The sequence below is a fragment of the Zea mays genome, chromosome 8, assembly GCF_902167145.1.
Source record: "Zea mays cultivar B73 chromosome 8, Zm-B73-REFERENCE-NAM-5.0, whole genome shotgun sequence".
NCBI classification, from domain to species: Eukaryota; Viridiplantae; Streptophyta; class Magnoliopsida; order Poales; family Poaceae; genus Zea; species Zea mays.
Genome location: NC_050103.1, coordinates 47,225,077 through 47,369,255, shown reverse-complemented (window position 1 = coordinate 47,369,255; position 144,179 = coordinate 47,225,077).

Below are 144,179 nucleotides of genomic sequence, written 5' to 3'. Positions count from 1 at the left end.
CATAGTGGATTTGTATTTCCCTTATATATTTCAGTTGGCAATTTACAAAGGGCTTTAGGGTGACACTAATTTCCACCATTCATTTTCCCCTTCTTTATTTTCTATTTATGAATTCTAGTGATGGTTTGAACTACAACAATGGTTTAACTTTTTCCAAAATTTTTGTAAAAATTACAGTGGGTTACCCTTGGTCACTATAGTCTGTTCTATGAATTTGAGGTCCAGAATAAAAAGAGTATGCCTTGGACAAAAGTAACAAAAGTTGGGCAAAGGGGGTCACTTTGCACTACAACTCTTAATTAGGTGTGGGTTCTATACTAAGGGTTATTTTTGTTGGTATCTAACAGTAATCACAAGCTTCTGTGCCAAAAATCACAGAAAGTTAATTGTTGGTTATTTAGTTGTGATTTTCTAAAGTTTAATGTCAAAAAGGCACTTTCTACTAACTTGTTATTTGAAAACTGTCAAACAACAGATTTCATATTTTTCCTATGTTCTTAATAACAAATCATTAATTATCCCAAGGTTTGGGGTGTTTTCACCTTGGGATTATTTTTCTAGGGTTTTTCCTAAATTTTCCTTGTTTTCTTAAAATAAAAGGTATCCCAACTATTTTATACTAAACCAGGGTATAATAAATTTTTCTAGTGAACTATATTGAATAAGTAGATTAACAAAAATATGGGTGCTCCCTGGTTCTTTATTAAAACCTCCATTATTATTTTCTCTAACTTTAGGCTAAAAAGAATTTAAATGGTAAACTTTATCTTAACTGGGTGTACAGAGGGGTTTATTATTTTTAAACAGGTTAGGAAGTAATTAGGTACTTCTCCAAATTTTCTTAGCCTTAGTCTAACAATGTAACCATTTTTCCTCCTATTATTTAGCTTTTGGTCAAATCAATATTTAAATCAAAACCTTAAAGTTTTCTGTAACACTTAGGGGTTTTATATTTTTCTTAAGTAGTTTACATTATTTAAGGTCTGGCAAAATTGGTTTGACTCGATTTGGGTGAACAAAACAGAAGATATGAATTATTCAAGTTCTATTTGAATTTAAATCAGATTATTAAAAAGGTTTCCTGGAAAAACCACTTTGCACCGAAGACCTCGGGTTCTTTCCAAACTAATTCTCTCAGTTATACCCCTGCGCTACTATTCCCCTGAGTCACTGACAATGCACAAAACCCCCTTGCCTTTTCTTCTTCTCCCCCGCGGTCCCTCCCTAGGTTTAAACAGTACCCGTGGAAAAGAAAAGGGCGGCGCGACTTACTGGTGGCGAGAGAGGTCCAGGGAGGGGCGGGGTTGGCTCCGGGAGGTCCTGGTGGTCACAACGGTGTGCGGCTCGACGGCGGAGGTGGTCGGAATCGTCCGGTCCACGTGCGCAGGCGGGTGCTCTCGTCGTCGGCGAGTGTTCCGGCTAAACCACTGCGATCTAGTTCAATCAAATGGCACGATGAGCTTCACGGGGTGACGTAGAGGCTATGTGCACAAGAAATCGAAGAATGGAGCAGAGGATTACCCGGTCTATGTTGACCGGCGGTCGGGCGAAGTCCGGCGACCGTGGACTGGCTTCTCCGGCGAAGCAAAGTCCGATTCCTTGCTTGAGGAGCTTCACCGAGGCGTGCACAGTCTCTTCCAAGGGTCGGGTGTGGCTGGGAAGGGCTCTGTTGGCCGGTCTACGGTGGCAGGGGCTCAGGTGGCCGTGGGCACGCCGTGAACGGGGCAAACGCCGGTGGTTTCGGGCTCCGGTGAGGTCGAGCGTGCACGGAGGAGTACGGTCGACGCCTGAGGGTGCTTTATAGGCACGAGCAGGCGACGCGGGCGCGGCTTGGCGTGGCGCGGGGGGCGCGGGGTCGGGCGAGGGCGTGCTCTGGCGCGTGCAGAGCGCGTCGAACACGTGAAGGTGTTCTTTTGCCCTTGTTCAAAAGCTTGTTGAGATCGCATACGTGTGAATCTTGGCAAAAATCCGGCGCAGACCTCTTTCTGGCACCTATGGCTATCTCTTGTATGTGAGTTCCAAGGGAAGATAAGCCCTAGGTCAGAAGATATGCGGACGCCAAATCTGGCTTGTCTCCCTGCCCACTTCGCGACAAAAGTGATGCCAAGACATGTCAAACGTCAAGGGCTCGGTCTCAATGTTTTCCAGGGTGTGCCTTAGGTGGTATGCCACATTTTTGGTATAGAACTTAGGTGGTTTTGGTTCCATCTACAAGGTGAACACGATGGATCTTTAGATTAGGTGTAGATTTTGACTTAGAGAGAATTAGAGAGCTCTAGCTCTCTCTCTACTTAAGGAATGGATTTGAGGTTTCTTAAGGGGTCTTTTTGCAATGTTTCCTCTCCATATTTGTTGATTAATATGTCACTTAACTTTAGCCAAAGGTTAGGTCATGATTTTCACATTTGCTTAATCTCTCCCCCCTTCAACCATGGTTTTAGGAGATAGGGGTTCAAGTGGGGTCTAGGGTTTACTCCCCTCTTGTCCAAGGTGGTAAGTGCACAAAAGCTTGGGTAATGCTTTTGGTCATTCACATTTCTTGGTTAATACATGGTCTCCAAGGTTCTTATTCTCTTCTCCTTAAGTTTCTTCCACATGTGATCACAGTCATTAGTGCATAGGTGTGCCATAGCCATGGTAACACTTGGGGTGTTACAACCCTCCCCCTTAAAGGAATCTCGTCCCGAGATTTTAGGTAGAGCCCTCAGGAGGAGTGCCGAGAAGGCGTGCTGGTGTGTTGTTCCTTCTTAGATTCAAGTTTCACTAGTTAACTGCTCTTCGAATGTCATTCTCTTTGCGACTTCAGAAGGAAGTCCTTTTTAAGTCAAATCCACAACTTAGACTACCCTTATCATCTAAGTTTTTCTTATATTTATTCAAAGGGCAGGTGGGGGTGGGGTTTTGGGGTTATGTACCGACTCCTTTGGGCAGAAAGTCGGGGAAGCGAGAGCGTAGAAAATCCTCAGTCTCCCATGTAGCTTCTTCTATTGAATGGTGACTCCACTGAACCTTATACATTCTGATCGACCTTGCCCGCGTCGATCTCTCTTTCTGATCCAATACCTTGATGGGGTACTCTTGATAGGACAGGTCTGGTTCTATCTCAATTTCTGGTTCAGGTAGCACTTCCGTGGGTAAGCGGACACATTTCCGCAGCTGAGATACATGGAACACATTATGAACTGCTGACATGTGTGGTGGCAACTTCAATTGATATGCTACTGGTCCACAAGTCTCCTTGATTTTGTACGTCCCAATGTAACGAGGAGCTAACTTGCCCTTGATTCCAAATCTCTGGACACCCTTGGTGGGTGACACCTTAAGGTAAACATGCTCCCCCACTTCAAACTACAGAGGTTTCCGCCTTTTATCATGATAGCTCTTTTGTCTGGCCTGAGCAGCTTCTAAGTTCTTCTTAATGACTCTGACCTTTTCCTCTGCTTCAAGTACCAAATCTGGCCCAAATATTTCCCTCTCTTCTGCTTGAGACCAATTCAGCAGGGTCCTACACCTTCTCCCATACAAGGCTTCAAAAGGTGCCATCTTCAAACTGGACTGGTAACTGTTATTATAGGAGAATTCTGCCAAAGAAAGACACTTGTCCCAATCCTTTCCGTAGTGTAGCACACATGCCCTCAACATGTCTTCCAAAATCTGATTTACCCTTTCGGTCTGGCCATCTGTTTGAGGATGGTATGCTGAGCTTCGTATTACATGGGTCCCAAGTGATTCCTGCAATTGCTCCCAAAATCGTGCCACAAATGGTGCTCCTCTATCTGATACTATAGTCCTTGGTATTCCATGGAAACGAACTATCTGATCAATGTAGATTTCCGCATACTTCTCCATCCTATGGGTGGTGTGCACTGGCAAGAAATGAGCTGACTTGGTCAATCTGTCCACAATGACCCAAATGGAATCATGGTGCCGGGAGGTATTGGGCAATCCCACGATGAAATCCATGCAAACGTCCTCCCATTTCCAAGATGGTATGGGAAGGGGTTGCAAAGGGCCCGCTGCCTTCAAATGACTGGCCTTGATTCCCTGGCAGGTGTCACACTCGGATTTGTACTTGGCAATTTCCCTCTTCATTATGGTCCACCAGTATAAGGATCTGAGATCATGATACATCTTGTTGCTGCCGGGGTGCATGGAGAATTTTGAAAGGTGAGCTTCATCCAATATCTTCTTTCTGAGCTCAGGGTCCTTGGGAACAACCAATCGATCTCCAAACCATAGAATTCATTTCCTTGATAACCTGAACACCCTTGTCTTCAATCTGTGCCCTGACTATTTGCTCTTGTAATGTGGGCTCCACCGAGATATAATTCAAAGCACCTGAAGAAACAACTTCCAGGTTCAGCTTGCACAACTCATCACAAAGGGTGGTGACTTTTGCATCCATGCTCATACAATTGCATTGGGCCTTTCTGCTCAAGGCATCTGCCACAACATTGGCTTTGCCCGGATGGTAATGCACCTCCAAATCATAATCCTTGATTAACTCTAACCATCTTCTCTGCCTCATATTAAGATCTGCCTGAGTGAAGATGTATTTGAGACTCTTGTGGTCAGTGTAAATGTTACAGTGAGCTCCCATCAAGTAATGTCTCCATATTTTGAGAGCATGAACCATAGCTGCAAACTCCAGATCATGTGTAGGGTAGTTCAGCTCATGGGGTCTGAGTGCTCGGGAGGCATAAGCAATTACTCTGTTGTCTTGCATTAAGACACATCCCAATCCCGTACCGGAAGCATCGCAATACACTTCAAAGGGCTTGGTGTTATCAGGTTGAGCTAGCACTGGGGCTGTTGTCAAATGCTGCCTTAGTGTATGAAAGGTATCTTCACACTTCTGGCTCCAATTGTACTTGACTCCCTTTTTCAACAGTTCAGTCATTGGCTTGGCGATTCTGGAGAAATCCGGAATAAATTGTCGATAATACCCTGCCAATCCCAGAAAACTCCGAATCTGCCGCACTGTGGTAGGAGGTTTCCAATCCATTACTTCTTGTACCTTCTCAGGATCAACTGATATCCCATCCTGAGAAATTGTGTGACCCAAGAATTTAATTTCCCTTAGCCAGAATTCACATTTAGACAACTTAGCATACAACTGATGGTCACGCAGTCTCTGAAGTACAGTATGCAAATGTTTAGTGTGCTCGGCTTCATTCTTGGAATAAACCAAAATATCATCAATGAAAACGACCACGAATTTGTCCATCTCTGGTATGAATACTGAGTTCATCAGGTACATAAAATAAGCCGGGGCATTGGTCAGCCCAAAAGACATCACCAAAATCTCATAGAGCCCATATCTGGTAGAGAAAGCCGTTTTGGGAATATCGCTGGCACGGATCTTGATCTGATGGTAACCCGAGCGAAGGTCTATTTTGGAGAACACCTTGGCTCCCACCAACTGATCAAACAAAACATCAATGCGGGCAGTGGGTATTTGTTCTTGATGGTCACCGCATTGATAGGGCGGTAATCGACACACATTCTCAGACTTTCATCCTTCTTCTTTACAAACAAGGTCGAGCACCCCCAAGGTGAAGTACTTGGGCGAATGAACCCCTTGTCCAACAACTCTTGTAGTTGCTTTTTCAATTCTGCCAATTCCGCGGGTGGCATCCTATAGGGTCTCTTGGAGATAGGAGCAGTCCCGAGTTGCAATTCAATGGCGAACTCAATGTCTCTATCAGGTGGCATCCCTGGCAATTCATCCAGAAAAACATCTGGGTAGTCACGGACCACTAGGATCCTTTCCACTGATGACTCCATCATAGTGAATGGACAAGAACGAGTTCAACCCTGATCAGGCAAATATAAAGTAGTCTCACCGTAAGCAGGGGAGTGAATCTCAATGGCCCTTGCTGCAATATCCAATACTGCCTGATGCCTGGATAACCAATCAGTTCCCAGTATAATATCCACGCTATCCAATCCTAAGATGAGAAGGGTGGTTCTAATCACAAGACTACCCAATTTTATAGGCACTTGCCTGTTGATTTGGTAGGTGGCAACCCTGCCTCCTGGTGTTGAAATTGTAATACCCCCATCGGTGTGGTGAAAAGGTAATTGGCACTTGGCACTAAATTTGGCACTGATAAAACTGTGTGATGCACCAGAATAAAAAAGAACAATAGCAGGATAATTCAAAACTGAAAAGATACCAGTCATGACGGGTGCTCCCTCTGGAATATCAGCCATGGTGGTGAAGTTCAGCCTGCCTTGCCTCACTTGCACTTTCTGCCTCTTGCCTTGGTTCTGATTAGCATTCTGCCCCTGCCTCTGCTGGTTTCTGGGGCAATTCTTGGCATAATGTTCGATGTTGCCACAAGTGAAGCACCTGTTGTCATTGGCCTGACGGTACTGCTGCTGCTGCTAATTGTTCCTCTGAGCTGGAAACTGGGTGCGGTTGGGTGCCTGCTGCTGCTGCTGTGGTCGGATCACCCAACGTCCTTGCTGCTGTTGTGGTCCCCTGTTCTAAGTGTCAGACACAATCCTGAAACGTTGTGGCTGAGCTGAAGGTCCTGCCACAGGGGTCTTCCTCTTCTTCTCTGCCTGACAAGCTGTGATACAGTCCTCCTGAGAAATGGCCATGTTTACTAACTCATTATAGCTGTTGGCTCTGACGGTGTTGAGACGGTCACGGAGCTTAGTGCTGAGCCCCCTCCTGAACCTGTCCCTCTTCTTCTCGTCCGTGTCTGCATGATACCCGGCATACTGGCACAGGTCATTGAAGGCCTGAGCATACTGTAGCACTGTCTGGTTCCCTTGAGTGAGTGCCAGAAACTCGTTGAGCTTTCGGTCCATAATACCTGCTGGTATATGGTGCCCCCTGAAAGCTGCCTTGAACTCTCTCCATTCTACCTCTCGGTCATCTGGCTGCATAGCAAGAAAATAGTCCCACCAAGTCCTCGCGGGTCCGCGAAGCTGCTGGGTGGCGAACCTGACCTTAGTGACCTCTGAACAAACTCCATGGAGTAGCGGGAATTTGGATTCCACCACTCTCAACCATACATCCACATCAAGTGGGTCCTCTGCCCTGGTGAACTATGGTGGTTGGGTACTGAGGAACTCCTGATAGGTGGCTGCTGCGGGGTGATGCTGATGATCACCACCACCATAGTGCTAAAGTGGCAGCTGATGTTGAGCTAGCTGCCTCAAGATCTCATTCTGCTGAGCCATTAGCTCCTGCAGAGTAGGAGGCGGTGGCGGCGGTGGAGGAACGCGCTCATTTTTACCACGACGCGCTCTCCCGGCCATCTGAAAAATCACATATATTTTCAATAACACATCTTTGAGGTTCAAGGTTCAATCGCGGTGAAAGAGTCAAAAGGCAAAACCGATAGATTCTTGCATAATCATAAAAGATTTCACATGGCATAAACTTTTCTTCTTAATCTAATACTGACACCATTCATCAAACATGCTTCCAAAAGAGTTCATCGCGATTACATTAATAGCCCCAAAAGACTCAACTCTATCCAGCCTAGTACCCCAAGGGTGCAAAAGCTAAGCTAGCTTCGAGGAGTTCTACCATTACTGACTTCTAACTCTATCCCTGCGACCTAGTGAGCGAACGAGGCAACACTCGACTCGGGGGAAGGTGGTCTCCCTGAGCCAGCAGTGTCCAAGCTGGAGGCAGGCTCCTCTCCTCCCTCGATGTCGACATCCTCATTGGCCTCCATGTCCTGGATCTCCTGGTGATGCATATCCAGGTGCTTGTTAGCCTTGGCAAGCTGCTGCTGTGTGTTAATCAACTGATCCTCGAGAACCTAGATGGTGTTCTCCCTTGTTCCCACCAGTTCCTCAAGCTCTTGGATCTCATTCGACAGTTGCTCCACCTGTAAGTCCTTTTCCACCATCTCAGTGGACAAGTCAACCACAAGCTCCTCTCTATTATCCAAGGTGATCTTAGTTGCCTCCAACAATGCCATCAGATGGGACATTGCCTCACCATGCATCACTTGCAGACGGTACAGGGCATTCATGCACCGTACTGTCAAGTGAGCAGCTTGACCTGGGTAGATAGCCCATATGTCCTTGGCATGCTCCACTCGGTCCTTCCACATTGGGTCGTCCTCCTTCTCAGCGGGGAACAAGCCAATGGGGTGAGTGGACAGCTCCAAGGGGTGGAATCCGCAGAAAGTGGTCAGTCCGTGAAGAGCGATCGTCTCGATTGTATCCTCAGCCCGGTATCCAAAGGACTCAGAGTCCAGCGAACGCCAGCCTGGTTGTAGGGGATGAGGCTCCAGGGTCATCCTCACCCTACAGCGGGGTACTCGGTGCTTCTCGAACTGCTGCACCGCGTACTGAGCAGGCGTCATGTAACCGGCCCCCTGAAGTACCTCCCACAAAATACGGGGAAACCCCTCTCGTGCAAGCCCGTCAGTGTGGGACAGTGCATTCCCTTCGTCCGAGGATCCGTGAGAAGTCATCTGTGTACGGTTAAGCGTAAGTAAAAGAAAAAGAATTATAAAAAGAAAAATGAATCACAACTCAGCCTCTCTCTAACTACAACAATGGTACTGGGGTACTTAGTTGGTCATCATTTTGTATTAAAGTTCTTACCCAATTATCCATTAGTTTAATTAAGAATGCATGCATGCTCGTCCTGAACGACCTCACATCAATCTTAGAGGGAATAGGGAAGAACTCCCATCCCTTATAGTAGCCTGTAGGGCTGACTCAATTAGCCACCTAGCTACCCCTTTATCATCCTAAGGCTTCACGTCCTAGGTCTATCCTGATCGTCCTACGATCTATCCAACATTTGTTTCTATCAAGTTTTACTTTGGAAAAGGATGGTATTTATAGTTTATTGATCAAGTTTTACTTTGGTTTGACTCGATTTGGGTGAACAAAACAGAAGATATGAATTATTCAAGTTCTGTTTGAATTTAAATCAGATTATTAAAAAGGTTTCCTAGAAAAACCACTTTGCACCGAAGACCTCGGGTTCTTTCCAAACTAATTCTCTCAGTTATACCCCTGCGCTACTATTCCCCTGAGTAACTGACAATGCACAAAACCCCCTAGCCTTTTCTTCTTCTCCCCCGCGGTCCCTCCCTAGGTTTAAACAGTACCCGTGGAAAAGAAAAGGGCGGCGCGGCTTACCGGCGGCGAGAGAGGTCCGGCGAGGGGCGGGGTTGGCTCCGGGAGGTCCTGGCGGTCACAACGGTGTGCGGCTCGACGGCGGAGGTGGCCGGAATCGTCCGGTCCACGTGCGCAGGCGGGTGCTCTCGTCGGCGGCGGGTGTTCCGGCTAAACCACGACGATCTAGTTCAATCAAATGGCACGATGAGCTTCACGGGGTGACGTAGAGGCTATGTGCACAAGGAATCGAAGAATGGAGCAGAGGATTACTCGGTCTACATTCACCGGCGGTCGGGCGAAGTCCGGCGACCGTGGACTGGCTTCTCTGGCGAAGCAAATTCCGATTCCTTGCTCGAGGAGCTTCACCGAGGCGTGCACAGTCTCTTCCAAGGGTCGGGAGTGGCTGGGAAGGGCTCTGTTGGCCGGTCTATGGTGGCAGGGGCTCGGGTGGCCGTGGGCACGCCGTGCACGGGGCAAACGCCGGTGGTTTCGGGCTCCGGTGAGGTCAAGCATGCGCGGAGGAGTACGGTCGACGCCTGAGGGTGATTTATAGGCGCGGGCGCGAGCAGGCGACGCGGGCGCGGCTTGGCGTGGCGCGGGGCGCGCGGGGTCGGGCGCGGGCGTGCTCTGGCGCGCAGAGCGCGTCGAACACGTGGAGGTGTTCTTCTTCCCATGTTCAAAAGCTTGCTGAGATTGCATACGTGCGAATCTTGGCAAAACTCAGGCGCAGACCTCTTCCTGGCACCTGTGGCTATCTCTTGTATGTGAGTTCCAAGGGAAGATAAGCCCTAGGTCAGAAGATATGCGGACACCAAATCTGGCTTGTCTCCCTGCCCACTTCGTGACAAAAGTGATGCCAAGACATGTCAAACGTCAAGGGCTCGGTCTCAATTTTTTTCCAGGGTGTGCCTTAGGTGGTATGCCACATGTTTGGTATAGAACTTAGGTTGTTTTGGTGCCATCTACAAGGTGAACACGGTGGATCTTTAGATTAGGTGTAGATTATGACTTAGAGAGAATTAGAGAGCTCTAGCTCTCTCTCTACTTAAGGAATGGATTTGGGGTTTCTTAAGGGGTCTTTTTGCAATGTTTCCTCCCCATATTTGTTGATTAATATGTCACTTAACTTTAGCCAAAGGTTAGGTCATGATTTGCACATTTGCTTAATCTCTCACCCCTTCAACCATGGTTTTAGGAGATAGGGGTTCAAGTGGGGTCTAGGGTTGACTCCCTTCTTGTCCAAGGTGGTAAGTGCACAAAAACTTGGGTAATGCTTTTGGTCATTCACATTTCATGGTTAATACATGGTCTCCAAGGTTCTTATTCTCTTCTCCTTAAGTTTCTTCCACATGTGATCACAGTCATTAGTGCATAGATGTGCCATAGCCATGGTAACACTTGGGGTGTTACATCCCCAACATTGGCGCCCACCTCCGGTGAACCCTTTTCGACCACCTTCGGCAAGCACTGATCTTCGTCATGCCGCCGAAGAAAGTTTCAGCGCCAGGGGTTGCCGCACTACAGCCACTGGACCCAAATCTGGAGACCCTCTCTCTCCGAGAGGCCCAAAGCCAGAAAAGGAAGGCCACCAGTCCAACACTCCAGGAGGAGGAGCTGGACCAAGAAATCAGAAACATGGAGATAATCCATCAGCAAGTACAAAGGAAGAAGGAGAAGATGGCACGACTGGCTGATCTTCAAAGACAGATCGACGAAGCCACTGAAGAAGTACGCCATCTTGCTCAAGACGAACAAGATCGAAGGCCCCAACACAGGCAGCTTCATCAAGAGGGCTTATTCAACGAGGATGGATGGTATGATGATTTTAATCATGATACATTTACCTTTGATGATGCTTCTCCCTTGGCAGCAGAACTGGAGGCTATCCCATGGCCTCCATCATACAAGCCACCTCAACTCCCCATGTACGATGGGCATTCAGATCCGAAGCAGTTTTTGATGAGTTATGAAGCAACTATATCTTCATATGGAGGCAATGCAGCTGTCATGGCCAAGTCCTTCGTCATGGCAGTTCGGAATGTGGCTCAAACATGGTATTCTTCTCTTCGGCCAGGGACTCTTACTTCGTGGCAAAAGCTCAAGGATATGCTAGTGACAAGTTTCCAAGGCTTTCAGATGAAGCCAGTCACAACTCAGGCCCTGTTTCAGTGCACGCAAGACCATGAGGAGTATCTCCAGGCATATGTCTGAAGGTTCTTGCGTCTAAGAGCACAAGCGCCTATAGTGCCCAATGAAATTGTCATTGAGGCCATGATTAAGGGGCTTCATCAAGGACCTACTTCCCAGTATTTCGCTAGAAAGCCTCCACAGACTCTGGAGAAGCTACTTCAAAAGATGGATGAGTACATCCGGGTTGACAATGACTTCCGCCAAAGAAGGGAGGAAGCTTACAGGTTCTCTGAGATGACCAGGGGCTTCGGAGGAAGAATCCACCCGAGGCATGTCAGGTCAATTCACAACTCCACTCAGAGTGATGACAGAGGAAGTCAGCTGCAGAGGCTGCAGTATACTTCACAATCTTCGGGGCAGCAACAAAGCTCTTTCCGGCCGCCAGCTCCAAGAGGCAGAGGCGCCAGGGGCTTCGGAGGAAGATATGGGGATCAGCCAAGAAAGATCTGCTGCCTATTTTGTGGTGAAGACAAGGGCCATACTACAAGAATGTGCCAAATCACCATTCAAAAGCAGAAGGAGATCGCAGAAGCCGAAGCCCGGCAAAATCAACCGAAGCAGGTCCTGCACACTGCTTCGTATCACTCACCCTACATACTAGAATATGTGGGTAATCATCCTGTAGTTTCTCTTGCTTTGGCTAGTCAGCCACAGGCTTCTTGGCCACAACTTCCACCTCCGCCACCATTACAACCTGCCTATTCACGAGGTCAGCAGCCAGAAGGGAGCCAACAGACCCATCAGCAGCGAGATTTCAGGGAGGAATCCGAAGCTCGCACAGTCAACAGTACTGTTGAAAGTCGCCTAGAGAGGGGGTGAATAGGGCGAATCTAAAATTTACAAACTTAAGCACAACTATAAGCCGGGTTAGCGTTAGAAATATAAACGAATCCAAGAAAGAGGGCGGAAAACAAATCGTGAGCAAATAAAGAGTGAGACACGATGATTTGTTTTACCGAGGTTCGGTTCTTGCAAACCTACTCCCCGTTGAGGTGGTCACAAAGACCGGGTCTCTTTCAACCCTTTCCCTCTCTCAAACGGTCACTCGGACCGAGTGAGCTTCTCTTCTCAATCAAACGGGACAACAAGTCCCCGCAAGGACCACCACACAATTGGTGTCTCTTGCCTCGGTTACAATTGAGATGATCACAAGAAAGAATGAGAAAGAAAAGAAGCGATCCAAGCGCAAGAGCTCAAATGAACACAACAAATCTCTTTCTCTAATCACTAAAGCTTTATGTGGAGTTGGGAGAGGATTTGATCTCTTTGGTGTGTCTTGTAATGAATGCTATAGCTCTTGTAAGGTGTAGAAGTGTAGAAACTTGGATTCCATTGAATGTGGGGTGGTTGGGGTATTTATAGCCCCAACCACCAAAAATGGCCGTTGGAAGTGTGCTGTCGCATGGCGCACCGGACAGTCCGGTGCGCCACCGGACACTGTCCGGTGCACCAGCCACGTCAGCAGACCGTTGGGGTTCGACCATTGGAGCTCTGACTTGTGGGGCCTTTGGGTTGTCCGGTGGTGCACCGGACAGGTACTGTAGACTGTCCGGTGCGCCAACTGCGCGTGCTCTGACTCTGGCGCGCACTGTAGCGCATTAAATGCGGTTGCAGACGACCGTTGCGCGCAAAGTAGTCGTTGCTCCGCTGGCACACCGGACAGTCCGGTGTGCACTGGACACTGTCCGGTGACTCACCGGACAGTCCGGTGAATTATAGCGGAGTGCCCTCTGAATTTCCCGAAGGTGAAGAGTTCAGCCTCGAGTGCCCTGGTGCACCGGACACTATCCAGTGGTGCACCGGACACTGTCCGGTGGCACACCGGACAGTCCGGTGCGCCAGACCAGGGTGCCTTTGGGTTGTCTTTTGCTCTCTTTGTTTGAACCCTTTCTTGGTCTTTTTATTAGCATATTGTGAACCTTTGGCACCTGTAGAACTTATAGACTAGAGCAAACTAGTTAGTCCAATTATTTGTGTTGGGCAATTTCAACCACCAAAATCAATTAGGAAAAGGTGTAAGCCTAATTCCCTTTCAATCTCCCCCTTTTTGGTGATTGATGCCAACACAAACCAAAGCAAATATAGAAGTGCATAATTGAACTAGTTTGCATATTTGTAAGTGCAAAGGTTACTTAGAATTGAGCCAATATAAGTTCTTATAAGATATGCATGGATTGTTTCTTTATATTTTACATTTTGGACCACGCTTGCACCACATGTTTTGTTTTGCAAATTCTTTTGTAAATTCTTTTCAAAGTCCTTTTGCAAATGGTCAAAGGTAAATGAATAAGATTTTGAGAAGCATTTTCAATATTTGAAATTTTCTCCCCCTGTTTCAAATGCTTTTCCTTTGACTTAAATAAAACTCCCCCTTAATAAAATCCTCCTCTTAGTGTTTCAACAGGGTTTTAAGATACCATTTTTGAAAGTGCTACTTTCTCCCTCTTTTGAATAAGATGTCAATTGAAAACTTAATCATTTTAAAAACTTTTTGAAAAATGGGTGGTGGTGCGGTCCTTTTGCTTTGGGCTAATACTTTCTCCCCCTTTGGCATGAATCGCCAAAAACGGATACTTCACTAAAATATAAGCCCTTATTACTACTTTCTCCCCCTTTGGTTAACAAAATATGAGTGAAGATTATACCAAAGTTGGAGAGTTGCTCGGAGCAACGGCGAAGGATGAGTTATGGAGTGGAGTGGAAGCCTTTGTCTTCGCCGAAGACTCCAATTCCCTTTCAATACACTTATGACTTGCTTTGAAATATACTTGAGAACACATTAGGCATAGTATATAAAAGAGACATGATCAAAGGTATACTTATGAGCTATGTGCGCAAAACATCAAAAGAAATTCCTAGAATCAAGAATATTTAGCTCATGCCTAAGTTTGTTAAAAGTTTGTTCATCTAGTGGCTTGGTAAAGATATCAGCTAATTGTTCTTTAGTGTTAATATAAGCAATCTCGATATCCTCTTTTTGTTGGTGATCCCTTAAGAAATGATACCGAATGGCTATGTGTTTAGTGCGGCTATGCTCAACGGGATTATCCGCCATGCGGATTGCACTCTCATTATCACATAGAAGAGGAACTTTGGTTAATTTGTAACCATAGTCCCTAAGGGTTTGCCTCATCCAAAGTAGTTGCGCGCAACAATGACCTGCGGCAATATAGTCGGCTTCGGCGGTAGAAAGAGTGACGGATTTTTGCTTTTTGAAGCCCAAGACACCAGGGATCTTCCCAAGAACTGGAAAGTCCCCGATGTGCTCTTTCTATTAATCTTACACCCCACCCAATCGGCATCCGAATAACCAATTAAATCGAATGTGGATCCCCTAGGATACCAAAGCCCAAACTTAGGAGTATGAACTAAATATCTCAAGATTCGTTTTACGGCCGTAAGGTGAGCCTCCTTAGGGTCGGCTTGGAATCTTGCACACATGCATACGGAAAGCATAATATCTAGTCGAGATGCACATAAATAGAGTAAAGAGCCTATCGTCGACCGATATACCTTTTGATCGACGGATTTACCTCCCGTGTCGAGGTCGAGATGCCCATTGGTTCCCATGGGTGTCTTGATGGGCTTGGCATCCTTCATTCCAAACTTGTTTAGAATGTCTTGAATGTACTTCGTTTGGCTAATGAAGGTGCCCTCTTGGAGTTGCTTCACTTGTGTTGGGGACTTGTTCTCAAATTCTAAGAGTTAAGAACAAGGCAACATAAAAAGTGTTAAGTGTTAGGGTCCTTCGTCCTTCGAAGCATTATATCCCTTTGGGAAATAATGAGTCTCGGACGAAGGTCATGAGAAACATACCTTCGTAAACATAACAAATAATGACGAAGGACTCACATAAAGCATGAAATATGATATAAACATCACCATAGAATCATTTCTATTTTATTAACATGGAAAAACAGAAATGATCCCAAATTACAAATGTACCTTCGATCCTGAGAGAAGGTGGAAAGTACGAGCGTAACGCCAAAAGCAAAAATGACAAGTCAGCGTGAACAGTACGGGAGTACTGTTCATCTATTTATAGACGCGGGACGCAGCCCACGTAAAATTACATCCATGTCCATTACATTTGTTAACGGTTTATGGAAATCTATTGAGGACCCCGAAGTCTTTTCATCTTAAGGTCGGTTCCCCCTTGTGCCATCGCGCCGAAGCTTCCCTGCGTACAGCTTCGGCTGCCCCCGACCTTCGTCTGGCTCAGCCTTCGTCCTGGTCGTGCTCCATATCCATAATTCTGAATCCGAAAATACCTGTTCATATAATTCACTTGGAAAACATTGTCAAATCATGTTTTTGAGGACCTTCGGAGGACGAAGGCCCCCAACAGTAGCCCCTCGCAATATTAATTTGTAAATGATAAATTCAGATTGCGATATGGACGAAGGCCTTGAGCCGAAGGTCCGAAAAAACACCTTCCCTTTGCTAGAATAGCAACATTCACTGACAAGCGGGGCCTTTTAACTTTTAACGCCCTAGGCGTATAAATAAGAACACATCGTGAATTCATTTGGTACACACGCCTGCCTTTTGCTTCGGCCCACTAAAAATTTTTAGCTCTTGCTCATTGAGATTTGCTGGTCTTTTTTGATTTCGAAGCTTCGGCCTCGGGAACAAATTTTTAGTGTTTCCGAAGATGTCTGAAGACAAGAAGATCCCTGCTGAGACGAAGCTGAGTCTCGAGGAGGAGAAGAATCTGGGGTTCCTGATAGCGATGGCAGAGACTAATACAGAGAAAATCACGAAGGAGATTCTCGAAGGTTTGTCCGAAGATACTGATGACAGCGACAGCTATGATGTGGAAAGTGATGGGGAAGAGGCCGAAGATCGACCGTGGCGGCCAAGTCACTCAGTTTTTGGGAAAACAACCATCAAACAGAGTCACATTGATAATATGAGGGGGCGATACTTCCGAGACATATCTATTGTGAGAGCTGATGCCGGGGAAAAGACTTCTCCCACCCCTGAAGAAGATGAAGTTGTGATTTTCCGAAGCCTCCTCAAGGCTGGGCTTCGATTCCCCCTGAGCAATTTTGTTGTTGAGGTACTGAAAACATTCCAAATCTTCCTTCATCAACTCACTCCCGAAGCTATTATAAGAATGGGGATTTTTGTCTGGGCTGTGAGAAGCCAAGGTTTGGAACCAAACGCTAAAAGCTTCTGCAACATACACGAGTTATTGTACGAGACGAAGCCCTGGGGAAAGGAGCAATACCACAACAACTTTGGGTGCTACAGCTTCGGCGCCCGTTCCGGGTCAAGCTACCCTGTGCCAACCTTTCGGAAGAGGTGGCCCGGAGCCTGGATGTCTGAATGGTTTTATGTGAAAAATGATCTAACAGCGCAAAATAATGTCAAAAGTATCATTATGTACCCAATTTGGCAACGCTTCGGACTCCGAAGGCCGAAGGTTGAAATGGATGAGGCAGCCGAAGAATGCCAAAGAGCCTTCGGCGCAGTCTGCTCCTTCATTGGGACAAGGGACTTGGTCCAGGAGCACATTGCCTTCAGGATATGGCTACTTGCGGAAAAGTGGGAAATGCCGAAAGAAACCATCAAAGAGTCCGACGAAGGCGGACTAGTCAGATTAAAATACACATTCAAATATGCAGATAAATTTATTGAACCTGATGATGACTGGCTGAAAAGCATTGAAACATTAAGTGATGAATTACTTGGGGCATTCTCGAAGGCTGAAAATGCTGCACTATCAGCAGCCTTCGGAGGCCGAAAAAAGAAGAGATTGAACCGAGTGTTTGATGCAATCGGGTTCTTCTACCCTGATTATTGTTATCCCGTCCGAAGGCAAAAAAGGAAAAACATAACATCTGAAAAAGAAGAAGGTGGAACTGCTCCTAGCGAGCTAGACCCAAAAGGAAAAAGGTTGAAGGTCTTCACACACCGACCACGCCATATTGAACCAGCTTCGGTGCCTGAGTATACTGGAGGAACTCCTTCGGCCGCTGAAGCTGAACAGCCACTCTTATTGCCAGAAATTGCAGAGATGGCCGAAGCACCATCGACAGAAAAAATGGAAGAAGCGAAAAATCTGACTAAGGAAAAAACCTCAGAAACTTTAAGTCCTGCAATAAATATTGAAGCAGCAAAAATCCAAAAGGCTCCAATGGTGACCCCAAAAAGGAAAAGAATGGTAAATGTACTAGATGTCTTGGAGACAATTAAGTCTTCAAGCACAACTCCAAAAAAGAGTGTTGAAATTGCTGAAGCTTCCTCTGAAGCTCCGACACAACAAACTGAAGCTAAAGCTGGGCCTTCAGAGCCCTTCAGGGAAGAAACTTTGGAAACCGAAGCGATAAAAATACCAGAACCAATTTTAATTGAAGAGACTGACACTGCCATCCCCGAAGCGCCTGCCAGCATGTGTGATTACATTATACGACATGCTTCGGGGAAAAAGCTATCTGACGGAGAAATTCATGAAGCTAATCATTATGCAAAGGAGCTAAAATATCCAAAGGGGGCAATAATATTCGATGGGACAAATGAAGATGATTTTTTATACTGCCTACCGGATAATAAGGAACTATCTGTCTGTCGAGAAATGGCCAGGAGCATAGGCTTCCCGAAGCTCGAAGTTGGACTAAGCGCCATGACGAAAGAGGATCTCGCAGACAGCCTTGCGTACAACAGCTTGAAGGTACCGGAATTAAACGCTTGAAAAAACCCCCCCATTATTTTTACGCACATCATTCCTTTTTCCTTATTTGAATTCTTTTTCGTATAGGGCCTGATCCTAAGCAACGCGCTAAGAGCGCAGAAGAGCGCCGAAGATGAAAGTTATGAAATTGCGTTTAATAATTTACGCTCCGAAGTTATCAAGCTGAGAAATGAAGCTTTGGAAAAAGATAAAATTCTGCTTACATTGGTGGATAAAGTGAAAAAAGACGAGGCCGCTTCAAAGGCCCAATCCGAAGCTCAAAAACGCGAGATTGAAGATCTTCGGAAACAACTGGCTAGAGCGAAAGAGGAGCGCGCGCTTGAGGAAACGAATCGTGAACTTAGTGATTTTATGGTCAACAAATTGGAATCAAGAGTTAAGGAGCTTCGCACATCGCAGAGGAAATGCTATGTTAAATCTATAGAATGCGTGAATAAAATTAAAAACAGCTTTGCTAGCGTCGGCGCCTTTTCCAGCGAAGAGAATTTTTCTCGAGGCAATCCCGAAGATCCGCTGGAATGGATTAGCCACGAAGCAGAGGCCTTCGAAGAAATTCTAAACAGCCGCGGCGACATATGCGCTTTTTCAGGCGCTAGAGGAATTACTTCTGTGTTAGAGAAGAAGGGTTGCGGGCACGTAAAACTTTTAGCTCAGTCCGAAGCTACCTTATGCTCCGAAGATATCAAGGACCCCTCGGCCGAAGCAAGCGTGGTTGCTGGCAAGTTTTTTACTGATATCTGGAACGACGGCGGCCGAGGAATGGCACAAGAAATTATCGAAAGGAGCGAAAAAGGCATCCACGAAGCTAGGAAAGTGGCAGAGACTGCCGAAAAGAGTAGGGAGCCCGAAGGACAGTTAGGTACCAACTAGTCGTTCTTGTTGCGCTGTAATTTTCATTTTAAACTTTGCTCGCGATTTGCAAAAGTACTGAAGAAGTGTTCTCTACGCTCAGAAGCTGTTGGACGATCTCCCCACACAAAAGGGGATGAAGAAATTAATCAGATGGCCGAAACTATCATGGACAAGGTCGTTGACCAACTTCTGAATAAAGCCGCCGAAGCAGTATTGAGGGAAGATTAAGTGCTATTTGGAAAAAACATTTAAAGTGTAATCTATGCAACACTTTGTAGATTTGAATGTAATATACAAGTCTCTTTTCATTATTGAATTCTTTACGATGCATGAAACTTTAAATACATACCACTTTTGAGCCTTCGGCGAAAAAAACACCTTCCCTTCTTTTCATGCGTCGTGAAGAAGATAGCCTTCGTCAAAATTGTTCTGATGAATGACATCGATGCCTCGTGAAAACATTTTCCGAAGCTATTTTCCGAAGCTATGCAATTTTGATATTGATCTGATAAAGCTCGCCCATGCTTCGTGAAAATATTCCCCGAAACTGTATTCCGAAGCTATACAATTTCAATATTACTTTTTCAAAGCATCCCTTCGAAGGTTTAGAGTGTCCCCTTCTCTTGCCAAATGCGATATGATGTATGATGCTTATGCTATGCAAAATGATGTGATGATGTTATGTTATGCATGTGACATTTGTTCCGAAGATACACATAAAATATATTCGTAAGCTCTGCATTCCCTTAGGAACGTCTTTGGAGCTTCTTCGTCTTTTACTTAGACGGCATCAGCGTTGACTTTTCGCTGTAAGCCTCCCTTAGGAGCTTCTTCGTCTTTTACTTAGACGGTATCAGCGTTGACTTTTCGCTGTAGGCTCTGCATTCCTTTAGGAACGACTTCTGAGCAGAAAACTTACGCTGCGCTCCCTTTGGAACGACTTTTTGTGACTTTATAAACTTACTCTGCGTTCCTTAGAACGACTTTTTGTTACTCCGAAGGATTTTTTAGTCCGAAGGTCCTTCTTGGTAACGGAAGAAATTTTAGGCTTCGGCAACTTAGGCCTGTGAATCAAATAAATTTTTCTCGTGGAAACAACGAAATTATTACATGGAAACTAACAATGTTTTTTGCTTCACAGAAAATAAAACTGAATAGAAAAGACTGCTATCAAAGGTAGGATATGTCAATAAATGTGCTTCGACTCTGGCACAGTGCTGTTGACTGTGCGAGCTTCGGACTGTTCTCTGAAGTCCCTCTGCTGTGGAGCGTATTGACTCCCTTCTGGCTGTTGACCTTGCTGCAATGGAGGTGGAGGTGGAGGCTGCTGCCAGGAAGCTTGAGGTTGACTTGCCGAAGCTACAGAAGCCGCAGGGTGGTTGTCTATGTATTGTGGGACATAAGGCGGATGAAACGAAGCAGTATGCAAAACCTGCTTCGACTGAGCTTGTTGAGATGCAGCTTCGGCTAGTTCCTTTTGCTTCTGGATTGTAACATGGCACGTCCTAGTGGTGTGGCCCTTGCCCTCTCCACAGAATAGGCAAAACAGTCTCCTTGGCTGATCTCCGAATCTTCCGCCGAAGCCCCTGGCGCCTCTGCCTCTTGGAGCTGGTGGCCGAAAGGAAGTTTGTTGTTGCCCCGAAGCCTGTGAGGAGCACTGCGGCCTGTTTTGCTGACTCCCCTTATCATCATTCTGAGTGCTGTGAATGGAACGGACATGCCTCGGGTAATATCTTCCTCCGAAGCCCCTGGTCATCTCAGAAAATCTGAAGGCCTCCTCCCTTCTTTGGCGAAAGTCATTGTCGGCACGAATGTACTCATCCATCTTTTGGAGCAATTTCTCCAAGGTCTGAGGAGGCTTCCGAGCAAAGTATTGAGCTGCAGGTCCAGGACGAAGCCCCTTGATCATGGCTTCGACAACGATTTCATTGGGCACCGTTGGTGCCTGCGCCCTCAATCGTAAGAACCTTCGGACATAAGCCTGAAGGTATTCCTCGTGATCCTGAATACACTGGAAGAGGGCTTGAGCTGTAACCGGCTTCGTTTGAAATCCTTGAAAGCTGGTCAGTAACATATCCTTCAGCTTCTGCCATGAAGTGATTGTTCCTGGCCGAAGGGAGGAATACCAGGTCTGAGCAACATTCCTGACGGCCATGACGAAAGACTTCGCCATGACTGCAGCGTTGCCCCCGTACGAAGACACTGTTGCTTCGTAGCTCATCAAGAATTGCTTCGGGTCGGAGTGGCCGTCAAACATGGGGAGCTGGGGTGGCTTATAGGATGGAGGCCAAGGAGTAGCCTGCAGCTCAGCAGATAGAGGAGAAGCATCATCAAAAACAAAATTTCCCTGATGGAAATTATCATACCAGTCGTCTTCGTTGACGAAGCCCTCCTGATGAAGGTCTTTCTGATGAGGCCTTCTGTTCTGCTCATCGTGAGTGAGATGGCGAACTTCCTCAGAAGCTTCGTCAATTTGCCTTTGCAACTCAGCTAGGCGGGCCATCTTCTCCTTCTTCCTCTGTACTTGTTGATGTAGCATCTCCATCTCTCTGATTTCTTGGTCCAGCTCTTCTTCCTCAAGCGTCGGGCTAACAGCTTTTCTCTTCTGGCTTCTGGCCTCCCGAAGAGAGACGGTCTCCTGGTTGTGGTCCAGCGGTTGTAGTGCTGCAGCCCCAGCCGCTGAAGCTTTCTTCGGCGCCATAGCGAAGGTCTATAGCTTCCGAAGGTGTTCACGAAGACTCGAAGTGGAAGTGAGTTCACCGGAGGTGGGCGCCAATGTTGGGGACTTGTTCTCAAATTCTAAGAGTTAAGAACAAGGCAACATAAAAAGTGTTAAGTGTTAGGGTCCTTCGTCCTTCGAAGCATTATATCCCTTTGGGAAATAATGAGTCTCGGACGAAGGTCATGAGAAACATACCTTCGTAAACATAACAAATAATGACGAAGGACTCACATAAAGCATGAAATATGATATAAACATCACCATAGAATCATTTCTATTTTATTAACATGGAAAAACAGAAATGATCCCAAATTACAAATGTACCTTCGATCCTGAGAGAAGGTGGAAAGTACGAGCGTAACGCCAAAAGCAAAAATGACAAGTCAGCGTGAACAGTACGGGAGTACTGTTCATCTATTTATAGACGCGGGACGCAGCCCACGTAAAATTACATCCATGTCCATTACATTTGTTAACGGTTTATGGAAATCTATTGAGGACCCCGAAGTCTTTTCATCTTAAGGTCGGTTCCCCCTTGTGCCATCGCGCCGAAGCTTCCCTGCGTACAGCTTCGGCTGCCCCCGACCTTCGTCTGGCTCAGCCTTCGTCCTGGTCGTGCTCCATATCCATAATTCTGAATCCGAAAATACCTGTTCATATAATTCACTTGGAAAACATTGTCAAATCATGTTTTTGAGGACCTTCGGAGGACGAAGGCCCCCAACAACTTGAAATCCCAAGAAGTACTTCAACTCCCCCATCATCGACATCTCAAATTTCTGTGTCATGATCCTACTAAATTCCTCACATGTAGATTCGTTAGTGGACCCAAATATAATATCATCAACATAAATTTGGCATACAAACAAATCATTGTCAAGAGTTTTAGTGAATAGAGTAGGATCGGCCTTTCCGACTTTGAAGCCATTAGTGATGAGAAAATCTCTTAGGCATTCATACCATGCTCTTGGGGCTTGCTTGAGCCCATAAAGCGCCTTAGAGAGTTTATATACATAGTTAGGATACTCACTATCTTCAAAGCCAGGAGGTTGCTCAACATAGACCTCTTCCTTGATTGGTCCATTGAGGAAGGCACTTTTCACGTCCATTTGATAAAGCTTAAAGCCATGGTAAGTAGCACAGGCAAGTAATATGCAAATTGATTCAAGCCTAGCTACGGGTACATAGGTTTCACCGAAATCCAAACCTTCGACTTGTGAGTATCCCTTGGCCACAAGTCGGGCTTTGTTCCTTGTCACCACACCATGCTCATCTTGCTTGTTGCGGAAGACCCACTTGGTTCCTACAACATTTTGATTAGGACGTGGAACTAAATGCCATACCTCATTTCTAGTGAAGTTGATGAGCTCCTCTTGCATCGCCACCACCCAATCCGAATCTTGTATTGCTTCCTCTACCCTATGTGGCTCAATAGAGGAAACAAAAGAGTAATGCTCACAAAAATGTGCAACACGAGATCTAGTGGTTACCCCTTATGAATGTTGCCAAGGATGGTGTCGACGGGGTGATCTCGTTGGATTGCTTGGTGGACTTTTGGGTGTGGCGGTCTTGGAGCTTGTTCTTCTTCCTCATCTTGATCATGGGCATCTCCCCCTTGATCATTGCTCTCCTCTTGAGGTGGCTCAACTCCTTGATCTTTTCCTTCATCATTTTGAGCCTCATCCTCATCTTGAGTTGGTGGAGATGCTTGCATGGAGGAAGACGGTTGATCTTGTGCATGTGGAGGCTCTTTGGATTCCTTAGGACACACATCCCCAATGGACATGTTCCTTAGCGCGACGCACGGAGCCTCTTCATCACCTATCTCATCAAGATCAACTTGCTCTACTTGAGAGCCGTTAATCTCATCAAATACAATGTCACAAGAAACTTCAACTTGTCCAGAGGACTTGTTAAAGACTCTATATGCCCTTGTGTTTGAATCATATCCTAGTAAAAAGCCTTCTACAGTCTTAGGAGCAAATTTGGATTTTCTACCTCTTTTAACAAGAATAAAGCATTTGCTACCAAAGACTCTAAAATATGAAACATTGGGATTTTTACCGGTTAGGAGTTCGTATGATGTCTTCTTGAGGATTCGGTGTAGATATAATCGGTTGATGGCGTAGCAAGCGGTGTTGACGGCCTCTGCCCAAAACCGATCCGAAGTCTTATACTCATCAAGCATGGTTCTTGCCATGTCCAATAGAGTTCGATTCTTCCTCTCCACTACACCATTTTGTTGTGGCGTGTAGGGAGAAGAGAACTCATGCTTGATGCCCTCCTCCTCAAGGAAGCCTTCAATTTGTGAGTTCTTGAACTCCGTCCCGTTGTCGCTTCTAACTTTCTTGATCCTTAAGCTGAACTCGTTTTGAGCTCGTCTCAAGAATCCCTTTAAGGTCTCTTGGGTATGAGATTTTTCCTGCAAAAAGAACACCCAAGTGAAGCGAGAATAATCATCCACAATAACTAGACAGTACTTACTCCCGCCGATGCTTATATAAGCAATCGGGCCGAATAGGTCCATGTGTAGGAGCTCGAGTGGCCTGTTAGTCGTCATAATGTTCTTGTGTGGATGATGAGTACCGACTTGCTTCCATGCCTGACATGCGCTACAAATCCTGTCTTTCTCAAAATGAACATTTGTTAGTCCTAAAATGTGTTCTCCCTTTAGAAGCTTGTGAAGATTCTTCATTCCAACATGTGCAGTCGGCGATGCCAGAGCCAGCCCATGTTAGTCTTAGCAATTAAGCAAGTGTTGAGTTCAGCTCTTTCAAAATCTACCAAGTATAGCTGACCCTCTAACACTCCTTTAAATGCTACTGAATCATCACTTCTTCTAAAGACAGTAACACCAATATCTGTAAAAAGATAGTTGTAGCCCATTTTACATAATTGAGAAACTGAAAGCAAGTTGTAATCTAAAGAATCTACAAGAAAAACATTGGAAATGGAATGGTCAGGAGATATAGCAATTTTACCCAATCCTTTGACCAAACCTTGGTTTCCATCCCCGAATGTGATCGCTCGTTGGGGATCTTGGTTTTTCTCATAGGAGGAGAACATTTTCTTCTCCCTTGTCATGTGGTTTGTGCACCCGCTATCGATGATCCAACTTGAGCCTCCGGATGCATAAACCTACAAAACAAGTTTAGTTCTTGTTTTTAGGTACCCAAATGGTTTTGGGTCCTTTGGCATTAGATACAAGAACTTTGGGTACCCAAACACAAGTCTTTGATCCCTTGTGTTTGCCCCCAACATACTTGGCAACTACCTTGCCTGATTTGTTAGTTAAAACATAAGATGCATCAAAGGTTTTAAATGAAATGTTAGAATCATTCGATGCAATAGGAGTTTTCTACTTAGGCAATTTTGCACGGGTTGATTGCCTAGAACTAGATGTCTCACCCTTATATATAAAAGCATGATTAGGGCCAGAGTGAGACTTCCTAGAACGAATTCTCCTAATTTTGCTCTCGGGATAACCGGCAGGGTACAAAATGTAACCCTCGTTATCCTGAGGCATGGGAGCCTTGCCCATAACAAAGTTAGACAATCTTTTAGGAGGGGCATTAAGTTTGACATTGTCTCCCTTTTGGAAGCCAATGCCATCCTTGATGCCAGGGCGTCTCCCACTATAGAGCATGCTTCTAGCAAATTTAAATTTTTCATTTTCTAAGTCATGCTCGCTAATCTTAGCATTAAGTTGAGCTATGTGATCATTTTGTTTCTTAATTAAAGCTAGGTGATCATGGATAGCATCAACATTAATGTCTCTACATCTAGTACAAATGGAAGTATGCTCAACGGTAGATGTAGAGGGTTTGCAAGATTTTAATTCAACAACCTTAGCATGTAATATATCATTTTCATTTCTAAGGTTAGAAAGAGTAACATTGCAAACATCAAAGTCTTGAGCCTTAGCAATCAAATTTTCATTTTCATTTCTAAGGCTAGCAAGAGAATCATTCAATTTTTCAATCTTATCAAGCAAATTATCATTATCATTTCTAAGATTGGAAATCGAATCATCACAAACATTAGAATCAACCTTAGCAATAAGTTTAGCATTTTCATTTCTAAGGTTGACAATAGTATCATGGCACGTGCTTAGCTCACTAGATAATTTTTCACATTTTTCTACTTCTAGAGCATAAGCATTCTTAACCTTAACATGCTTCTTGTTTTCTTTAATAAGGAAGTCATCTTGGGAGTCCAAGAGATCATCCTTCTCATGAATAGCACTAATTAATTCATTTAGTTTTTCCTTTTGTTGCATGTTTAGGTTGGCAAAAAGGATGCGCAAGTTATCCTCCTCATCACTAGCATTATCTTCATCACTAGAGGATGCATATTTAGTGGAGGATTTAGATTTTACCTTCTTCCTTTTGCCGTCCTTTGCCATGAAGCACTTGTGGCCGACGTTGGGGAAGAGGAGCCCTTTGGTGACGGCGATGTTGGCGGCGTCCTCGTCGGATGAGGAGTCGGAGGGGCTCTCGTCGGAGTCCCACTCGCGGCACACATGGGCATCGTCGCCCTTCTTCTTATAGTACCTCTTCTTCTCCTTTCTTCTCCCCTTCTTGTCATCACCCTTGTCACTATCACTAGATAATGGACATTTAGCAATGAAATGATCGGGCTTACCACATTTGTAGCACACCTTCTTGGAACGGGATTTGTAATCTTTCCCTTTCCTTTGTTTGAGGATTTGGCGGAAGCTCTTGATGATGAGCGCCATTTCCTCATTGTCGAGCTTAGAGGCGTCGATGGGTTGTCTACTTGATGTAGACTCTTCTTTCTTCTCCTCTGTCGCCTTGAATGCGACCGATTGTGCTTCGGACGTGGAGGGGCCATCTAGCTCGACGATTTTTTTGAGCCTTTGATCATCAACTCAAAGCTCACAAAATTCCCTATTACTTCCTCGGGAGTCATTAGTGTATATCTAGGATTACCACAAATTAATTGAACTTGAGTAGGGTTAAGGAAAACAAGTGATCTAAGAATAACCTTAACCATTTCGTGGTCATCCCATTTTTTGCTCCCGAGGTTACGCACTTGGTTCACCAAGGTTTTGAGCCGGTTGTACATATCTTGTGGCTCCTCCCCTTGGCGAAGTCGGAAGCGACCGAGCTCCCCCTCGATCGTCTCTCGCTTGGTGATTTTGGTCACCTCGTCTCCTTCGTGTGCGGTCTTTAGCACGTCCCAAATTTCCTTTGCACTCTTCAACCCTTGCACCTTATTATACTCCTCTCGACTTAGAGAGGCGAGGAGTATAGTTGTGGCTTGGGAGTTGAAGTGTTGGATTTGTTCGACCTCCTCCGAGTCGTAATCCTTATCTCCCTTCTTTGGTACCTGTACTCCATACTCAACAATATCTCATATGCTTTTGTGGAGTGAGGTTAGGTGATGCCTCATTTTATCACTCCACATAGAATAATCTTCACCTTCAAACATAGGTGGTTTTCCTAATGGAACAGAGAGTAATGGAGTGCGTCTAGAAATGCGAGGATAGCGAAGGGGCATCTAACTATACTTCTTGCACTCATGGCACTTTGAAGTAGTGGATGCTGATTCCGAGCCGGAGGTGGAGGGTGACGAAGAGTCGGTCTCGTAGTAGACCACCTTTCTCATCTTCTTCTTCTTGTCACCCATCTGATGGGACTTGATGGAGGAAGAGGATTCCTCCTTGTGCTTGTGGGTGGACTCCCTTGAGTGTGTTCTTCCCGAGCTTGCGGACTTGTCGCCGGTCCCGAGATCCCTCTTGGCGGATGCTCCCGACATCACTTCGAGCGGTTAGGCTCTAATGAAGCACCGGGCTCTGATACCAATTGAAAGTCTCCTAGAGGGGGGTGAATAGGGCGAATCTGAAATTTACAAACTTAAGCACAACTATAAGCCGGGTTAGCGTTAGAAATATAAACGAGTCCGAGAGAGAGGGCGGAAAACAAATCGTGAGCAAATAAAGAGTGAGACACGATGATTTGTTTTACCGAGGTTTGGTTCTTGCAAACCTACTCCCCGTTGAGGTGGTCACAAAGACCGGGTCTCTTTCAACCCTTTCCCTCTCTCAAACGGTCACTCGGACCGAGTGAGCTTCTCTTCTCAATCAAACGGGACAACAAGTCCCCGCAAGGACCACCACACAATTGGTGTCTCTTGCCTCGATTACATTTGAGATGATCACAAGAAAAAATGAGAAAGAAAAGAAGCGATCCAAGCGCAAGAGCTCAAATGAACACAACAAATCTCTCTCTCTAATCACTAAAGCTTTATGTGGAGTTGGGAGAGGATTTGATCTCTTTGGTGTGTCTTGTAATGAATGCTATAGCTCTTGTAAGGTGTAGAAGTGTAGAAACTTGGATTCCATTGAATGTGGGGTGGTTGGGGTATTTATAGCCCCAACCACCAAAAATGGCCGTTGGAAGTGTGCTGTCGCATGGCGCACCGGACAGTCCGATGCGCCACCGGACACTGTCCGGTGCGCCAGCCACGTCAGCAGACCGTTGAGGTTCGACCGTTGGAGCTCTGACTTGTGGGGCCTCTGGGCTGTCCGGTGGTGCACCAGACAGGTCCTGTAGACTATCCGGTGCGCCAACTACGCGTGCTCTGACTCTGGCGCGCACTGTAGCGCATTAAATGCGGTTGCAGACGACCGTTGCGCGCGAAGTAGCCATTGCTCCGCTGGCACACCGGACAGTCCGGTGTGCACCGGACAGTCTGGTGAATTATAGCGGAGTGCCCTCTGAATTTCCCGAAGGTGAAGAGTTCAGCCTCGAGTGCCCTGGTGCACCGGACACTGTCCCGTGGTGCACCGGACAATGTCCGGTGGCACACCGGACAGTCCGGTGCGCCAGACCAGGGTGCCTTTGGGTTGTCTTTTGCTCTCTTTGTTTGAACCCTTTCTTGGTCTTTTTATTTCTTTTTATTGGCATATTGTGAACCTTTGGCACCTGTAGAACTTATAGACTAGAGCAAACTAGTTAGTCCAATTATTTGTGTTGGGCAATTTCAACCACCAAAATCAATTAGGAAAAGGTGTAAGCCTAATTCCCTTTCAACTGTGCCAGAATCAAAACACATCTATTGAGAGATATCCTACCTCTGAAGCATTTTTACATTCATTGTCATTTTCTTTTTAATAAGGAACAATCAATGCAAACCTAGTTTTCTTGTCATTTTTGATTTCTTGTAATAGCTTCATTCTTGTCATAGTGAAATATATTTTTTTCCATAGACTCACGAAGCTCAAAAATTGCTGAAGCTCAAAAGTCGTTCCTAAGGGAATGCAGAGCTAAAAATCGCAGTGCAAGTTTCACCAAAGTTACAAAAAGTCGTTCCTAAGGAGCGCAGCGTAAGTTTGACGAAGCTACAAAAAGTCATTCCTAAGGGAGCGCAGCGTAAGTTTTCTGCTCAAAAGTCGTTCCAAAGGGAATGCAGAGCCAAATACCGCCAAAATATAAGGCGAAGCGCTAAAAGTCAACGCGAATACCGCCGAAATAGAAGGCGAAGAAGTTCAAAAGACGTTCCTAAGGGGATGCAGAACTTACACCGAAAAATAAGCGGTGAAACCGAAAAATAAATAGCAAAGAGATTTTGATCGTTCCTAAGGGGACGCAGAGGTTGTGTTTCAGCGTGGGTATGTCTTCGGCATTAGCATCATTCTTTGCATCATATCATCGCATCATATCGCATAGCATCACATCACACATCATATCACACCAATGACATGAATTGGAAACGAAGCTGATCTTCGGAGAATGCTTTACAAAAATGAAAAGGTGCTAAGGCACAAAGTAAGCTGAGAATTACAGCTTCATCAGTTCTGATGTGGAAGAAGGGATCTATTGTTTACGAAGCATTGATGTTTTTACGAAGTGTGGATGTTCTTGCAAGGCATAAAAACTCTTCTTTACGAAGCATGAAAAGAAGGGAAGGTGTTTTTTCGCCGAAGGCTCAAAAACGGTATGTACATAAAATTTCATGCATCGCAAAGAATTGAATTATAAACAACTTACATATTAGATTCAAAATTATAAACATCAAATATTATAGACTTAGTTCAGCAAATGTTACATTAATATCCTAGAAATGTTTTTACAATAACTACTACTCTTCCTTCAGAACTTTTTCTGCAACTTCGTTAAGCAGTTTGGTAACAACTTCGTCGACAATAGCTTCGGCCATATTAATGATTTCTATCGCTTTCTTTGTCTCCGGATCGGCCAGAGGGTCGAACGGCTCCGGTGGAGGAGATAGCTCAGCTACAATAGAAAAAATCAATCAGTTCGAAGCCACGAAAACAAACGGCGAAGATGCAAGCCATTAAACAATACCTATATGTCTCTCAAGTTCTGCAGCTTTCTCAGCTTTCTTTGCTGCTTCTCGAGAGTCGTGGATATCTTTTTCGCTCTTCTTCATTATTTCATGGGCCATTTCTCGGCTGCCATTTTCCCAAATATTAGTGAAAAATTTGTCGCCCAATAAACTTGCTTCGGTCGAGGGATCCTTCGTGTCTTCCATGGAGAAAGCAGCTTCGGCCTGAGCTAGGGTTTTAACATGATTGCAACCCACCTTCTCCAAGATAGCCGAAACTCCTCTCGCACTAGAAAACGCATAGACATCCCCACGATCACTCAGAATTTCCTCAAAAGCTTCGGCTTCTCCGCTGATCCACTCGATAACACCCTCGGGATCGCCTCATATGAAGTTGTCTTCGTTTGAATAAGCGCCCACATTGGCGAAGCTAGTCTTTATTTTCTTCACGCACTCCGCAGATTTTTCAAAACATCTTTCCTTGGATGCGCGAAGCTCTACAACTGTTTTTTCTAAATAATTCTTCCAATATTCGCTGGCATCTCGATCAGCTTCAGCGATAGCGCACTTTACTTTGGCCTCAGCTAGTTGTTTCCGAAGGTCGGCCTCAGCTTGAGCTTTGGAATTAGCTTCGTCTTCTTTTATTTTGGTTACCAACGAAATTAATATTTTGTCTTTCTCAAGACCTTCGTTCCTTAGTTCAATCACCTCTGAACGAAGGTTGTTCAGAGCCATTGTACACCCTTCATCTTCGATGTTTTTCTGTGCTCTGAGGGCATTGCTAAACAAATGAAGTAATTTGTTTTCAAATACAAAATTGATTTTCATACCTTTATGCTATTATATGCTAAACTGTCAGCCAATTCATCCTTCGACAGTACTGAGAGGCCATCTTCTGACGTTGGAAATCCGAAGCTTCTACCCATCTCCCGACAAACAAATATCTCTTTGCTATCCAGGAGACAGTACAAAAAATCTTCCTCCCCACTGCCATTGAACACTAATGCCCCCTTCGGATATTTCAGTTTTTGGGCATAGTGTTGAGCTTCTCGTTCTTCTTCTTTAGAGAGTCTTTTTCCCGAACCATGCCGGATGATATATTCAATACTTTCTTTTAAAGCTTCGGGAGCAGGAGTGGCAACTTTTTCAGGCGAAGTCTGCTCTATAGCCTCTTCCTCTACTGCTTTCTCTTCAATTTCCAAAGGTTTTTTCTTAGCGGGCTCTGAAGGTCCAGCTTCGGTATCAGCTTGGATTATTGCAGCTTCAATTTCGGCCGGCTTTGTTTCAGCTTCGGTTTGAACTTTTGAAGCTTCGCTGATTTTCCCTGAAGGAGTAGAGCTTAAAGCCTTTACTGTTTCTAACACATCTAGTACATTCGCCATCCTTCTCCTTTTAGGAGTTGCGGCGGAACCTTTTTGTGCCTTCGGCACTGTTACTTCCGATGAAGGGCAATAACATTTAATATTTCTATGTTGCCTTATTCTTAACTCATAGCATTTGAGAACAAGTCCCAACTACAAACCTGCTCAATGGAAATCGAAGCCCATCCTTGAAGAAACTTCGGTAAATCACAATTTCGTCTTCCTCAGGGGCAGGGACGTTGTTGTCTCCACCGACTCTCACAATAGACATATCTCGAAAGTACCTTCCCCTCATATTGTCAAGATGACTTTGTTTAATTGTCGACTTTCCGAAAATTGTATGGCTTGGCCTCCACGGTCGATCTTCAGAATCTTCACCCCCACTTTCTGCATCATAGTTGTCACTATCACCAGTGTCTTCAGACAGGCCCTCCAATATCTCTTTTGTAATCTTCTCTGTATTTGATTTTGCCATTGTTTCTAAAAACCCAGCTATATGAGGATTCACCACCTTCTTCTGTTCAAAGAGCTTCTCCTCTTCGGTTAGCTTCGTCTCAGCAACAGCCTTCTTATCTTAAGACATTTTTCCTTCATCAATGACGAAAACGTGTCTCTTTAACCGAAGCTCAGGAAACTTGAAAAACTAAGCAAGCGTTGTTGAGCAAGAGCTATAAAATTGAGCAAACAAAGCAAGTGGCACAAACAGCGTACCAAATGTGGTCAGGGTGATTTCTTATTTATACGCTCGGCGCGCTCCAGATAGGAGGGTCCCGTCTGTCATTGAATGTTGCTATTCTAGCAAAGGGAAGGTGTTTTTTCGGAACTTCGGCTTAAGGCCTTCGTCCATGTCGCAGTTTTAATTTGTTATCCTAAATAAATTAATACTGCGAGGGGCTACTGTTGGGGGCCTTCGTCCTCCGAAGGTCCTCAAAAACGTAATTTAACAATGTCTTCCAAGCATGGCTTATGAACAGGTACCTTCGGACTCAGAATAAAAGCATAAACGATGAGAAGAGCATGATCGTGATGAAGGTTGCCATTGCTCCGAAGATACACGCAAGGAAGCTTCGGCTCAATCGCAGAAAAAGGAACCGACTTAAAGGGGAAAAGGCTATCTAGTCCTCATAGATTTGTATATAAGTTAATAATAAATGTGAAGGGCATGAATGTAATTTCTCACAGGCTGTGTCATGTGCCTATAAATAGATGAACAGTACCCCCGTACTGTTCACGCTAACCGGTATTTGCTCGTGCGTCACTCTTGTACTTTTATCTTCTATCAAGCCGAAGCATTTGAGAACAAGTCCCCAATAGCTCTCATTTACTGTTTTATGATTTTTCTGTGATTTACTACGATTTTCTAAAGTTCAGCACCAGATCTGTGAAATGAAATTCAAAAAAGAAAAACTTCAGCACATAAGCCCTTGGCTGCACTATTCACCTGAGTCATGCCCTTTGCGAGTAACCCCCTGCTTTTAGTCGAATTCCTGCACCATGCCCCCCACGCGATTTGCACAGACATCCCAGGTGTTTATATTCTGCTCGACAACGAGTATGGATTTAAGCACGTAATATCAGTGGATAAAACGGATGCTAAATTTTAATCATCTTTGTCTATCGCGATTTTAATATCGCATCTGTTTCATCTGTCGAAAGTTCGACATCGTTTTTATTTTTATTTATCCGGGCTCTTTCTAAATTTTCGTGATGTTCGGAACATAGTTGTTTCAAAAATTGGTGCGTCCGGTGATTATTTAAAATTCATCGCTCGCACAAAATATGAACTTGGAAGCTCGATCCACGGATGTGATCCGTGTTCCAAATAAATTTAGTATAACTCAACGACTAAAATACTCAATGCAAAATAATTAGGATCGCAATCACAATACCGCATCAATATCGCGCGTTTATTTCGCGATATATCGAGTCGCGTGCCTGTTTAAAAGTTATAAATTAGAGAATACGAATTCGGAAGCCCGACCCACTCTGATGATTTTATCTCCAAACAAATTTATTTAGAACTCCACGACTAAGTTTTTGGGGTGAAATAATTCCGTCTCTGCTCGTGAGCTGAGAAATTGTGCGCGAGGTTATGATCCAATTTGTTATTCAGCACACTCGGTAAGATATTAAAATCAACTGTGTTTAGATGGCGGATAAATTTTTATCCAAGATCGACTAAACCAGTGTTGACTCAAATAATGTATCTGATATCCAGTCCGCTTACGTGTTGCCCAAAATAGTCACGAAAACTATCTAAACGAAATTTAGTCAGAATTGTAAACCTTGGATTTTCCGTTTCGTGATTTGGAAAATAGAGTGTGTAGCCGTTTGCCATATAGCGTGTCGACCCTTTGATTATTGCTACAAATCGTGACCTAAAATATCTGTGATTCTCTTTATATAAAAAGAGGAAGAAATTAAAAAAATGGAAAAAAGATCTTCTCTCTCGTCCCTATCTTCAGCCCCCCAGATTTTTTTCCCTCCCTAACGCGCGCCGCTCAAGCTCGGGGATGAAAATCCCGCCGCCCACGCCCTGATTTTTCCCACCTACGCGCGCGTCCTCCTTCACCGCACGGCAGTCCTCCTGCTTTTTCCTATGGCAGGCGCTTGGCCTCAGCTCGTTGGTTCCCTTTCCCCAAGATCGAGTACCTCTGCTTCTTCCCCAGCCGCGCCGTGAACTTCCTCCACTGCGCCCAGCTCGGTCTTCTTCCTGATGCCCGGCCGGAGCTCCGTCCTTTCTCCCTCTCCTATGGCCGAGCTCCTCTCTCTGGTGTTTTCCCTGCGCGCTCCTCTCGACTGAACTCCCATGGCGCGCGCCCTCGTTTCCTCCCCTCTACTCGTGCGCGTCTGCTTCCTATACGCGCAGCCGAGCTCCCTGGCACGCTCGTCCGCCCATGCTCGCCCAGCTCGCGGAGCTCCCTCCTGCTCTACTTGTCGGCCGCGCGAGCTCGCCGGCGTGCTCCTGCTCCAACCATGGCGCACGCCCCTGCTTCCATGGATGTCGTGCCTGCTGCTTCCTCCCCTTGCTTCTCCAGTCCGAGCTCCTTCCCCTCGCCTTCCCATGGCCGGCTTCGAGCTCACCCAGCCCCTGCTCTGTTTCTCCCATGGCCGAGTCCCTTTTTTCATTGTCGCCGCCGTTTTCCTGTGCCGCGGCCTCGCCCAGCCGTTCCTCCACTTTCCTCTAGCTCGGGTTCAGTCCAGTTCGCCTTTGCACGCAGCTCCCCAAGTTCCATGGTCGGCTCCCTGCGTCTTGATCCGAGCTTCCAGCGCGCGCCCAGCCACTCCATCTCCCTCCGCTCCCTGCTCGGACTTGCCGCGGACGCGGGCCGCCGCGCTGCCAGGCTGCTCTCTCTGCTCGGTCTCGATCTCTCGCGCATGGCTTCCTGCTCGCCAGCGCGCCCTCTTGGATCGCTTAGCCTTAATCCCCGTCGCGCCGTGCTCCTCCCTCTGTCCCTGCTGCGCCGTCGGTAGTTGGTTGCCTGGTTTGTGTCGTGTGTGCCTGGGCACTGCCCCCGTTGGTCCCCTCGTTGAGAAATCGCCGTCACGTCCAGAATTTTGGCATGTCTCCCCGCTCGCCGTCATCCCAAGTGCCGCATCGGACTTACCTTGTATGATAGCCACCAAGTGCTCGACAAAAAGCTCGAACAAGTCGTCGATCGTCATCCTCGTCTACGCCAAAGATCCGAGAAGAATAGGCGCAGTTACCCTGTATGATAGCCACCAAGTGCTCGACAAAAAGCTCGAACAAGTCGTCGATCGTCATCCTCGTCTACGCCAAAGATCCGAGAAGAATAGGCGCATAAGAAAATAAATCAGTACGTGGTTGTCTTTGTCACTTACGTTAGCTCGCCAGACTTGCAGCTCTATATACGTCACCCTCCCATATCATCGTCGAGCCCGTCGAACCCCGTTCTTCCCTGCTCGACCTCGTCGAACCCCGAATCCCGGACGTTAGGCAAAAATAAGCGAGGTCCGTGTGCATCGCTTATCAAATGCTCGGTCGAAGACTTTAATCGAAGGTCGTCGTCGTTTCGTGCGTCATCAAGAAATCCCAAGAGTCGGTTAAAAACGGAGCTAGCAGCGTGATGTTCACTAAGTACTCGACACAAGGGCCAAACTGGAATCCTTGTCGTGCTCGCGGATAGTGCGTCAGGTTTAGTCGTCGGTAAGTCGATTCATATTTTTGTTAGCTTAATTATTGGTTTGATGAATAAATTGTGTACATAAGTATAAACTGGTCGTGTCACGCAAAACTCAAGTTTAAAATCATTATTGTGTAAGTAGAATTAACAGCGTGAAGAATTGATTTAGTAATCCAAACAATTATCCGATAAGGCTGTCATCGTTGATTTTGTAGGATATTTTGGTAGTCAAACCTGAAATGTTTGATTAATTGTTGACATGTAAAATATGTGAGGTGTGAAATAAAATTAAAATAGTTCTTTGTGAGCGATATGGTATAATTTATAAAGCGAGGGATAAGTTTAGAATTTAATTAATTAGCTGATAAGTTGTGTTTAGGCTAATTGTATTAAATGTGTATAGTTTGTTGTTTCATGATATTTGCGTTAGATTCAGTTAATCTAGAGAAGTGTAATCATTGCACTTAGTCGTATGTCGATAACTAGTGTTTTCGTATAAAATGGTACGACGCTTCGTCACTAGGTGTTTAATTCGCTATCGTGTAGCACTATTTAGGTTTGTGATATTCTTGTCTATATGCATTCATGTGCATAATGCATTTCATTCAGGTACGTGAATTAACTACGTGATGCGGAGAACCAGAACTGAGTCGACCACAAGATGCTAGAAAGCGTGAGCTTCTCCGCAAGATGATGTTGATGGATTAACCCGAAAATGGATAGACGGAGCAAGTATCAGAATAAAGGCTGATCGCCAAGTGGACATCGTCTAACAACACTAACCTAGTGTTATCCAGGCAAGCCCTGGTGCATTTGCCACCTCCTTGCTGTTTTAAAATTTTTATCACCTTTTTGATGCATTAGGTGATAGGAGTTGTGTGCTAAACCGTTGATGCATTTCCTTCCTTGGAAAGTTGATTACCCTTCCTTGATACCCTTTTATGAAAAGAATTTTATGATGCTTAGCCTTGCTCTAGAAAGACAAAAATGTTTTGTTTTAAAACAAAACTGATGCTTAAGTGGGTGGGAATGTTTTCAAAAAGAAAATACTTATGATGGTGAATCCGTCAAAGGCCTTTATGTGTTCAATATCAGAAAAGATGTACCTCTGCCAGGTACCAAAATTTGGGTTGAAAATAATAAAGCTAAGACCGGGCGGTTGACTTGCACGAGAAGGGAGTCTCGGTGTAGTGTCTCCGTCTGAGTCGATTAAGGACCATGCCGATGTAGGCCTGATGATCGAGGACCTTTTAACTGGTCACATGCCTCGTCATGGGTAAGCTTTGCCTCGGGCAGACTAATACCAGAAAGGCCAACAAACGATGGGAGTGGAGAGATGGCGAGAGTAGCGTGTACCCTCTGTGGCAAGAGGCTGGACGGTGGTGTATCTGTGCTCTCGGTTGGCGTGAACCTGGTCTGGTCTTAAGAAACCTGGTGGTGAGTTGACATATGCAAGGGTTAAGTGCTACATATGTCGTGTGATTGGAGATCCCCAATTGGGTATTAATCGATTCGAATCGCCGTTACTTCTCGGACATGAAGACTTGGTCACTGACTTACACGTAGCAATCCAGTGAACTAATGGGATAATAAAAAGATGGCTAGTATAGGCCAAGTGCTTGAACTAGGGTAGAAAGAACTCTAGATGCAAGTAACTTTACTTAACCTGACAAGTAAAAATGGATTTTTAAGGATCCACTCATAGTAAGCTTTTCTGCAAACAGAGTCCTTGATTCTTGATAAGCCTTACCTTGATTCCCGATAAGCCAGCATATCCTTGAGAGTCTTTTCTTTAGTCGGGTAAGTCTTGCTGAGTACTTGCGTACTTAGGGTTTTATTCCTATTGTTGCTGTAGGTTACGAGTCACTTGATTGTGATTGGTGTTAAGCGCCGGTGGGCACGACCTTCTATATGTCTAAGTACTTCTTATATACTTCTTATTGAGGATGGTCATTTAAGCTAGCATATATTTCAAAACTACAAATAATTTATAACAGTTCAAAGTTATTTCTTTGAATCACTTTTGTAATCACTCCGATCATGTACATTATAAAACTTGATGTAACTTGTAAAATTTGGTAATAAGATTTCCGCTGCAAAATGTTGGTGTGTGATTTGTGTTTACTTAATCCTGCGGTCCTGGTTGTAAGTGGTTTATCCGGGGTCCTTGGGACACTCGGACGGATCCTGTTAAGTTATCAGGTACACATGCATAGCCGTTTGAGGTCTTTGAGACAAGGACAGGTGCATGTGGGCCCAATAACTTGGGAGGTTCTGCCACAGCTGGTATCGGAGCAGGATTAAGTATATACGGTCACATATGTATTTTCAAAACAAAAGTTTTGGTTTCGAAAAACCTATTTTCAACTAAACACATTGTTTGGCTTTGAAAAACAGTTTTGAAAAACTATAATGCTAGTGACATCCTCTGTTAAGCCCTAAATTAATGACTATCAGGTGCCTTAGTTCAAACCACTAACCCACAACCGGGGGTATTGCATACATGTGTAATGTTATTTTTGAGGCCATTCAATTTTGAATGGATCGACGCTAAGGTAAGGTGAGATGTGAGAGCATGATCGAACAAACGTCGGTCTAGGGGAGTGCTTAATTGTGGCGCTTGATTATATACATGTTCCACATATGTATATATGAAGGCTGCGATGTGGAGTATTTACTTTTCTGGGAATTCAGTACCCCATGGATGTGTACTAGTATACAGACATGGGAATGCTGAGAAGTGTAATATACTTGTAACGACGGACCTACGCTCAGGTAAGAAGGTGAGTTACCATAATGAGTTGCTCTATGGTTAAAGTGTGGCAATAGCGCCTATTCGTGGCTCGGTGCTTAATGAAGAGCTGGCCTCCATATAGCAATATATGGAGTATAAACTGTGATAAACTATCATGTGTGAATTGCATCATGGGAAATTGGGATGTGATGGAATTTCCTGCAGGTACACTAACCTCAAAAATATATGTGTAGCTGACGACTAACAAAATATCAAGAGAGTCGTAAGTATGCCATCGATATAGAACGGTATTGCCACGTTATGTTGGCAAAATTCGTGAGGACGCATAGGACGAGCATGCATCCTGATTGTTGCATCATGTTTGTCACCTATACATCCAAAATGCTTCTCTCACCCTTATTCCAGTAACCAGTGATTGTAGATAATGTGGTGTAATGCGGTATTATGAACTTCGATGAAATAGCTGTCCTCTATTCTTTAGGTAATATGATTAGGTGTATATGTGTTTGCTCTTGTGCTTGATGTGCCAATAGAAGGTTGGTAATTTGTTTGCCTAAACCCAAAAACTAGGCCATGTTCTTATTTAGTGAACCATGACCCAAATTTTAAATTCTCCATTATCACTCCATGACCAAACACATATAAATGGATGTTTGGATAGTTTCTTTATCCAACACAAGATGTGAATGGGCTTAAAGCTAGAATTTTGGGTCCGTGTTCTTGCTATTTAATTTGTGACGTTTTAGTTGTCATATTTTCATCTTAGACCATGCCCTTGTTCGATTGGCACAAGCTGATGTCCCTTATCCAGTTTGCCTGTTTTAAGGATCGTCATGTTGCTTTGTCAACCCAACCTAGGAAAGACATGTCCAATCATTTTTCTTGAATTTGATGCCTTTTGGTTTCCCCATACCTATCGAAGGCATACAAACTTAATTTTATGATTGTTTTCCCTCCGTATCTAATCAGATACTAATCCTTGACCTTGTAACTGTTGCGATGGCATATAAATATACTTGGGGCTGAAGTAACAGTCTCCCATCATACTCCTTTCATCAAGTTTAGGTTATGGCCATGCCTTGTTTATTTCATCGGGCCATGATCTATTTGGCTCTCTACTTGTAATCATTCTTACAAGTGGAATCTATTTTTGTATATTGCCATCCTTGCTCAGTTTATTGGTGACGCGTGAGATTTATTATTGGTTATGTCTGGTATTGGCGTTATGACTAAAATTGATGATACTGCGACGAAACCGGGGGCCTTCTGTGTGTGCGCACACACGGTTGTGCTACTCGGCACACACTAGTATCACAGTTGGTAGTCATAATCCATTATGAGATTATATCAATATGTTATCTCTGCACGAATTGTTCTTACCATGTGAGATTCATTATTGGTGCCACTTTTATAATGGTGTCATGGTTAAGGCCTTATGGTACCGCGGCGAAACTGAGAGCCTCCTGTGCATGCACACACAAGATTTTGCTGCTTGGCGCATGACGGTACCGAAGTCTCTAGTCATGATCCATTATGGAATTACACTGATGTGTTATCTTCCGTCGACCTTCCCTTGAAACAATTTCTATGTTGTTGGTCAAGTGATCAAGCAACATCTATCATCTTTGTTGGATCAAAAGGGCATACCACTTTCATGTGTGGTCTCTTTTCTCTTGATCTTGGTAGTGACTACTCATACAAGTTCCCTTTGCATCCTTGTTGTAAAGGTGAAGCCTTGGAGCTTTTTAGTGTTGGAAAACAACTGATTAGCTCTCAAAATGGAGATTGGCTTTCCCTGCTGCTGAGATGCAGGAGTTTGTTCATTCGCTCCCTTATTTAATCCATGTATTCCCAAACCAAGTCAGTTCATCTCGCATGAAGAAACGGATGAACAACCTGACCAAATGGATTTCTACCCAAATGCATGACCTTTTGCTAGCAAATGTGAACTCTCAACCCTTGGCTTACCGATGGTACTGAGAGGACTTGCTCAATGTCAAAAGTAGTTCAACAAGTTGGTTTTACTAACTTGTAACTGCCTTATGAACTAAGACTAAGTTCAGAGATCGTTTTGTCGAGTTAAGTAAACTCACTTTGGTTCAAACCATTATAAGAAAGTGCTTACAAAGATCAAGTTAAGTCGGCCAATAACCACCTAATCATCGCTCTAGTCATGCCTTGATCGTATCACATGTGATTTTCTAACATGTGTGATCAAGTCGAGCCGTGCTAAGTATTTGATGAAATGGGTTGGTCGCGAAGTCAACATCAACGGATCTCTTCATTAATATTTTCTCGGGTCTCTATTATTGTTTTGGACTTTGATTCTTTGGCTAACACAAGTTAACTGTGATGTTATTCGACATCCACACTCGTCTTATGTGCTATGAATTTTCAGTGACCACTTGTTGGTAAACCTCTTTCTGTACGTTTTACCCAAGAGGTTGCATCTGATTCTGTTTGGGTAAAATCGCGTATTTACCGCTGGCTCAACAGACTCAGATAGTACAGGGTCATCAGAAAAAGCAAACTGCACACATGGAACCTTATGTGTTCTTCTGGCAGACATCGTCTCTATTGTTGGACATCTCTAAATTAGCCTAAGGCGATACATGTTATGTCCACTAGAGAAACAACATTCTGAGACACTTGCCTTTATTTGGAATTGTCTCATGATTATCGCTGATAAGGACATGGGTTACATGATTCTCTACTCTTAAAAGTTTTTCGCTCCAAATCTCGGGACGAGATTCTTTTAAGGCCGGAGGGCTGTAACACCCCTGGTGTTTATATTCTACCCGACAACGAGTATGGATTTAAGCACGTAATATGACTCGATAAAACGGATGCTAAATTTTAATCATCTTCGTCTATCGTGATTTTAATATCGCATCTGTTTCATCTGTCGTGAGTTCGACATCGTTGTTATTTTATTTATCCGGGCTCTTCCTAAATTTTCGTGATGTTCGGAACATAGTTGTTCCGAAAATCGGTGCGTCCGGTGATTATTTAAAATTCATCGCTCGCACAAATACGAACTTGGAAGCTCAATCCACCGTTGCGATCCGTGTCCCAAATAAATTTATTATAACTCAACGACTAAAATACTCAGTGCAAAATAATTAGGATCGCAATCTCAATGCCGCATTGATATCGTGCGTTTATTTTGTGATTTATCGAGTCGCGTGCCTGTTTAAAAGTTATAAATTAGAGAATACGAATTCGGAAGTCCGACCCACTCTGATGATTTTATCTCCAAACAAATTTATTTAGAACTCGACGACTAAGTTTTTGGGGTGAAATAATTGTCTCTGCTCATGAGCTGAGAAATCGTGCGCGAGGTTATGATCCAATTTGTTCTTCAGCACACCCTGTAAGATATTAAAATCAACTGTGTTTAGATGGTGGATAAATTTTTATCCGAGATCGACTAAAACAGTGTTGACTCAAATAATGTATCTGATATCCAGTCCGCTTACATGTTGCCCAAAATAGTCACAAAAACTATCTAAACGAAATTTAGTCAGAATTATAAACCTCGGATTTTCCATTTCGTGATTCGGAAAATAGAGTGTGTAGTCGTTTGCCGTATAGCGTGTCGACCCTTTGAGTATCGCTACAAATCATGACCCAAAATATCTGCGATTCTCTTTATAAAAAAGAGAAAGAAATTAAAAAAATGGAAAAAGATCTTCTTCCTCGTCCCTATCTCCAGCCGCCCAGATTTTTTTCCCTCCCTGACGCGTGCCGCTCAAGCTCGGGGATGAAAATCCCGCCGCCCACGCCCTAATCTTTCCCACCTGCGCGCGCGTCCTCCTTCACCGCACGGCAGTCCTCCTGCTTTTTCCTATGGCCGGCGATTGGCCTCTGCTCACCGGTTCCCTTTCCCCAAGCTCGAGTTCCTCTTCTTCTTCCCCAGCCGCACCGTGAACTTCCTCCGCTGCGCCCATCTCGGTCTTCTTCCTGATGCCCAGCTGGAGCTCCGTCCTTTCTCCCTCTCCTATGGCCGAGCACCTCTCTTTGGTGTTTTCCCTGCGCGCTCCTCTTGTCTGAACTCCCACGGCGCGCGCCCTCGTTTCCTCCCCTCTGCTCGCGCGCGTCTGCTTCCTGTGCGTGCAGCCGAGCTCCCTGGCGCTCGTCCGTCCATGCTCGCCAAGCTCGCGGAGCTCCCTCCTGCTCTACTCGTCGGCCACGTGAGCTCGCCGGCGTGCTCCTGCTCCAGCCATGGCGCGCGCCCCTGCTTCCATGGATGTCACGCCCGCTGCTTGCTCCCCTTGCTTCTCCAGTCCGAGCTCCTTCCCATGGCCGGCTTCGAGCTCACCCAACCCCTACTCTGTTTCTCCCACGACCGAGTACCTTTTTCCATGGTCACCGCTGTTTTCCTGTGCCACGGCCTCGCCTAGTCCTTCCTCCACTTTCCTCTAGCTCGGGTTCAGTCTAGTTCGCCTCTGCGCGCAGCTCCCCAAGTTCCATGGCCGGCTCCCTCCGTCTTGGTCTGAGCTTCCAGCGCGCGCCCAGCCGCTCCATCTCCCTCCGCTCCCTGCTCGGACTTGCCGCGGACGCGGGCCGCCGCGCTGCCAGGCTGCTCTCTCTGCTTGGTCTCGATCTCTCGCGCGTGACTTCCTACTCAACAGCACGCCCTCTCGGATCGCTCAGCTTTAATCCCCGTCACGCTGCGCTCCTCCCTCTGTCCCTGCTGCGCCGTCGGCAGCTGGTTGCCTCGTTCATGTCGTGTGTGCCTGGGCACTGCCCCCATTGGTCGCCTCGGTGTGAAATCGCCGTCGCGTCCAGAATTTTGGCATGTCTCCTCGCTCGACGTCATCCCAAGCGCCGCATCAGACTTACCCTGTATGATAGCCACCAAGTGCTCGACAAAAATCTCGAACAAGTCGTCGATCGTCATCCTCGTCTACGCCAAAGATCCGAGAAGATTAGGCGTAGAAGAAAATAAATCAGTACTGTGGCGGAACCGCCCGAATTATTCCAACTTAAGTGCCTAAGTCCCACCTTAAAGGCTAGACCACACTTAAATAGGAATAAAACGTGAGTCACTCGGATCTAGTCCGACGAGGCCACTAACAGGATCAAGTACCACATACTGACTCGAAGATGAGGCACAGAGCAAATACAATAAATCATAAAACCATATGTTTGAGGAATAATTAATTTATTACAACATCATCGGAGTTTATCAAAAGTAGTGATCATTGTTCGGATTGCAGCGGAATATAACTAACGGTAAATAAACGGAGAGATGGGGAAGCCTGGCGCATCACTCCTCATGTTCCTCCTCTACCGAGGTAGGGTCCCACTCGACTGTCCAACCCGGTGGCAGGATGGATGGCCAAGTCACTCCAGCAACCATGTCCTCCAAAGAACCTGTAAAATTATGCCACAAGCAAGGCTGAGTATACTAATACTCAGCTAGACTTACCCGGTGTGAGGAATCTACTCCTCTAGCTTGTTAACACATTTCCACTAGTTAATAAATGTAGCAGTCAACATCTTTTTGCCAAGTCTACACATTTCCACTTGTTAATCAATGTAGCAGCATGGATCAAGCAGTCTCATTAGCTGCGAGAAGCAGACGATTCGAATCAAGTTTTTATCCTTGCAAGGTAAACCTAAACACACGACGTGGTGAGGTACTCCGTCCCCACACACATCAACCGTCCCCATCGATTCCCTGGCAACAGAAAGGGGCTCACCGCCTTGGCGTACAATGCCTCACTGACCCCGACTGCCGTCGTGCAGCGACCACACTTGTATCCACCATAACCGGAATGGGAGACCACGTCTCAGGTCACGTGAGGAGGGCAATCTGTGGGCAGGTTCACTCAGGTACTAGGCTTACCGATTTACCATATTTCTCGGCATATGTTTAGTACGTTCAAACGCTTGACACACGGTACCACACCTTAATCCTTATTCAAATTCCGTCTCGTAGACAACGTATCCCCATGGATCGTTGTCCACAGACCATCATCACTATGATATAAAAATGGATACAACCAAATCCTGACCTCGCGCGAGTGCTAGAAAAATCACTCGACTTCTATCGAGATCCCTAACTAGTAAAGCAGCTACTCGACCTAGCATACTAGTATCCATTTCAAAAGGAATCCTGAGTTCATGCAACTAAGGTTTCAGTCAACTTCTACACTTAAGTGCACAGTACAAGCCTACAAACATTAAGTGCAGTAAAATAGCATATATAACGGTTATGCATAAAACCGGGGCTTGCCTTCCAAAGCTGGGGCAGGTAGATCCTCGATGGCAGGCTCTGGTGCTGGCTCCTAGACTACCTCCTTAGCAACTCCTTGCTCCGGAACAAGGATGTACTCCCCGTCAGCGAGATTACAGTCTATCGAAGGCAATGAATAAGATATATGCTTATTAATGACATAATAAATTGTAAAGGTTCTGCATAGTAAAATAGTACTAAGTTTAGTGGGACTCTAGGGTTTCTTTTGGGTATACTTATGTGGCGGAACTGCCCAAATTATTCCAACTTAAGTGCCTAAGTCCCGCCTTAGAGGCTAGACCACACTTAAATGGGAATAACCCGTCAATCCCTCGGATCTAGTACGACGAGGCCACTGACAGGATCAAGTAACACAGTCTCACTCGATGGTGAGTCACAGAGCAAATACAATAAAGCATAAAACCATACATTAAGGAGTATTAATCTTATTACATCATCATCGGAGTTTTAGCAAAAGTAGCCATCATTATTCGAAGTGCAGCGGAATAAAACTAACGATAAATAAATAGAGAGATGGGGAAGCCTACCCATCACTCCTCATGCTCCTCCTCAGCCGAGGCAGGGTCCCACTCGACTGTCCAACCTGGTGGCAAGATGGACGACCAAGTCACTCCAGCAACCATGTCCTCCAGAGAACCTGTAAAATTATGCCACAAGCAAGGCTGAGTATACTAATACTCAGCTAGACTTACCCGGTGTGAGGAGTCTACTCCTCTACCTCTAGACATGCAGCTTTTTGGCTGAGGGGTTTGGTTGCCAAAAAGCACTAGCTGAGTTTATAAATCAAGTTTTAGCTTTGTCAAGTTTTAGTGTGACTCTCTTAAGACTAAATGTATACCTATCTAATCATACATGGTATCAAACATTTAGCAATCAACCACTTTTGCCAAGTCATCTCATTTCCACTTGTTACTCAATGTAGCAGCATGGATCAAGCAGTCTCATTAGCTGCGAGAAGCAGACGATTCGAATCGAGTTTTTATCCTTGCAAGGTAAACCTAAACAAACGACGTGGCGAGGCACTCCGTCCCCACACACATCAACCATCCCCATCGATTCCTCGTTAGCAGATCAGGGCTCACCGCCTTGGCGTACAATGCCTCACTGACCCCGACTGCCGTCGTGCAGTGACCACACTTGTACCCACCATAACCAGAATGGGAGACCACGTCTCAGGTCGCGTGAGGGGTAAAGTCCACTGCCAGGTTCAATCAGGTACTAGGCTTACCGATTTACCATATTTCTCGGCATGTGTTTAGTACGTTCAAACGCTTGACACACGATACCACACCTTAATCCTTTTTCCAATTTCCGTCTCGTAGACAACGCATTCCCATGGACCGTTGTCCACAGACTATCATCATTACGATATAAAAATGGATACAACCAATTCCTGACCTCGCGCGAATGCTAGAAAAATCACTCGACTTCTACCGAGATCCCTAATTAATAAAGCAACTACTCGACCTAGCATACTAGTATCCATCACAAAAAGGATTCCTGAGATCATGCAACTAGGGTTTCAAACAACTCCTACACTTAAGTGCACAATACAAGCCTACAATCATTAAGTGCAGTAAAATAATATATAGAACTGGTTATGCATAAACCGGGGCTTGCTTTCCAAAGCTGGGGCAGGCAGATCCTCTGGGGCAGGCTCTGGTGCTGGATCCGGGGCTACCTCCTGAGCAACTCCTTGCTCCGGCACGAGGACATACTCTCTGTCAGCGAGGTTGCAATCTATCGAATGCAATAAATAAGAATATGTATGCCATGATTATGCAGGATTTAGTAATCATTATGCTAAGTGAAGAAAAACTAAGTTAGTTAATAACTTAGGGTTTCCTGGTTATACGGGGCTCTTAGTGGTTTGTGCTTATCAATTTAGGTTTGGGTTTTTCTAGGGATAAGCACAGTGGATTGAAACTTGGATTTCCCTTAGATGTTTTAGTAGGCATTTAAGGGGTTTTGCTGGTTGGGTTAGGGTAACATTAATCTCCACTATTAATTCTCCTTTTTCATTTTCTATTTATAAATTCTAGTGTGGGTTTGAACTACAACAGTTATTTAACTTTTTTTACAAATTCTGTAAAAATTACAGTGGGTTACTAGTTGTTACTGTAATCTGTCCTATAAATTTGAGGTGGATACTGATTCAGATACTACTTGTGCAAAATTAACAAAGATAAGTTTTAAAAGGGCATTTTACACTATAGCTGTGATTTAATTGAGGTTTCTGTACCAAATTTTATTTTTGTCCAGATACATAAGTGATATTAGGCCTCTGTGTTAAAAATCACAGAAAAAGGCCTACTGGATATTTAGTTGTGAATTTCTAAAGTTTCATGCCCAAAAGGTGCTTATAACTAACTTGTTATTTGAAAAATATCGAACAACAGATTTCATATTTTCCTATGTTCATAATAACAAAACATTAGTTATCCCAAGGTTTGGGGTGTTTTCTCCTCACGGTTATTTTTGTAGGGTTTTTCTAAGGTTTCCTTGCTTTTTCTAAATTAAAAGGTATCTCCTTTCTTTTGCACTTAACAAGGGTATAATAAATTTTTCTAGTGAACTACACTGAATAAGGGAGCTAACAAAAATGTGGGTGCTCCCTGGTTCTTATTTTAAACCACCTTTAATATTTTCTCTAACTTTTAGGCTAAAAATGATTTAAATGGTAAACTCTACCTTATCTTGGTGTACAGAGGGGTTTATTATTTTTAAACAGGTTAGGAAGTGATTAAGTACTTCTCTAAATTTTCTTAACCCCAATCAAATAGTGTAGCTATTTTTCCTTATTTCTTTTAGCTTTTGACCAGTTAATCATTTAAATCAAAACTTTAAAGTTTTCTATAACACTTAGGGGTTTTATATTTTTCCTAAGTAGTTTACATTATTTAGGATCTAGCAAAATTGGTTTGACTCGATTTGGGTAAACCAAACTGAAGTTATGAATTTTTCAAGTCCTGTTTGGAATTAAATCAGAATATTTAAAAGGTTTCCTGGAAAACTACTTTGCATCGAAGACCCTGAGTTCTTTCTAAACCATTTCCTTCAGTTATACCCCTGCGCTACTATTCCCCTGAGTCACTGACAGCGCACAAAACCCCCTGGCCTTTTCTTCTTCTCCCCCAAGGTCCCTCCCCTTAAGTAAACAGTAACCGCAGAAAGAAAAAGGGCGGCGCGGCTTACCGGTGGCGAGAGAGGTCCGGCGAGGGGCGGGGTTGGCTTCGGGAGGTCCTGGCGGTCACAGCGAGGTACGGCTCGACGGCGGTGGTGGCCGGAATCGGTCGGACCACGTGCGCAGGCGGGTGAACTCGTCGGCGGCGGGTGCTCCAGCCTAACCACGGCGATCTAGTTCAATTAAACGGCACGATGAGCTCCACGGGATGACGTAGAGGCTGTGCACGCAGGGAATCGAAAAATGGTGTAGAGACTTACCCGGTCTACGTTCACCGGCGATCGGGTGAAGTCCGACGACCGTGGACTGTCTTCTCTGGCGAGGCAAAGTCCGATTCCTTGCTCGGGGAGCTTCACCGAGGCATGCACGGTCTACTCCAAGGGTCGGACGCGGCTGGGAGAGGCTCTGCTGGCCGGTCTACGGTGGCGGGGGATCAGGTGGCTGCGGGCACGCCGTGCGCGGGGAAATGTCGGTGATCTGGTGCTCCGGTGAGGTCGAGCGCGCGCGGAGGAGTACAGTCGATGTCTCTGGGGGCTTTATAGGCGCGGGCGCGGGCAACGGTGTCGGCTCGGCTTTGGCGCGACACGGGGCACGAGGGGGCGCGCGTTGGGCGCGCTCTGGCGAGCTCAGAGCGCGTCGAACACGTGGCTCTTTGTTTCTGTTCTTGTTCTACCCTCTGTTGAGTGCCCAAAACGTGCGAATCTTGCCCTAAGACCTGTGAGAGATCTCTTCCCTGCACCTAGGGCTACCTAGTTCATGTGAGTTCCAAGGGGAGATGTGGTCAGGTTAGAGAGATATGGGGGTGGGAAGTTGTCTTTGTCCTAGCTGTCCAAACCGAGACAAATCTTGTGCCAAGTCGTGTCAAACGACTTAGGGTTGGGTTCAAACTTTTCCAGGGTGTTCTAGAGGTATTTTGGCGCCACTTTGTCAGTTGGTCCAAGTGGTTTTAAGTTTGGGATCAAGGTGAACATGTTTGATCTTCGGAAAGGGGGTGGTTTTGGACTTAGAAGAATTCTGATTTTTCTCTTATGCTCAACCCTTTTGTGAATCTTTTGGGGTTTTTCTGAAATCTTCTTGGGGTTACTTTCTTACTATTATTTGTAGGGTATTAAGTGCACTACATCTTGTATAATTGGCCCAAGACATGATCAAGTGGTTTTCATAACTTTTTGGTCATACTTACCTAAAGTACTCCAATTGTCCACAGGGGGTGCATTAGGGTTTTGGGCAATTTCTCCCCCTTCAATGTACATGGTAAGCCAAGGCATGACATCTAATATAGGTTGCACTTACTTAGAATCTTGATCTCCAAATTTGGTGTACTTTTTCCCAACTTAAGTCACATGTGATGATGGCTTACTTGTATAGCCTTGAGTGAAAACCCTAAGTAATCACCTGGGGTGTTACAGCCCTCCCCCCTTAAAGGAATCTCGTCCCGAGATTTTAGGTAGAGCCCTTTGGAGGGGTGCCATGAAGGTGTGCTGGTGTGTGGTTTCTTCCTTTATCCAAGTTTCTCTAGTTAACTGCTCTTTGAATGTCATTCTCTTTGCGACTTTAGAAGGAAGTCCTTTTTGAGTCATTTCTAAAGCTTACCACACCTTTAGCATCTAAGTTTTTCTTATATTTGAATTCAAAGGGCAGGTGGGGTGGGGGTCTTGGATTACGTACCGACTCCGTTGGGCAGAAAGTCGGGGAAATGAGAACGTAGAAAATCCTCAGTCTCCCATGTAGCTTCTTCTACTGAGTGGTGACTCCACTGAACCTTATACATTTTGATCGACTTTGCCCGTGTTGATCTCTCCTTTTGGTCCAATACCTTGACGGGGTGCTCTTGATAAGACAAGTCTGGTTCTATCTCAATTTCTGGTTCAGTTAATACTTCAGTGGGTAAGCGGACACATTTCCGTAGCTGAGATACATGGAACACATCATGAACAGCTGACATGTGGGGTGGCAACTTCAATTGATATGCTACAGGTCCACAAGTTTCCTTGATCTTATAGGGTCCAATGTAGCGAGGAGCTAACTTGCCCTTGATTCCAAATCTCTGGACACCTTTGGTGGGTGACACCTTAAGATAAACATGATCTCCCACTCCAAACTGTAGAGGCTTCCTTCTCTTGTCATGATAGCTCTTTTGCCTGGCCTAGGCAGCTTCTAGGTTATTCTTAATAACTCTGACCTTTTCCTCTGCTTCAAGTACCAAGTCTGGTCCAAATATTTCCCTCTCTCCTGCTTGAGACCAATTCAGTGGGGTCCTACACCTTCTTCCATACAAGGCTTCAAAAGGTGCCATCTTCAAACTGGACTGGTAGCTGTTATTATAGGAGAATTCTGCCAAAGAAAGACAGTTGTCCCAATCCTTTCCATAGTGTAGCACACATGCCCTCAACATGTCTTCCAAAATATGATTTACCCTTTCTGTCTGGCCATCTGTTTGAGGATGGTATGCTGAGCTTCTTATTACATGGGTCCCAAGTGATTCCTGTAATTGCTCCCAAAATCGTGCCACGAATGGTGCTCCTCTGTCCGATACTATAGTCCTTGGTATTCCATGCAAGCGAACTATCTGGTCAATGTATATTTCTGCATACTTCTCCGTCCTGTGGGTGGTGTGTACCGGTAAGAAATGAGCTGTCTTGGTCAATCTGTCCACAATGACCCAAATGGAATCATGGTGCCGGGAGGTATTGGGCAATCCCACGATAAAATCCATGCAAATGTCCTCCCATTTCCAAGATGGTATGGGAAGGGGTTGCAAAGGGCCTGCTACCTTCAAATGACTGACCTTGATTCTCTGGCAGGTGTCACATTTAGAGATATACTTAGCAATTTCCCTCTTCATTCTGGTCCACCAGTATAAGGATCTGAGATCATGATACATCTTGTTACTACCGGGGTGCATGGAGAATTTTGAAAGGTGAGCTTCATCCAATATTTTCTTTCTGAGCTCAGGGTTCTTGGGGACAACCAGTCGGTCTCCAAACCATAGAATTCCTTTGCTGTCCTGACGGAAGCATTTGTATTTTTCTGCTTTCTGTTCAACCATTTCCTTGATAACCTTAACACCCTTGTCACCCATCTGTGCCATGACTATCTGTTCTTGTAAAGTGGGCTCCACTGAGATATAACTCAAGGCACCGGAGGAAACAACTTCTATTTTCAACTTGCACAACTCATCACATAGGGTGGTGATTTTTGCATCCATATTCATACAATTGCACTGGGCCTTCCTGCTTAAGGCATCTGCCACAACATTGGTTTTACCAGGGTGGTAATGCACCTCCAAATCATAGTCCTTGATTAGCTCTAACCATCTTCTTTGCCTCATATTAAGATCAGCCTGGGTGAAGATATATTTGAGACTCTTATGATCAGTGTAAATGTTATAGTGAGCTCCCATCAAGTAATGTCTCCATATCTTGAGAGCATGAACCACAGCTGCTAACTCCAGATCATGTGTGGGGTAGTTCTGCTCATGGGGTCTGAGTGCTCGGGAGGCATAAGCAATGACTCGGTTGTCCTGCATTAAGACACATCCCAATTCCGTACCGGAAGCATCGCAGAAAACTTCAAAGGGCTTGGTGTTGTCAGGTTGAGCTAGCACTGGTGCTGTTGTCAAGTGTTGCCTTAGTGTATGAAAGGCATCCTCACACTTCTGGCTCCAATCATATTTGACTCCTTTCTTCAACAGTTCAGTCATTGGCTTGGCAATTCTGGAGAAATCCGGAATAAATCGTCGATAATACCCTGCCAATCCCAGAAAACTATGAATCTGTCTCACTGTGGTAGGAGATTTCCAATCCATTACTTCTTGTACCTTCTCAGGATCAACTGATATCCCATTCTGAGAAATTGTGTGACCCAAGAATTTAATTTCCCTTAGCCAGAAATCACACTTAGACAACTTAGCATAAAGACGATGATCGCGCAGTCGCTGAAGCACGATGTGTAGATGCTCAGTATGCTCGTCTTCATTCTTGGAATAGACCAGGATATCTTCAATGAAAACCACCACGAATTTTTCCAGCTCTGGCAGGAATAGACCAGGTACATGAAATAAGCTGGGGCATTGGTCAGCCCAAAAGACATCACCAAAAACTCATAGAGCCCATATCTGGTAGAGAAAGCCGTCTTCGGAATATCACTGGCACGGATCTTGATTTGATGGTAGCCCGAGCGAAGGTCTATCTTGGAGAACACTTTGGCTCCCACCAACTGATCAAACAAAACATCAATGCGGGGCAGTGAGTATTTGTTCTTAATGGTCACCGCATTGAGAGGGCGGTAATCAACACACATTCTCAAACTCTCATCCTTTTTCTTCACAAATAAGGCCGAACATCCCCATGGTGAAGTACTTGGGCGAATGAACCCCTTGTCCAACAACTAGTATGCTTGTCCAGCAACCATGTCCTCCAAAGAACCTATAAAATTATGCCACAAGCAAGGCTAAGTATACTAATACTCAGCTAGACTTACCCGGTGTGAGGAATCTACTCCTCTACCTATAGACATGCAGTTGTTTGGCTGAGGGGTTTGGTTTGCCAAAAAGCACTAGCTGAGTCTAAAATCAAGTTTAGCTTTTCAAGTTTTAGTGTGACTCTCTTAAGACTAAATGTGTACCTATCTACTCATAAATGGTATCAAATATTTAGCAATCAACATCTTTTGCCAAGTCAACACATTTCCACTTGTTACTCAATGTAGCAGCATGGATCAAGCAGTCTCATTAGTTGTGAGAAGCCGACGATTCGAATCAAGTTTTATCCTTGCAAGGTAAACCTAAACACATGACGTGGGGAGGTACTCCGTCCCCACATACATCAACCGTCCCCATCGATTCCCTGGCAACAGAAAGAGGCTCATCGCCTTGGCGTACAATGCCTCACTGACCTCGACTGCCGTTGTGTAGTGACCGCACTTGTATCCACAATAACCGGAATGGGAGACCACGACTCAGGTCACGTGAGGAGGGCAATCTGTGGGCAGGTTCACTCAGGTACTAGGCTTACCGATTTACCTTATTTCTCGGCATATGTTTAGTACGTTCAAACGCTTGACACACGGTACCACACCTTAATCCTTATTCCAATTTCCGTCTCGTAGACAACGCATCCCCATGGATCGTTGTCCACAGACCATCATCACTATGATATAAAATGGATACAACCAATTTCTGACCTCGCGCAAGTGCTAGAAAAATCACTCGACTTCTACCGAGATCCCTAATTAGTAAAGCAGCTACTCGACCTAGCATACTAGTATCCATTTCAAAAGGAATCCTGAGTTCATGCAACTAAGGTTTCAGTCAACTCCTACACTTAAGTGCACAGTACAATCCTACAAACATAAAGTGCAGTAAAATAGCATATATAACGGTTATGCATAAAACCGGGGCTTGCCTTCCAAAGCTGGGGCAGGCAGATCCTCGATGGCAAGCTCTGGTGCTGGCTCCTGGACTACGTCCTGAGCAACTCCTTGCTCCGGAACGAGGATGTACTCCCTGTCAGCGAGATTATAGTCTATCGAAGGCAATGAATAAGATATATGCTTATTAATGACATAATAAATTGTAAAGGTTATGCATAGTAAAATAGTACTAAGTTTAGTGGGACTCTAGGGTTTCTTTTGGGTATACTTAAGGGTTTCATACCTTCACCTTTGGAGTTTTGAATGAACTTACATTCTTTAATTATAATTTTTTATGTCCCATGAGATCATTGGAAGGTTTTGATTGTACATTATCTCTCTCCCTACAAATTTCCCTTTTTCTTTCTAGTGTGCTTCTTATTAAGCATTTTTTAACTAGCATGATCAGGTTAACATTTTCCCAAAAATGTTATAAAATTACAGTGGGTAAACATTTACCTCTGTGGGTTATTCTAAAAATTTGAGGTTGAAATTAATTCAGATACTACCTGTGCAAAATTAACAAAAGTAAGGGTAAAAGGCACTTTACACTACATCTCTAGTTTTTGTGGGGTTTCTGGTTCAACTTTTATTTTTGCCAAGATTCCTAGGGAATAATAGGTCTTTGTGTTAAAAATCACAGAAAAAGGCTTACTGGATATTTAGTTGTGATTTTCTAAAGTTTAATGCCAAAAAGATACTTATAACTAACTTGCTATTTGAAAAATGTCAAACAACAGAACTTACATTTTTCCTAGATTCTTAATAACATATTATGAGTTATCCCAAGGTTTGGGGTGGGTTTTCCTCAGGATTATTTTTCTAAGGTTTTTCTATGTTTTCATTGTTTCCATAAAATAAAATGTAATGCATTTCTTGTTACTAACAGAGGGTCTAACAAAATTTTCCAGTGAACTATGTTGAATAAGTTGGCTAGCAAAAATGTGGTTGCCCCCTGGTTCTTATTGTAAACTACCTTTTCTATTTTCTTTAACTTTGGGCTAAAAAAAGTTTAAATAGTAAACCCTTTCTTAATTTGGTGTCCTGAGGGGTGTACTATTTTTAAACAGATTAGGGAGTGGTTAAGTACTTCTCTGATTTTTCTTAACCCCAGCCTAATAGTGTAGCTATTTTTCCCTCTTTTATTTAGCTTTTGGCCAAAATACTATTTAATTCAAAACTTTAAAATCGTCTGTAATACTTTGGGGGTTTTGTATTTTTCATAAGTAGTTCACATTATTTAGAACCTAGTAAAATTGGTTTGACTAAATTTGGTTGAATAAAACTGAAGTTATGGATTTTACAAGCTATATTTGTATTTAAAAGAAAAAGGTTTTAAAGGTTTTCTGAAAAACCAGTTTACACCGAGGACCCTGGGTTTTTCCTAAACGAACTCTTTAACTTATGCCCCTGCGCAACTATTCATCTGAGTCTCTGACCATTCAAAAACCCCCCTGACTTCTTTTCCTTCTTCCTCGAAGTCCCTCCCCCCTTTTAAACAGTACCCACGGAAGTAAACAGGGTGGCGCGGCTTACCAGCGGCGAGGGAGGTCCGGCGAAGGACGGGGTTAGCTTCGGGAAGTCTTTGCGGTCACGTCGAGGTACGGCTCGTCGGCGGTGATGGCCAGAATCGGTCGGGCCACATGCGCAGGCGGTTAGGCTCGTCGGCGGCATGTGCTCCGGCCTGCTCACGGCGGTACAGTTCAATCCAAGCGCACGGGGAGCTTCACGGGGTGCTAAGGATTCTACCCTTGCAAGGAATCGAAGAAAAACTCACTATGGAGCTCGGTCTACGTACGCCGGCGATCTGGTGAAGTCCGGCGACGCTGATCCGGTGTCTCCGGCGAGGGAGAGTTTGATTCCTGGCTCTGGGAGCTTCACCGAGACACGTGGGGACTCTCTCGAGGGTCGAACGTGGCGGGGAATGGCTAGGTTGGCCGGTCTACGGCGGTGGGTTCTCGGATGGCCGCTGGCACGCCTTGCACAGAGCAAACGGCGGTGATCTGGCGCTTCGGTGAGGTTGAGAGCGAGCGGGGGCATACGGTTGAAGCCTCGGCTAGCTTTATAGGCACGGGCGCGGACGGGGGCACGGGCTTGGCTTGGCTTGGCGCGGTGCGCGCGGGGTCGAGCGCTGGGCTGTGCTCTGGCGATGCCATGGCACGTCGAACACGTGGAGGTTTGTTTCTGCCCTTGTTCAAACGTCTGTAGAGATCGCAAGCGTGTGAATCTTGCCATGAATCTTGCGCATACCTCTTCCTAGCACCTATGGCTATCTCTTATATGTGAGTTCCAGTGGAAGATACGCCCTAGATCAGGAGATATGCGGACGCCAAATCAGGGTTGTCACACTGTTCACCCCGAGACAAAAGGGATGTGAAATCATGTCAAATGGTTTTGGCTCGGTTTCAAATTTTTCCAGTGGGTTCCTTAGGTAGTTTGGCTCCTTTTTGATATTCAGACCAAGTGGTTTTGGCGCCATTAACTAGGTGAACACTTCTGATCTTTAGATTAGGGTTAATTTTTGACTTAGAGAAAATTGGAGAGCTCTAGTGTGCTCTCTACTTAATGAATGAATTTGGGGTCTTTAAGGGGCCTTTTTGTAATGTTTCCTTTACTGTTTTTGTAGATACATTAGTGTACTTAAACTTTTGTTAAGGGTTAACTCATGACTTGTGCATTTGCTTAACCTTTCCCTTAATCCAGGGTTTTGGGATCTAAGGGCTCAAGAAGGGTCTAGGGTTTAATCTTCTCTTGCCCAAGGTGATAATTGCCCAAAATTCTTGGGGATTGCTTTTGTCATGAACATTTCTTAGTTAATCCATGTTTTCCAAAGTTGTGGTGCTTCTTCCTCCTTTACTTAAACACATGTGATAACAATTCATAAGTGTATGTATGGAGTTAGGGCCTTGGGTAACACCTAGGGTGTTACAAGTACGCAGCTGTCTCTGTCACTTACATCAGCTCGCCAGACCTGCAGCTCTATATACATCACCCTCTCGTATCGTCGTCAAGCCCGTCGAACCCCGTTCTTCCCTGCTCGACCTTGTCGAACCCCGAATCCCGGACGTTAGGCAAAAATAAGCAAGGTGCATGTGCATCGCTTATCAAGTGCTCGGTCGAAGACTTCAATCGAAGGTCGTCATCATTCCGTGCGTCATCAAGAAAATCCCAAGAGTTGGGTGAAGACGGAGCTAGCAGCGTGATGTTCACCAATTACTCGACACAAGGGCCGAACTGGAATCATTGCCGTGCTCGCGGATAGCGCGTCAAGTTTAGTCATCGGTAGCCGATTCATGTTTCTGTTAGCTTAATTATTGGTTTGATGAATAAATTGTGTACATAAGTATAAAGTGGTCGTGTCACGCGAAACTCAAGTTTAAAATGGTTAGTGTGTAAGGAGAATTAATAGCATGAAAAAATGATTTAGTAATCCAAATGATTATCCAATAAGGCTGTCATCGTTGATTTTGTAGGATATTTTGGTAGTCAAACCTAAAATGTTTGATTAATTGTTGACATGTAAAATATGTGAGGTGTGAAATAAAATTAAAATAGTTCTTTGTGAGCGATGTGGTATAATTTATAAAGCGAGGGATAAGTTTAGAATTTAATTAATTAGCTAATAAGTTGTGTTTAGGCTAATTGTATTAAATGTGTATAGATTGTTGTTTCATGATGTTTGCGTTAGATTCAGTTAATCTAGAGAAGTCTAATCATTGCGCTTAGTCGTATGTCGATAACTAGTGTTTTCGTATAAAATGGTACGACGCTTCGTCACTAGGTGTTTAATTCGCTATCGCGTAGCACTATTTAGGTTTGTGATATTCCCGTCTATATGCATTCATGTGCATAATGCATTTCATTCAGGTACGTGAATTAACTACGTGATGCGGAGAACCAGAACTGAGTCGACCACAAGATGTTGGAAAGCGTGAGCTTCTCCGCAAGATGATGTTGATGGATTAACCCAAAGATGGATAGACGGAGCAAGTATCAGAATAAAAGGCTGATCGCCAAGTGGACATCGTCTAACAACACTAACCTAGTGTTATCTAGGCAAGCCCCGGTGCATTTGCCACCTCCTTGCTGTTTTAAAATTTTCATCACCTTGTTTGATGCATTAGGTGATAGGAGTTGTGTGCTAAACCATTGATGCATTTCCTTCCTTGGAAAGTTGATTACCCTTCCTTGATACCCTTTTATGAAAAGAATTTTATGATGCTTAGCCTTGCTCTAAAAAGACAAAAATGTTTTGTTTTAAAACAAAACTGATGCTTCAGTGGGTGGGAATGTTTTCAAAAAGAAAATACTTATGATGGTGCCTCTGCCAGGTACCAAAATTTGGGTTGAAAATAATAAAGTTGAGACCGGGCGGTTGACTTGCACGAGAAGGGAGTCTCGGTGTAGTGTCTCCGTCTGAGTCGATTAAGGACCGTGCCGATGTAGGCCTAATGATCGAGGACCTTTTAACTGGTCACATGCCTCGTCATGGGTAAGCTTTGCCTTGGGCAGACTAATACCAGAAAGGCCAAAACGCAATGGGAGTGGAGAGATGGCGAGAGTAGCGTGTACCCTCCGTGGCAAGAGGCTGGACGGTGGTGTATCTGTGCTCTCGGTTGGCGTGAACCCGGTCTGGTCTTAAGAAACCCGGTGGCGAGTTGACATATGCAAGGGTTAAGTGCTACATATGTCGTGTGATTGGAGATCCCCAGCTGGGTATTAATCGATTCGGATCACCGTTACTTCTCAGACATGAAGACTTGGTCACTGACTTACACGTAGCAATCCAGTGAACTGATGGGATAATAAAAAGACTGCTAGTATAGGCCAAGTGCTTGAACTAGGGTAGAAAGAACTCTAGATGCAGGTAACTTTACTTAATCTGACAAGTAAAAATGGATTTTTAAGGATCCACTCATAGTAAGCTTTTCTGCAAACAAAGTCCTTGATTCTTGATATGCCTTACATTGATTCCCGACAAGCCAGCACATGCTTGAGAGTCTTTTCTTTAGTTGGGTAAGTCTTGCTGAGTACTTGCGTACTTAGGGTTTTATTCCCATTGTTGCTGTAGGTTACGAGTCACTTAATTGTGATTGGCGTTAAGCGCCGGTGGGCACGACCTTCTATAAGTCTAAGTACTTCTTCTATACTTCTTATTGAGGATGGTCAGTTCAAAGTTATTTCTTTGAATCACTTTTGTAATCACTCTGATCATGTACATTGTAAAACTTGATGTAACTTGTAAAATTTGGTAATAAGATTTCCGCTGCAAAATGTTGGTGTGTGATTTGTGTTTACTTAATCCTGCGGTCCTGGTTATAAGTGGTTTATCCGGGGTCCTTGGGACACTCGGATGGATCCTGTTAATTTATCAGGTACACATGCATAGCCGTCTGAGGTCTTTGAGACAAGGACAGGTGCATGTGGGCCCAATAACTTGGGAGGTTCTGCCACAGGATGCTCTCCAACGACGGGGAAATGGAGGGGGAGTACGAGGGGGCCAGTGCGCACTACTGGAGGGTCGCAGCTCGGTCGAAGATGGCTGGTGGAGCGCTGCACACGGCTGCGAGCAGAACAGCGGCGGCCATGGACGGGAGCTCGCGAGAATGGGAGGGACAACGCTGGGAGCATGAAGAAGGAATGGAGAACGTTGGGGAGTGCCCTGGCGCCGTTTATATAGATGGGGGAGGCAGAGAAGGGTCAGACAGAAGGGGGCAATGGCAGGTGTGATCTCTGCACATTGGTGGGCGTGGGCGGCTGCCTGCCAGAGCTGGTTTTCCTTATGGACGAAGTAATGAACATACAGTGGGCAGCTGTTTTTGGCGTCTTCTGTTTGGATTCAGATCTCGGTCAGTGCAGAAGATATGTTCCTTGATCTATACTCTACAAATTTTGTACAAAACTTGAGGTGATTCGAGCACAAGTTAGAGAGTTATAGACCCACGAAAATTGGTTTGTCAGTGGGTTAGAAATCAGTGGAAACTTGCGAAAAGTGAGTGTCAAAGCATGTCAAACGGAATCAGATGAATGCCATCTTTTAATATGTTGTGCCTCTATTAGTGATTAACAACTATTATATTTGGGGAAACTTGAGTCGTTCAACAAAAATTTGAGAACGCGAGACGTCGACCCGAACAACACTGATTTTAGACTGAAGAATTCGAATCCTGAAATCAGATTTTTATTTTGTCTTGATGGCACTGTTTGAGATACTTAGATATTGAATCAAGGCTTGGTTTAAATATAAAATTTGTTGTATAACACAGGTTCTACAACTTTTGTTAAAGGTCAAACCTCATATCTTGAATATAAATTAAAGTTTCACTTTGGTCAAGGTAGCATCATTATAAAGCTTCAAATTATATTTTTAAGGCAATTGGGGTATTTTCTCGACATTTTCTCAGCATGAACCCTTAATAACTTTTGTTATAAAGTTTATATAGAGTGTTTTGGGAAAGTTGGCATAACTTGGTTGAATTTCAAAATTTGCTTTTACTTAATCGAGCAGCCTCAAGCAAGCGTAGGATTTATAATTTCATACGAATATTTGGTTCAACCTTTGAGAAATCTTTAGAATACAGTGATAGATAGTGATGAATTATGATATAGTGAGAACAAGTATATTTGCATAAGAATTAATTAGAGGTTTGCACAACAGAGATGTCGTTGGAGAATGCGGATTCGAACTACGTATTTGGACATAGACCAAATAACAATTGTCAAGAATTCGAATAAATGAGTGTGGACGGGATTTGCGAGACAAGATTGACTTTCGAATTTGCGTTTGCTTCAAGAAACAAAAAGTTTTAATAGGCTCCAAATTTGGTTGTTCTTGAGATCGAATAATTCCAAACTTGGTGAAACTTTCATGAGTAACTTGATAAATGGAGATAAATGTGATAAAGAGATAGAAATTTTCACTAAGCATTCGAGATTAGGATAAATCTCCCGACATAACACGAAATAGACACCTGGGGTGTCACAGATTTCGCCATCCATGACTGGGACGTCTTCTTCTATCTCTCGTTTGGCAAAAACTGGGCAGTGGCGCCTGGTACACGACGGCGTGGTGTGTCGGCATCGCGGCACGACGGTCCACGGGCACCCATCCTTACTGCCACCCCCATCTGCTTGGCACAACGGGGCGAGCCCCATCGCACGTCCGAGCGTCAACATCCTACAGTGACTAGCGCAATATGAAGGGACGGGTGAAGCAATGGTACAAGGTGTTCCTTACCGATGGCGGTGAGGTGTAGATCCCAACCCAAGGCGCTACACGTTCACGCGGCAGAGGAGTATCACCGACGAGGGAATTCCGGAGCTTCGGTTAATATCCACGCATGGAGTCACTCCGAGGAATCTCATGGACGTCGGTGGTGCTTCTCAATGGTGGTGATACCCGACATTAGATGCAAGGTGCCGGGGTTTATATAGAAGAGGGGATCTCGTAGCTCGCCCCCCCAAAAACCCGAGCACTGCGCGGGAGATGCAGAAACTTGTTGGGATTGGGGGCGCGGTGGACGGAGTTCGAGCCAGGGATCCACCAGAATCGCGCGCTCTGTTCAACGGAATTTGGTTTGTTTGCGGGTGTGGTAGAAGATGGAGCTGACGACCGGGCCTACACGGCAGAGACACAGCGAGGCGGCTAAGGACGTGGGCCCTCTTGGTGGTGAGTGCCCATGGCGCGGCGTGAGTGTGAGGACGGTGCGGGACCCACGCGCCAGGGAGCCACCTGTGGCAGGTGTGCGCGTGGTGGGGGCCGATCAGGTGGAGATATGGGTAAATGGGCTAAGGTAGATTTGGCCCAAATAGGTCTTATTCTTTTTTTCTATTTTTTGTTTTATTTCCTATTATTTTGTAAGTTTTTGTTTTAGATTTCTAATCGATCTTGATTATGAATTTCAAACTTATTTCAGATGCACAAATTAAAACTTTAGTCTGATGTGCACTTATTTGTTTATTTAATTATTAGTGTTATTTTATTTAGGTAATGATACCACATTTTCATAAGTTTGAGATGTCTGCTCTTTTTATGACTATTTTAACATCTTTGATTGATTATGAAAAGGAGATGTCCTACCAAATCCCAAAGGTTTCGAAAATTTCTAGAAACCCTATCATAGATATTTTTATTTCTTTATTTTATTATTTCAATATTAGTTTTTTTTCTTCTACCAATTTTGGGCTTTCAAATCCTACCCACTTAACAGAAATCTTGTCCTCGAGATTTGTAAGAAAAAGGGATGTATACCCATATTGTTTCAGAACATATGCACAAACAAGAATCCCAATATGATGCATAACTTATTTGCAAAATATATGGTCAAATAGACCTTATTATTACTCCTAAAATAGTAAAATACTAGTTACTACTAAAGTAATATTTAGGTCTTACAAATAGTACTTAAATATATATATATATATATATATATATATATATATATATATATATATATATATATATATATGTTCTAATATAATCTTGCTGCTCGTTGACTCCTTCACCAACTTCCTCATCTTCAACCAGTACTTCTTCTTGATTTTCAGGTTCACCAGGTTCAGCCTCTACTTTTGCATGGTTGACTTGCCTCCAGTTGACAAATAAAGGTTGACTCTTGCCTGCCGAGGCCTGTCTTTGCTTCATTGGAGCCGGAGTAGTATAAGCGGCCCTATTGGGACAGTAGTTGGCGTAGTGTCCAGACTGTCCACACTTGAAGCATGATCTGTTGGTGGTTGTACTAGGAGTAACAGGTCCTGCTGGGGTGCTTGCTTGAGGAGGGGCAGTCTGTGTGTGTTGAGTTTGCTGCCCGGAACTGTCACGAGCAGGTGCACTTTGTGTGGTAGTATAACGGGGACGGGAGCTACTTTCGGCATGTCCTTGGTTAGCAGCCCTTCTCTTTTCTTCAAATTCGAACCTCTTGTTTTCCACGACAATTACTTTATCTAGTAGTCTCTGGAAGGATGAAAATGTGTGCGATACCAGCTGGTATTGTAGTGGTCCGATGAAACCTTCCAGGAAGAACTCCTGCTTCTTCTCATCATCCTCAATATCCCTAGGAGCATATCGGGATAGCAGAATGAATTTGTCCCTATATTCACTCACGGACATACCTCCTTGCTTGAGGGATAGGAACTCCTTCCTTTTAATCTTCATAAGTCCAGCAGGAATATGGTAATTCCTGAATTGAGTGGAGAATCTTGCCCAGGTGATTGTGTTGACAGCAGCATGGGTAGCGCAGTATGCATCCCACCAATCCGCAGCGGGGCCGGTAAGGCGACCCGATGCATATAGCACCTTCTCTTTGTCCGAGCACTGAGCTATGTTGAGCATCTTTTCCACAGACTTCAGCCAGTCATCTGCTTGTAGTGGGTTTGTGAAGTTAGAGAAGGTTGGCGGTTTATGTCTCATAAACTCTCGGTGCTTATCCCTGGGTGGAGCTGGTGGTGGTGGTGGAGGTAGTGGTGGTTGTTGTTGTCTTTCCAACCGTTTTTGCCTCATCTCTTGACGCATCTCCAACCGTTCTTGACGCATCTCCTGGCGTTCTTGCCTCATTTGATTTTGCATTTCGTGCATCGTGTTGGCCATTTGTTGTAGTATCTGCATATGAGCGGCAACCACTGGATTGGTCCCAGCCGGTGGAGGATTTGGAGGATTCATTTTTGTTTGCTGTTGTCTGATAATCCTCCTATTGTGGGGGTTGGCTGATCGATTCCTGCTCCCCTCCTGGTATTAACCATCTGGGTTAGAGACATATGGTAAGACAACTTTGCAAGGGGAAACAATTTAGCATGCAGAACAGATAGGGTAGCAGCTGGTCATAAACTAGAGGTTCTTTGGCAGGGCTTTGATTTGTCGTTTTATGGCAATATTGGGATAACTAGGCGTATAAGGTGAATGTCCAAAGGTAAGATAGAATCTGTCAAGGTGATATAGATATATGATACTAGTTGTATTCTAATGGAGAGATAATATAGGTTGTCTAACTATTTTATAAACATTTTTTATGCCTACGTATATGCAGATGCAATTGTGGACATTACTCCACAACTCATCACACTCAATCAAAGATCCAAATCAGACAAGTATCGTAAGAACAAGCATTCAAGTACATAGATACCTATAAAAATAGTTTTGTTTTTGTTCCTAAGATTAGGTCTCCTATTCCTAAAAGTCACATTAGGTGCAAGATTTCAAAGTGTGAAATCTACCTTTGTCTTTAGAGTGAAAAGGTAAGAGTAATCAGAGTAAAGCAGCAGTGGATGAGAAGAGATTTAAGAAAAGTTTAGAAAGAATCAGAGTAGCAAAAGGTAAGTAGATAAGGGTGATCCAGTTCTATCTAGGTTTCGTCCTACAGTCAACATCGCTCTGATACCACTTCTGTCACACCTGGTTTTTAGGGACCCGAGCGTTGACATAATCACCACGTGTGCTGGGACCAAGTCTGACACATATGATGACTCATGGTACAGAAACAAATGTCACATCTTTAATATATAATGGAAGTTCTATACAAAATAAATAATTAATTACATCATATGGAGACAACGATCCATCAACCCAAACTTGACTGGGAGATTATGGCCTAGACCACTCACGAACTCATCATGGCATCCTCCATGCGCCTCATTCTGCGGTACCTGTTCTTGATCTATGGGGGTGTGAGACAGCAAGAGTGAGCTCACATACGTTCATTTCTCAACAAGTTGTGGGGAATAATGTGCATGAACTCATGTGAAGTGTAAGGCTTACCAAAGAGGATGGTTGAAGCTGAGCATTGCTTTTAAAGTTGGTCAAAATTTTATTAGCAGTTACTAAGTGCAAGTAGATACCAACCTAGATAAGTAGTAGATCAAATTGATAACAATACCCACAATGCAATGCATATGACAAATAGAATTTAATTCCATAAATTAATCATGTGAGTGTTCGAGCCGCTCATGACCGTGAGAACGGCTGATATACCGGTTTTACACTTTGCAGAGGTTGCGCATCTTTACCCACAAGTCATGTTACCCATCTGCCAAGGGATTGCGACTCCCATACACCTCTACCAAGTAAGCGAGGCAGGGTAACACTACGAGGCCTTTACAAAGTTCCACTAGCTTCAGAAAACCCGCTACAGTTTCTAGGAAGCTCCAATGCAGGGATCCCTCGCCTGACCGACATCGCAGCAAAATCAACCTAAGGACCTCCCTATACTGACCACTCCCCTACTGCCCTGGCCCCTTTCAGTTAAGGTAGTCATCCACTAGCTTTCCTAATTAGTCGGCCAAGGGCGTCCCATACCACCCTTGTGGTAGCACTGTTTTCCCGGGTGATTCTCCATGTTCCAATTAACATAATGATCTTATCATGAAGTAAATAACAAACTGATAATAAAAGTATGATCATGAATAATGTGTATCTCCATACCCAAAACCACATAAAGCAATAGAAGGTACTACCCAAAAAATTCAGTGGTAAACAAGGTATAAACATAGTCAAACTAGGGTAACCTATTGGGTCCCATCAAAATTAACCTATGCAGATCATTATGATTAATAAGAACATTATTGGGAAAATAGAAGTGATCAAGGGCACAACTTGCCTGAGACTCAAGATTCTAGGTACCAACTTGCTCTTCAGGTGACTCGTGACCTCACTACTAAACGTAGCAATACAAACAAACATGGTATAGGAAAAATTAACATCACACCAAAATAAGCACAAACTAAATAATAGTGATCTATGCGTCCTAACGAGATCGTGGGTTCAAGAATCACTAGAATCGGAGTTAGGGTTGAACAGAGGTGGTTTTCGGGAGATCTATGTGACTAACCAATTAGGTCTAGATCTTTATGTTGATTTTATAAGTCATGTGATAAAGATATTTAAGGAATAACTTTGATATATATTATACTAGAGTGGAAATAATATTTTAGTTACATTATAATTATAGACAAACTAACTTTGATTAGTAGGAATAATCTACTAAACATACATTAAATGATTTTTTATTTTTGGAAACATGTTGTTTGCTAATATAATGTTACGGAAGCGTAGGAAAGATTATTATGAAGCTAACGCAAATTGAATGGATCAAATCGGACTGCACCTTGCACATCCCCTGTCTTTGAGCCTATAGGTCTAGATCAGATGGGGTAGACCATCTTTGTGGAGGAGGAGCACGATGACGCCGATTGGGGTGCTCTCGAGTCGACTCTACCGGCTGCCCCAGTCGAGCCTGCTTCCACTACTACAGCTGATGGACCTGACCCCACTTCTTCCACCACTTGGGGTCCGCTCGATCTAGCTCCTACTGAGACTGGGGGAGTTGAGGCTGCTATTGAGGGGGAGGCCACTTCATTGAGGGAGGCTCCACAGCACATTCAACGCTGTCACCCACCTCAGTAGATGATCGGGGAGCTTCACGAGCGAGTCACTCGCTCTAGGTCACAACATTCTCATTTTGCTCACTCAGCTTTTGTTGCTACTTTTGAGCCCCGGGATGTTGGACACGCTTTATCTGATCCTAACTAGGTTAATGTTATGCATGAGGAGCTTGAAAATTTTGAAAGAAATCATGTTTGGGTTTTGGTGCCACCTCCTTCTAACTGCCATCCCATAGGTACCAAATGGGTTTTCAAAAACAACAGAGTGAGGATGGGTTGGTAGTGAGAAACAAGGTGAGGTTGGTTGCCCAAGGGTATTGCCAAAAAAGGGAATTGATTATGAGGAGACTTTTGCTCCTGTTTGCCAAAAAAGGGAATTGATTATGAGGAGACTTTTGCTCCTGTTGCCCGTTTCAAGGCCATTATGATCCTTTTAGCCTTTGTTGCTTCAAAGGGTTTTAATCTTTTTCAAACGGATGTCAAAAGTGCCTTTTTGAATGGGTATATAGAGGAAGAGTTGTATGTTAGGTAGCCCCTGGTTTTGAGAGTTCCAAGTTTCCTAACCATGTTTAAACTCCAAAAAGCTTTATATGGTTTGAAACAAGCCCTTAGAGCCTGGAATGAGCGTTTGAAATTTAATCTGCCTTCAAAGTGTTTTAAAATGGGCTCTATGGACAAAACTCTTTATCTCCTCAAGCATGACAGTGACACCCTTTTAGTCTAGATTTACGTGGATGATATCATCTTTGGTGGTTCTTCTCATGCTCTTGTGTTTAGATTTTCAGATGGCACACCAGGGTTTTAGGGACCCGAGCGTGGACATAATCACCACATGTGCTGGGACCAAGTCTCACACATATGATGACTCATGGTACAGAAACGAATGTCACATCTTTACTATATAATAGGAGTTATGTACAAAATAAATAATTAATTACATCATATGGAGACAACGATCTAGCAACCCAAAGTTGACTGGGAGACGATGGCCTAGACCACTCACGAACTCATCATGGCATCCTCCATGTGCATCATCCTGCGGTACCTGTTCTTGACCTATGGGGGTGTGAGACAGCAAGAGTGACCTCACATACGTTCATTGCTCAACAAGTTGTGAGGAATAATGTGCATGACCTCGCCAAAGGTGGGAACTCATGTGAAGTGTAAGGCTTACCAAAGAGGATGATTGAAGCTGAGCATTGCTTTTAAAGTTGGTCAAAATTTTATTAGCAGTAACTAAGTGTAAGTAGATACCAACCCAAATAAGTAGTAGATCAAAACTGATAACAACACCCACAATGCAACGCATATGACAAATTGAATTTTATTCCATAAATTAATCATGTGAGTGTCCGAGCCACTCATGACCGTGAGCACGACTGATATACCAGTTTTACACTCTGCAGAGGTTGCGCATCTCCAAGGGATCGCGACTCCCATACACCTCTACCAAGGAAGCGAGGCATGGTTACACTATGAGGCCTTTACAGAGTTCCACTAGCTTCAGAAAACCCGCTACAGTTTCTAGGAAGCTCCAATGCAGGGATCTCTCGCCTGACCGCCATCGCAGCAAAATCAACCCAAGGATCTCCCTACACTGACCACTCCCCTACTGCCCTTGCCCCTTTAGGGTAAGGTAGTCATCCATTAGCTTTCCTAATTAGTCAGCCAAGGGCATCCCATACCACTCTTGTGGTAGCAGTGTTTTCCCGGGTGATTCTCCATGTTCCAATTAATATAATGATCTTATCATGAACAATAATTAACAAACTAATAATACAAGTATGATCATGAATAATGTGTATCTCCATACCCAAAACCACATAAAGCAATAGCAGGTACTACCTAAAAAACTCAGTGGTAAACAAGGTATAAAGATAGTCAAACTAGGGTAACCTATTGGGTCCCATCAAAATTAACCTATGCAGACCATTATGATTAATAAGAATGAAATGAGTTTTTTTTAATTTATCTAGAATAGGATCTTGGAGTGTTACACTGAAGAAGTTCAACATGGGTGAGGGAAAGCCTCTTTCGAAGCACATGTCCACCTTGACGACGCTTGATACTGATGAGGTTGGTAAACCCGTGGACCAAAAGGAGTACATGAGCATGATTGGCTCTCTCCTGTACTTGACTGCGATAAAGCCGGACATACACTTCGCAGTGTGTCTGTGCGCTCGTTTCTAGGCTTCCCCACGCACATCTCATAGAAAGGTTGTGAAGCGGATTATGAGGTACCTATGTTTCATTCCTGAGTTTGGTTTATGGAACTCCTCATCGTCTATTCTGTCTCTGTGTGGTTACTCTGGTGCTGATTTTGTGTCACACCCAGGTTTTAGGGACCCAGGCGCGAACATAATCACCAGGTGTGCTGGGACCAAGTCTCACACATATGATGAATCATGGTACAGAAACAAATGTTACAACTTTACTACAAAAAATATAAATAAATAATTACATCGTAACGAGACAACGATCCAGCAACCCAAAGTTGACTAGGAGACGATGACCTAGACCTCTCACGAACACATCACAGCATCCTCCATGTGCCTCATCCTGTGGTACCTGTTCTTGACCTGTGGGGGGTGTGAGACATCAAGGGTGACGTCACATACGTTCATAACTCAACAAGTTGTGGGGAATAATGTGCATGAACTCGCCAAAGGTGGGAGCTCATGAAGTGTAAGGCTTACCAAAGAGGATGATTGAAGCTAAGCATTGCTTTTAAAGTTGGTAAAAATTTTATTAGCAGTTACTAAGTGTAAGTAAATACCATACCATAACAATAATAGAACAAATTAATAATAAATCCCATGCAATGCAAATGACAAATTGAATTTAGTTCCATAATTTAATCATGCGAGAGTCCTGAGCTGCTCATGACCGTGAGCACGACTAGTATACCAGTTTTACACTCTACAGAGGTTGTACCCTGTACCCACAAGTCGTGTATCCCATGTCGCCAGGGTTAGCTAGACCCTTAGACACTACCGAGGTGAATGGCTAGGGATCCACTACGAGGCCTTTACAAAGTTCCACTAGCTTCAGAAAACCCGCTACAATTTCTAGGAAGAGCAATGCAGGAATCCCCCATCTAACCGCCATCGCAGCAAAATCAACCCGAGAACCTCCCTACACGCCTACTCTCCTACTCCTCTTGCTCCTATCGGGTAAGGTAGTCCTCCACTAGTGTTGGGGACCTTCGGCATCCGAAGGTCCTCAAAAACAGGATTTAATAGTGTTTCTGGAGTATAATGTGTGAACAGGTATCTTCGGACTCAAGTCAGGCATCACAGTAGACCAGAATAATACGAAGGTTGGTGAAGCGCCGAAGGTGTAAGCAGGAAAGCTTCGGTGTGACAGCAGCAGGTGAAACCGACTTAAAGATGAAAAGGCTATTTAGACCTCGACAGATTACTATAGAATTATTATCGAGTGTAAAGGGCATTAATGTAATTTTGCACGGGCTGCGTCCCGTGCCTATAAATAGGTGAACAGTATTCCCGTACGGTTCACGCTGACTTGGCATTCGCTTTTTGCGTCACGCTTGTATTGTCATCTCCTTCCGATTGAAGGTACACTTGTAATTCAACGATATTTCTGTTTATGCCTGATAATAATATATAATTGTTCATGTTGTCTTTTATATTTTTTACATTTCATCCTTCGTCATTGTTTAATGAATTTATGAAGGTACGTCCTTCATAACCTTCGTCCGTAAACCATTATATCCTAAGGGAAATAATGTTTCGGAGGACGAAGGACTTTAACGTTTAACATTTTCTATGTTGCCTTGTTCTTAACTCATAGCACTTGAGAACAAGTCTCCAACATTGGCGCCCACCTCCGGTGAACTCACTTCCACTCTTTGAAGTTTTTTGAACACCTTCGGCGATCATAAACCTTCGTTATGGCGCCGAAGAAGGCTTCAGCGACTGGGGCTGCAGCTCTGCAACCACTGGACCACAATCAGGAGACAGTCTCCCTGCGGGAGGCCCGAAGCCAGAAAAGGAAGGTTGTCAGCCCGACACCACCAGAGGACGAGATAGATCAAGAAATCAGAGATATGGAGATGCTTCATCAACAAGTACAGAGGAAGAAAGAAAAGATGGCCAGGCTAGCTGAACTGCAGAGGCAGATAGACGAAGCCTCTGAAGAAGTTCGTCATCTTGCTCAGGATGAGCAACACCGAAGGCCTCAGCACCAAGACCTTCATCAGGAGGGTTTTCCCAACGAAGATGACTGGTATGACAATTTCCATCATGGGAATTTTGTTTTTGATGATGCTTCTCCTCTATCCGCTGAGCTGCAGGCTACACCTTGGCCTCCGTCCTACAAGCCGCCTCAGCTTCCCGTATTCGATGGCCACTCGGATCCGAATCAGTTTTTAATGAGCTACGAAGCAACAGTATCTTCGTATGGTGGAAATGCTTCAGTCATGGCCAAATCTTTCGTTATGGCTGTTAGGAGTGTTGCTCAAACCTGGTATTCCTCCCTTCGACCAGGAACGATCACTTCATGGCAGAAGCTGAAGGACTTGTTGTTAACTAGCTTCCAAGGATTTCAGACGAAGCCGGTCACTGCTCAGGCTCTGTTCCAGTGCACCCAGGATCACGAAGAATACCTTCAGGCGTATGTCCGAAGGTTCTTGCGTTTGAGGGCACAGGCACCAACGGTGCCCAATGAAATTGTCATTGAGGCCATGATCAAGGGGCTTCGGCCAGGACCGTCAGCTCAGTACTTCGCTAGGAAGCCTCCTCAAACTTTGGAGAAGCTGCTCCAGAAGATGGACGAGTACATTCGGGCCGATAATGATTTTCGCCAAAGAAGGGAGGAGGCTTTCAGGTTTTCTGAAATGACCAGGGGCTTCGGAGGGAGGTTCTACCCGAGGCACGTGAGATCGATTCATAACTCTACACAAAATGATGATAGAGGAATCCAACAGCAAAGGCCACAATGTTCCTCACAGGCTTCGGGGCAACAGCAAAGCTCCTTCCGACCACCAGCTCCAAGAGGCAGAGGCGCCAGGGGCTTTGGAGGAAGATTTGGCGATCAACCGAGAAGAATCTTTTGCTTATTCTGCGGTGAGAACAAAGGCCATACTACCAGGATGTGCCATGTTACTATTCAGAAGCAAAAGGAAATAGCTGAAGCAGCAGCACAACAAGCTCAGCCGAAGCAGGTCATGCATACAGCTTCGTATCATTCGCCCTACATCCCAGAATATGTGGGCAATCATCCTGCAGTTTCTGTTGCTTCGGCGAGTCAGCCTCAAGCTTCCTGGCAACAGCCTCCGCCTCCACCTCCATTGCAACAAGGCCAGCAGCCAGAAGGGAGCCAGTATGCTCCACACCAGAGGGATTTCAGAGAGCAGTCCGAAGCTCGTACAGTCAATAGCACTGTGCCAGAGTCAAAGCACATCTATTGACAAATATCCTACCTTAATAGCAATCTTTTTCATTCAGTTTTATTTTCTATAATAAAGGACATTGTTTAGGTTTCATGTAATTAGTTTCGTTGATTCCTACAAGGAAAATATATTTTCTTCACAGGCTTATATTGATTAAAGTTCAAAGACTTGTGATAACAAAGACGACCTTCGAACTATCGAAAATTCTTCGAAGCAACAACAAGTCGTTCTAAGGAACGCAGAGTAAGTTTGCCGAAGTCACAAAAAAGTCGTTCCAAAGGGAGCGCAGTGTAAGTTTTCTGCTCCAAAGTCGTTCCAAAGGGAATGCAGAGCATACAGCGAAAAGTCAACGCTGATACCGCCTAAGTAAAAGGCGAAGCGCGAAAAGTCAACGCGAATACCGCTGAAAGTAAAAGGCGAAGAAGCTCCTAAGGGAGGCTTACCGCGAAAAATAAACGCTGATTCCGCTGAAGTAAAAGGCGAAGAAGCTCCTAAGGGAGGCTTATAAAAGATTGTGTTTTATTGCAGGGATGCGTATGTATCTTCGGAATAAACATCATCTCACATAACATAACATCATCGCATCATTTCGCATAGCATAAGCATCATACATCATTTTGCACATGGCACAAGAGGTGGACACATTATCAATCTACAGAAGAACGCTTTGAAAAAAGGGAGAAATTATAGTCACAAAAAGATACATCATTGATCTTCGGAAGTGTAGCTTCGGAAAATATTTTCACGCAGCCTGGATATTATTCATCAGAACATTGGATATTGTTGTGACAAAGAAGAATTCTTCTTCACGAAGCATGAAAAGAAGGGAAGGTGTTTTTTCGTCAAAGACTCAAAAGCGGTACGTGTAAAGTTTCATGCATCGTAAAGAATTGACTAACAAAAATAGGTATATTACATTTGGGGTTACAAAATGTTACAGTATATTACATTTCAGAAGTTTTCACAAAAATACTTAATCTTCTCTCAAAACGACTTCTGCAGCCTCGTTCAGGAGCCGATTGACGACTCCGTCCATAATATCTTCAGCCATCTTTTTAATTTCGTCGTCTCCTTTCGGCTGAGGGCCCGAAGACGCTTTAGCAGGATCTGAAGTAAGACAGGATACGGCTACATTGCTATTACAAATCGCAAACAAATATTAAAGCCTAAGATTACAACACAATAAAAATTATTAGTTAATACCTAATTGACCTTCGGCCTCTGCGCTCTTTTCAGCAGCCTCAGCTACTTCTCTAGCATCGTGAATGCCCTTTTCACTTCTTCGAATAATTTCTCCGGCCATTTCTCGGCCACCATTATCCCAGGTATCGGTAAAAAATTTTCCACCAATTATACTAGCTTCGGCCGAAGGATCTCTTGCATCTTCAAAGGACAAAGCAGCTTCGGATTGTGCTAAAATTTTTACATGTTCGCAGCCCTTCTTCTCTAAGATGGTGGCAATCCCTCTGGCACCAGAGAAGGCACATATATCTCCTCGGCTATTTAAAATTTCTTCGAAGGCCTCAGCTTCGTGGTCGATCCATTCGATGGGACCTTCGGGATTGCCTCTCGTAAAGTTTTCTTCGCTTGAGAAGGCGCCGACCCTGGCGAAGCTAGCTTTTAACTTCTTAACGCACTCTATAGATTTGTTATAGCATCTCTTTCTGGACGAACGAAGCTCTTCAACAGTTATTTCTAGGTGATCGGCCCATTGGTCGCTGAGTTCTCGCTTTGTTTCTTCAAGTATGCGTTCTTCCTTGGCTCTGGCCAGTTGTTTCCGAAGATCTTCAATTTCGCGCTTCTGAGCTTCAGCTTGACCTTTAAAAGCAGCTTCGTCTTCCTTTATTTTATTTATCAATGAGTGTAATATTTTATCTTTTTCAAGGCCTTCGTTCCTCAGTTCAATAACTTCGGAACGAAGGTTGCTCAGGGCTATAGAACACCCTTCGTCTTCAGCATCTTTCTGTGCCCTGAGGGCATTGCTAAGTATCAGGCCCTGCAAAGAGAAATATGTGTGCGTCAATAGGTTTAAACAAACGAAAAATTTTGGACTCAACAAAAAATACAAGGATTTCATTTGTCGCACCTTTAAGCTATTGTAAGCCAGGCTGTCGGCCAGATCGTTCTTCGACAGCACCGAGAGCCTGTCTTCTAAAGTTGGGAATCCGAAGCTCTTGCTCATCTCCCGACAGACAGAAATTTCCTTGCTGTCGGGGAGACAATACAAGAAGTCTTCTTCTCCACTGCCATTGAATATTAACGCCCCCTTTGGATATTTCAGTTTTTGGGCGTAGTGCTGGGCCTCTTGCTCTTCTTTTTCTGATAGTTTTTTCCCCGAAGCATGACGAACAATATAATCACGAACTTTGGGGGATACTTCGGGGGCAATGACACCGATTTCTTCAACAAAAGTTGGCTCTGTTATTTTTTCTGCCTCACTTTCCAAGGATTTTATCTTTGCAGGCTCTGAGGGCCCGGCTTCTGCTTCAGTCTCTTGCCCTGGAGCTTTAGAACCAGAAATTTCAGTTGTTGTTTCAGGAGTGACAGCAGCCCTCTTCGGAGGTGTGCTTGAAGATTTGATCGTTTCCAGTACATCTAGCACATTAGCCATTCTCTTTCTTTTCGGAGTCACTGCTGGCACTTTTTGATTTTTTACTGTCTCAATGTTTGCTGCAGGACTCAAAACTTCTGATGTTTTGGATCCCTCAGTTGCTTCTTTTACCTCTTCCATTTTTTCTGTAGATGGCGCTTCGGCCTTCTCTTTCGTTTCTGGTAACAAAATCTTTGATTGTTCCAATTCTATCTTTGTTGGCACTTCGGCCGTTTCTGCGACTTCTGGCAGCAAGGTTGGCTCGGTTGGTTTTTCAGCTTCGGTGGCCGAAGGAGTTTCTCCGGTAAACTCAGGCACCGAAGCTGGTTCAATATAGCGCGGCCGATGTGTAAGGACCTTTATCTTCTTTCTTTTCGGTTCTGGCTCGCTAGGAGCAGTTGCAGCTTCTTCTTTTGCAGAGGTTGTGTTTTTTCTCTTCTGCCTTCGAATGGGATAGCAATAGTCAGGGTAGACAAACCCGATTGCATCAAATACCCGATTCAGCCTCTTCTTTTTTCGGCCTCCGAAGGCTGCTGACATTGCAGTGTCTTCGGCCTTCGAATAAGCCCCAAGCAGTTCATCACTTAAATTTTCAATACTTTTTAACCAGTCATCATCTGGCTCAACGAATTTATCTCCAAATTTAAAAGTGTACTTCAACCTGATAAGTCCACCTTCGTCGGCCTCTTTTACGGTCTCTTGTGGCATTTCCCATTTCTCCGCGAGCGGCCATACCCTGAAGGCAATATGCTCTTGTACTAAGTCTCTTGTTCCAATGAAAGAGCAGACTGCGCCAAAGGCCCTCTGGCATTCTTCGGCAGCTTCATTCATTTCAACCTTCGGCCTCCGAAGGCCGAAGCTTTGCCAAATAGGGTGCATAATTATACCTTTGATATCTTCTCGTATTGTCAGATCATTCTTCACATAAAACCATTCTGTCATCCAGTCGCCGGGCCATCTCTTACGAAAGGTTGGCACGGGGCAGCTTGACCCGGACCGAGAAACGAAACTGTAGCAGCCAAAATTATTGTGATACTGTTCCTTACCCCAAGGTTTTGTCTCGTATGATAATTCGTGTATATTACAGAAGCTTTTTGCATCAGGCTTCAGACCTTGGCTTCTCACGGCCCACACGAAGATATTCAGCTTTATAATTGCCTCGGGGGTAAGTTGATGGAGATAGATTTCGAATATTTTCAGCACCTCCACAACGAAGCTGCTCAAGGGAAATCGCAGTCCAGCTTTCAAAAAGCTTCGGTACACTACGACTTCATTCTCTTCGGGATGTGGGCAAGTTTTTTCCCCTTCGTCCGCCCTCACAATGGACAAATCCCGGAAATACCTTCCTCTCATATTGACAAGATGATTTTCTTTGATAGTTGATTTACCATAAACTGAATGGCTTGGTCGCCAGGGACGATCTTCGGAGTCTTCACCACCACTGTCCACATCATAGCTGTCACTGTCACCAGTATCCTCAGACAAACCTTCCAAAATCTCCTTGGTGATTTTTTCTGTGTTGGTCTTTGACATCGCTATAAGAAACCCCAAATTTTTCTCTTCGTCGAGGCTCAGCTTCGTCTCAGCAGCAGTCTTCTTATCTTCGGACATCTTCGGAGACACTAAAAAACTATTTTCAAAGCCGAAGCTTCAAAACTAAAAGCTTAGCAAATCGTAGTGCACAAGAGCTAAAAATTGAGTGAGCGGGAGCAGTTGGCCAGAGAGCGTGTCAAATGCGTTTGCGGTATGGCCGTATTTATACGCCAAGTGCGTTGAAAATTGAAAGACCCCGCTTGTCAGTGAATGTTGCTATTCTAGCAAAGGGAAGGTGTTTTTTCGGACCTTCGGCGTAAAGCCTTCGTCCAGGTCGCAATCTAAATTTATTATTTTGAACAAATTAATATTGCGAGGGGCTACTGTTGGGGACCTTCGGCATCCGAAGGTCCTCAAAAACAGGATTTAATAGTGTTTCTGGAGTATAATGTGTGAACAGGTATCTTCGGACTCAAGTCAGGCATCACAGTAGACCAGAATAATACGAAGGTTGGTGAAGCGCCGAAGGTGTAAGCAGGAAAGCTTCGGCGTGACAGCAGCAGGTGAAACCGACTTAAAGATGAAAAGGCTATTTAGACCTCGACAGATTACTATAGAATTATTATCGAGTGTAAAGGGCATTAATGTAATTTTGCACGGGCTGCGTCCCGTGCCTATAAATAGGTGAACAGTATTCCCGTACGGTTCACGCTGACTTGGCATTCGCTTTTTGCGTCACGCTTGTATTGTCATCTCCTTCCGATTGAAGGTACACTTGTAATTCAACGATATTTCTGTTTATGCCTGATAATAATATATAATTGTTCATGTTGTCTTTTATATTTTTTACATTTCATCCTTCGTCATTGTTTAATGAATTTATGAAGGTACGTCCTTCATAACCTTCGTCCGTAAACCATTATATCCTAAGGGAAATAATGTTTCGGAGGACGAAGGACTTTAACGTTTAACATTTTCTATGTTGCCTTGTTCTTAACTCATAGCACTTGAGAACAAGTCTCCAACAACTAGCTTTCCTAGTTAGTTAGCCAAGGGCGTCCCATTCCACCCTTGTGGTGGCACTTGTTTCTCAAGTTAAGCTTCATGTTCCAATTAAAAATAATGATCTTGACATGAATAATAAATAAAATAACATTATAATTGGAACATGAAGATAATGTAATATTAATCCCAAAACCATATAGGACAATAGCAAAACTACCCAAATAATTCAGGGGTGAACAAGGTAAAAAGATAATCAGACTAGGGTGACCTATTGGGTCTCATCAAAATTAAACCTATGCATGAATAAATGATTATAAAGAACATTATTGGGTAGATAAAAGTGATCAAGGGCACAACTTGCCTGAGACTTGAGATTCCAGGTGTCAGGGTGATCTTCAGGTGACTTGTAACCTCACTGCTAGTCGTAGCAATACAAATGTTGGGGCGAAGGCAAAGACGCCACCGTTCGCTCGAGGCCTTCGCTGCAGTCGCTGGTCTGACAGAGACAAAACGGGCAGGGACACCCTTCGCTCCATTCGGCACCAGACGAAGGCCTGCGGCGACGCCATCCCGCAGCGCGGCCTCGTTCAGCTCTGAGGCCCACGCGTGATCTGGCCCATTGTAACGGGCCCTGCGTGGCCGCCTTTGTGTTACGGGCCTAATCTGTAAAGGCATGCTTGTAATTACAGCTTGTTACCCTGCTTTATGGGAATATTCTGCGATAAACTAGGTGTCTGAGGGCACATGCGTCCTTAACACAAGGCGCTGGGCACTCAGATACCTATAAATACCCCCGCACAGTGCCTGTGAGAGGCTAGATTAACAGAGCTATTGCCCCCGAGCACGTAACCCTGTTGTCGCCACTGTTCACCCCTGTTGGCCTCCTTGCTGCTGAGAGCAAGTTCCAACATTTGGTGCCCACCGTTCGTGCTACGACAAAACCACCCGCGATGGCACCCAAGAGAGCTAACCCGAAGGCTGATGAGGCTGCGAAGGCAGCACTGCTTGCCGCAAGAAAGGGCAAGGCCCTCGCCCTCACCCAATCCACCCACCAAGAGCCCACTGAAGACAATATTCCCCGCACCTGCGAAGATGACACCTTCTGCACCTGCGGGCCCGAAGGACAATCGCAGCCGCCCCCAGGCTTCGCCCCACTGGAGGGCGCGGATCTCATCGAGGACGGCGAGGTCCTCGGCGTCTCAACAGAAGAACAGTTACAGCTGCGCGCCCTGCGCCTCAAGAACCGCAATCTCCAGAGGCAGAAAGAGATACTAGAGGCCAAGCGCCAGCGTGTGTCCGCACTAGCCAAGGTGCGGCAAATGATACGCGACGAGGAGCAGAAGGCCCAAGACCTCGAGCGCGAGATCACGCTGATGCAGCGCGAAGGCCACCTCGGTCTACAGCAAGAGCCACCCCTCCAGCAGCGCGCACAACCGGAAGACACGCGCGAAGGCCACCTCGGCCTGCAGCATGGCCCACCCCTGCAACACCGGGCGCAGCCAGAGAACCCGCGTTTCCCCCAGCATGACTACGCCTTCCAGCACGGCGCGCCATTCCAAGGGGTCAACTACCTCGACGAGCGAAGTCCCCTGGCGCCACACCTGCAAGTGACGCCTTGGCCAGCTAACTTCCGAGCAGGGGCATATCCCAAGTACAACGGCAGCACCGACCCGGCGCAATACATAATGAGCTATCAAGTCGCCGTTGCATCCGCCGGAGGGGACGACGCCACAATGGCGAAGTCTTTCATCATCGCCCTAGAGGGCCCAGCACTCACCTGGTTCACCAGATTGCCTCCGTTGTCCATTGATTCGTGGAGAAGTCTCAGGGACAAGTTCCTTCTCAACTTCCAAGGGTACCGTCCAGACACCGACGCTTTGGCCGAGCTCTCGCTTTGCAAACAGCTGGAAAAGGAGACTCTGCGGGAGTATTACCGCAAATTCTTAACACTCAAGTCACAGCTGCCCTCCGTCGATGATCAGATCGCTATCCACTACGCCATCAGCGGCCTTCGGGCCGGCGTCCTCTACAGCCACTGTATCAGAGATCCACCCAAGAACCTCCAGGAGCTATATCAGCTCTTTGAAAAATATGCCAAATCCGAAGAGCTCCACCAGCGCAAGGTTGAGTCACAGCGGAAGCCCAAAGATGCCCCGCAGTCCAGCCGCACGTGGACGAGGACTCCGCAACCAGACTCCGGTCGAGATGGCCGTAGCCAACAGCAAGTGCACAACATCGCCAACCAGCAGCCTGCTGCTGACCCCCCTCGTCGCCAGGAATATCCCCCCCAGGGCCGCGGAAACGGAACTCGTGGTAGGGGCCGAGGGCGCGCGCAGCCGCCGCGCCGGTTCTACTGCCTTTTCCACGGCGAAGACTGCGCCCACCAAACCAAAGACTGCCCCGAAACGAAGGCCACCAGAGACAGAATGGCGTGGGCGCAGCCAGCCGACAATCCCAGAATTGTCGCACATAATTACCAGCCACCCCCTCCACCATATATCCACGCTCCCGCTCCGCATCCACCGCACCACGCTTACCAACACCATCATGAAGTACAAATCGTACCTCCTCCACCCCCACCACCACACCAGCAACACCAAAACATCCCCCATGCCCCAAAGCAGGAAGACTTCGCTGATCAACCATATCGCGGAGTCATTCACATGATAACAGGGGGGTCCAGCACTGACTTCGACACCAAGCGGCAGAAGCGGGACCACTACCGCAGCATCAACCATGTCGCGGTCACTGGCCCAGTCGTGCAGACGAAGTGGTCCCACATACCGCTAACCTTCGATGCATGAGACGTCGACCTGCGCAGCGCCCCCCACATCGACGCTATGGTCATCAATTGCAGCGTGGCAGGCTGGGACTTACACAAAGTCCTAGTCGACAACGGCAGTCAGGCGGACATCATCTTCCTCCACGCCTTTGACCGCATGGGTATAAGCCACAGCCTGCTCAAGCCTTCGGACAATCCGTTGTATGGCTTCGGCGGCAAAGGCACCTTTCCCGTTGGCAAAATAGAGCTGCCCCTCTCCTTCGGTGTAGCACCCAATGCCCGAAGTGAGCAAGTAACCTTCGACATTGTCGACATGGTATATCCGTACAACGCCATCATGGGCCGGGGCTCCATCAATAAGTTCGAAGCTGCCATCCACGGACTGTACCTATGTATGAAGATACCAGGTCCACTAGGCGCTATCACGATCTACGGCAACCAGCAGACGGCGCGCAACATAGAGCGGGACTTCGTGCCTGGTCAGAGGAACGTACACTGTCTCACGACCCAGCGCGAGGTCCCTGCGCCCGCCAGCCCAACCGATAAGCAGCACGACAAGGCACAGTTGCAGAGCCAAGACGGGACCAAGACTGTCCCCCTTGATCAGGCCACGCCCAAGCAGACAGTCACTATCAGCGAAGACCTTACATCACATGAAGAAGAGAAGCTTCTCTGCTGCCTGGCCAAGAATAAAGATGTCTTCGCCTGGTCCGCCCTAGACCTGGTCGGAGTCAGCCGATCCATAATTGAGCACAGCTTGGGAATTGACCCTTCGGTGCGACCAAAAAAGCAAAGGCTCCACAAAATGTCCGACGAAAAGACAGAGGCCGCCAAGGCGGAAGTGCACCGCCTCCTAGAAGCTAAATTCATCGAGCCAGTGGCTTACCCCACGTGGCTCTCCAATGTCGTAATGGTGCAGAAAAAAAGCGGGAAATGGCGAATGTGCATAGACTTCACTAGTCTCAATAAGGCCTGCCCGAAGGACAATTTCCCGTTGCCGCGGATCGACAAAATAGTCGATAGCGCGGTCGGATGCGAGGTCATGTCACTCCTCGACTGCTTCTCCGGCTATCACCAGATATACATGAAAGAGGAAGACAAGGCTAGCACCAGCTTTATAACACCCTTCGGCACTTATTGCTTCATCAGGATGCCGGAGGGACTCAAGAATGCAGGGTCCACCTTCTCCAGACTCACCAAAACAGTACTCGAAGGGCAGGTTGGCAGAAACATATTTACATATGTGGACGACATCGTCGTCGCCAGCAAGAATAAGGAGGACCACCTCGCCGACCTCGCCGAGACATTTGCGAACATGCGAGATGCACGACTCCGCCTGAACCCGGAAAAGTGCGTCTTCGGTGTTCGCCAGGGCAAGATATTGGGTTACCTGGTGTCACACCGCGGCATCGAGGCCAACCCAACCAAGATCCAGGCCATCGTCGACATGTCGCCTCCGCAGTCCGCCAGGGACGTCCAGCGTCTGACAGGCAGATTGGCCGCTCTCAACAGATTCATCTCCAGGTCCGCCGAGCGAAGTCTCCCCTTCCTCAAAACACTCCGCGGTGCGAAAGACTTCGCCTGGGGGCCGGAGCAAGCAGCGTCCTTCGCCTCACTAAAGCAGTACCTGTCGGAGCTGGCCATCCTCACAAGCCCCGACTCCTCGCTCCCCCTATTGCTCTATGTCGCGGCTTCGCCGCACGCGGTCAGCGCGGCACTAGTGCAGGAGCAGACAGTTGAGGGCGCAGTCAGACAGTGCCCTGTTTACTATGTCTCCGAAGTCCTGACACCGTCCAAATGCAACATGACAGAGCTGGAGAAGATCGCCTACGCAGTTGTTATGTCCTCGCGCAAACTGCGCCATTACTTTGAAGCATTCAAGGTCCGAGTCACCTCAGACAGGGGGCTCGGCGAACTATTCAGAAACCCGGAGGCATCGGTGAGGATTGCCAAGTGGGCAGCCGAACTCTCCGGCTACCACATCAGCTTCGAGCCCAGGACAGCGCCATCAAGTCACAAGTCCTGGCAGACTTCGTCGTCGACTGGACTGGGCCAATAACACAGCCGGACCCGTCCACAGAGAAGGTTTGGACCATCCATTGCGACGGCGCATGGTGCCATGTGGGGGCAGGCGTCGCTGCAGTCGTCACCTCACCAGCCGGAGTCAAACACAGATATGCAGCACGCCTCAGCTTCGCTCTGGAATCCGACAGATGCACAAACAATATAGCAGAGTATGAAGTGGTTATCCTCGGCCTCCGCAAGCTAAGGGCCCTCGGAGTCACCACATGTATCATCAAGACAGACTCCAAGATAGTTGCCGGCCAGATCGAGAAAGACTATGCAGCAAAATACCCCGCGCTCATGCAATACCTCGCGGCTATCCGAAGTCTCGAGAGACAGTTCAAGGGATTCACCTTGCAGCATGTGGATAGGGCCAAGAACGAGGAGGCCGATGCATTGGCCAAGGCTGCCGCCAGGGGCGAGCCCTTGCCCTCCGACGTGTTCTTTCACACCATCGGCACGCCTGCCGTCCGGAGCCCCGAAGGGCTCCAAATAACTAATGATAGCGAGGGCCACCGCATAGTCAACCTAATCATGACCGAAGACTGGCGGGCACCAATAACCCTGTTCCTGCAAGGGTACTATCATCCAACCGACGTCAGTGAGGCCAAGCGCCTCAGACATCGAAGCCGGGACTTTGCGCTGATCGAGGGCCAGCTCTACAAGAAAGGGGTCAGTCAGCCAATGCTTAAGTGCGTCACCGAAACCGAAGGCATGCAGATCCTACGTGAAGTCCACAGTGGCACGTGCGGCTCGCACGCAGGGCCAAGGGCCCTAGCTGCCAAGGTGATCCGCCAAGGGTTTTACTGGCCCGCAATGATCTGCGCCGCAAATCGGGTCTCAAGGTCCTGCGAAGCCTGCCAGAAGTTCTCTCCTCGGTCAGGCAACCCCTCGCAGTATACAAAGCTGATTGCCCATACATGGCCTCTCCAGCGCTGGGGCCTGGACATTGTCGGGCCCCTGCCCACCGCTCAGGGGAACCTTAAGTTCGCCTACGTAGCCGTCGAATACTTCACCAAATGGATCGAAGCGAGGGCTGTTTCTACAATAACATCAAAGACTGCCCAGAAATTCTTCTGGCAAAACATTGTTTGCCGCTTCGGAGTATCGTCCGAGCTAACAGTTGACAACGGCAAGCAGTTTGACAGCCAAGATTTCAAGGATTTTTGTTTTTCCATCGGCACCAAGCTTGCCTTCGCTTCAGTCTATCATCCGCAGTCCAACGGGGTCGTGGAGCGCGCCAATGGGAAAATCTTCACAGCTGTCAAGAAAATGCTCCTCGATGAAAAAAAGGCAGATGGACCGATTTATTACCTGAGGCAGTCTGGGCGCTAAACACAACTGAGTGCAGGGCGACTGGGTTCACTCCTTTCCGCCTTCTATACGGATCGGAGGCCATGACCCCGCAAGAAATAAAGCATGGGTCCCCGCGTACAGTTCCGTCAGCCGTCCCCGACGTGGACGAGCCAACTTCAAAAGATCTCATTGACGGAGACCGGGTCTTCGCCCTACAGGCCCTAAACAAATACCAAGCCCAGACCAAAGCATGGCGCGACCACGCAGTTATCCCGAGGGAGTTCAGCGAAGGGGACCTCGTACTCGTCCGAACAGCTCGGACGGAGTCCAGGGGAAAGCTGGAGCCCAAGTGGGAGGGCCCCTTCATAGTCAAGACAAAAGCATCCCCCAGCGCCTACAGGCTCACAACGCCAAACGGCGAGGACCTGGAGCACTCCTGGAACATCGACAACCTCCGCAAATTTTTTGTCTGACTCATCGGGGCTGATTTCGCCCTTGTAATTCGCCAAAAAACAATCTTGTACCGGCCCGCACTCTTTTCCTCCCGGGGGGTGAGGTTTTTAACGAGGCGGAGCCATGTAATATATGTGTGAAAAATCCCCCGCAAAAACATGCGTCGAAAACAGACCGCGACGACGGCCTTCGACATTCGACCAATCCGAGGTCACCGCGAGGCTAAGCGCTAGCCACCCTCGCGTGCGACAAATCCGCGCAGAAGTCGCCTAAGGGTGCAGCCGGACCAGCACAACAAGTGCGAAAAAATCCAATGTCTATCGCGAAGACTATCCGCGCAGAAGTCGCCTAAGGGTGCAGCCGGACTAAGCACAACAAGTGCGAAAAAATCCGATGTCTATCGCGAAGACTATCCGCGCAAAAGTCGCCTAAGGGTGCAGCCGGACCAGCACAACAAGTGCGAAAAAATCCGATGTCTATCGCGAAGACTATCCGCGCAGAAGTCGCCTAAGGGTGCAGTCGGACTAAGCACAACAAGTGCGAAAAAATCCGATGTCTATCGCGAAGACTATCCGCGCAGAAGTCGCCTAAGGGTGCAGCCGGACTAAGCACAACAAGTGCGAAAAAAATCCGATGTCTATCGTGAAGACTATCCGCGCAGAAGTCGCCTAAGGGTGCAGCCGGACCAGCACAACAAGTGCAAGAAAACCCGAAGTCTATCGCAAAGACTCCGCGCAGAAGCCGCCTAAGGGCGCAGCCGAACTAGTACAACAAAAGCAGAAACGACAGCATCAAACCGTCCGCGCTAAGACCGACTATAATCACACCAGCACAGCATAGCCAACCATACCAGACAAAGTACACAACGCCCTCGCAGGCACAGGCACGCGAGGGCACACAACTTCATCTTACAAGCCTTTACACATATACAAGCGAGGGCGCCACACTCTACATCGGCTCAACCTTAGGAATAATTCCCATCTCCCTATAATTAAATAACATTATCCTAAGCTCCTCACCCGCAAAAAGACTTCGCAGTTCCCCTTCCCCTGTACCCGCGGCGGCCGGCAAAGACAACAGCTCCTGCCGACCAGCCCTACTCACGCGAAGCCGAGCCCCTTCCTCCGCACTAACCCTACGCTTTGCAACCGCCCTTCGTCGTCGGCGCCCGGTGCTAGGACCTGGCACGTCTGGCGCGTCTGCGGCGTGTGGCGAAGCCTCCGCCGCAGCCACGTCCAAGGCTGCAAAATAATCCAAGTCCTCCTCCGACGACTCCTCAGTCCACTCAACCGAGCTCCCAGAGTCAGTAAAATCAAAAAACTTAGATACAGACCCACCATATTCATTCCCACCTTTCGCGGTCGAAGCCACCAAAAACTCAGTAGTAGCGGTTGCGTGCGCAGGCCCAAAATCTTGAACCTGCGCAGCAACCAAAATTCAGCACAACATCCAAAAATTCCCCAACCCTAAACACCCACTACGCCACCTGCGAAGGCCCTGACGCTGCGGGAGCCTCCGCCGTTGGCTCCGCCGCTGCCTCCGCCGTTGTTTCCGCCGCCACCGCCGCGGGATCTTCAGCACTCGGCACAGCAGCTGCGGGGGCATCAGGGGCGCCTTCGGCCACCTTCGGGGGCAGGTCTTCGCCGGCCGCAGCGGATGTGGGGGCAGCCGTCGCGATCGCTGCGGTCTCCGGGGTTGGCTCCAGGGCGACCCCAGTCACAGCCTCCGCAAGGGTCGGCTCTGGGTCTGGCAGCGCGCTGTTCAGAGCCCTGAAGTCGTCCACCCGCTCGCCGCGCGCCGCCTAGGACAAGACACACAAATTCAGCAAACACACGCACAGCCCGCATACAGCAAACGCCAAACAAACAACAACGTTACCTGAGCCCTTGCAGTCTCGGCCCGCTCCCTGACCACCTCACGACCATGCGGACCCCACATCCGGTCGTAGAGGGCCCCGACAGATTCCTTCACAACGGGGTCTTCGACCTTATAGACATCTCGCTCAAAATCTTCATCTGCCTGGTCGAAGACCTCGAAGTGCCGGCACCCTTCGCGGGAGAGTGCGTTCATCGCCCCCTCGCAGGTGACCAGGGAGGCGTACGACATAAACCCCCCCACAACAGTGGGGAGTTCCTGCAGCTCCTCCTGCACCCATTGCAGACAACGAAGCCCGGGCTCTCGGTCCGGCACCTCGAAGTCGCCGGTCCGCGCGCCCAGCTCGCGATATGTATCCATAAGCTGAGCGCGCGTCCGTTCAGCCTCCGCACGCATCGCGGCCTCGGTCCCCTTCGCGCGGCTCTCCAGGGCGGTAAGCCGCTCTTGCAGATGTTCGGCGAGCTCCTTGGCAAGATTGCCCTCCGCCCGCGCCAGTTTGGCCTCCGCCTGCGCAGCCTGCTCCTTGGCGATGGCCTCGTTTGCCTCCCTCCTCTCCGCCGCCAGTTGGCGCCGGAGGTCAGCCTTCTCCCTCTCCAGGGCGGCCACCCTGTCCGTCAGCTTACGACACTTGCTGTCGGAGGCCGATTTCTCACGGACAGCGTCAGCATGTTGTGTCCGAAGTCTCTCGACTTCGGCAGACACAGCTGCCGTGAGGGCCCCCGACGCAGTACGGCTGGCGAAGTCAGCCACCTGCAGAGCAAACGTAAGGCCGTTGCCCCAAAAGAAAGAGGTGGGGGAGAGAGTATAACTCAGCGGACCTGACTCAGCGCCTCCGTCGCCTGACTCAGCGCCTCCGTCACTCCTTTCAGCCGGCGGGTCGCTGCGCCCGCCTCGTCCCTGACCACCGCGAGGGCCGACACCTCGCCTCCGGCGTCAAGGGCCTCGCCCCTCGCCTTCGGCACTATGGCCGCCGTCGCGATCTCCGCGCCAGGCGCAACCATAGCAAGCTGGCCCTCGTCCGACCCTGCAACGCATCTTCGAATTAAAAAATATATATATATATAATAACAATAATAGGCCAACGACTTACCACCAAGATAGTCGTCTACAGTAATATCGGTGCCGAAGTCGGCAACGCGCTTGCCCGACAACGGCAATGCTCGGGCCGCCTTCGAAGCCTCCGCCACTCCGCTGGCCGGCGGCACCACCTTCGTTGACTTGGAGCCTCCGGCGCCCGCCGCTGCCTCTGGCGCCTTGCTAGGTGCAGAGGCGCCCGCCTTCGCCGCCAGCGGCGGCTTGCCTCCGTCGGAGGCCGCATCCTTTGCAGCCCCCCGCTGCCTCTTCGGCCTAACTTCATGCAGCCTGACAGCCGCCTGGCGTTTTTGCGCCGCACCTTGGCGATCCTTGTCCATCACTGCCCACACAACAGCACCGATATTCCGCCCGTAAGGAAAAACTCTCCACTGACGAACCATACGAGATGTAAAACAGTCATCGCCAGCCGCGCAGGGGATAGGAACATTCCTAGGCCAGCAACCCCCGGTAACCCTCAGCATCCGAGCCGAAGACTCCCGGAGCTCGGGCGAAGACATCCTTTCCCCCGGGGCCGCACACGTCCTCATTAACTCTCTAGCAAAACTATCAGACACCCCAAGTCCTCCCATCGCAGTACCTAAATTTCTCTTTTTTGAGGAAGGGGCGGCCGCCGGCGCAGGGTCGTCTCCAGTCTCCACCGCCGTTTTCTTCCCACGGCGGTCCGCTTCGTCTTGACCAGGATAGCCGTCGTACGGCAATTGATTTAATTCGAAGACCCTGTTCAAACGGTCATTTGACCCGCGGATATCAAAGTTGCGCTGGCCTTCCGTCCTCGGCACGTAACGCCCCACGAGCCGCACCGCCCCGTCCTCCGCATCGCGCACAAAGGCGGCCGGGTCACGGTTTCGCAGATTCAGTGCAAAGGCAGGATTTCGCACCTCCCTTCCTCCGTGAAAGGGCATCTGGCGAGGGCACACTTCGCCCAACGCCTAGCCATGCGCCAAGGTCCACACCCCGTACGCCACGAACTCTTCAACTAAATCACGCCCACTGCTCTTACAGGCGGTGCATCGAAGGGCCCCCTCGTCTGCATCCTCCTCTGCCACTTCAAAGGGCGGATACGCAGAGTAATAATGAGAGCACATCTCAGACACGGGGAGTCCTTCATGGCCTTCGACAGTAGCCTCAGCAACGTAAAACCAAAATTCATTCCAATTGCCCCACTTGTTGCGGGCGCACGGAACCAACTCCACTACTTGCATTGTGGTCTTGCCGGTCTTCGTCGTGAATGTGCATGACCCGAACTGGGCAACTTCGTCCCCAATCATCCTCTTCTGCCAGTGCAAACAATAATACTTCGCAAAAACTTCAACCGACGGCTGTCCGCCGTACGAAGTCGTCGCCCAGACATACTTCGACAGTGCCACCACGGCATTCGGTGTCAGCTGATGTATTTGAACGTTGAATCTACGCAGGACTTTGCCAACAAACCGGTGCGCAGGCAAGCGGAGACCGGCGACGAAGAACGCCTCGAAAACGACCAACTCACCCTCCGGCTCGGGGACTTCCTCCGTCCCCGGAGCACGAGCAACTCCGCCGCCAAAGTAGCCCAACCGCTGCATATCTTCAACGCGGGCTGACGTCATCCGCGACACACCAAAATCAACAGAGTCGCCGGCGCGCAACTCCTCCACCATCAAGCTACTCAACGTCTCCTCAGACGAGGCGGCGGCCGGCGGCGTAGTGGCAGCGGAAGAAGAAGAGGACGGCATTGCTACGTACCGTCGGCGGCGGCGGGCGGTCTGCTTCACTCGCGCCAGAACTCCGGCGAGCAAGAGGGCAGCGGAAGAAGAGGAGCAGCAAGACGGCGGGCGGCTAGGGTTTTCACGGAGCGCGGAAGGCAAAGTTCAAACAGCGCCAACCCCCGCCCCCTTTTATAGGCAGGGCGCGGCTCTTCGGGAAACCCGCAATCCGACAGGGCGCGACGCTTCGGGAAACCCGCAATCCAACAGTACGCCGTCCATCAACGGTCACATCAAAAACCCCCGCGGAACCACTTCGAGCGAGGGCAGCGTCTCCGCCATCTAGCGACGTCTTCGGCACCAGGTGACTTTGTCGAACTGGTCCCTCGGAGGGCAAATGTTGGGGCGAAGGCAAAGACGCCACCCTTCGCTCGAGGCCTTCGCTGCAGTCGCTGGTCTGACAGAGACAAAACGGGCGGGGAGACCCTTCGCTCCATTCGGCACCAGACGAAGGCCTGCGGCGACGCCATCCCGCAGCGCGGCCTCGTTCAGCTCTGAGGCCCACGCGTGATCTGGCCCATTGTAACGGGCCCTGCGTGGCCGCCTTTGTGTTACGGGCCTAATCTGTAAAGGCATGCTTGTAATTACAGCTTGTAACCCTGCTTTATGGGAATATTCTGGGGATAAACTAGGTGTCTGAGGGCACATGTGTCCTTAACACAAGGCGTTGGGCACTCAGATACCTATAAATACCCCCGCACAGTGCCCGTGAGAGGCTAGATTAACAGAGCTATTGCCCCCGAGCACGTAACCCTGTTGTCGCCACTGTTCACCCCTGTTGGCCTCCTTGCTGCTGAGAGCAAGTTCCAACAACAAATAAATATGGTATAGGCAAAATTAACATCACACCAAACATAAGAATAAACTGCATAATAATAATCTACGCGTTGCTACGAGATCGCGGGGACAAGAATCGCTAAATTCGGAGTTACGGTTAAGGAGTTATGATTTATAAAAGATATATGTGATTTAAATATTAAACTATATTATAAATTGGTTAGGATATATCATATGAGAGACTATTCTATAAATAATTAACTCAACATTAATCTAAGTCATTACTTGATTAAGGATCATCTTTTAGTCAAATCATAACCATAAGACCAGAACGCTATTTTAACAAAGCTAATCCCAATAGACATAAATTAATCCAATTAGTTACTTAATTATAGAAGTATGTGATATCGTATAATTAATGTTGTTACTGCATAGTAAGTATTTATACGAAGCTAACGCAACTTGAATGAATCAAAACAGAGTTAAAATGAATTAATTATGATTTTCCGAAGTTATTTGGTACCTAGAATAGAGTAATATAAGTGAATAATTTTAATTTAAGTTTCATGGCTAAACAAAGGTACTAGATGTTGGGGGTATGCTTCGTAGCCGAAGATCCTAAAGAAAGAGAACACCTTCGGCAGACCCTCTTAGGAGCAAGCACCGAAGCTATTACCTAGAGAGCTTCGGCACAATGATAGATCTCAAGACGAAGGGCCGAACCTACTTAAAGATGGATTGACTTAAAGACCCATGATGTTTTGTGTCATTATTGTAGTCAATTATAAAGGACTTAAATGTAATTTTACGCAGGTTGCACCCTGTGCCTATAAATAGGTGAACAGTACCCCGACACTGTTTACTCAATCCTGTAATCGCTGGCACGTTACGCTTGAATTGTTACTTTCCGCCAAGGCGAAGGTATAAATATGCCCAAATACTATGTTTTAATATTTATGTTCAAGTAATAGAATATGCGAATAACATTATTTATTTTCGGTACATTCTCCTCCAATGTTTTATACTTTATATTTCATCTCTCATTATTTTACAAGTTTGATCACGAAGGTGAAACCTTCATGACATTTTACTCAAGGCCTCGTCCGAAGTTCATTAAATCCTTGGGGAGATAATGCTTCAGCGGACGAAGAGCATTAATATTTAACATTTTGTGTTGCCTTGTTCTTAATTCGGAGCATTTGAGAACAAGTCCCCAACATTGGCGCCCACCTCCGGTGAACTCACTTCCACTTTCTGAGCTGATGGCTTCATTCAAAGCTGGAGTTGCTTCGGCTCCGAAGCTCGTACTCCCGATAACAGGCGGTTCATGCTCAGAGCTAGCCAACAAGAAGCAGAAGAAGGAGGCACAGAGAAGGGTACAACATGTCGGGGTGCAAGGACCCTTCATCAAGTCAAGATGGTCCCACATCTCGATTACCTTCTCCCAAGAGGACCTTCAGCTCAAGGATTACCCTCACAACGTCGCTATGGTTATTTCTTGTGTTATCAAAGGATTTCTGGTCCACAATGTTTTGGTTGACACAGGCAGTGCTGCGGATATTATATTTGCTAAGGCCTTCAGACAGATGCAAGAGCCCGAAGATAAGATCCATGATGCTACACATCCCCTTTGTGGCTTCGGAGGAAGGCAGATTGTAGCACTCGGCAAGATCACGATGCTAGTAACTTTTGGATTTATCAACAATACAAGGACTAAACAAGTTGTGTTTGATATTGTTGATATGGAATACCCTTACAACGCAATCATTGGTCGTGGAACACTCAATGCGTTCGAAGCATTTCTTCACCCAACATATCTTTGCATGAAGATACCTTCGGATCAAGGGCCTATTGCTATTCATGGAAGTCAGGAAGCCGCCAGAAAGGCCCAAGGAAATTGGACAGATTCAAAAGCAATCCATAACATAGATGGAGCTGAAGCTTGTGAGCAATACAAGTACAGAAGGGAGAAGGCCGCTTCGGCTGATCAGCCGAAGCCCATGCTCTTATGTGACGATATAGCAGAACAGAAGGTGCTATTGGGATCTCAATTGTCTGAAGAGCAGGAGAAAACCCTAATAAGGTTCCTGTTCAACAACAAAGATGTCTTCGCATGGTCAGCTAATGATCTCTATGGTGTCAACAGGGATGTTATTGAACACTCGCTCAATGTTGATCCATCCTTGAGACCCAGAAAGCAGAGGCTTCGGAAGATGTCTGATGACAAAGCCGAAGGTGCTCGGAATGAAGTGAAAAGACTCCTCAGTGCTGGAGTCATCAGAGAAGTAAAATACCCAAAATGGCTAGCTCACACTGTTATGGTGAAGAAAGCCAATGGTAAATGGAGAATGTGCATTGATTTTACTGATCTCAACAAGGCTTGTCCGAAGGATAAATTTCCATTACCAAGGATAGATTCTCTGGTAGACGCAGCAGCTTCGTCAGAGCTCATGAGTTTACTAGATTGTTATTCAGGCTACCATCAAATCTGGATGAAGAAGGAAGACGAGCCAAAAACCAGCTTCATCACCCCCAGTCGTACATATTGTTACCTTCGGATGCCTGAGGGGCTCAAGAATACTGGAGGAAGCTTCAGCAGAATGACAACAAAGGTCCTTCATTCTTAGATAGGCAGAAACGTGCTAACATATGCTGATGATATCATAGTAAAAAGCACGAAGCAAGAAAATCACATTGCTGATCTGCAGGAGACATTCGCTAATTTTAGGCAAGCTGGTCTGAAGCTGAATCCGGAAAAATGTGTCTTCGGGGTAAAGAAGGGGAAATTCCTTGGTTGTTTGGTTTCAACAAAAGGGATCGAAGCTAATCCAAATAAAATCGAAGCTATCCTTCGGATGGAGCCGCCAAGTACAAAGAAAGGGGCTCAACGGCTAACTGGAAGACTGGCATCTTTGAATCGATTTATATCCAGATCAGCAGAGAGAAATTTACCATTCTTTGAAGTGCTGAAATCAGCCGAAGTTTTTCAATGGGGATCAGCTCAGCAAAAAGCCTTCGAAGAACTGAAACAATATTTGATAGATTTAACAACTCTAACTCCACCAGCGCCAGGGGCTCCTCTGCTGCTGTATGTGGCAGCTTCACACTCTGCAGTAAGTGCGGCGCTTGTTCAGGAGAAGCTTGAAGGGCAATTGAAAAAACAGGGTCCAGTATACTTTGTTTCTAAAGTTCTCAATTTATCAAAGAAAAACTATACAGAATTAGAGAAGGTGTTGTATGCTATTTTAATGGCCTCCAGGAAGCTTCGACATTATTTTCAAGCATACCATATAATTGTTCCTTCATCACAGCCTTTGAAGGATATTATGAGAAACAGAGAAGCTACTGGAAGGATTGGAAAGTGGGCTGCGGAACTCAATGAGTTCAGCATTGATTATGTGCATAGATCTTCAATTCAGTCCAAGGCGCTAGCAGATTTCATCGCTGACTGGACGCCAGGGGCTCAGGAGCAAGAAGCAAGTAAAAATGCCGAAGCTTGTACAGTATTCTACGATGGTTCCTGGGGAACCTTCGGGGCAGGTGCAGCTGTCGTTTTAATTGCACCTTCCAAAGTCAGAACATGCTACGCAGTGAAACTTGATTTCAGTTGTACAAATAATATTGCTGAATACGAAGCTTTGCTTTTGGGTCTTTGGAAGTTGAAGGCAATGGGGATAAGAAGGGCGGTTCTCAAAACTGATTCCCAAGTTATTTCTGGCCATGTTGACAAAAGTTGCAAAGCAAGAGATCCGAAGCTTGAGAAATATTTGGATACAGTTCGAAGACTTGAAGCTTCCTTCGAAGGGTTTTCTGTCAAGAATATCCCACGAGGAGAAAATGAACACGCTGATCTACTAGCCAAGTCAGCGGCACAGGGGCTGCCATTACCTTTGGAAGTATTCTTTGAAACAATAAAAGCACCTTCGGTTGACCTTCTTGAAAGTGCAGTGTTCAATATATCTCATGTTTATAGCGAAGATTGGAGAACCGAGATCATGTCTTTTCTTCAGGGCAATTTCCTTTCAGATGACGAAGCTTATCATAAGAGAATAGCGACAAGAGCCTATCCATATGTAATAATAGAAGGGGAGTTATACAAGCATGGAGTCTGTTCTCCATTACTCAAATGTTTATCTAGAGCTGAAGGTATAGAGTTGATGAAAGAAATACATGCCGGACTTGGCAGCTTCGGATGCAGCAGAGTTAGTCCAAAAATGCAAAGGTTGTCAAAAATGTGCAAGAGATCAAAAACAACCTTCGTCTCTAACTCAATTAATACAGCCCACTTGGCCATTGCAGAGGTGGGGCCTTGATTTGCTAGGCCCACTTCCACCAGCACAAGGGAATTTAAGATATGTTATAGTGGCAATAGAATATTTTTCTAAATGGATTGAGGCGAAGCCTTTAGCCAAAATAACTTCGGTCACTGTTCAAAAGTTTTTCTGGCAAAATATTGTGTGTCGCTTCGGAGTGCCGAAGGCCATTACCATGGACAATGGAACGCAGTTTGATGCCGAAGCTTTCAGAGAGTTTTGTGAACAAATTGGCACGAAGATCCATTTTGCATCAGTTCGGCATCCGGAGTCAAATGGACTTGTCGAAAGAGCTAATGACATTATAATGACAGGAATAATGAAGTTAATCTTCAACCAGCCCAGGGGGAAGTGGCCGGACGAATTAATCAAAGTAGTGTGGAGCCACAACACAACAATATCAAGGTCAACAGGTTTTACACCATTCAAATTGATGTTTGGTGACGAAGCAATAACCCCAGAAGAAGCTAAAGCGGGATCAATAAGAACAGTGGCTTCGGCAGAGGACAAAGCCGACTATTCTATGGCAAAAGATGCTATAGAAGGGATCAGGCTTCAAGCTGTGGAGAATATCAATAAATATCAAGCCAAAACAATAAAATGGCGTGACAGAAAGGTTCAGTTAAAAAATATTAAGCCAGGACACTTGGTTCTTCGGAGGGTTGCCAACCCAGACACAGTTGGCAAGCTACAGTTGAAATGGGAAGGGCCTTTCCTGGTAGTATCTTCGTCAAGACCCGGTTCCTACAGGCTGAAGGATATGGACGGCAGCAACATTCCTAGATCTTGGAATGCGGATGAGCTTCGACGGTATTATGTGTAACCTGATGTAATCTTTTTTATTCTTTCCTATGGCACCCTTTTCCTTTCCAAAGGGGGAGAAAGGTTTTTAATGGGGCCATAGCATGTAATTTCTCTTTTTCTTATAACAGCTCTACAAGAGCAATATCCCCCAAAGATGTAAATGTAAAAACTGGGCATGCACCATCGAGTGCAAAAGAGAAAAAGGAAAAGCAGGGAGAAGCTCGAAAGACGTCCCTAAGGAGATGCAGAGCACGACGAAGCTACAAAAAGCCGTTCCTAAGGGAGCGCAGCGTAAGTTTTCTGCTCAAAAGTCGTTCCTAAGGGAATGCAGAGCTTACAGCGAAAAGTCAACGCTGATTCCGCCGAAATATAAGGCGAAGCGCAAAAAGTCAATGTGAATACCGCCAAAATAAAAGGCGAAGAAGCTCCTAAGGGAGGCTTATAGCGAAAAGTCAGCGCTGATAAACCGAAAAATAAGCGGTGAAGCCAAAAAATAAACGGCAAAAATTTGTTATTCCTAAGGGAATAAGAGTTGTGATTATGGTTTCGTATGTATCTTTGAACATTCATTTGCACGATACATTACATCATACATTTGCATTCATAAACATTCACTTAGACATACATAGGATCATCATCATCATAACATACACACTTGCTTCGGATTTGAAAGAGAAGGCTTCAAAAAAAAGGGAAAAAGATGCAATTTCATGCTTAGCTGTGTACGTAAAGAAGGGAAGGTGTTTTTCGCCTTTGGCTCAAAAATATTAATTTCGTCCACTTCAAAGCACTTTATACATTGACGGAAAGGTAAGATTATATTACAAGGTATGGATAAAGTCCACAAAGTGAAATTTAGTTACATCATATACAAGTTATCACAGGAGTTTTTGAGCTATTTCTACAGACTACACGAGCTTCGTCAGCATTCATGGAGCTTCGTCTTTCTACTCCGTAGCTTCAGCTTCAGCTTGGTCATCCTGTATGTAAGTATTATATGCTAAATTCAAAATTCAAAAGAAAAGCTAAGCATAAGGTATGAATTTGTTACCGGCTTAAGGTGGCTTCGAGCTTCGTCACCAGCTTTGCTCCGTACACCCTTTGACCATACTAATTTTATAAATCTATTCGCAATACTTCGGGCCAGGTTGGGAATGTTATCTAAGTCTGCTGGTGACAAGCTGAAGTTGGGTCTATTGACAACTTTTCCGTGTTCACAGCCGGACTTCAAAAAGGCAACAGTTGTGCCCCGAGAAGCAACCAGGGCACAGAAGTCACCATGCCCAGCTATGACTTCGTCAAGATCATTAATTTCACCTTCAATATGCTCGAAGGCACCAGGCAGGTCTTCAGCCGAAGGAGTGAACTTCTCGCTGCTGGCTCCAACAAAATAGAACACATGCTTCAGCTGTTGAACGCATCGATTACTGAACTCCAGGCATTTATTCTGAAGGCGTGTCAAAGATTCTTTCAGCTCCGAACTTTTTTGGACTTCGGCCTCAAGTTTTGCATCAAGCTTCAGCTTTTCTTGTTCGAAATTTTCTGATTGGGAAAGAAGCTTCGAATTTAATTCTGTTATTTTGGCTTCAGCATCCGCTAATAAGCCTTCGGCTGTTTGAAGCTCGAAGTTTTTCTTTTCGATGGCAACTGATTGCTCTTTTATCTTGTTCTCCAAGTTCTCAATAATAACTTCGTGCTTCTTATCCTCTAAGTCCTGTTGCATTTTTAAAGCCTTGCTCAAAAGCATACTCTGCGGACAGATAACCTTTGTTAGAAAACATTTATGATATTACAAATAATAAAGGTTAGACAAAAGTTGTTTACCTTAAAATTGGAATAAAACAAACTGCCGACAATGTGTTGTCGTCGGTAGCGGCTGATATCTGCTTCGAGCTTCGGGAAACCGATACTCTTTGATAGAGTACCGATAACCTTCGCGCTAGTCAGATCTCGTATGCAGCCTAACCTTTCGTCATCAATGCCACCAAAGAGAAGCGCTCCCGGCCGATACCCGCAGGATATAGCATATTCTTTTAGTTCCTCTTTTTTAGCTTTTGTCAGCTCTTGGCCAACTAAGTTTTGAAAGTCAAAGGTTTCATCTTCCGAAGTATCTTCGGTCATCTCTTCCTTCTCGGGTTTTGCGGCCGTAGTCTCTTCGGTGGCTGCGGCAGCTTCTTCCGCGGCCATGTTCAGTAGCATTTTATCTATATCAGCAGCTATGCTCTCTAAATTAATATCTTTGGATTTGGCATCTTTGGCTCTAGCCTCTTCTGCGGCAGCCTCCAAAGGTACAGCTTCAGTAGCTGTCATGCTTTCAATAGTTGGCACCTTCGGAGCTGAAGCTCCTGGTGGTGTTGCTTCAATAACTTCTGTCACAGTAACGATTCTTTGCCTCTTTGGTCTAGGTGCCTTCGTTTTTGTGGGCTCCTTTTCCTTCTGAAAAAGCTTCGTCAGATGTAGCCCCAGTGGACTTAGTTTGATAGGCAAAGTTTCAGTCATTACCTTTAGGATTTCCTCTACTTCAGTAGCAGAGGATGTCACAGAAGTCTTTTCTTTTTCATCAATTGATTTTTGCTTTGGAGTCGAGGCCTTTCTTTTCTTTGAAGCAACTGTTTTCGCCTCAGACTCTTGTTTTTTCTTCTTTGATTGATCTTCATCGTCCTTATTCAGAGCACTGGCTACTCTTTTTCTTTTTTGTCCTTCGGCACCCTTGTCCAGTCGCTCGTAGTCAGGATATTCAAAGCCTATAGCATCCATCACTCGGTTTAGCCTTCGTTTCGAATGGGTGCCGAAGGCCGCTGTCATCAATTGATCTTCTTTTTTAGAATAATTTCCAAGTATTTCGTTGCACATTACCTCGATTGTATCCAGCCATTCTTGGCAGGGTACTTTGAAATGTCTCCTGAATTTGTAATGGTTGGGCAGTCGGATAAGTTCTCCCTCCTTTTTTCCTTCAAGCTTCGGCATGGCCCACTCTTTCATAGTTGGAAACACTTTGAAAGCCAAAAATTCCTGCACTAGGTCCCTAGTGCCAATGTGCTCTGCGATAATCCTGAATTCAGCCAGTGCAATTTGGGTTGGACCCTCTGGTGTCATATTACACGGGGGTCTGGTCTCTCCGAAGATCAGCTCTAACGGGCTCTGGACCAACTTTTCCTTATCATCGTCAACTTTGACGTAGAACCATTCCGATTTCCAGCCTGCCGGCCACTTGCTTCGGTAGATGATCACGGGAAATTTTGTAGTCTTCTAGTAGGCAAAATTGTAGCAGCCGAAGTTTTCATGTAACCCATCTTTTCTGGCCTTGGTTTGGTAATGCAGCTCATGCACTCGGTAGAAACCTTCGGCAAACGGTTCCACCCCTTGGCTTCGGAGAGCCCAAATGTAAACACTAAGCCTAACGATAGCGTTAGGAGTTAGCTGATGAAAGTAGATCCCAAACTTCTTCAACACATCAGCAATCATCTTATTCAAAGGGAACCTCAAACCAGCTTTGAAGAAACTCTTAAAAACTACTATTTCATCTTTTCCTGGCTTTGGAGTAGTTTCCTCTCCACCAAAGCGAACCAGCTCTTTCTTTTCTTCATTGAAATAGCCCAATTTCAACATCTTAGGCAGGTCACCTTCGGAGACTGTGGATTTTCTGAAATCCAGATGGCTGGGTTTGCTCGGCACCGCGCTGCTATAATCATCCTCAGAATCGGTCTCCTCAACATTAACTTGCTCTGCTCCAGCGGCAGGGATGTCCTCCGATGTTACCAACCCAGACCGCTTCATGGCTTCGGAAATCGGAACAGTCTCAGCAGCTTCGGTCTCATCTCCCTCACGATCAACCCTAGCAGTGGAGCGAACTCTGGCCATTTGATTATGACTTTCTTGAACTTTTTCGTTGCTGACTTTTCTGATTTTCCCGAAGCTCTTCCTTTTTGTGACGAAGCAGAATCAAAAGCGAGGTTTCGTCTGAGCACGATGATTAAGCTTCGGCTATGACTAAAATTTTGGCAGCAAAACAGTGCAATAGCAATGAATGTTGTGGTAACTTCACACCTACCCGTCTGTTTATATAGTGCCGCAGGTGGGAAGGTGAATTTTCAAGGTCTCCCGCACCGAACAAACAGTCACCCACACTCGCTGAACAGTGGGCCACAGGGTCCGAGAGGGTGAATCGCCAGGGCGCGCGTAACTGCTGCAAGATGGAGCTACCTTAAGCGCGGATTATTTTAATCGTTTCTCGCCAACGAGCTCAGGGAAGGTGTTTTTCGGATCTTTGGCATCCCAAAGCCTAGAAGACTTTATCACGGATCAAGCTTGTTACGAAAAACGATCTAGCACCGCGAAGGGGCTACTGTTGGGGGTATGCTTCGTTGCCGAAGATCCTAAAGAAAGAGAACACCTTCGGCAGACCCTCTCAGGAGCAAGCGCCGAAGCTATTACCTAGAGAGCTTCGGCACAATGATAGATCTCAAGACGAAGGGCCGAACCGACTTAAAGATGGATTGACTTAAAGACCCATGATGTTTTGTGTCATTATTGTAGTCAATTATAAAGGACTTAAATGTAATTTTACGCAGGTTGCACCTTGTGCCTATAAATAGGTGAACAGTACCCCGGCACTGTTTACGCAATCCTGTAATCGCTGGCACGTTACGCTTGAATTGTTACCTTCCGCCAAGGCGAAGGTATAAATATGCCCAAATACTATGTTTTAATATTTATGTTCAAGTAATAGAATATGCGAATAACATTATTTATTTTCGGTACATTCTCCTCCAATGTTTTGTACTTTATATTTCATCTCTCATTATTTTACAAGTTTGATCACGAAGGTGAAACCTTCGTGACATTTTACTCAAGGCCTTCGTCCGAAGTTCATTAAATCCTTGGGGAGATAATGCTTCAGCGGACGAAGAGCATTAATATTTAACATTTTGTGTTGCCTTGTTCTTAATTCGAAGCATTTGAGAACAAGTCCCAAACACTAGATGATAAACAACATTAAACCAAAATTATTGCAACTGGAATGACTCAATTTAGAGTTAAAATGAATTAGGTATGAATTATCTCAATTTAATCTTATTTCTATATTAATTTCATGCTTCAATTAAACTCTAGGGACGAATCTGTAAAAACCAGGGACCTAACTGTATTATACTTCCGCTATGGAGGGACAACGAGCTTATTTCAGAAAACAAAGGGGTCTCTTTACTAAAAGCACCACAATTGCATGACGTGTGATCACCGGCTCACTACGGCCATCCGATCAAAGATCTATGGTTGAGATTAGAAGCCGAAGGGGTACACGATTGCGGCCCTGGGATCAGCGATCTACGGTTGTCGTTTAATGGGGCGAAGGAGGTATAATGCCTCAAATCCTGGCCATACGAACACAGATCGACGGCAACGACATGACCCATCTCTATTCTTATCCCAGTTGTTTACTCACAATCCAAAGGCTGGCAGCCCCCCCCCTCCTTCACCACCACACCGACCATGGCGGTGAAAACGCCACCACGGCGGCGCTCCCGTCGGCGTACGCCGGTACAATGCCCCGGTGACCCAAATCCGAATTAGGTTGTCGCGGTGCACAACAGAGATTAAAGTGAGGCAGAAGAGGCCTTTCTCACCTGGGTTAATGGCGCCAGGGATGTTGTTCACGACGAAGGTGACACAGCGGTGGAAGATTCCCCGCGATGAGAAATCCTGCCATCACCGACCAACTTCACTGCTTGCTTTCGTTGTGGGCGCAATTGGCATGGTCCCGTGATGCTTCTCGACCGAGTGTTCTCCCCCCAACAACAGTACAACCTGCCCTCGCTAGCGCACACCTTGGTCGTGGTGGCGGTCGCCCTGCTCTCTCGGTTTCTCTTCAACCCAAGCGCTTTCGATTGGATGGGAGGCATAGAAGGGCGATTCGACCCCATGGCTATGGTTTTATGGACGGGCGCGGCAACAACCTGATTCATCTAGATTTGCGGCGGCCGCAACCACCTACGCCGAGATCCTCGGCTATAAGATGCACAGTAGTGGGAGGGGAGTGGCTGATGGGGCGGCCCCTGTTGGGGGTATGCTTCGTAGCCGAAGATCCTAAAAAGAACACCTTCGAAAGGTCTTCTCAGAAGCAAGCACCGAAGCTATTATCTATAAAGCTTCGGCACAAAGACAGATCTCAAGATGAAGGGTCGAACCGACTTAAAGATGAATTGACTTAAAGACCCATGATGTTTTGTGTCATTATTGTAGTCGATTGTAAAGGACATAAATGTAATTTTGCGCAGGTTGCATCCTGTGCCTATAAATAGGTGAACAGTATCCCGGCACTGTTCACGCGATCCTGTAATCACTGGCACGTTACGCTTGAATTATTGCTTTCCGCCAAGGCGAAGGTATAAATGTGCCCAAATAATATGTTTTAATACCTATATACTCATATAATAAAACATGTGAAATATATTTTATATTTTATATTTCATTTTTCATTGTTTGTTGTTTTACAAATATGATCACGAAGGTGAAATCTTCGTGATATTTTACTCATGACCTTCGTCCGAAGCTCATTAAATCCTTGGGGAGATAATGCTTCAGCGGACGAAGGGCATTTATACTAAACATCTTCGTGTTGCCTTGTTCTTAATTCATAGCATTTGAGAACAAGTCCCCAACATTGGCGCCCACCTCCGGTGAACTCACTTCCACTTTCTGAGCTGATGGCTTCGTTCAAAGCAGGAGTTGCTTCGGCTCTGAAGCTCGTACTCCCGTAACAGGCGGTTCATGCTCAGAGCCGGCTAACAAGAAGCAGAAGAAGGAGGCACAGAGAAGGGTACAACATGTAGGGGTGCAAGGACCCTTCATCAAGTCAAGATGGTCTCACATCCCGATTACATTCTCCCAAGAGGATCTTCAGCTCAAGGATTACCCTCACAATGATGCTATGGTTATCTCTTGTGTTATCAAATGATTTCTAGTCCACAATGTTTTGGTTGACACAGGCAGTGCAGCGGATATTATATTTGCTAAGGCCTTCAGACAGATGCAAGAGCCCGAAGATAAGATCCATGACGCCACACATCCCCTTTGTGGCTTCGGAGGAAGGCAGATTGTAGCACTTGGCAAGATCATGATGCCAGTGACCTTCGGATTTATCAACAACACAAGGACTGAACAAGTTGTGTTTGATATTGTTGACATGGAGTACCCTTACAACGCAATCATTGGTCATGGTACTCTCAATGCTTTTGAAGCAATTCTTCATCCAGCATATCTTTGCATGAAGATACCTTCGGATCAAGGGCCTATTGCTATTCATGGAAGTCAGGAAGCTGCTAGAAAGGTTGAAGGAAACTGGACAGATTCAAAAGCAATCCATAACATAGATGGAGCTGAAGCTTGTGAGCAATACAAGCACAGAAGGGAGAAAGCTGCCTCGGCCGATCAGCCGAAGCCCATGCTCTTATGTGACGATATAGCAGAGCAGAAGGTGCTATTGGGATCTCAATTGCCTGAGGAACAGGAGAAAACCCTGATAAGGTTTCTGTTCAACAACAAAGATGTCTTTGCATGGTCAGCTAATGATCTCTGCGGAGTCAACAGGGATGTTATTGAACACTCGCTCAATGTTGATCCATCCTTCAGACCCAGAAAGCAGGGGCTTCGGAAGATGTCTGATGACAAGGCCGAAGGTGCTCGGAATGAAGTGAAAAGACTCCTGAGCGCCGGAGTCATCAGAGAAGTGAAATATCCAGAATGGCTAGCCAACACTGTTATGGTAAAGAAAGCCAATGGTAAATAGAGAATGTGGATTGATTTTACTGATCTCAACAAGGCTTGTCCGAAGGATGAATTTCCATTACCAAGGATAGATTCTCTGGTAGACGCAGTAGCTTCGTCAGAGCTAATGAGTTTACTAGATTGTTATTCAGGCTACCATCAAATTTGGATGAAGAAAGAAGACGAGCCAAAAACCAGTTTCATCACCCCCAGTGGTACATATTGTTACCTTCGGATGCCTGAGGGGCTCAAGAATGCTGGAGGAAGCTTCAGCAGAATGACAGCAAAGGTCCTTCATTCTCAGATAGGCAGAAATGTGTTAACATATGTTGATGATATCATAGTAAAAAGCACGAAGCAAGAAAATCACATTGCTGATCTGCAGGAAACATTCGCTAATTTTAGGCAGGCTGGTCTGAAGCTGAATCCGGAAAAATGTGTTTTTGGGGTAAAGAAGGGGAAATTCCTTGGTTGTCTGGTTTCAACAAAAGAGATCGAAGCTAATCCAAATAAAATCGAAGCTATCCTTCGGATGGAGCCGCCAAGCACAAAGAAAGGGGCTCAAAGGCTAATAGGAAGACTGGCATCTTTGAATCGATTTATATCCAGATCAGCAGAGAGAAATTTACCATTTTTTGAGGTGCTGAAGTCAGCCGAAGTTTTTCAATGGGGATCAGGTCAACAAAAAGCCTTCGAAGAACTGAAACAGTATTTGATAGATTTAACAACTTTAACTCCACCAGCGCCAGGGGCTCCTCTGCTGTTATATGTGGCAGCTTCACACTCTGCAGTAAGTTTGGCGCTTGTTCAGGAGAAGCTTGAAGGGCAATTGAAAAAGCAGGCTCCAGTATACTTTGTTTCCGAAGTTCTCAGTTTATCAAAGAAAAATTATACAGAATTGGAGAAGGTGTTGTATACTGTTTTAATGGCCTCCAGGAAGCTTCGACATTATTTTCAAGCGTACCATATAATTTTTCCTTCGTCACAGCCTTTGAAGGATATTATGAGAAACAGAGAAGCTACTGGAAGGATTGGAAAGTGGGCTGCGGAACTCAATGAGTTATGCATTGATTATGTGCATAGATCTTCGATTCAGTCCCAGGCGTTAGCAGATTTCATCGCTGACTGGACGCCAGGGGCTCATGAAGAAGAAGCAAGTAAAGATGTCGAAGCTTGGACAGTATTCTGCGATGGTTCTTGGGGAACCTTCGGGGCAGGTGCAGCTGCCGTTTTAATTGCACCTTCCAAAGTCAGAACATGCTACGCAGTGAAACTTGATTTTAGTTGTACAAATAATATTTCTGAATACGAAGCTTTGCTTTTGGGTCTTCGGAAGTTGAAAGCAATGGGGATAAGAAGAGCGGTCCTCAAAACTGATTCCCAAGTTATTTCTGGCCATGTTGACAAAAGTTGCAAAGCAAGAGATCTGAAGCTTGAAAAATATTTGGATACAGTTCGAAGACTTGAAGCCTCCTTCGAAGGGTTTTCTGTCAAGAATATTCCACGAGGAGAAAATGAACATGCTGATCTACTAGCGAAGTCAGCGGCACAGGGGCTGCCATTACCTTCGGAAGTTTTCTTTGAAACAATAAAAGCACCTTCGGTTGACCTTCTTGAAAGAGCAGTGCTCAATATATCTCCTGTTTATAGCGAAGATTGGAGAACTGAGATCATGTCTTTTCTCCAGGGCAATTTCCTTTCAGATGACGAAGCTTATCAAAAGAGAATAGCGGCAAGAGCCCGTCCATATGTAATAATAGAAGTGGAGTTATACAAGCATGGAGTCTGTTCTCCATTACTCAAATGTTTAACCAGAACTGAAGGTATAGAGCTGATGAAAGAAATACATGCAGGCCTGTGTGGATCTCACATCGGATCTAGGCCTTTGTTGGGTAAAGTTTTTCGTCAAGGATTCTATTGGCCGAAGGCAGCTTCGGATGCAGCAGAATTAGTCCAAAAATGCGAAGGTTGTCAAAAATGTGCAAGAGATCAAAAACAACCTTCGTCTCTAACTCAATTAATACAGCCCACTTGGCCATTGCAAAGATGGGGCCTTGATTTGTTAGGCCCACTTCCACCAGCACAAGGGAATTTAAGATATGTTGTAGTGGCACTGGAATATTTTTCTAAATGAATTGAGGCGAAGCCTTTAGCCACAATAACTTCGGTCACTGTTCAAAAGTTTTTCTGGCAAAATATTGTGTGTCGCTTCGGAGTGCCGAAGGCCATTACCATGGACAATGGAACGCAGTTTGATGCCGAAGCTTTCAGAGAGTTTTGTGAACAAATTGGCACGAAGATCCATTTTGCATCAGTTCGGCATCCGGAGTCAAATGGACTTGTCGAAAGAGCTAATGACATTATAATGACAGGAATAATGAAGTTAATCTTCAACCAGCCCAGGGGGAAGTGGCCGGACGAATTAATCAAAGTAGTGTGGAGCCACAACACAACAATATCAAGGTCAACAGGTTTTACACCATTCAAATTGATGTTTGGTGACGAAGCAATAACCCCAGAAGAAGCTAAAGCGGGATCAATAAGAACAGTGGCTTCGGCAGAGGACAAAGCCGATTATTCTATGGCAAAAGATGCTATAGAAGGGATCAGGCTTCAAGCTGTGGAGAATATCAATAAATATCAAGCCAAAACAATAAAATGGCGTGACAGAAAGGTTCAGTTAAAAAATATTAAGCCAGGACACTTGGTTCTTCGGAGGGTTGCCAACCCAGACACAGTTGGCAAGCTACAGTTGAAATGGGAAGGGCCTTTCCTGGTAGTATCTTCGTCAAGACCCGGTTCCTACAGGCTGAAGGATATGGACGGCAGCAACATTCCTAGATCTTGGAATGCGGATGAGCTTCGACGGTATTATGTGTAACCTGATGTAATCTTTTTTATTCTTTCCTATGGCACCCTTTTCCTTTCCAAAGGGGGAGAAAGGTTTTTAATGGGGCCATTGCATGTAATTTCTCTTTTTCTTATATCAGCTCTACAAGAGCAGTATCCCCCGAAGATGTAAATGTAAAAACTGGGCATGCACCATCGAGTGCAATGAGAAAAAGAAAAAAACAGGGAGAAGCTCGAAAGACGTCCCTAAGGGGATGCAGAGCACGACGAAGCTACAAAAAGCCGTTCCTAAGGGAGCGCAGCGTAAGTTTTCTGCTCAAAAGTCGTTCCTAAGGGAATGCAGAGCTTACAGCGAAAAGTCAACGCTGATTCCGCCGAAATAAAAGGCGAAGCGCGAAAAGTCAACGCGAATACCGCCGAAATAAAAGGCGAAGAAGCTCCTAAGGGAGGCTTACAACGAAAAGTCAGCGCTGATACACCGAAAAATAAGCGGTGAAGCCGAAAAATAAACGGCAAAGATTTGTTATTCCTAAGGGAATAAGAGTGGTGATTATGGTTTTGTATGTGTCTTTGAACATTCATTTGCACGATACATTTCATCATACATTTGCATTCATAAACATTCACTTAGACATACATAGGATCATCATCATCATCACATACAAACTTGCTTCGGCTTTGAAAGATAAGGCTTCGGAAAAAAGGGAAAAAGAGGCAATTTTATGCTTCGATGTGTACGCAAAGAAGGGAAGGTGTTTTTCGCCTTCGGCTCAAAAAGTATTAATTTCGTCCACACCAAAGCATTTCATACATTGACGGAAAGGTAAGATTATATTACAAGGTATAGATAAAATCCACAAAGTGAAATTTAATTACATCATATACAAGTTATCACAGGAGTTTTTTGAGCTATTTCTACAGGCTATTCGAGCTTCGACAGCATCCATGGAGCTTCGACTTTTTTTACTCTGCAGCTTCAGCTTCGGCTTGGTCAACCTATATGTAAGTATTATAAGCTAAATTCAAAATTCAAAGGAAAAGGTAAGCATAAGGTATAATATTGTTACCAGCTTAAGGTGGCTTCGAGCTTCGTCACCAGCTTTGCCGCATCCACCCTTAGTCCATACTAATTTTACAAATCTATTCGCAATACTTCGGGCCAGGCTGGGAATGTTATCTAAGTCTGCTGGTGACAGGCTGAAGTTGGGTCTATTAACAATCTTGTCGTGTTCACAGCCAGACTTCAAAAAGGCAACAGCTGTGCCCTGAGAAGCTGCTAGGGCACAGAAGTCGCCATGCCCAGCTATAACCTCTTCAAGATCATTAATTTCACCTTCAATATGCTCGAAGGCACCAGGCAGGTCTTCAGCCGAAGGAGTGAACTTTTCGCTATTGGCTCCAACAAAATGGAATACCTGTTTCAACTGTTGAATGCATCGATTGCTAAACTCCAGTCACTTATTCTGAAGATTTGTCAGGGATTCTTTCAGCTCTGAACTCTTTTGAACTTCGGCTTCAAGCTTTGCATCAAGTTTCAGCTTTTCTTGTTCAAAATTTTCTGATTGGGAAAGAAGCTTCGAATTTAATTCCATTATTTTGGCTTCAGCATCCGCTAATAAGCCTTCGATTGTTTGAAGCTCGAAGCCTTTCTTTTCGATGTCAGCTGATTGCTCCTTTATCTTATTTTCTAAGTTCTCAATAATACCTTTGTGCCTTTTATCCTCTAAGTCCTGCTGCATTTTTAAGGCCTTGCTCAAAAGCATACTCTGTGGACAGATAACCTTCGTTAGAAAATATTTATGTTATTAAAAATAGTAAAGGTTAGGCACAAGATATTTACCTTAAAATTGGAATAGAACAAGCTGCCGACAATGTGTTGTCGTCGGTAGCGGCTGATGTCTGCTTCGAGTTTCGGGAAGCCGATACTCTTTGATAGAGTGCCAATGACCTTCGCGCCAGTCTGATCTCGTATGCAGCCTAACTTTTCGTCATCAATGCCACCGAAGAGAAGCGCCCCCAGCCGGTACCCGCAAGATATAGCATATTCTTTTAGTTCCTCTTTTTCAGCTTCTGTCAGCTCTTGGCCAACTAAGTTTTGGAAGTCAAAAGTCTCATCTTCCGAAGTATCTTCGGTCATTTCTTCTTTCTCGGGTTTTGCGGCCGTGGTCTCTTCGGTGGCTGCGGCAGCTTTTTCCGCGGCCATGTTTAGCAGCATTTTATCTATATCAGCAGCTATGCTCTCTAAATTAATATCTTTGGTTTTGGCATCTTCGGCTCTGGCCTCTTCTGCGGCAGCCTCCGAAGGTACAACTTCAGTAGCTGTTGTGCTTTCAATAGCCGGCACCTTCGGAGCTGAAGCCCTTGGTGGTGTTGCTTCAATCACTTCTGTCACAGTAACAATCCTTTGCCTCTTTGGCCTAGGTGCCTTTGTTTTTGTGGGCTCCTTTTCCTTATGAAAAAGCTTCGTCAGATGTAGCCCCAATGGACTTAGTTTGACAGGCAAAGTTTCAGTCATTACCTTTAGGATTTCCTCTATTTCGGTAGCAGAAGATGTCGTAGAAGTCTTCTCTTTCTCATCAATTGATTTTTGCTTTAGAGTCGAGGCCTTTCTTTTCTTCGAAGAAACTGCTTTTGCCTCAGATTCTTGTTTCTTCTTCTTTGATTGATCTTCGTCGTCTTTATTCAAAGCACTAACCACTCTTTTTCTTTTTTGCTCTTCGGCACCCTTGTCCAGTTGCTCATAGTCAGGATATTCAAAGCCTATAGCATCCATCACTCGGTTTAGCCTTCGTTTCGGATGGGTGCCGAAGGCCGCTGTCATCAATTGATCTTCTTTTTTAGAATAATTTCCAAGAATTTCGTTGCACATTACTTCGATTGTATCTAGCCATTCTTGGCAGGGTACTTTGAAATGTCTCTTGAACTTGTAGTGGTAGGGCAGCCGGATAAGTTCTCCCTCCTTCTTTCCTTCAAGCTTCGGCATGGCCCACTCTTTCATAGTTGGAAATATTTTGAAAGCCAAAAATTCCTGCACTAAGTCCCTAGTGCCAATGTACTCTGCGATAATCCTGAATTCAGCCAGTGCAGTTTGGGTTGGACCCTCTGGTGTCATATTACATTGGGGTCTAATCTCTCCGAAGATCAGCTCTAGCGGGCTCTGGACCAGCTTCTCTTTATCATCGTCAACTTTGACGTAGAACCATTCCGATTTCCAGCCTGCCGGCCACTTGCTTCGGTAGCTGATCACGGGAAATTTTGTAGTCTTCCGGTAAGCAAAATTGTAACAGCCGAAGTTTTCATGTAATCCATCTTTTCTGGCCTTGGTTTGATAATGCAGCTCGTGCACCCGGCAGAAACCTTCGGCAAACGGTTCCACCCCTTGGCTTCGGAGAGCCCAAATGTAAACATTAAGCCTAACGATAGCGTTAGGAGTTAGCTGATGAAAATGGATCCAAAACTTCTTTAGCACATCGGCAATCATCCTATTTAAAGGGAATCTCAAACTAGCTTTGAAGAAACTCTTAAAAACTACTATTTCATCTTTTCCTGGCTTCGGAGTAGTTTCTTCTCCACCGAAGCGAATCAACTCTTTCTTTTCTTCGTTGAAATAGCCCAATTTCAGCATCTTAGGAAGGTCACCTTCGGAGACTGTGGATTTTCCAAAATCCAGGTGGCTGGGTTTGCTCGGCACCGCGCTGCTATAATCATCTTTAGAATCGGTCTCTTCAGCATCAGCTCGCTCTGCTTCAGCAGCAGGGATGTCCTCCGATGTTACCAACCCAGAGCGCTTCATTGCTTCCGAAATAGGAACAGTCTCAGTAGCTTCGGTCTCATCTCCCTCAAGATCGACCCTAGTAGTAGACCGAACTCTGGCCATTTGATTATGACTTACTTGAAATTTTTGGTGTTGACTTTTCTGTTTTTTCCGAAGCTCTTACTCTTGTGCCGAAGCAGAATCACAAGCGAAGTTTCGTCTGAGCACGATGATTAAGCTTCGGCTATGACTAAAAATTTGGCAGCAAAATAGTGCAATAGCAATGAATGTTGTGGTAACTTCACACCTACCTGTCTGTTTATATAGTGCCGTGGGTGGGAAGGTGAATCGGCAAGGTCTCCAGCACCGAACAAACAGTCACCGCACTCACTGAACGGTGGGCCACAGGGTCCAAGAAGGTGAATCGCTGGCGCGCGCGTAATTGGTGCAAGATGGGGCGCGCGCGACGATTATTTTAATCGTTTCTCGCCAACGAGCTCAGGGAAGGTGTTTTTCGGATCTTCGGCGTCCCGACGCCTAGAAGACTTTTTCATGGATCAAGCTCGTTACGAAAAACGATCTAGCACCACAAAGGGGCTACTGTTGGGGGTATGCTTCGTAGCCAAAGATCCTAAAAAGAACACCTTCGAAAGGTCTTCTCAGAAGCAAGCGCCGAAGCTATTATCTATAAAGCTTCGGCACAAAGACAGATCTCAAGATGAAGGGTTGAACCGACTTAAAGATGAATTGACTTAAAGACCTATGATGTTTTGTGTCATTATTATAGTCGATTGTGAAGGACATAAATGTAATTTTGCGCAGGTTGCATCTTGTGCCTATAAATAGGTGAACAGTATCCCGGCACTATTCACGCGATCCTGTAATCACTGGCACGTTACGCTTGAATTATTGCTTTCCGCCAAGGCGAAGGTATAAATGTGCCCAAATAATATGTTTTAATACTTATATACTCAAATAATAAAACATGTGAATATATTTTATATTTTATATTTCATTTCTCATTGTTTGTTGTTTTACAAATATGATCACGAAGGTGAAATCTTCGTGATATTTTACTCATGACCTTCGTCCGAAGCTCATTAAATCCTTGGGGAGATAATGCTTCAGCGGACGAAGGGCATTTATACTTAACATCTTTGTGTTGCCTTGTTCTTAATTCATAGCATTTGAGAACAAGTCCCCAACAGCCCCATAGGTCAGTGGCGCGGCGCGCGTGGGCTCCCCCACCAGTGCGTGAGGTGGGCTGGTGTTTAGCTGGGCCGAGAATGGGAGTACTAGGCCCAAGTGCAGTTCTGGCATTTTCTTTTCTTTCCTATTTCAGATTTACTTTCAGGTTTCAAATTTTGATCCAATTTTGAGATTCTAATTTTACAGACAAACCAACATGATGCAAAGTCTAGTTTTAATTTATATATATTTATCTCAATTTTGTTTTATCTAAATACCTTAAATGTGCAATACACTCCATATTCACTTTTAAGAAAATATTATTTGGGATATGTTGTCAAATTAAAAGTTGATAAAAATGAATATTCTCTTTTTTCTATCGTCTCTCTCTTTCTAAGTTTCCAAATTTGGTATTTTAAATCCAAATTTGCTAGTGAGTTACACAAATTAAGTGCATAAATAAAAGAAATTCAAATAATCTCCAAAGGTTTCATAAATTCCCAAAACACTAAATTAATTGTATTTATTTATGTCATTAGTATATATTTTTTCGGATACAAATTTTGGGCTTTACATTTTGTGGGTTGCCTTTTGGAGCGCAAGTCAACTTCTGTGACTTGTCAGTTTTTGGGGACTTCGTTGGTTTCATGGTCTTCTCAAAAACAATCTAGTGTTGCCATGTCTACCACAGAGGCCGAGATATTGTTGCCGCTAGCTATTGCCCGCAGTTACTTTGGATGATGACTACCTTACGGGATTTTGGCTTGGATTTTCATCATGTGCCTCTGCTTTGCGATAGCAAGAGTGCCATATGTGTCGCCAAGAATCATGTGCTGCATTCGAGGACCAAGCACATTGAGGTTCACTTTCTCTTTCTTCGTGATCATTATGAGAAAGGTGACATCGAGTTGCGCCACATTGGTACCACTCACCAGCTTGCTGATATTTTGACCAAACCCCTTGATCAGAAAACATTTGTTCATTTGTGAGGGGAATTGGGTGTTTGTTTCCCTATTTGATTTGAGGGCTCCTTTTTATCTTTTCTTCTTATCTTCTCCTTTTTCATGTAGATTTTAGTCTTTCATTTTCTTTTGTATTATATCTGCATATCATGTTATTTTGAGCTTCACTTGTATAACTGCTAGAATGTGATTATGCTCTTAGTAGTATGTTCTTTGTGTTCATGATGATGTTATGGCATGCTTAGGCTCCCTTTTCTCATATTGATACAATATTGTTGAGCTAAGCTGTTTTCATAATTGCGAACTTGACTATTACTTGCTCAATCTAAAATTGTTCACCATTGAGATTGGCACCTAGATGTGTAGGATGTGTTGAAATCCTTTTTGCTATTACTAGTATGCTAGGTGGCTATGTCTCATGCTTTGAGTCATTCACTTGTCTTGATTCATTCATTCTATGCTAAACGTTTGAAATCAAGATAAGTGATAATCAGAAAGATTGAGATGGGTTTGCATTTGTCACCACATCACTGTATTGAGATTGCTTCCATTTGCACATTTGGATGAACTTGAGCAATGTAGTGGAAGATCGAAACCAGTGTTTTTAGCTTCTGATTGCTTTTCTGCATAGGCTATGTAGATGAAGATTATGATGGTGAACTCGATGGATGCTAGTCTAGTGGTGCCCCTGTCATCTTCCTGTGGAAGGATGCCTATGTTCTGTTATACTTTGATGAATAAAGGTTAAGGCATTAAGTCCATTCAAAGTGTAATATGTTACTATAATCTTAATTTATGCTTTTATGAATTATCGTTTGATATATTACACTTGTGACGTCAACATATGTGTGGAAATAGATCCTGACACACATATGATACGCATTCGGTTTTGCCCTTAAAACCGGTGTGACAAAATTTGGAGCCAAAAAATAAGAATCAAATAATCCAGATTTGTTTACATAAATAGGTGGAGATAGTTCGAAGAGTGAGGTCAATGTTACAAATGCATTTTGAAAGCTTTACACAGTCGCCTTATAAAACAACCAAAAGCAAACATCACACTATCAATCCTCGTTGGTTTAATTTAGAAAAGTTTGAAATAGAAAATTTTGTTCACCATATCTAATATACGCAAATTACAAACTAATATTAGAAAGGTTTATAAAAATATCATAACCATTTTATTTATTTAGTGATTTCTATTCACAACCCAAAATTATAAATTTTGGGATGTGACAGGTTCACACAATAAGTTTGAAGTTGACGTAGATGGACTTTACCTTTGCATGAAAGTTCCCAGTCCCCTCAGTGTCATCACAATTTACGAAGACCAACAAGTGGTTGTAACATAAAAAGGGACTTTGTCCCTAACCGATACAACGTACATTGCCTCGCCAAAGAGGGCGAGGACCAGCCTCCCCCCACCCTCGCTCACCAAAGTCAGGGAATAAATATGCCCATATAGAACATTGAAGAAGGGAAAATGGTCCCTCTACCGTGAGCATGATAAGAACAAGCTACTTGCCTACATGGAGAAAAATAAGGATGTCTTTGCATGGTCCTCCATAGACCTCGTCGGTGTAAGTCATAATTGTTGGGGGCCTTCGGCTTCCGAAGGTCCTCAAAAACATGATTTAACAATGTTTCTGGAGTATAATACATGAGCAGGTACCTTCGAACTTGGACCTTTCGGACTTGAGTCAAAATCACAGTGTGAAGAAGCACAAGGGATACGAAGGATGGAACGAAGCCGAAGCTGTGCGCAACGGAGCTTCGGTGTGATAACAGAAAAGGAAACCGACTTAAAGGGGAAAAGGATATCTAGACCCCGATGAATTACTATAGAATTATTAGCAAATGTAAAGGGCATGAGTGTAATTTTACATGGGCTGCGTCCCGTGCCTATAAATAGATGAACAGTGCTCCAAGTACTGTTCACGCTGACTTGACATTTTGCTTTTGCGTCACGCTTGTACTCTTTACCTTCCCTCAAGCCGAAGGTACACTTGCAACATGATATCATTTCTATTTCTTCATAATAATAAAATAGAAATGATTCAGTAATAACAACATATTTAATTGTTCATGTTGTCTCTTATACTTCGTATGGTTTCCTCTCTATTTTTATATATCATGCTTACGAAGGTAAGTCCTTCATAACCTTCGTCCGAAGATCGTTATATCCTAGAGGAAATAATGCTTCAAAGGACGAAGGACTTTAACGTTTAATACTTTGTGTTGCCTTGTTCTTAACTCATAGCAGTTGAGGACAAGTCCCCAACATTGGCGCCCACCTCCGGTGAACCCTTTCCGACCACTTTCGGCAAGCATCGACCTTCGTCATGCCGCCAAAGAAAGCTTCAGCAACAGGGGCTACTGCTCTGCAGCCGCTGGACCCGAACCATGAAACCCTTTCTCTTCGGGAGGCCTGAAGCCAGAAGAGGAAGGCCACCAGTCCAATGCCTCAGGAGGACGACTTGGACCAAGAAATCAGGAATATGGAGATGCTTCATCAGCAAGTGCAACGGAAGAAGGAAAAGATGGCTCGGCTAGCTGACCTGCAAAGGCAGATATACGAAGCCTCTGAAGAAGTTCGTCATCTTGCTCAGGATGAGCAAAACCGAAGGCCCCAGCATAGAGAGCTTCACCAAGAAGGCTTCGTCAACGAGGATGACTGGTATGAGGACTTCCACCATGGAAATTTTGCCTTTGACGATGCTTCTCCTCTGTCAGCTAAACTGTAGGCTACACCTTGGCCCCCATCTTACAAACCACCTCAGCTCCCCATGTATGACAGACACTCAGATCCGACCAACAATAATGTTATTGAACATAGCCTCAATACCAGCCCTTCGATCAGACCAAAGAAGCAGATACTTTGCAAGATATCAGATGAAAAAGCTATGGTAGTAAAGGCCAAAGTCTAATGACTTCTGGAAGCAGAGTTTATCAAGTCAATTCATTACCGACTTCACAAGCCGTAATAAGGCCTGCCATAATGTCACACCCGGTTTTGGAAGGCAAACCAAATGCGATGCGAACCATGTACGTGCCAGGATCAGAAACTCACGTACACAGTGATTACATAATTGGACATCATCACAAAATGCTCAAAGTAAATAGCAAAAAAGTACTTTATTACATCAAGATGTCCAAGACATCCACAGAGTCTATAACATAGTCATTTTAACATCAAAGTGCGGAAATAAGAAACATAGTAGAAAAGGCCTTCACAGGCAGCTGACTGGGGGTTTTCCACTAAGAAAAACTAGAACTCATCGTAGTCCTGAAACTCCTCAATGTCCTCCATGTTGCCAGCATCTGCTCCTGAGCACCGAGTAAAGTGGGGACAACCTGGGGTGGGGTGGTTTGTAAAGCAAGGGTGAGTACACATCAATGTACTCAGCAAATGTCCCGTTTTGCTAAAGTGGACTAACTGTATGTGGAGTTAGGGTTAAGCAATTGCTTTTAGTTGGTCAAGTATTTATTACTATTAGTAGAGCCAAGTTTTAGTAATAAACCCAGTTATTACCCAAATGTACTCCCTCCAAGAGGAAATACCAGAGATCATAATTATACCATCATCATTAATCATCATCATAAAAGTAACCAAAGTTCTTGTAATCAAAGAGGATCCCAAGGCCGCTCTTAACCGTGAGCACGGCTGATATACCAGTTTCTAACACTCTGCAGAGGTCGCACACTTTACCCAAAAGTCGCGATTCTCATTATGCTCGGAAAGAGCCAATCTCCATTGACCACTACCTAGGTGGCCTGGCAGGGTATCACTACGTAGCCTTTACAAAGATTTCCCAGAGGTCATAGCCGCCCGTTAGGTTTCTCCAGTTTGATAAACATAGTACCTCTCTCCAAAGGAAGGGTGACTAACAAAACCAAATCAAGAACCTATACAACCAGCCTCGGCAGAGCAAGTACTGTGCTCGGGCCCCATTGACGGCCCTACGGCGAAGCCAACTACACCTCTGGTTCCTCTAATTAATCAGCTAAGGGCGTCCCATACCCTCGTGGTTGCACTGTTATCCCGGGTGGTCACTCCCCAAACAGGTCCTTACGGAGAGGTACTCAGGAAATAGCCTGAGTCCCCTAAAGTATCACAAGATCATCATCGGGATAACATCATCGTATCATAAATATTCACATCATGTTCATTTATTAAGTTAAAGAAATAGCATAGTGCTAACCATGATAACGCAAAAGGTAAACAAGGATAAGTAAATACAGACTAGTCAATCCTTAGGTTTCAATAATGTAATGCGGGACGGTGAATTATAAAGTATGTAGGACATGATAGGTCAGAGGACACTTGCCTTCACCAGGTTGTTGCTCACTGAGATCTTCGGCAACACACTCAGGAACCACGGGCTGCTCGTTGTCTAAATAAAGTGATCATACATTCAATACATTTGGAAAGAGACAAATGAACAGCACACCAAACATTTGCAATCAGGTATACACTCAAGACATTATAACACAAAAGATAAACCTGAATGCTAGGGATTGGTACACTTGAAGATTAGTGATTTCCTAATCATTATGGATTACATAGTTTGGTTTTACTAGTTTTGGTGGGACACAAAACTATAATATGGATAACTTCATACATGACATAATATTAATCTCAAAAAATTAAACACCTAAGTATCATTAGGGTTTTCCTTTTTATTTATTTTCTTAAATAAATAAATTAACACATAAACTAACCTATAGCTTAGACCTAAAATTAGAGTACACATATTGTGGATGAACATAATTTATTTGAGCAGAGAATATTCCCATGAACATTTCGCAATTTGAACCACTAAATTTGGAGTTCATATGAAAAAGATATGAAATAAACAAGTTTTGATGTTTGAAATATGAAACTAAGTCCAATTCTGTGATTATTTAAAAGGCCAGGGGTCTGTTTAAAAGAAGTCACGGGCCTGCACGCAATACTCAGGGATGGTGGCTTCTATTACCTGATAACTGGAGGTTCTTTTTACAAAACTGAAGACTGAATGGGGTATCGGGCCTTTCCAACCGCCAGATCGCAGATGGATGGCCAGGATTAGATCGGCGAGCGAGCGCAGCTGACAAGTGGGGGCGGGGTGTCAGCGACCAGAGGGGGAAGGCGTGCTGACCATTCGGGCCCAGCGCCAGGGGGCGCAGGCGCTGACCGGCGGGGCCCAGGAGCAGAGCGCGCAAGCGTGAACCATATCCTAGATCCGAGCCGTTGGATCGGGGATGGACGGTTGCGATGGGGCGCGTGGGCTTTACGGCTCCGTGACCGGCGTTGCTTCCTCCACGGTGGTGAGGTCGCCGGAGATGAGGCACACGTGGCCACTGGGGAGTCTAGGGTCGCCGGGGAGGCACACGTGGTCAAGAGGGTCTGGCAAACTCATTGGCAGACTACCGGCCACAAGAACGGGACCGGAAACGGGAGAATGACGAAGGGTAGGTGCTTCGAGCGGGTCGGGCAACTCCGGTGAGGAATTACGGTCGGGGAGAGGAGGTCTAGGGCGCGTTAAGGCTTGGGCTAGCTACGACAGGGTAAGGGGAGTACTACCAACCAAAGCGGGGGCACATAATCGAGCTAAATCAGCTAGTCACCGTGGGGGCATGGCAAACCGGCGTGGCCAAACACCGGTGAAGTTAAATTGGCAAATACAGCGCGGAATTGGGAGAAATCAAGCATGGGAACGAACATCTCACCTCAGGATGGAGCTCGGGGTGACTTAGCATGGCGCGGGGAGGGTCCGGTTGGCCGGACGTCGAAGGATCGTGGTGGTGGTGAACTCCGACCTGCGCAGGGAAGAGGCTGAGCACGGACCGGGCGGTAGAGTTGAGGAAAGGAGAAACCACTATGGGTTCCCGGTGCACCAAGCTCAGGCAGAGCTCACCATGGCTAAAGCGCTGGCAGAAGTCTAGCGGTGACGGTGGAACGGTGAGGCAATGACGAGGGGGAAACAGCTCCGCAGCTGGGTGAGTGCAAGGGCGAGGAAGCGCGAAAGTGAGGCAGGGGCGAGCTGAGGGGGTGTGCGGGGCTTTACCTAGTGCTCGAGCGACATGGGCGGGGCGTGCAGTCGTGGGTGCGGGTCTGGTGGGCGGGGCGCACGCCATGGGCGCGGCGGTTGTGGAGGAGGAGGATGGGTCTGACGGGCAGGGTCCACGGGACAGCAAGAACGAACGGCGGAACGGGCAGACGGGCTGACGAGAGGGGTCTACGGGACAGTGAGAGAAGGAAACGCGCGCGTGAAGGGGGTTGGCGCAGACTAATCGGTCCCACCAGGCAGAGGAAGAGAGGGGGAGTGAGAGGGCGGGTCGCGGCGCTGATAGGTGGGGCCCGCCTGCCAGCAGTTGCGGGCACGCGCGCGGGAGGGTTAGTTGGGCCGGCCTAGGCCGAAAGGCTGAGCGGGAGGGGGGTTTCGGGCTGTTTTCCTTTTCTTTTTATTTTCTGAATTTCAAATCCTTTTTCCTTTTATTTTCTCAATTCAAATTCAAATACCAATTCAAATTCAAACTAATTCCAACATGTGCAACAATTCAAAGAATACCTTAAACTCGGCATGATGCAATATTTCATGACTCACATTGTTTTGACAAAATAAATAATTAATCCATTTCCTAGTTAACCTAATTCTAGCTAAAAGAAAAAGAGAGAGAGAGAAACTAGAGAGAGACAAGAGTAACACTTGAATTTGGTAGATACTTAGAAAGAAATTCTATTCCTCCAAATTCAGGGTGTTACAGACCTATCCCCCTTAAAAAGAATCTCGCCCTCGAGATTCAGCGTTGGCTAGCAAAGAGTTCAGGGTACTTGGCTTTCAAATCATCTTCTCTTTCCCATGTTCCTTCTTCTTCTAAGTGATGGCCCCATCTAACTTTGCACATCCAGATGGTGCTTCTCCGAGTGACCCAGTCTACTGTCTCTAGAATCTGAGTTGGCTTCTCAATATATGTCATATCTTCTTGAACTTCAAGGTCCTCTATTGGCAACTACTCTTCTGGGACTCACAAACATTTCTTCAGCTGAGACACATGGAACACGTCATGCATGACTGATAGATTTTCTAGTAAGCTGAGTTGATATGCCACATCTTCGCGTCTTGCTTGAATCTGGTACGGTCCGATGTATCGTGGTGCTAGCTTGCCTTTGACTCTGTACCTTTTGATTCCTCTGATCAGTGACACTTTCAAGTAGACATAATCTCCCACTTCAAAACTCAGTTCTCTTCTTCGGGTGTCAGCATAGCTTCGCTATCTGGACTCCGCTGTCTTCAGATTCTCTTGAACCATTCTGATGTTCTCTTCAGCTTCAAGTAGAATATCTAGACCGTACACCTGCCTTTCACCGGGTTTGTCCCAATGCAATGGAGTTCTGCAATTCCTTCCATAGAGTGCTTGGAATGGTGTCATCTTTAGACTGACTTGGTAGCTGTTGTTGTAGGAGAATTCTGCATACGATAGCCTCTTGTCCCAACCTAACTTGTCTTGCAAAGCACAAGCTCTCAACATGTCTTCAAGAATCTGGTTGGTTCTCTCTTTTTGACCATCTGTCTGCGGGTGATAAGCTGAACTGAACTTCAAATGTGTGCCCAACTCTTCATGCAACTGCTGCCAAAATGAGAAATAAACTAGGTGCCTCTATCTAATACTAACTTCTTTGGAACAGCATGCAAGCACACAATCCGAGACATAAATAATTCTGCCAACACTGCACTGTTATAGGTGGTCTTGACTGGTATGAAATGGGTCACCTTTGTTAAACGGTCCACTACTACCCAGATGGAGTCATAACCAGCTCGAGTGCGGGGCAGACCGACTATAAAGTTCATCCCAATCTCATCCCATTTCCACTAAGGAATCTGCAACGGCTACAACAAACCTTTGGGCCTCTGATGTTCTGCCTTGATTCTCTGACAACTGTCGCATCTGGCAACGTACTCTGCTATCTCCCTTTTCATACCATACCACCAGAATATTTTCTTTAGGTCTTGGTACATCTTCTCGCTACGAGGGTATATAGAATATGCTGTCTTATGAGCTTCCTTGAGAATCAGTTCCCGGATCGATTTGATGTCGGGAACACACAGTCTATCCTTGAACTATATCACTCCTTCTGCGTCTTCACGGAAATCTGGACCTTTCCCATCTATGATCAGCTGCCGGATCTCGTTGATCTTCTCATCATCTTTCTGACCTTTCCTGATATTTTGCTCTATAGTGGGTTCCGGCTCAACTGTCACTCCTTGAGTGTTGTTCAAAAATCCGAGACTCAGCCTGTTGAATTCCTTTGCTAGCTCGTACGACATCGGGTGAGCAGCCAACATATTAACTTGACTCTTTCTGCCCAAAGCAGCTGCAACCACATTTGCTTTGTCTGGATGATAATGTATCTCCAGCTCATAATCTTTGATCAACTCTAGCCATCTTCGCTGCCTCATGTTTAGCTCTGACTGAGTGAATATGTACTTAAGACTCTTGTGATCCGTGTAGATATCACAATTCTGCCCATACAAATAGTGTCTCCGGGTCTTCAGTGCATGAACCACTGCTGCTAGCTCCAGATCATGAGTGGGATAATTCTTCTCATGAATCTTCAGCTAGCGGGACGAGTATGCCACTATTTTCCCTTCCTACATCGATACACATCCCAGTCCGGTGTATGAAGCATCACAATATACTGAGAATGGCTTGTGAACATTTTTCAGAATCAATACCGGCGCTGATGTCAACTTCTTCTTCAACGTCTCAAATGATTCTTGGCACGCTGGGGTCCATTTGAACTCAACCTTCTTTGCCAATAATGCTGTCATTAGCCTGGCAATCTTGAAGAAACCTTCAATGAAACGCTGATAGTAACCGGCCATTCTGATGAAACTCTTGATTCTTCGGACATCTTTCGGTGCTTTCCAGACCAGAATCGCTGCTACCTTCTTTGGATCTACAGCTAATCCATCTCAGTTTATAATATGCCCCAAGAACAGGACTTCGCTGATCCAGAACTCGCACTTGCTAAGCTTGGCGTACAGTTGACAATCTCGTAGCCTTTGCAGTACCTTTCTCAAATGCTCTTCATGCTCTTGTTCATTCTGGGAATATATAAGGATATCATCAATGAACACCACTATGAACTTGACGAGGTAGTCCATGAACACACTGTTCACCAAGTACATGAAATAAGCTGGCGCATTCGTCAGGCTGAATGACATGACTGTGAACTCATACAACCCATACTTGGTGATAAATGTTGTCTTTGATATATCCGAGGGTCGGATCCTGAGCTGATGGTAACCTGACCTCAGATCTATCTTTGAGAATGCACTGGCTTCTCTCAACTGGTCGAATAAGTCTTCAATTCTTGGCAGAGGGTACTTGTTTTTGACAATGACTTCATTCAAAGATTTGTAATCAATGCACATCATTTTTGTTCCGTCCTTCTTCTCCACAAATAGCACTGGGGCTATAATACCCAACTTTAGAAAATAGAGGAATAAAAATTTATGTGTAATGCCTTCTCATTCTTAAGAATTATTAGGAGACATGTTTAAAATAAATAATACCTCAATAAAATTTGTATCATGTTGAGGTTTTGTTTGTTTGTGCATTTAATAATAAAACAATACTAATGAAAATATGATAATAGTTTGATAATTTAGATTTAACCAAAAAGTACAATTTAGGGAATTGGAAATAATACAGAAAAAAAAGAAAGAGAGAGATATTATGAAAGACAAAATAGATTTACAAGAAAAGAAACCCATCCCATAATGGCATGTTCAAAACATACATTCAAATTTTAGTACAAATTCGCAACAAGATTTGAATTCAAATTTTAGGTTTAAAATAAAAAGGAGAAACAAAACAGGAAATAAAGTTAGAAAAAAAAGAGAACAAAAGCACTTGGGCTGAAACCTCCCTGGAGGCCCACTCCTCCATTTTCCCCACGCCGCGCGCGCTTACACCATGGGCCTAGTGGGCTAGTGGCCAATCTTTTGCTTCCCGCTGGCGTGCGCCTGACGCTGTTGGGTGGGCCCGTCGTGGCAGCCCAGCACAGCATGGTCACGGGAGGGATCTCTCAGACCCTGGTGTAGCTGGCTCGTGGGGCCGACTCGTCAGGAACGTCTTCCCCACAGAGTACACTCACGCGACAAGGAAGGTTCTACTCGGCTCGCACGCGTGGCATGACCTTCTCTGCCATGCGGGCGATCCATGTTCAGGCGCTGCCGGGAGGACCCTGTGCTAGCTCTATTCCCCCCCCCCCCCCCCCCCCATGGATCAGAAGTGGGAGCGGTAACAACCACTTGGGGGCGCCGCGATCTCCGCCACGATATCCGCGCGCGCAATTCTGGATGATGGATCAAATCCGAACTTCGTCGCACTATAAAAACCTAAGCCTTTCATCAATCGAGCCATCCCTCTAGTCACCATGGGTTCTGCGACCATGGGCACCGTGCATCCCGGAGCGCCATTGATGGGTGAGTGAAGGATGGTTGCGCCGCGCGATGAAAACTCTGATTTCCGGATCGTCGCGCCCTCTGCAACCGGTGAGAATCTTGCTGGGCGCGCAATGGATCGACAATCGCGAGATTGCTCGTCGTCGACCAAACACCGCTGCGGATCCGCGTGACGCCGTGGGCAACCCTGTTGCTGCCTCCATTACTGGTGATAAGCTATTTAATCAATTCGGATGACCCTCCTCGGTGTGTTGCGCCCACCCGTGACCAATTTTTGCGCCGCGGCTTTGATTCGGCCGTTCACCGGCGTACCTCGCCGCGCGGCGGTGCCGCCATCTCTGGGTGGTGCCTGGCAGCCAGGGTGTGGTTGGGGGCGGTGCGGTGACCCTTGATTCAATGAACGACCCAGATTAGGTCATAGGCGTACCCTTTCATCTAATAGAATCGTGACCGTTCATCTTTGATGTACGCACCAGATTCGCTCGCATCACTTTAAAATCTGAACCTTCGGATCGTGATCGGTCGACCGCGGGTGCATACCTGTTCGGGTTTAACTCTAGCCGTCTGATGAGGATCTGAGGGCCAAAAGTCACGCGCATGTGCCAGTCATGGCTATCTTATTAAGAAACCCTCGTAGTTTTACAGATTTATCCCGCAGTCCACGGCAATGAAAGAACCATCACCAATGGGTCCTGGAATTTGCATTTGACCCCCTGAGATTCTAGAGAATAGTGGGCGCAGTCCGCGAAGCTTAAAAGAAATCTGGAAAAAAATAGTTTTAAGTGTAAAAATAAATGTAAAACCTTAGGAAAGTCATATCTTCTTCGTTTCTGCTCCGATTTTCCCTGTTCAAGTTGTGTTAGCTTCGTAATAAAATATCTACCCTTTGGTAACCTTATTTTTATCATGTAACATGTTTTTAAATAATGTGTTTACCCTATGTTCATCTGATTAACTTCTCTAATTAAAATTAAAGTAATGTTTTCAGTCCCTAGTTATAATTTGACTAAAATATGCTTTCTAATCAAGTTATAACTTGAATTAAAATTAAATTAATGATTTTCTTAGGAATATCTTTCTCACATGATTTATAATAATCAACATAGGACATAGTTTTCCTGTTTAAAACACGTAAACCTTCGAAAATTCATAACTTTATAACGGTAACTCCGATTTTTGTGGTTCTCGAACCCATGACCTCATAGCTGTAACACCCCTGGTGTTACTGCCACTAAAACTTGAGCATGACATCATAAGCATTGGCATATCATGTGATTGTACTCGGCGGCGGCGACAAGGTCCGCGTCGGTGGCGTCGCGTTTCGCTTGCGACTTCTTCTTGCCTTTCTTCTTGGCGCCGCGCTGAGTTGACGCCTCAGGGACATCTTCTGGTGCGCGGCCCTGGGGCTGCTTGTCCTTCTGGAAGATGGCCTCAACCGCCTCCTGGCCAGAGGCGAACTTGGTGGCGATGTCCATCAGCTCTCTCGCCCTGGTGGGGGTCTTGCGACCCAGCTTGCTCACCAGGTCGCGGCAGGTGGTGCCGGCGAGGAACGCGCCGATGGCATCTGAATCGGTGATGTTGGGCAGCTCAGTGCGCTGCTTCGAGAATCGTCGGATGTAGTCCCGGAGAGACTCTCCTGGCTGCTGTCGGCAGCTTCGGAGATCCCAGGAGTTCCCAGGGCGCATGTACGTGCCCTGGAAATTGCCGGCGAAGGCTTGGACCAGGTCGTCCCAGTTGGAGATCTGCCCCGGAGGCAGGTGCTCCAACCAGGCGCGAGCGGTGTCGGAGAGGAACAGGGGGAGGTTGCGGATGATGAGGTTGTCATCGTCCGTTCCACCCAGTTGGCAGGCCAACCGGTAGTCCGCGAGCCACAGTTCCGGTCTCGTCTCCCCCGAGTACTTTGTGATAGTAGTCGGGGTTCAGAACCGGGTCGGGAACGACGCTCGTCGTATGGCGCGGCTGAAAGCCTGCGGACCGGGTGGTTCGGGCGAGGGACTCCGATCCTCCCCGCTGTCATAGCGTCCCCCACGCCTGGGGTGGTAGCCTCGGCGCACCCTCTCATCGAGGTGGGCCCGACGGTTACGGTGGTGGTGCTCGTTGCCGAGGCGACCCGGGGCCGTAGGCGCTGTGTTGCGCGTGCGCCCGGTGTGGACCGAGGCTTCCCGCATGAATCGGGAAGTCACGGCGCGATGTTCCGAGGGGTACCCCTACCTTCGGGAGGCGGAGCTTTCGGCCCGTCGGACCACGGCGTCCTCCAGGAGATTCTTGAGCTCTCCCTGAATTCGCCGCCCCTCGGTGGTTTATGGGTCCGGCATGGCGCGGAGAAGCATTGCCGCTGCAGCCAGGTTCTGGCCGACTCCACTGGAAGTGGGTGGCGGCCTTACCCTGACATCGTCGGCGATGCGGTGCTGGATACCCTAGGGTAGATGACGCACTTCTCCGGCCAGAGGTTGGCCCGCCCATTCCTGCCCGACGTCCCGGCGGATCGGCTCAAGTGTTCCTGCTCCCTCGTCGAGTCTGGCCTGCACGCCGCGGATTTGTTCAAGCTGTGGGTCATGACCCCCCGCCGGAACGGGGACCACAGCTAGCTCCCGTAGGATGTCAACGCGAGGCACAGGCCTAGGGAGATCACCGTTCTCCGGAATACCAAGATGGTTGCCTTCGGAGGGACCCCCTAGATCGACGTGGAAACATTCACGACTTGGGCCGCACTCCTTGTCGCCGAGGCTGCGGCTACCGTCGGAACAGTCGGAAAGGCAGTAGTCACACGCGGTCATAAAGTCCCGCATAGCGCTGGGGTTACCAAGTCCGGAGAAATCCCAACAGAAGTCGGGCTCGTCATCTTCCTCGGACCTCGAGGGCCCGTAGGTCGAGACGTTCGTCAGCCGGTCCCAGGGTGACCGCATACGATACCCCAGAGGGTTTGGACTCGCCTCTACGAGAGTGTCCACCAAAGCGAAGTCGCTTGGCGGGTCGAGGCTGAATCCAAAAGGCGTGAGACGGGAATCGGTTGGTACCTCTTGGTCGACGGGCGGTGACGAAGTCACGTTAGGGACTGACTGCACCGTCGTCTCAGGTACGAGGGTGACGCCCAGCAAGTCCTTCGCGAGCGTGCTGGCGTCGTTCGTTTGCTTGGGGTTGGCGTGTTGCGGGGAGACGGTGCTTGTCTTCGTCTCAGACGCGGGGTTGATGCCCGACGTGCCCCCCGTTGGGGCGTCGGCGCCGTCGACTCGCTCGACAGCCGACGAGGTGCCGCCTCCTGCTTGGCCTTGGTTGCCCCGCCTCCTCCTCCGTCGGTGGGGGAGGGGACGGGGCGAGCTCGAATGTTGTTCTTCCACCACGCGGGGAAGACGTCGTCGATTCCGCCGCCGGCGGGCGGGCTGTCGGCCGCCATTGTCGCTGTCGCACGGTGGGGGAAGGAGTATCATGTCGTAGCTGCCGTCGAGGGACATGAACTAAAACTCCCGAAACGGAGCACCGTCCTGGGCTGGAAAGGTTGCTGGAGACTGCCCATCTAGAGCTTGACGGGAAGCTGTTCGTCAACACGCAGCAAGCCCCTACCTGGCGCGCCAACTGTCGGCGTTTCGAACCCGGGGGGTCCCTGGACCGATGAGTAAATTATCGCCGCGTGCCCCAGCCCAGATGGGTCGGCGCGAGACGGAGCGAGAAGGGGGGAGGCAGCCGGAGGGAGACGGGCGTGAGAGGTGGAATCCCGCGGCCTTCGTGTTTGTCCCGCGCCCAGGTCGGGTGCGCTTGCAGTAGGGGGTTACAAGCGTCCACGCGGGAGGGAGCGAGCGGCCTCACGCGAGCGCCGTCCCGTCCTTCCCCGCGCGGCCAACCCTCTGTAAGAGGGCCCTGGTCCTTCCTTTTATAGGCGCAAGGAAAGGATCCAGGTGTACAATGGGGGTGTAGTAGTGTGCTAACGTGTCTAGCGGAGGAGAGCTAGCGCCCTAAGTACATGCCATCGTGGCAGCCGGAGAGGTTTTGGCACCCGGTCCGTGTGGTGTCGTGGCCGTCGGAGGAGCGCTGGAGCCTGGCGGAAGGACAGCTATCGGGCTGTCGAGTCCTTGCTGACGTCCTCTTGCTTTCGTAAGGGGGCTGAGAGCCGCCGTCGTCATAGAGCGTGCGGGGCGCCATCATTACTTGTCTGGCGGAGCGAGCCAGATGGGACGCCGGTCTTGTTCCCCGTAGCCTGAGTCAGCTTGGGGTAGGGTAATGATGGCGCCTCCTGTTGATGTGGTCGGTCCGTGCCCTGGGTTGGGCGATGTGGAGGCTCCTCCAAGGTCGAGGTCGAGTCTGTCTTCCGAGGCCGAGGTCGAGTCCGAGCCCCTGGGTCGGGCGAGGCGGAGACCGTCGGCTGAGGCCAGGGCTGAGTCCGAGCCCTGGGGTCGGGCGAAGCGGAGTTCGTCGTCTTCCGGGGCTGATCCCGAGTCCGAGCCCTGGGGTCGAGCGAAGCGGAGTTCGTCGTCTTCCGAGGCTGAGCCCAAGTCCGAGCCCTGGGGTCGGGCGAAGCGGAGTTCGTCGTTTTCTGGGGCTGAGCCCAAGTCCGAGCCCTGGGGTCGGGTGAAGCAGAGTTCGTCGTCTTCCGGGGCTGAGCCCGAGTCCGAGCCCTGGGGTTGGGCGGAGCGAAGTTCGTCGTCTTTCGGGGCTGAGCCCGAGTCCGAGCCCTGGGTTCGGGCGAAGCGGAGTTCGTCGTCTTCCGGGGCTGAGCCCAAGTCCGAGCCCTGGGGTCGGGCGAAGCGGAGTTCGTCGTCTTCCGGGGCTGAGCCCAAGTCCGAGCCCTAGGGTCGGGCGGAGCGGAGTTCATCGTCTTCCGGAGCTGAGCCCGAGTCCGAGCCCTGGGGTCGGGCGGAGCGGAGTTCGTCGTCTTCCGGGGCTGAGCCCGAGTCCGAGCCCTGGGGTCGGGCGGAGCGGAGTTTGTCGTCTTCCGGGGCTGAGCCCGAGTCCGAGCCCTGGGGTCGGGCGAAGCCGAGTTTCCCATGGCGCCTAGGGCCGGACTTGGCTGATGTCAGCCTCACTCTGTCGAGTGGCTCAGCAGTCGGTGCGGCGCAGGCGACGCTGTCCCCTTGTCAGACCGGTCAGTGGAGCGGCGAAGTGACTGCGGTCACTTCGGCTCTGTCGACTGGAGGGCATGCGTCAGGATAAAAGGTGTCAGGCCACCTTTGCATTAAATGCCCCTGCGATTTGGTCGGTTGGCGTGGCGATTTGGCCTAGGTTGCTTCTTGGTGAAGACTGGGGCTTGGGCGAGCTGAAGGTGTGTCCGTTGCTGGAGGGGGGCCTTGGGCGAGACGTAGATCCTCCGGGGTCGGCTGCCCTTGTCCGAGGCTGGGCTCGGGCGAGGCGTGATCGCATCCCTCGAATGGACCGATCCTTGACTTAGTCGCACCCATCAGGCCTTTGCAGCTTTGTGCTGATGGGGGTTACCAGCTGAGATTTAGGAGCCTTGAGGGTACCCCTAATTATGGTCCCCGACACTTCTGTTTCCAGCACTTAGACACAATACATTAGTCTCAAAAACAATGTACTAAGTCTTAGAGACATACCTTTTTACTTGATTTGCACTTTATCCATATATTAACATGAGTCCACTTGTGTTGGCACTCAATCACCAAAATACTTAGAAATGGCCCAAGGCCACATTTCCCTTTCAATCTCCCCCTTTTTGGTGATTTATGCCAACACAATAAAAAACAACTAAAGGAAGTGCAACATCAATACAAATGAGAACTCAAAATTGTTTTGATTCAAATTTGGCATATATGGATCATTCTTTGCCACCACTTGGTTTGTTTTTGCAAATCAAATTCAATTTCCTATCTCTAAGTCAAACACACTTGTTGAGACATAAAGAGAGTTGTCAAAGACAAATTGATTCAAAGATTTCAAAAGCTCCCCCCTATTTCCCATAATCAAATACTCTCCCCACAAGAGACCAACTTTTGACAATAAGAGACAAACAAGAGTATTTTGACAAACAAAAAACTCTAACTCTACTTTTTCAAAATTCTCAGGTGGTAGCTGATCCATTTCTTGCTTTGGCCTTATTTTCTCCCCCTTTGGCATCAAGCACCAAAACGGGATCAATTTTGGCCCTTTAACCCCATTGCCTCACCAAAATCTTCAACTAAGAGTAAAAAGGCAATAAGAGTACAAAGATGAACTTGGAATGAGTTACTCTTTCATCGGAGTGCAGTGGAAGTCTTGCATGGTCCAAGTCCACCTTTCCCTTTCAAACCTCCTTTGAGACTAAATTAAGCAAACTCAAGTACACAGTTAGTCTCAATTCAAAGGGTCAAGTTGTAGCACATCTCCCCCTAAATATGTGCATCACTTGCAAATGGACTTGTGAGGTCCGGGGAGTGCTGGTACAACTTGAGCACCATAAATAAACAATGAAATGCATTAAGGAACATGATCAAGGCATAAAACACATGTATGCTACAAATCAATCCAGGTTCCGCGAATCTAAGACATTTAGATCACTACGCAGCTTGCAAAAGGTCGACTCATCTAGAGGCTTGGTAAAGATATCGGCTAGCTGGTTCTCGGTGCTAACATGAAACACTTCGATATCTCCCTTTTGTTGGTGGTCTCTCAAAAAGTGATGTCGGATGTCTATTGTGGCGGAATTGCCCGAATTATTCCGACTTAAGTGCCTAAGCCCCGCCTTAGAGGCTAGACCACACTTAAATGGGAATAACCCGTCAATCCCTCGGATCTAGTCCGACGAGGCCACTGACAGGATCAAGTACCACAATCTCACTCGAAGGTGAGTCACAGAGCAAATACAATAAAGCATAAAACCATTCATTAAGGAGTATTAAATTATTAAATCACCATCGGAGTTTTGCAAAAGTAGTCAACATTGTTCGAGTGCAGCGGAATAAAACTAACGATAAATAAATGGAGGGATTGGGAAGCCTGTCCCATCACTCCTCATGCTCCTCCTCAGCCGAGGCGGGGTCCCACTCGACAGTCCAACCCGGTGGCAAGATGGACGGCCAAGTCACTCTGGCAACCATGTCCTCCAAGGAACCTGTAAAATTATGCCACAAGCAAGGCTGAGTATACTAATACTCAGCTAGACTTACCCGGTGTGAGGAGTCTACTCCTCTACCTCTAGACATGCAGCTGTTTGGCTGTGGGGTTTGGTTGCCAAAAGCACTAGCTGAGTTTCTAAGTCAAGTTTTAACTTTGTCAATTTAAGTGTGACTCTCTTAAGGCTAAATGTGTACTATCTACTCATACATAGTAGCAAACATTTTTTAGCAATCAACATCTTGTATCAACTCATCATATTTTCACTTGTTACTCAATGCAGTACAATGGATCAAGCAGTCTCATTAGCTGCGAGAAGCAGACGATTCGAATCGAGTTTTTATCCTTGCAAGGTAAACCTAAACACACGACATGGCGAGGCACTCCGTCACCACACACATCAACCGTCCCCATCGATTCCCCGTCAGCAGAGAGGGGCTCACCGCCTTGGCGTACAATGCCTCACTGACCCCGACTGCCGTCGTGCAGTGACCGCACTTGTACCCACCATAACCGGAATGGGAGATCACGTCTCAGGTTGCATGAGGAGGGCAATCTGCTGCCAGGTTCAATCAGGTACTAGGCTTACTGATTTACCATATTTCTCGGTATGTGTTTAGTACGTTCAAACGCTTGACACAGGTATCCGCACGTTAATCCTTATTCCAATTTTTCCATCTCGTAGACAACCAATCCCCATGGATTGTTGTCCACAGACTAGTATCATGATGATATGAAAGTGGGTACAACCAATTCCTGATCTCGCGCGAGTGCTAGAAAAATCACTCGTCTTCTACCGAGATCCTAATTAAATAAAGCAGCTATTCGACCTAGCATACTAGTATCCATCTCAAAGGATTCCTGAGATCATGCAACTAGGGTTTCAAACAACTCCTAAACCTAAGTGCACATTCAATCCTACAATCATTAAGTATAGTAAAATAGCATAAATAACAGGTTATGCATAAACCGGGGCTTGCCTTCCAAAGCAGTGGCAGGCAGATCCTCTGGTGCAGGCTCTGGTGCTGGATCCGGGGCTACCTCCTGAGCAGCTCCTTGCTCCGGCACGAGGACGTACTCTCCGTCAGCGAAGTTACAGTCTATCGAAATGCAATGAATATGTATGTCATGATTATGCAGGATTTAATAACATTATGCTAAAGGAAGAAAAACCAAGTTAATGAGTAACTTAGGGTTTCTTGGTCATACGTGGCTTTTAGTGGTTTATGCTTATCACTCTTGGTTTAGGTTTTGTTAGGGATAGGCATAGTGGATTGGTATTTCCTTCATATATTTTAGTGGACAATTTACAAAGGGTTTTAGGATGACACTAATTTCCATTATTCATTTTCCCTTTCTTTATTTTCTATTTATGAGTTCTAGTGTAGGTTTGAACTACAACAGTGAATTAACGTTTTCCAAAAATTCTGTAAAAATTACAGTGGCTTGCCATTGGTCAATATAGCTTGTTCTAGGAATTTTATGTTCAAAATAAAAAGGCTATGCTCTAGACAAAAATAACAAAAGTTGTGTAAATGGGCCACTTTGCACTACAACTCTTAATTAAGGGTGGGTTCTATCCTAAGGGTTATTTTTGTTGGCATCTAACAGTAATAATAAGCTTCTGTGCCAAAAATCACAGAAAGCTAAGGGATGGTTATTTAGTTGTGAATTTCCAAAGTTTTAATGCCAAAAAGGCACTTTCTACTAACTTGTCATTTGAAACATGTCAAAAAGCAGATTTCATATTTTTCCTATGTTCTTCATAACAAAACATTAACTATCCCAAGGGTTGGGGTGTTTTCACCTTGGGGTTATTTTTGTAGGGTTTTTCTAAGTTTTCCTTGTTTTCTTAAAATAAAATGTATCCTATTTATTTTATACTAAACCAGAGTATAATAGATTTTTCTAGTGAACTACACTGAATAAGGGGACTAACAAAAGTATGGGTGCTCCCTGGTTCCTTAATTAAATCACCTTTCTTATTTTCTTTAACTTTAAACACAATGTGAAATAAATGGCAAAAGCTACCTTAATGGGGTGGAAAGAGGGGTTTAGCATTTTTAAACAGGTCAGCAGGTGGACATAAACTTCTCCAAATTTTTTTAACCTTAGTCAAATAGTGCAACTGTTTTTCTTCCTATTATTTAGCTTTTGGCGAAAACAATAATTAAATCAGAACCCTAAAGTTTTCTGTAGCACATAGGGGTTTTATATTTTTCTTAAGTAGTTCATATTATTTAAGATCTGACAAAATTGGTTTGACTCAATTTGGATGAATAAAACAGAAGATATGAAATTTTCAAGTGTTGTTTAAATTTTAAAACAGATTTAATTAAAGGTTTCCTGGAAAACCACTTTGCACCGAAGTCCCTGGGTTATTTCCAAACTAACTCTCTCAGTTATACCCCCGCGCTACTATTCATCCGAGTCACTGACATTGCGCAAAACCCCCTGGCTTTCTCTTCTTCTCCCCCGCGGTCCCTCCCTAGGTTTAAACAGTACCCGCGAGAAAGAAAAGGGTGGCGCGGCTTACCGGCGGCGAGAGAGGTCCGGCGAGGGGCGGGGTTGGCTCCGGGAGGTTCTGACGGTCACAACGGTGTACGGCTCGACGACGGGGATGGCCGGAATCGCTGGGTCCACGTGCGCAGGCGGGTGCTCTCGTCAGCGGCGGGTGTGCCGGCCAAACCACGGCGATCTAGTTCAATCCAATGGCACGGTAAGCTTCACGGGGTGATGTAGAGGCTATCTGTGCATTGAATCGAAAAATGACGCAGTGACTTACCCGGTCCACGTGCGCCGGTGGGGTTCTGAACTCCGGCGAGCACGATTTCGCTATTCCGGTGGCGCGGGTCCTCGGTTCAAGCTCGTGCAAGCTTCACGGCCTCTTAGGGAAGCTATCCGAGGGCTTGGACTGAGCGGAGGAGGGCGGGAAAGGGGCTGGCCACGGTGGTTGCCCTCGGGCGGCTCTGGCGGGTCGCGGGGAGGTCGCCGGAGCTATGGGCGAGCTCGGGGGAGTTAGGCGCGGTACGGAGGAGGCAACGGGGAAGGCAGCCGGGCACTGGGACGGGCTTTATAGCCGTGGCGCGGGCGTGGTCATGGGCGGCCGCGGGTGCGCGGGGGTTCGCGCACGGGCGTGCTCTGAGCGCGCCCCCGAGTGTCAGCCCGCGTCGAACACGTGGGAGCTCGCTTCTGCCATGGTTCAACGGCGGATTTGAGCACCTTAGCGTGCGTATCTTGGCAAAACCACTGTGTACGGTCTCTTCCCTGCTCCATATCCTACCTTTTTGCTGTGAGTTCCAAGTCAAGATACGGTCGGGGTAGGGAGATAGAGGGGTGAGAAGTTGCCTATGTCGTAGCTGTCCAAACCGGGACAAAAGCTATGCAAAGTCATGCCAAAAGACTTAGGGTAGGTGTCAACTTCCTCCAGGACATTATAGGGGTAATTTGGCGCCACTTTGTCAATTGGGTCGAAGTGTTTTGAATTTTGGATGAGGGTGAACATGTGTGATCTTTGTCCAAAGGTTAGTTTTGGACTTAGGCATTTTCTGATTTTTCTTTTGTGTTCAAACCTTTGGTGAACTTTTTGGGGCTTTTCTGAAATCTTTTTGGGGTTATTTTCTTACTATTATTTGTATGTTATTAAGTGTACTACAACTTTTATATTTGGCCCAAGCCATGATCATAAGGTTTTCATGACCTTTTGATCCCACTTACATCTAGGGTTCCCATTGTCCAAAGGGGTTTGCTTTAGGGTTTTGGGCAATCCTCCCCTTTAGAGGTGCATGACAAGCTAGGGCATGATATCCAAGATGGGTTGCACTTGCTTAGGACCTTGAATTCTATGTTTGATGTACTTTGCTCCAACTAACCCACATGTGATAGTAGTTTAAATGGTGTAGCCCTGGGTGGACACCTTGAGTAACACCTGGGGTGTTACAGCCCTCCCCCCTTAAAGGAATCTCGTCCCGAGATTTCAGGTAGAGTCCCTTGGAGGGGTGCTTGAAGGTGTGTTGGTGTGTTGCTCCTTCTTTTGTTTAAGTTTCTCTAGTTAACTGCTCTTTGAATGTCATTCTCTTTGCAACTTCAGAAGGAAGTCCTTTCTAAGTTAAATCCACAACTTAGACTACCCTTGTTATCTAAGTTTTTCTTATCATTGTATTCAAAGGGAAGGTGGGGGTGGGGTTTTGGGGTTACGTACCGACTCCTTTGGGCAGAAAGTCGGGGAAGCCAGAGCGCAGAAAATCCTCAGTCTCCCATGTAGCTTCTTCTACTGTATGGTTACTCCACTGAACCTTATACATTCTGATCGACTTTGCCCGAGTTGACCTCTCCTTCTGATCCAATACCTTGACGGGGTACTCTTGATAGGACAGGCCTGGTTCTATCTCAATGTCTGGTTCAGGTAGCACTTCAGTGGGTAAGCAGACACATTTCCGCAGCTGAGATACATGAAACACATTGTGAACTGCTGACATGCGAGGTGGCAATTCCAATTGATAGGCTACGGGTCCACAACTTGCTTTGATCTCATAGGGTCCAATGTAGCAAGGAGCTAACTTGCCCTTGATCCCGAATCTCTGGACACCCTTGGTGGGTGACACCTTAAGATAAACATGATCTCCCACTTCAAACTGTAGAGGCTTCCGCCTCTTGTCATGATAGCTCTTTTGCCTGGCCTGAGCAGCTTCTAAGTTCTTTGTAATAACTCTGACCTTTTCCTCTGCTTTAAGTACCAAGTCTGGTCCAAATATTTCCCTCTCTCCTTCTTGAGACCAATTCAGCGGGGTTCTACATCTCCTCCCATATAAGGCTTCAAAAGGTGCCATCTTCAGACTGGACTGGTAGCTGTTATTATAAGAAAACTCTGCCAAAGAAAGACACTTGTCCCAATCCTTTCCGTGGTGTAGTACACATGCCCGCAACATGTCTTCCAAAATCTGATTTACCCTTTCCGTCTGGCCATCTGTTTGAGGATGGTACGCTGAGCTTCGTATTACCTGGGTCCCAAGTGATTCTTGCAGCTGCTCCCAAAAGCGTGCCACAAACAGTGCTCCTCTGTCAGATACAATGGTATTTGGAATACCATGCAACCGCACTATTTGATCAACATAAATTTCTGCATACTTCTCTGTCTTGTGGGTGGTATGCACTGGTAAGAAATGAGCGGTCTTGGTCAATCTGTCCACAATAACCCAAATGGAATCATGGTGCCGGGAGGTATTGGGCAATCCCACGATAAAGTCCATGCAAATGTCCTCCCATTTCCAAGATGGTATGGGAAGGGGTTGCAAAGGGCCTGCTGCCTTCAGATGACTGGCTTTGATTCTCTGGCAGGTATCGCACTCGGATATGTACTTGGCAATTTCCCTCTTCATTTTGGTCCACCAGTATAAGGATCTGAGATCATGGTACATCTTGTTGCTACCAGGGTGCATGGAGAATTTGGAAAGGTGAGCTTCATCCAATATCCTCTTTCTGAGTTCAGGGTCCTTGGGAACAACCAGTCGATCTCCAAACCATAGAATTCCCTTGCTGTCCTGACGGAAGCACTTGTATTTCTCTGCCTTCTACTTGATCATTTCCTTGATAACCTGAATACCCTTGTCTTCAATCTGTGCCCTGACTATTTGCTCTTGTAATGTGGGCTCCACCGAGATATAGTTTAAGTCACATGAAGAAACAACTTCCAGGTTTAGCTTGCACAATTCATCACACAGGGTGGTAACTCTCGCATCCATGTTCATATAATTGCACTGGGCCTTTCTGCTCAAGGCATCTGCCACAACATTGGCTTTGCCAGGATGGTAATGCACCTCCAAATCATAGTCCTTGATTAATTCTAACCATCTTCTCTGCCTCATGTTCAGATCTGCATGAGTGAAGATGTATTTGAGGCTCTTGTGATCACTGTAAATGTTACAGTGAGCTCCCATCAAGTAGTGTCTCCATATCTTAAGAGCATGAACCACAGCTGCTAACTCCAGGTCATGTGTAGGGTAGTTCTGCTCATGGGGTCTGAGTGCTCGGGAAGCATAAGCAATTACTCTATTATCTTGCATTAAGACACAACCCAATCCAGTACTAGAAGCATCACAATAAACTTCAAAGGGCTTGGTGTTATCAGGTTGAGCCAGCACTGGGGCTGTTGTCAAATGCTGCCTCAAAGTATGAAAGGCATCTTCGCACTTTTGGCTCCAATCATACTTGACTCCCTTCTTTAACAGTTCAGTCATTGGTTTGGCAATTCTGGAGAAATCCGGAATAAATCGTCCATAATACCCTGCCAATCCTAGAAAACTCCGAATCTGCCTCACTGTAGTCGGGGGTTTCCAATCCATTACCTCTTGTACCTTCTCAGGATCAACTGATATCCCATCCTGAGAAATTGTGTGACCCAAGAATTTAATTTCCTTCAGCCAGAATTCACATTTAGACAACTTAGCATAAAGACGATGATCGCGCAGTCGCTGAAGCACGATGTGCAGATGCTCAGTATGTTCGTCTTCATTCTTGGAATAGACCAGAATATCATCAATGAAAACAACCACGAACTTGTCCAACTCTGGCATGAATACTGAGTTCATCAAGTACATAAAATAAGCCGGGGCATTGGTCAGCCCAAAAGACATCACCAAAAACTCATAAAGCCCATATCTGGTTGAGAAGGCCGTCTTGGGAATATCGCTGGCACGGATCTTGATCTGATGGTAACCCGAACGAAGATCTATCTTGGAGAACACTTTGGTTCCCACTAACTGATCAAACATAACATCAATGCGGGGCAGTGGGTATTTATTCTTGATAGTCACCGCATTGAGAGGGCGGTAATCAACACACATTCTCAAACTCTCATCCTTTTTCTTCACAAATAAAGCAGGACATCCCCATGGTGAAGTACTTGGGCGAATAAACCCCTTGTCCAACAATTCCTGCAGTTGCTTTTTCAATTTTGCCAATTCCGCGGGAGGCATCCTATAGGGTCTCTTAGAAATAGGAGCAGTCCCGGGTTGCAATTCGATTGCGAATTCGATGTCTCTATCGGGTGGAATTCCCGACAATTCATCTGGAAAAACATCTGGGTAGTCACAAACCATTGGGATCTTTTCCACTGAGGATTCTATCATAACGAAAGCACAAGAACGGGTACAACCCTGATCAAGCAAATATAAAACAGTCTCGCCATAAGCAGGGGAGTGAATTTCAATGGCCCTCGCTGCAATATCCAATACTGCCTGATGCCTGGTCAACCAGTCAGTTCTCAATATAATATCCACGCTATCCAATCCTAAGATGAGAAGGGTGGTTCTAATCACAAGACTACCAAATTTTATAGGCACTTGCCTGTTGATTTGGTAGGTGGCAACCGTGCCTCCTGGTGTTGAAATTGTGATACCCCCATTGGTGTGGTGAAAAGGTAACTGACACTTGGCACTGATAAAACTATGCGATGCACCAGAATCAAAAAGAATAATAGCAGGGTAATTCAAAACTGTAAAGATACCAGTCATGACGGGTGCTCCCTCTGAAATATCAGCCATGGTGGTGAAGTTCAGCTTGCCCTGCCTCACTTGCACCTTCTGTCTCTTGCCTTGATTCTGATTAACATTTTGCCCCTGCCTCTGCTGGTTCCTGGGGCAATTCTTGGCATAATGTCCGGTGTTGCCACACGTGAAACACCTGTTGTCATTTGCCTGGCGATACTGCTGCTGCTGTTGATTGTTCCTCTGAGCTGGAAACTGGGTGCGGTTGGGTGCCTGCTGCTGCTGCTGCTGTGGTCGGATCAACCATCGCCCTTGCTGCTGCTGAGGTCCCCTGTTCTGAGTGTCAGACACAATCCTGAAGCGCTGTGGCTGAGCTGAAGGTCCTGCCACAGGGGTCTTCCTTTTCTTTTCTGCCTGACGAGCTGTGATACAGTCCTCCTGGGAGATGGCCATGTTGACCAACTCATTATAGCTGTTGGCCCTGACGGTGTTGAGACGGTCACGGAGATTAGTGCTGAGCCCCCTCTTGAACCTGTCTCTCTTCTTCTCGTCCATGTCTGCATGATACCAGGCATACTGGCACAGGTCATTAAAAGCCTGAGCATACTGCAACACTGTCCTGTTGCCCAGAGTGAGTGCCAGAAACTCGTTGAGCTTTCGGTCCATTATTCCGGCTGGTATATGGTGCCCCCTGAAAGCTGCCTTGAACTCTCTCCATTCCACCTCTCGGTCATCTGGCTGCATAGCAAGAAAATGGTCCCACCAAGTCCTTGCGGGTCCGCGAAGCTGCTGGGTGGCGAACCTGACCTTAGTGACCTCTGAACACACTCCATGGAGTAGCGGGAATTTGGATTCCACTACTCTCAACCATACATCCGCATCAAGTGGGTCCTCTGCCCTGGTGAACAATGGAGGCTGGGTACTGAGGAACTCCTGGTAGGTGGCTGCCGCGGGGTGACGCTGATGATCCCCACCACCATAGTGCTGAGGTGGTGGCTGGCGCTGAGCTAGCTGCCTCAATATCTCACTCTGCTGAGCCATTAGCTCTTGCAGAGTGGGAGGCGGTGGTGGCGGTGGAGGAACGCGCTCATTCTGACCGCGACGCGCTCTCCCGGTGTTGGGGACCTTCGGCTTACGAAGGTCCTCAAAAACAGAATTTAACAGTATTTCTGGAGTATAATGTGTGAACAGGTATCTTCGGACTCGAGTCGGTGTCACAGCAGGAGAAGACCAAAATCATACGAAGGTTAATACAGCGCCGAAGATGTGAGCGAGAAAGCTTCGGCCTGGTAGCAGAAAATGAAACCGACTTAAAGATGAAAAGGCTATTCAGACCTCGGTGGATTACTATATAATTGTTATCAAATGTAAAGGGCATGAATGTAATTTTGTATGGGCTGTGTCCCGTGTCTATAAATAGGTGAACAGTACCCCCGTACTGTTCACGCTGACTTGGCATTTGCTTTTGTGTCACACTTGTATTTTCATCTCCTTCCAAGCCGAAGGTACATTTGTAATTTGATGTCATTTATATTTCTCCATAATAATAATGCCGTTATAAGTTGATAGTAACATACAATTGCCTATGTTATTCTTTATATCTCATATGATTCATTTTTCATCATAGTATGTTGGACTTATGAAGGCATGCCCTTCATAACCTTCGTCCGAAAATCATTATATCCTAAGGGAAATAATGCTTCGAAGGACGAAGGACTTTATCATTTAACATCTTCTATATTGCCTTGTTCTTAACTCATAGCATTTGAGAACAAGTCCCCAACATTGGCGCCCACCTCCGGTGAACTCACTTCCACTCTTTGAGTTTTTGAACACCTTCGGCGATCATAAATCTTCGTTATGGCGCCGAAGAAAGCTTCAGCAACTGGGGTTGCAGCTCTGCAGCCTCTGGACCATAACCAGGAGACAGTCTCTCTTCGGGAGGCCCGAAGCCAGAAGAGGAAGGCTGTTAGCCCGACGCCACCAGAGGATGAGATAGATCAAGAAATCAGAGACATGGAGATGCTTCATCAACAGGTGCAGAGGAAGAAAGAAAAGATGGCCAGGCTAGCTGAACTGCAAAGGCAGATAGACGAAGCCTCTGAAGAAGTTCGTCATCTTACTCAGGATGAGCAACACCGAAGGCCTCAGCACCAAGACCTTCATCAGGAGGGTTTCCCCAACGAAGATGACTGGTATGACAATTTCCATCATGGGAATTTTGTTTTTGATGATGCTTCTCCTCTGTCCGCTGAGCTGCAGGCTACACCTTGGCCTCCGTCTTACAAGCCGCCTCAGCTTCCCATATTCGATGGCCACTCAGACCCGAAGCAGTTTTTGATGAGCTACGAAGCAACAGTATCTTCATATGGTGGCAATGCTGCAGTCATGGCCAAATCTTTTGTTATGGCTGTCAGGAGTGTTGCTCAAACCTGGTATTCCTCCCTTCGACCAGGAACGATCACTTCATGGCAGAAGCTGAAAGACTTGTTGTTAACCAGCTTCCAGGGGTTTCAGACGAAGCCGGTCACTGCTCAAGCTCTATTCCAGTGCACCCAGGATCACGAAGAATACCTTCAGGCGTACGTCCGGAGGTTCTTGCGTTTGAGGGCACAGGCACCAACAGTGCCAATCGAAATTGTCATTGAGGCCATGATCAAGGGGCTTCGGCCAGGACCTTCAGCTCAGTACTTTGCTAGGAAGCCCCCTCAAACTTTGGAGAAGCTGCTCCAAAAGATGGACGAGTATATTCGGGCCGATAATGATTTTCGCCAAAGAAGGGAGGAGGCTTTCAGGTTTTCTGAAATGACCAGGGGCTTCGGAGGTAGGTTCTATCCGAGGCACGTTAGGTCAATTCACAACTCTACCCAAAGTGATGATAGGGGGAGCCAACAGCAAAGACCACAGTGCTCCTCACAAGCTTTGGGGCAACAGCAAGGTTCCTTCCGACCACCAGCTCCAAGAGGCAGAGGCGCCAGGGGCTTCGGCGGAAGATTTGGAGATCAACCAAGAAGAATCTTTTGCTTGTTTTGTGGTGAGAACAAAGGCCATACCACCAGGATGTGCCATGTTACCATCCAGAAGCAAAAGGAAATAGCCGAAGCTGCAGCACAACAAACTCAGCCGAAGCAGGTCATGCACACTGCTTCGTATGATTCGCCTTACATCCCACAGTATGTAGGCAATCACCCCGCAGTTTCTGTTGCTTCGGCGAGTCAACCTCAAGCTTCTTGGCAACAGCCTCCGCCTCCACCACCGCTGCAACAAGGTCAACAGCCAGAAGGGAGCCAATATGCTCCACACCAAAGGGACTTCAGAGAACAGTCCGAAGCTCGCACAGTCAACAACACTGTGCCAGAATCAAAGCACATCTATTGACAAATATCCTACCTTAATAGCAGTCTTTTTCATTCAGTTTTATTTTCTGTGTAATAAAGGACATTGTTTAGATTTCATGTAAATAGTTTCATTGTTTGCCACAAGGAAAATATATTTTCTTCACAGGCTTAAGTTGTTGAAGTTTAAAGATTTGTGATAACAAAGAGGACCTTCGAATTATCAAAAATTCTTCGAAGCAACAAAAAGTCGTTCTAAGGAACGCAGAGTAAGTTTGCCGAAGTCACAAAAAGCCGTTCCAAAGGGAGCGCAGTGTAAGTTTTCTGCTCCAAAGTCGTTCCAAAGGGAATGCAGAGCATACAGCGAAAAGTCAACGCTGATACCGCCTAAGTAAAAGGCGAAGCGCGAAAAGTCAACGCGAATACCGCTGAAAGTAAAAGGCGAAGAAGCTCCTAAGGGAGGCTTACAGCGAAAAATAAACGCTGATTCCGCTGAAGTAAAAGGCGAAGAAGCTCCTAAGGGAGGCTTATAACAAAAAGTCACCTCTGATTCAAAAAGATTATGTATTTTATCGCAGGGATGTATGTTTGTCTTCGGAATAAATATCATCTTGCATAACATAACATCATCACACCATTCCGCATACCATAAGCATCATACATCATGCTGCATATGGCACAAGAAGGGGGCACAATATCGAACTCCAGAAGAATGTTTTGATCTTCGGAAGTGTAGCTTCGGAAAAAATCTTCACGAAGCTTGGATATTATTCATCAAAACACTACGGATATTGTCGCAATAGACAAAAAGTCTTCTTCACGAAGCATGAAAAGAAGGGAAGGTGTTTTTTCGTCAAAGACTCAAAAACGGTACGTATGTAAAATTTCATGCATCGTAAAGAATTGAACAATAAAAACAGGTATATTATATACAGGGCTACAAAATGTTACACATGTTACATTTCAGAAATTTTTACAATAGTACTTAATCTTCTCTCAGAACAACATCTGCAGCTTCGTTCAGGAGCCGATTAACATCTTCGTCCATGATGGCTTCAGCCATCTTTTTAATTTCGTCATCTCCTTTTGGGTGAGGGCCCGGAGAAGCTTTAGTAGGATCTGAAGGAGGACAGGATACGGCTACATTGCTATTACAAATTGCGAATGAAGTTCAAAACCAAAAATCACAACACAATAAAAACCATTAGTTAATACCTATTTGCCCTTCGGGCTCTGAGCTTTTTTCAGCAGCCTTAGCTACTTCTCTAGCGTCGTGAATGCCCTTCTCGCTTTTCTGGATAATTTCTCGAGCCATTTCTCGACCACCATTATCCCAGACATCGGTGAAAAATTTTCCACCAACCATGCTAGCTTCGGCTGAAGGATCTCTCGCATCTTCGAAAGACAAGGTAGCTTCGGATTGCGCTAAAATTTTTACATGTTCACAGCCCTTTTTCTCCAAAATGGTGGCAATTCCTCTGGCACCCGAGAAAGCACAAATGTCTCCATGGCTATTTAAAATTTCCTCGAAGGCCTCAGCTTCGTGATTAATCCATTCGATAGGACCTTCGGGGTTGCCTCTTGCAAAGTTTTCTTCGCTCGAGAATGCGCCGACGCTGGCGAAGCTAGTTTTCAACTTCTTAACACACTCCATGGATTTGTTATAGCATCTTTTCTTGGACGAGCGAAGCTCTTCAACAGTTCCCTCTAAATGATTTGCCCATTGGTCGCTGAGTTCTCGCTTCGTTTCTTCAAGTATGCGTTCCTCTTTGGCTCTGGCCAGTTGTTTCCGAAGATCTTCAATTTCGCGCTTCTGAGCCTCAGCTTGACCTCTAAAAGTAGCTTCGTCTTCTTTTATTCTATTTATTAATGAATGTAATATTTTATCTTTTTCGAGACCTTCGTTCCTCAGTTCAATTACTTCGGAACGAAGGTTGCTCAGGGCTATAGCGCACCCTTCGTCTTCAGCATCTTTTTGGGCCCTGAGGGCATTGCTAAGTATCAGACCCTGCAAAGAAAAATGTGTGTGCGTCAATAGACTTAAGCAAACGAAAATTTTAGTCTCAACAAAAATTGCAAAGATCCCACTTGTTGTACCTTTAAGCTATTATATGCCAGGCTGTCGGCCAGATCGTTTTTCGACAGCACCGAGAGCCTGTCTTCCAGTGTTGGGAATCCAAAGCTCTTGCTCATCTCCCGACAGACAGAAATCTCCTTGCTGTCAGGGAGACAATACAAAAAGTCTTCTTCTCCACTGCCATTGAATATTAACGCCCCCTTTGGATACTTCAGTTTTTGGGCGTAGCGCTGGGCCTCTTGCTTTTCTTTTTCTGATAATTTTTTCCCCGAAGCATGACGAACAATATAATCAAGGACTTTGGGGATGCTTCGGGGGCAATAGCATTGATTTCTTCAGTTGGCTCTGTTATTTTTTCTTCCTCGGTTTCCAAGGATTTTACCTTCGTGGGCTCTGAGGGCCCAGCTTCAGCTTCAGTTTCTTGCTCTGGAACCTTTGTATCAGAAATTTCAGTTTTTGCTTCGGGGATGGCAACAGTCTTCTTCGGAGGTGTGCTTGAGGATTTAATTGTTTCCAGAACATCTAGCACATTGACCATTCTCTTTCTTTTCGGAGTCACTGCTGGCACCTTTTGATTTTTTACTGTCTCAACATTTGCTGCAGGACTTAAAACTTCTGATGTTTTTGATCCCTCAGTTGGTCCTTTTACTTCTTCCATTTTTTCTATCAATGGCGCTTCGACCATCTCTTTGGTTTCCGGTGACAAAATCTTTGGTTCTTCCGATTCTATCCTTGTTGGCACTTCGGCCATTCCTGCGACTTCCGGCAGCAAGGTTGGTTCGGTTGGCTTTTCAGCTTCAGTGGCCGAAGAAGTCTCTCCGGTGAACTCAGGCACCGAAGCTGGTTCAATATAGCGTGGCCGATGCGTGAGGACCTTTATCCTCTTTCTTTTCGGTTCTGGCTCGCTAGGAGCAGTTGCAGCTTGTTCTTTCGCAGAGGTTGTGTTTTTCCTTTTTTGCCCTCGAGTGGGATAACGATAGTCAGGGTAGACAAACCCGATTGCGTCAAACACCCGGTTCAATCTTTTCTTTTTTCGTCCTCCGAAGGCTGCTGACAATGCAGTATCTTCAGCCTTCGAATAAACCCTAAGTAGCTCATCACTTAAATTTTCAATGCTTTTTAGCCAGTCATCATCTGGCTCAATGAATTTATCTCCAAACTTGAAAGTATACTTCAGCCTGATAAGGCCACCTTCGTCAGCCTCCTTTATAGTCTCTTGTGGCATTTCCCATTTTTCCGCAAGCGGCCATACTCTGAAGGCAATATGCTCTTGGACCAAATCTCTCGTTCCAATAAAAGAACAGATAACTCCGAAGGCTCTCTGGCATTTTCGGCAGCTTCATTCATTTCAACCTTCGGCCTCCGCAGGCCGAAGCTTTGCCAAATAGGGCGCATAATTATACCTTTGATATCTTCTCGTGCTTTCAGGTCATTCTTCACATAAAACCATTCTGTCATCCAGTCGCCGGGCCATCTCTTCCGAAAGGTTGGCACGGGACAGCTCGACCCAGACCGAGAAACGAAACTGTAACAGCCAAAATTATTATGATACTGTTCCTTACCCCAAGGTTTTGTCTCGTATGATAATTCGTGTATGTTACAGAAGCTTTTCGCATCAGGTTCCAGACCTTGGCTTCTCACGGCCCACACGAAGATATTCAGCCTTATAATTGCTTCAGGGGTAAGTTGGTGAAGATAGACTTCGAATATTTTCAGCACCTCTACGACAAAGTTGCTCAGGGGAAATCGTAGTCCAGCTTTCAAAAAGCTTCGGTACACTACGACTTCATTTTCTTCAGGGTGTGGACAAGTTTTTTCTCCTTCATCGGCCCTCACAACGGACAAGTCCCAGAAATACCTTCCTCTCATGTTGACAAGATGATTTTCTTTGATAGTTGATTTGCCGAAAACCGCATGGCTTGGTCGCCAAGGGCGATCTTCGGAGTCTTCACCACCACTGTCCACATCATAACTGTCGCTGTCACCAGTATCCTCAGACAAACCTTCTAGAATCTCTTTGGTGATTTTTTCTGTATTAGTCTTCGACATTGCTATGAGAAACCCCAGATTCTTCTCTTCATCGAGACTCAGCTTCATCTCAGTAGTAGCCTTCTTATCTTCAGACATCTTCAAAAACACTAAAAAACTGTTTTCAGTGCCGAAGCTTCAAAACTTAAAAGCTAAGCAAACCTTGGTGCGCAAGAGCTAAAAATTGAGTGAGCGGGAGCAGATGGCAAGAGAGCGTGCCAAATGAGCTTGCGGTATGATCTTATATATACGCCCAGTGCGTTGAAAATTGAAAAACCCCGCCTGTCAGTGAATGTTGCTATTCTAGCAAAGGGAAGGTGTTTTTTCGGACCTTCGGCTTATAGCCTTCGTCCATGTCGCAATTTAAATTTATTATTTGTAACAAATTAATATTGCGAGGGGCTACTGTTGGGGACCTTCGGCTTACAAAGGTCCTCAAAAACAGAATTTAACAGTATTTCTGGAGTATAATGTGTGAACAGGTATCTTCGGACTCGAGTCGGTGTCACAGCAGGAGAAGACCAAAATCATACGAAGGTTAATACAGCGCCGAAGATGTGAGCGGGAAAGCTTCGGCCTGGTAGCAGAAAATGAAACCGACTTAAAGATGAAAAGGCTATTCAGACCTCGGTGGATTACTATATAATTGTTATCAAATGTAAAGGGCATGAATGTAATTTTGTTTGGGCTATGTCCCGTGTCTATAAATAGGTGAACAGTACCCCCGTACTGTTCACGCTGACTTGGCATTTGCTTTTGTGTCACACTTGTATTTTCATCTCCTTCCAAGCCGAAGGTACATTTGTAATTTGATGTCATTTATATTTCTCCATAATAATAATGCCGTTATAAGTTGATAGTAACATACAATTGCCTATGTTATTCTTTATATCTCATATGATTCATTTTTCATCATAGTATGTTGGACTTATGAAGGCATGCCCTTCATAACCTTCGTCCGAAAATCATTATATCCTAAGGGAAATAATGCTTCGAAGGACGAAGGACTTTATCATTTAACATCTTCTATGTTGCCTTGTTCTTAACTCATAGCATTTGAGAACAAGTCCCCAACACCCGGCTATCTGAAAAATCACATATTTTCTTAATAACACATCTTCCAGTTTAAGGTTTAATCACGGTGAAAGAGTCAAAAGGCTAATTGATAGATTCCGACATAAACATAAAAGATTTCAAAAGGCATAAACTTTTCTTCCCAATTTAAAACTAACATCACCCATCAACCATGCTTCCAAAAGAGTTTATCATGATTACATCAATGGCCCAAAAGACTCAACTCTATCTAGCCTAGTACCCCAAGGGTGCAAAAGCCAAGCTAGCTTTGAGGAGTCCTACCATCACCGACTTCTAGCTCTATCCCTGATACCTAGTGAGCGAACGAGGCAACACTCGACTTGGGGGAAGGTGGTCTCCCTGAGCCAGCAGTGTCCAAGCTGGAGGCAGGCTCCTCTCCTCCCTCAATGTCGACGTCCTCGTTGGCCTCCATGTCCTGAATCTCCTGGTGATGCATATCCAGGTGCTCATTAGCCTCGGCAAGCTGCTGCTGGGTGTTAATAAGCTGATCCTCGAGAACCTCGATGGTGTTCTCCCTGGTCCCTACTAATTCCTCCAGCTCTTGGATCTCATTGGACAGCTGCTCCACCTGCAAGTCCTTTTCCACCATCTCAGTGGACAAATCAACCACAAGCTCCTCTCTGTTGTCCAGGGTGATATTTGTTGCCTCCAATAGTGCCATCAGATGGGACATTGCCTCACCACGCATCACTTGCAGACGGTACAGGGCATTCATGCACCGTACTGTCAAGTGAGCAGTCTGACCTGGGTAGATAGCCCAGATGTCCTTGGCATGCTCCACCCGATCCTTCCACATTGGGTCGTCCTCCTTCTCCGTGGGGAACAAGCCAATGGGGTGGGTGGACAACTCCAAGGGGTGGAATCCGCAGAACGTGGTCAACCCGTGCAGAGCAATCGCTTCAATCGTGTCCTTAGCCCGGTATCCAAAGGACTCAGAGTCCAGCGAACGCCAGCCTGGCTGCAGGGGATGAGGCTCCAAGGTCATCCTCACCCTACAACTGGGCACTCGGTGCTTCTCGAACTGCTGCA